Source organism: Lepidochelys kempii, chromosome 12 (assembly GCF_965140265.1).
Source record: "Lepidochelys kempii isolate rLepKem1 chromosome 12, rLepKem1.hap2, whole genome shotgun sequence".
Lineage (NCBI taxonomy): Eukaryota > Metazoa > Chordata > Testudines > Cheloniidae > Lepidochelys > Lepidochelys kempii.
Genome location: NC_133267.1, coordinates 5,234,195 through 5,356,090, shown reverse-complemented (window position 1 = coordinate 5,356,090; position 121,896 = coordinate 5,234,195). Strand labels below are relative to the sequence as shown.

General features: G+C 52.7%; 2 protein-coding genes and 1 long non-coding RNA gene across 6 annotated transcripts in view; 1 reads left to right on the top strand and 2 right to left on the bottom strand.

Annotated features, from left to right (window-relative positions):
* Nucleotides 1-1,236: 1,236 nt before the first annotated feature.
* Nucleotides 1,237-11,464, bottom strand: LOC140896515 (uncharacterized). 2 transcript variants are annotated; one of them, XR_012154564.1, is made up of 3 exons: nt 11,419-11,464; nt 4,076-5,982; nt 1,237-3,424 (listed from the first exon to the last, which is right to left on the bottom strand). It is a non-coding gene; the product is annotated as an uncharacterized lncRNA (long non-coding RNA). The 2 variants fall into 2 exon arrangements; XR_012154563.1 differs by lacking the exon at nt 11,419-11,464 and adding an exon at nt 8,306-8,442.
* A 4,736-nt stretch (nt 11,465-16,200) lies between these two features.
* Nucleotides 16,201-68,702, top strand: HSD11B2 (hydroxysteroid 11-beta dehydrogenase 2). Of its 2 annotated transcripts, none has more exons than XM_073307283.1 (5): nt 16,201-16,547; nt 62,420-62,632; nt 63,172-63,357; nt 65,087-65,224; nt 67,684-68,702. In XM_073307283.1, the coding sequence occupies exons 1-5, from the start codon at nt 16,295-16,297 to the stop codon at nt 68,043-68,045; spliced, it is 1,152 nt and encodes a 383-aa protein (XP_073163384.1). In that variant the 5' UTR covers nt 16,201-16,294; the 3' UTR covers nt 68,046-68,702. The 2 variants fall into 2 exon arrangements, with proteins under 2 accessions (XP_073163384.1, XP_073163385.1); XM_073307284.1 differs by lacking the exon at nt 16,201-16,547 and adding an exon at nt 16,697-17,110.
* Nucleotides 68,703-75,759: 7,057 nt separating this feature from the next.
* Nucleotides 75,760-121,896, bottom strand: part of ATP6V0D1 (ATPase H+ transporting V0 subunit d1) — an 81,282-nt gene continuing 35,145 nt past the window's right edge. The window contains exons 3-8 of one of the 2 annotated variants that reach the window (XM_073307281.1): nt 88,395-88,573; nt 86,045-86,124; nt 81,316-81,393; nt 79,933-80,109; nt 78,543-78,620; nt 75,760-77,945 (exon numbers count right to left, since the gene is read on the bottom strand). In XM_073307281.1, the coding sequence (XP_073163382.1) occupies nt 77,784-77,945; nt 78,543-78,620; nt 79,933-80,109; nt 81,316-81,393; nt 86,045-86,124; nt 88,395-88,573 (754 nt within the window). In that variant the 3' untranslated portion in view covers nt 75,760-77,783. The other variant, XM_073307282.1, reaches the window with a different exon arrangement.

The following is a 121,896-nucleotide window of genomic DNA, read 5'->3' as shown; positions in this document are numbered from 1 at the left end:
GGGCTGACAGGCTCCCTACCCGGCTCCGCGCAGCTCCCGGGAAGGGGGCTGCCTTGCTCTCCAGCAGACGGGATCTGGCTGGGTGGTTGGTTTGGGCCTGGCCCTGGGAAGCCCTGCTGCCCCAGAAGCAGGGCAACTAGCATGGAAGCAGCCGGCATCAGCTCAGCAATGCAAGAGTTAACTGTGCAGGACAGACAAGGCATTACAGGCCCTGTGGGAATGTTTCCAAAAGGACTGGGATGTGCCAAATCACACAGTTGTCCCCACTCCTCTCCAGGAAGCACAAGAGACTTCATTGCGAGACAGCCGGAGACGCTGGGCAGGAGCTGGCAGGGCCCAAGGCAGCCTGGCTCCTGGGAGGGAGGTTGCAGCCCAAGCCCGGCACAATGAGCGGGAGGCAGGCTGGGGGAATAGACAGGGTGAGGAGGGCATGCATGCCCTCGCTGCATTTCCTCAGCATCCCCCTCCATTGGGTTTGAACCCTGCCTTTTATCCTCCCCAGTGCCAGCTCCAGGGATCCTGGCCCATGGGAGCAACCCAGAGCAATCCCCTACGTGAGCCTCCGAAAGGGGCAGAGGAGAAAGCCCACTGGTGACTAGCTTTGAGAAGCGAGAGGAAGCGATGGTGGCCCGAGCCACGGGGAAAGCAGCGATGGATGGCCCAGAGCAGCCTGGGAGGTGGCCAGACCATTCTGGCAGTCTGGGCTGAGGACTCCAGCCCGACAGGAAGGCAGGCCAGTGACACGCCAGACAGATATCCGTCAGGAGGGGAAAGAAATGGAAAACCAGAGGGTTGGGGAGAGAGGCCATTGATTCCATAACTGCAAAGGGACCAACAAGGCCCAAGAAAGGGCACTTCTGCTAGCCGGAGACCACTCACCCTCCCGGCGCAGGGGAGTGTTAATGGCCGCCAGAGGCAGACGCTGTGGGGGACTGCATAGGAAATGGGTCCAATTCCAGCAGCTACTGCCAGGACGAGAACTCATGTGAGCAGAGGGGCTCGGGCCGCCAGGGCAGATCGAGTAGCTGGCTGAGGAGCTCCCTGGACCATTAATGCTGATGTTCTATACATCTTGGAGCACTGGGGAAGTCCCAGAGGACAAGAAGGAAGCTAATGTGGTGCCAATCTTTTAAAAGGGTACATGGGATGACCTGGATTAAAGAATCTTGACATCTTTTTTTAGATAAGATTACAAGTGCCGTTGACAAAGATAATTATGTTTGATGTAATAACCTGCTACAAGGCATTTGACTTGGCATTGCACAACATTTTGATGAAGAAACTAGAACGATACAAAATTAGCATGGCACACATTAAATGGATTCAAACTGGCCAGCTGATAGGTCTCCAAATATAATTGTGAATGGGGAATCATCATGGAGCAGCTGTGTTTCCAGTGTTTTTAATGGGGTCCTGTGGGGTCACAGAATCATAGAATATTAGGGTTGGAAGAGACCTCAGGAGGTCAACTAGTCCAACCCCCTGCTCAAAGCAGGACCAATCCCCAACTAACTCATCCCAACCAGGGCTTTGTCAAGCCTGACCTTAAAAACTTCAAGGGAAGGAGATTCCACCACCTCCCTAGGTAACCCATTCCAGTGTTTCACCACCCTCCTAGTGAAAAAGTTTTTCCTCTTTGGAACCCCCTTTCAGGTAGTTGAAAGCAGCTATCAAATCCCCCCTCATTTCTTCTCTTCCGCAGACTAAACAATCCCAGTTCCCTCAGCCTCTCCTCATAACTCATGTGTTCTAGTCCCCTAATCATTTTTGTTGCCCTCCGCTGGACATTTTCCAATTTTTTCACGTCCTTCTTGTAGTGTGGAGCCCAAAACTGGACACAGTACTCCAGATGAGGCCTCACCAATGTCGAATAGAGGGGAATGATCACGTCCCTCGATCTGCTGGCAATGCCCCTCCTTATACATCCCAAAATGCCATTGGCCTTCTTGGCAACAAGGGCACACTGACTTCAATGTCCTTAACTACTTTCTCCTTCAAATTTTTTTCCAAGACCTTGCATACTACAGATGTCAAACTAACAGGCCTGTAGTTACCCGGATCACGTTTTTTTCCTTTCTTAAAAATAGGAACTATGTTAGCAATTCTCCAATCATACAGTACAACCCTTAATTTACAGATTCGTTAAAAATTCTTGCTAATGGGCTTGCAATTTCATGTGCCAATTCCTTTAATATTCTTGGATGAAGATTATCTGGGCCCCCCGATTTAGTCCCATTAAGCTGTTTGAGTTTCGCTTCTACCTCAGATATGGTAATATCTACCTCCATATCCTCATTCCCATTTGTCACGCTACAATTATCCCTAAGATCCTCTTTAGCCTTATTAAAGACTGAGGCAAAGTATTTGTTTAGATATTGGGCCATGCCTAGATTATCCTTGACCTCCACTCCATCCTCTGCGTTTAGCGGTCCCACTTCTTCCTTCTTATTTATATGGCTGTAGAACCTTTTACTATTGCTTTTAATTCCCTTTGCAAGGTCCATCTCTACTTGACTTTTAGCCTTTCTCACTTTATCTCTACGTGTTCTGACCTGAATAAGGTAGCTTTCCTTGCTGATCCCTCCCATCTTCCACTCCCTGTATGCTTTCTGCTTTTTCTTAATCACCTCTCTGAGATGCTTGCTCATCCAGCTTGGTCTACAACTCCTGCCAATGAATTTTTTCTCCTTTCTTGGGATGCAAGCTTCCGATAGCTTCTGCAGCTTTGACTTGAAGTAATGCCAGGCCTCCTCTGCCTTTAGATCCATAAGTTCTCCAGTCTATGTATTCTTTATTAATTCGTCACGCAAATAGGGGGTTAACTGCTAAGGTAGCCCGGGAGGGGTGGGGGAAGAGGGAAGGACAAGGCCACACTGCACTTCAAAACTTAAAAACTTAAAAAATTTAAAACTTATTGAATGCCAGCCTTCGGTTGCTTGGGCAATCCTCTGGGGTGGAGTGGCCGGGTGCCCAGAGGCCCCCCACCGCGTTCTTGGGTGTCTGGGTGAGGAGGCTATGGAACTTGGGGAGGAGGGAAGTTGGTTACACAGGGGCTGCAGCGGCGGTCTGAGCTCCAGCTGCCTTTCCTACAGCTCAACCATATGCTGGAGCATAGCAGTTTGATCCTCCAGCAGCCTCAGCATTGAATCCTGCCTCCTCTCATCACGCTTCTGCCACCTTTCAGCTTCAGCCCTCTCTTCAGCCCGCCACTTACTCTCCTCAGCCCACCAACTCTCCTCCTGGTCATTTTGTGCTTTCCTGCACTCTGACATTGTCTGCCTCCACGCATTTGTCTGTGCTATGTCAGTGTGGGAGGACAGCATAAGCTCAGAGAACATTTCATCGCGACTGCGGTTTTTTTGCCTTCTAATCTTCGCTAGCCTCTGGGAAGGAGAAGATCCTGTGATCCTTGAAACACATGCAGCTGGTGGAGGAAAAAAAAAGGGACAGCGGTATTTAAAAAGACACATTTTACAGAATAATGGGCACACTCTTTCACGGTAAACCTTGCTGTTAACATTACATACACAGCTGTGTGCTTTCGTTCCTAGGTCTCATTTTGCCTCCCCCCACCGCGTGGCTAGCCCCTCCCCCCCCCATGGCTAACAGCGGGGAGCATTTCTGTTCAGCCACAGGCAAACAGCCCAGCAGGAACGGGCACCTCTGAATGTCCCCTGAAGAAAAGCACCCTATTTCAACCCGGTGGCCATGAATGATATCACTCTCCTGAGGATAACAGAGAGATAAAGAACGGATGTTGCTTGAATGCCAGCAAACATACACTGCAATGCTTTGTTCTACAATGATTCCCGAGTACGTGCTACTGGCCTGGCGTGGTAAAGTGTCCTATCATGGTGGGTGGAATAAGGCTGCCCTCCCCAGAAACCTTTTGCAAAGGCTTTGGGAGTACCTCCAGGAGAGCTTCATGGAGATGTCCCTGCAGGATTTCCTCTCCATCCCCAGACACATTAACAGACTTTTCCAGTAGCTGTACTGGCCGTGAATGCCAGGGCAAATTAATCCTTTCACATGCTTGCTTTTAAACCATGTATACTATTTAAAAAGGTACACTCACCAGAGGTCCCTTCTCCACCTGGCTGGTCTGGGAGGCAGCCTTCGGTGGGTTCGGGGGGTACTGGCCCCAGGTCCAGGGCGAGAAACAGGCCCTGGCTGTTGGGAAAACTGGTTTCTCCACTTGCTTGCTGTGAGTTATCTTCAACCTCCTCCTCCTCATCTTCCTCGTTCCCAAAACCTGCTTCCGTGTTGCCTCCCACTCCATTGATGGAGTCAAACAACACGGCTGGGGTAGTGGTGGCTGAACCCCCTAAAATGGCAAACAGCTCATCATAGAAGCGGCATGTTTGGGGCTCTGACCCGGAGTGGCCGTTTGCCTCTCTGGTTTTCTGGTAGGCTTGCCTCAGCTCCTTAAGTTTCACACGGCATTGCCTCGGGTCCCTGTTATGGCCTCTGTCCTTCATGCCCTGGGAGATTTTTACAAATGTTTTGGCATTTCAAAAACTGGAATGGAGTTCTGATAGCACGGATTCCTCTCCCCAGACAGCGATCAGATCCCGTACCTCCCGTTCGGCCATGCTGGAGCTCTTTTGTGATTTTGGGACGCCATCATGGTCATCTCTGCTGATGAGCTCTGCACTCACCTGCAGCTCGCCATGCTTGCTAAACAAGAAATTAGATTCAAAAGTTTGTGGGCCTTCTCCTGTCTACCTGGCCAGTGCATCTGAGTTGAGAGTGCTGTCCAGAGCCGTCACAATGGAGCACTCTGGGATAGCTCCCGGAGGCCAATACTGTCGAATTGCATCCACACACCCCCAAATTCGATCCGGCAAGGCTGATTTCAGCGCTAATCCCCTTGTTGGGGGTGGAGTAAGGAAATCGATTTTAAGAGCCCTTTAAGTCAAAAAAAAGGGCTTCGTCATGTGGACGGGTGCAGGGTTAAATCGATTTAACGCTGCTAAATTTGACCTCAACTCCTAGTGTAGACCAGGTCTAAGATCTTCCGATCTCTTCACCCTACAGACCCTCGCTCCAGTCTTTGGTGGCATTGTCGTGGCGGGGGGGCAGAGGGGGTTGTCCTTCAGTGCCGAAGACCGGAGCGAGTCAAGGACGCAACTCCAAAGTGCTGCTGAAGACCCGGAGCACCGCCGGGTGAGTACCAGGGGGTGGTGCCTTTTTTTAATCTCCACTCCCCCTGTTTTTTCCACCTGGCTACGCCACTAGGTGCGTTCCTTAGTATTGACTTAGCTGTGCTCCTTTCTTTGCCTCCACAGAAACATCTGCAAAGCCCCAATCCGCTGAACTGTCGCAGGTGGCTAGTGCTCCGGGGATCCAGATTGTTTGCACCAGCTACCAGAGTCCAGCGTTCCTGGCAGTGAAGAATTTTCAAAGCTGTTTGTGGCTTTAATTGCTCGGCCCTGGGCTGAGCTGGTGTATGTGATCAGATGCTGAGTGGGGGCTGAGATGTGAAGGCTCTGATCTGTGAATTATATCCCTGTACCCCTTGCCTGGGGCCATTCCTGGAGCGGGCTGTCAGCACTTGGCTGAGGGAGGGCATGACGCCAGCTTCTCTTAAAGAAGTGATTGTTAGGCCTTGCCGAGGGAATGGTCTCTTTGAAGCTGAGGCTTTGTCCATTTGTCACTGGGTTTTGGATTGGAAGGACCCTTCGACTGAGGCAGCTTGTTGATAAGGTGTTGACGAGACCACTCTCCAGCACTCCCTGCTTTGTGGAGGGCGATTTGGCAGCTCCCCAGGCCTCAGTGGACTGTAGCTGTCAGCTGTAGTGTTGCATACTGAGCCCTTGTGAAAACGAGGCCATAGGTTGCCCCCAGCTGGGCATGGACACACGGAAGCACTCCGACTGACTGGGCTTTTGTGGAAACAGAGGCCTCGCTGCCAGGGTGAAGAGGGCGTTTTCACTAGGTTGGAATGAGATTTGGAAAGAGATTTGCTAGAAAAGGGTCTTTCTGAAATGCAGAGAAAATGGCTGATTAGCTGTTGTGCGCTTTGCCTCCCTCTTTCGTGCTAATATAAGGATCATAGAAGCATAGACTATCAGGGTTGGAAGGGACCTCAGGAGGTCATCTAGACCACCCCCTGCTCAAAGCAGGCTAGCTACAGACTTGATGGGAAACTAAATCGACGGGATGGTTTAGTGCACAGAGCACTATAGTAACCGAGGGAATTAAAAATCAGAGCGAAAACACCATTATGTTCCACTAAGTCATGAGTGCCTGTCACGGAACATGATGGAGAGAAATACATGCCAAGTGCCGCAAAAGACAATGTCATAAGCCAATGTATAAAATCCTAGAGCCCTGTGCTGTGTGAGTAGGATTATTATTCATCTGTATTATGGTTGCGCCTAGAGGCCTCCACCAGGATCACCCCCCTCTTGTGCAAGCCGTTGTGCAAACACACATAGGAAACAGTTTCTGCCCCCAAGAGCTGAGACTTTATGTAATCTCACCTTTTGTCTTTTGGGTGCTGCGTCTTTAAATTCCTGCCTGCATGGGAGGTACAGCTGAACTATGGAGTCATTCCCCCACTCTCTGGCCCAGTGATTTTTCAAACAAAGTGGAACAGCTTCAGTGTCAGGGCTTGAGAGGGCAACGTACCCTAGCCTGGTGGTCGGGGCACTCAGCTGGGCGGTGAGAGAGCTGGGTTCAGAGCCCTGCTCCACAGCAAGCAGAGTGGGGATTAGAACCTGGGTTTCCTATAGCTTGAGAGCGTGCCCTTCCTACGAGGTATAAACAGGGCCAGATTTACACCTTACACCCCCCTAGGCACAGCATCTTCAGTGTCCCCGCCCACACCTGACCGTCATGTTTTCTGTAACTTTTAGGTACCCCTAGAACGCCAGTGCCTCTAGGCACATGCCTACAGTGCCTACTTGGAAATCCGGCCCTGGGTATAGATGGGGGGTGGGCTAGGTGTGCTCTGAGCACCCACCTACTGGATCAGGCCCTGTGGGTGAGGGAGGCAGAGGGACACCTTGTTTGAGAATCCTGCCAGGGCTTAGGTGTGAGCCAGGGTGCTGAGCCGGGTCAGGAATGAGGCAGCTTTGTAAATGGGCACTGGCAGAAAAGCAGCTTCCTAGGGGACTTCGCCAGCAGGGATTTAGAAACCGGCGGGGTTTGGTGGCAGCTGAACGGGGTTTTGAAGATCCACATTTTGGACTCAGGCACCTAAGTCCCTTTGTTGCTCTAGCCCCTAGTGGCTCCAGGCAATGGGCTGCATGTGCTTTTCCCCCTGCAGTGGGATGCTGTAGCAGAGAGGAAATGCCCCCCACAGACAGACAGGTATCTTAGTGGCTGTGAGGGTACCACTGGGCTTTCACTCACTTTTTAGCTTTGCTTCTCTTGTAGGCAAACAGTCTGTTTGGGCCGTTCCCAGGGGTCTGGAGTTTTATCTCAGAGGGTAACCAGATCCACTTGGGATCTAGTGGCTTTTACTCCCCCAGTGCAGGTGTGTCTTCAGATGGGAAGAGGACATTAAAATATCCACTAGCTGGGAGCAAGTTTTAGTTTTTACTGAGCATGGCTGGATTCAAAGGGGTGAGCGCCAGGGAATGGGCTCTGTACCCCAATAGCAAGGCACTGAGGCAGCTGGATCGCCAGAATGTGCTAGCATAGGAGAGGGCTCATAGCTAGCTAGCTAGTGCACGCTCAAAAAGACCTGAAAAGAACATTAAGGGTGCAAAGTCAAGCACTGGGGCATTAGAAAACGCCAGACTTAATGCTACCCACGCAACCTTAGTTCGGCTTCCATGCACGTATACAGTAAGACAGGCTTGAGCTGCAGGAGTGCAGACTCCATCTTCCCACGTGGATCAGCATGAAGGTTTGAACTTAAGCCTCTCAGATCCACAGCACTGTCCCCTACTACAGGAGCTAAAAGAGCAGCTCCTAACAGAAGTAGGCTGTTATCCTCTATGTAGACCAATTTCACAAGACAGCTGTAACACACACGTGACGAGTGAATCACACCACTATTTGCTAGCCAGCAACAGTAGAACCTTCGGTATCCAAAATCCTTTGTTCTGTTCTCTGCGCTGGGAGGGGAGTGTTGTTGAGGAGTTAGAGCAGCAATTAATAATAGGTTGGCCAAGTACAGGCAGCTCTGCGGGGTGGATTATACTTATGCTTGCAATATTAGAGATCGGGGGTCTCTTCCCAACTGACTTCATCTTACAGTGTGTGTAAAATTGGGGAGGGGGAGAGAGGCTGATACATGTCTGCCGAAGAGGGAGATCATAAGCTTTCCATAATATTAAGGGATGTGACCTACCCAGAGATAGTAACAGCTGAAGAGATGACTTAAACTCATGGTTGCTGGGCTCTTAGCTCTGTGCACCTTCCCTGTGTCATGTTTCACAGCGTGCGCACACGCACGTACACACACCCCTTAGATAAAAACATAAATACTCTTGTGGGAAGGTTGCAACGTAACATAACTTTAGTTCGTAGAATCCAAAATGATAACACCCAATAATTCAAAACCAGAGAGAGATGAAGCAGGCTGCTCCCTAAGGCAGGCAGAGGCACAACTCAACCCTCCTCACTCTAGGGTGTCTGGCCCAGGTCGCATGCTGCCCTACAGAGTCCTCCACCTGCAAGCAGGACCTGCAAAACCCCAGAGAATTTAAAGTGATAGAGCAGAATTCTAACAACATTTTCCATACACCATACCCTGAGGCTATAGGGACCTGTCTGTGCACAGGGAGAATCATAGAATCACAGAATATCAGGGTTGGAAGGGACCTCAGGAGGTCATCTAGTCCAACCCCCTGCTCAAAGCAGGACCAATCCCCAACTAAATCATCCCAGCCAGGGCTTTGTCAAGCCTGACCTTAAAAACCTCTAAGGAAGGAGATTCCACCACCTCCCTAGGTAACGCATTCCAGTGTTTCACCACCCTCTTAGTGAAAAAGCTTTTCCTAATATCCAACCTAAACCTCCCCCACTGCAACTTGAGACCATTACTCCTCGTTCTGTCATCAGCTACCACTGAGAACAGTCTAGAGCCATCCTCTTTGGAATCCCCTTTCAGGTAGTTGAAAGCAGCTATCAAATCCCCCCTCATTCTTCTCTTCCGCAGACTAAACAATCCCAGTTCCCTCAGCCTTTTCTCATAACTCATGTGTTCCAGTTCCCTGATCATTTTTGTTGCCTTCTGTTGGATGTTTTCCAATTTTTCCACATCCTTCTTGTAGTGTGGGGCCCAAAACTGGACTCAGTACTCCAGATGAGGCCTCACCAATGTCGAACAGAGGGGAATGATTACGTCCGTCAATCTGCTGGCAATGCCCCTCCTTATACATCCCAAAATGCCATTGGCCTTCTTGGCAACAACGGCACACTCTTGACTCATATATAGCTTCTTGTCCACTGTAACCCCTAAGTCCTTTTCTGCCTAACTGCTGTCTAGCCATTCGGTCCCTAGTCTGTAGCGGTGCATGGGATTCTTCCGTCCTAAGTGCAGGACTCTGCACTTGTCCTTGTTGAACCTCATCAGATTTCTTTTGGCCCAATCCTCTAATTTGTCTAGGGCCCTCTGTATCCTATCCCTGCCCTCCAGCATATCTACCTCTCCTCTCAGTTTAGTGTCATCTGCAAACTTGCTGAGGGTGCAATCCACGCCATCCACCAGAACATTTATGAAGATATTGAACAAAACCGGCCCCAGAACAGACCCTTGGTGCACTCCACTTGATACCGGCTGCCAACTAGACATGGAGCCATTGATCATTACCCATTGAGCCCGACAATCTAGCCAACTTTCTATCCACCTTATAATCCATTCATCCAGCCCATACTTCTTTAACTTGCTGGCAAGAATACTGTGGGAGACTGTGTCAAAAGCTTTGCTAAAGTCAAGGAACAACACGTCCACTGCTTTCCCCTCATCCACAGAGCCAGTTATCTCGTCATAGAAGGCAATTAGATTAGTCAGGCATGATTTGCCCTTGGTGAATCCATACTGACTGTTCCTGATCACTTTCCTCACCTCTAAGTGCTTCAGAATTGATTCCTTGAGGATTTGTTCCATGATTTTTCCAGGGACTGCGGTGAGGCTGACTGGCCTGTAGTTCCCCGGATCCTCCTCCTTCCCTTTTTTAAAGATTGGCACTACATTAGCCTTTTTCCAGTCATCCGGGACCTCCCCCGATCACCACGAGTTTTCAAAGATAATGACCAATGGCTCTGCAATCACATCCGCCAACTCCTTTAGCACTCTCGTATGCAGCGCATCCGGCCCCACGGACTTGTGCTTGTCCAGCTTTTCTGAATAGTCCCAAATCACTTCTTTCTCCACAGGGGGCTGGTCACCTCCTCCCCATGCTGTGCTGCCCAGTGCAGTAGTCTGGGAGCTGAATCAATTCCGAATACTCTTCCCTGGTCATTTGTCCAATCTTCCACTTCTTGTAAGCTTCTTTTTTGTGTTCAAGATCAGCAAGGATTTCACTGTGAAGCCAAGCTGGTCGCCTGCCATATTTACTATTCTTTCTACACATCGGGATGGTTTGTCCCTGTAACCTCAATAAGGATTCTTTACAATACAGCCAGCTCTCCTGGTCTCCTTTCCCCCTCATGTTATTCTCCCAGGGGATCCTGCCCATCAGTTCCCTGAGGGAGTCAAAGTCTGCTTTTCTGAAGTCCAGGGTCCGTATTCTGCTGCTCTCCTTTCTTCCCTGTGTCAGGATCCTGAACTCGACCATCTCATGTCACCGCCTCCCAGGTTCCCATCCACTTTTGCTTCCCCTACTAATTCTTCCCGGTTTGTGAGCAGCAGGTCAAGAAGAGCTCTGCCCCTAGTTGGTTCCTCCAGCACTTGCACCAGGAAATTGGCCCCTACGCTTTCCAAAAACTTCCTGGATTATCTGTGCACCTCTGTATTGCTCTCCCAGCAGCTATCAGGGTGATTGAAGTCTCCCATGAGAACCAGGGCCTGTGATCTAGTAACTTCCATTACTTGCTGGAAGAAAGCCTTGTCCACCTCATCCCCCTGGTCCGGTGGTGTACAGCAGACTCCCACCACGACGTCACCCTTGTTGCTCACACTTCTAAACTTAATCCAGAGACTCTCAGCTTTTCTGCAGTTTCATACTGGAGCTCTGAGCAGTCATACTGCTCTCTTCCATACAATGCAACTCCCCCACCGTTTCTGCCCTGCCTATCCTTCCTGAACAGTTTATATCCATCCATGACAGTATTCCAGTCATGTGAGTTATCCCACCAAGTCTCTGTTATTCCAATCACATCATAGTTCCTTGACTGTGCCAGGACTTCCCGGTCTCCCTGCTTGTTTCCCAGGCTTCTTGCACTCCCAATTCACACTTTTCAAACAACCAATCAAGCACACGGACAAACTGTCCTCACAACAGACACTCAGATACTCACCAACACAGCCTCTTTAATGCAGCCCTTAGTGTACCTCCTCTCAGGCAGATCCCAGGGAGGAATGGGTCTATTTCTTCCTCACTACACTTTTGCCCTCAGAGAGCTGGAAGAGAAGGATTTTGGATGTTCTGGAGCTCCTGGCAATGGAACAGTCTCCTGAACTTAAAGCCTAGCCTGCAAACTTGGGACAGACAGCAACACTAGTCCTGATCCACCCACCAGTCCAGCCCAAAACACTCAACCTACCTTGCCCCAGCACGGCCTATCTCTAGCCAGCCCAGCACCCCGGACCTGGGTCAGCTCAGAATGTCCCATGGAACCCACCACGTTCCACTTGTCCAACCCCACCCCCCCGGTCTGGGCCAACTCATGAAGCCCATTCAGCCCATCACAGTGACCCCTGGCAGATGCCTGGCTATTCACCTTTTGAGTGACCAGCAGCCTGGTGACCTGAGGAAATATCTTTGATTTGAATGGGCCTATCTGAGTGCTCTGTGCCATGTGGGGGGTGGGGGCGGGAAAGCTTTGCATCTCGTCCATGCCCAAGTCCACCTCCAGAAAACGCCTGAATTCCTCTTGGGGAATGCCTGTCGTATGCTGTTTGAGAACATGCCCCCTCCCCTCCCTTCCCCACCATGCTGGCATTTCCTGTATTGTCTTTGTTGAAATGGAAAGGCTGTGAACTGGGACCTTGGGTTCCAGCACCACGCCCAGGAAAAACCACCCAGGCCAGTTTGACTTTGCAGCTCCCGCTAAGCTGCTGCTGGGGTTGTGAAATGTGTTTTTCCCCCAGTGCAATGGGGTTTGTTTTTGTAACATGCCCAGCAGCTCTCCTGAGAAGGATGCAAACGTCATTCTTCATCTCCTCTACAGGCCGGGTTCTTAGGCTGTGCCAGCATGCCTGGCCCTGCCTGCTGCTGCTCCCTTCCCCCGCCGCCTGTGCCCACCCACTGCCCGCCAGCAAGGGAACTGGCAACTCTGGTCAGCCGGCAGTGACCACGAACCAATTGGCAGAGCCTTGGCAGAGCTCCTTGAACCGGGTGCGATTTGGAGGTTGGCACACGGGGGGGACTCTGGCTCCCAGACAAACACATGCAGAGGGCGCCACGGGTCAGGCTTGTTGCAGGAGGCGGTTGGTGATCCAGGGCAGAGAAGCACAAAGGATCACTGAGTACTGACTCAGTGAGATATTAAAAAACGTGTTTTATTAAGTGAACGAGGCAGAAGCAATTACCTTGTGTAATAAATAAGGAGACAAAAAAGGACTTTGACCCACCATCTCACAGGGTGAGGGTGGGGAGCTCCTGACTTGCCACGCTGTTCATCACATGGACTCGGCCCCTTCCCAGCGCTCTGCCCAGCCCGACGGTGGGACGCCATCACTCTGAGCTGGCCAGTTTCCACCGGCGCAGATGATGGCGTGCAGGCCAGGGCGTTTGGATGCGAAGAAGAAAGTCTGAGGCAAAGTGGGGCATTTCGGTTAACTCAGCCATTTGTCTGTGGATACCCAAAACGGGTCAGTCTTGTCATGCTTCATCTTCATCTTTCAGAGCCCTCGGTGCCCTTCCAGCCCCCTCCACAGCCTGCCCAGCCTCACCTGAACCCCCAGCTCCTTCATGGACTCAGCCACTCCTGTCTGCCTGACCTCAGAGACCGCTGGACACCTGGCTCTCTTCCCCACGCAGCCCAGCTCCAACTCACCTGTTGGGACCATCGGGGGGAGCTTCTGAGGTGGCTTCTGGCCCCTGGAATCCCCCTCACAGCTGCCTCCTGAGAGCAGACACCTACCTGCAGTTGATAAGCTCTGCTCAGGTTCACAGCGCTGGCTTTTTGCTGCCCTGTCCTCTCTCTGCCTCCCTCCTCACGCCCCCTTCCCCACCACACTCACCTCCCCACCTGCTCCCAGCCCCCCTTGTTACATCCCCACCTGCCCCAGCCAAACTAACAAACAACTCTGCTCGCTCAGCCACGGGCTGGGCATCATGTTATCATCACACGCACACGACTAATGCTGCCCACCAGCCCCCATCCCGGCTGCCTGGCCTCCTTGGCAGCTCCTTTCCTGCTTGCGCTGCACTAGGAGCTGCTAGGGCGAGGACTGCGGGATGTCTCTTCGTGTCTGCACAGAGCTTGGCACAACAGGGCCCCGGCCCAGCTCACCAGTGGCTGCTACAACTCTTCAATAACACTTGGCACTGATGCAGCGGGTTGCCTGTTCCAAGCCCTGAACAAACAGCTGTCGATGGTTGTGACATCCCTGGGAGCAGGTCAGGGTCATTACCCCCATCGCACAGCCAGGGGAAGTGGCTTGCGCAAGGTTGCCCGCCACGTCAGTCAGCAGCAGCCACGAATAGAATCCAGGTCTGCTGACGTCCTGCCCCGTCCTCACACCTAATCACAGCACAGCAGCAGGGAAATAACCCAGTTTGGCCTATTAATGGACTAGGGCCCTGCTTGTGTGCTCGGTTGCCCAAAGCCACACTGACTGGCCCCTTGGAAACCCCGCTGCACCAGCCGGGTGGAGAGGTGGGTGGCAACAGGAGGCAAAATCAGACTTTGAAAGGTGCAGGGGATGTTACCTTTACCCCAGCCCCCCAAAGCTGCGCCAGCCCTGGGGCTTGGGCCTCATAAATGAGGGTGTCCGCTGGAGCTGAAATGCCCTTTCCCTTGATCTCTGGCCTTTCCAGCAGTAGGCAGGGCTCTCTGCAGACCAGGGTGGCAGTGGCCACACGGGTTGCAGCTCTGGGCCACCAGCAGAGCGGCAGGCGTGACTCCAGCCTCGCCGCGTGGGGTTCCACGGCGTGAGCGTCACAGACATAGAGGCCCCCCGGGATCAGCCAAGATGCCCCCCTACGGATTTCGGGGCCCCAGGAGGGGGAAGAGAGCACAGGCTGCAGGAGGGTAGAGATAGCACTACCAGGACAAAGGTCTCATCCTCACCTGGAGCCTGGAATCTGGGCAGGTTCCCTGGTGTGAGGACAGGTGCAGCACACAAGAGGTGGGACTGTGGTTAACCCTTTCGTTGCCTTCCTGCTGCAGAACACCAGGAACGAAGCTCTATTAATGGACGGAAGGCGCCCAGGGAAGCTTGGCTGCAAAGACTAACAGTGTGGAGAGGGACAGAGTGTCTCTCCGCAGGATCAGGAGGGGAGCCTATTTCAAGGGGCAGCAACAGCGTCAGCAGGAACGTGCATAATGAGACTTTGGACAAAGGAATCTGTCCTTTCTGTGCAGGCTGGACTAAGGACGTGGATGCATGTGTCCTGTAAGAATGCATTACTGATCAACCCAAGGGTCAGCCCAGACAAGAGCCGGGGGACCTGGCTGGGAGCTCACGCCGCACACGGTTTCTCTTTTTAATCTCTCTTATTGTTTCCATGGCGGTTCTGGGCAGGGATTCCACACGCTTCTCTCGGGGATGAACAGTTCTTTGTCTTTGCATGGCCATAGCTTGATCCAATTTTTTGGTGTTATTATTTACAACAAGGAAAATATTCAACAACAACATTAAACTTTCTTTCACCTCACACAACCCTTTCTGCTAACGCTTTGCAAATACCCCTGTGGGGGAGGTGATCACACCTGGTAACTGCTCACAATGCTGGGGCATAGGGGGTTACTCACCAGCCTGAATCCAAACTGGGTGGGTAGAGAACAATTGCGACTGTCCGATGACTGCTCAGCAGCCAGTGTGAAACAGACAGTGGGCCAGAGGAAGGATGCCCAGGGGTTAGGGTATTCACCTAGGACTCAGGACATCTGGCCCAGGTCCTTGGGTGACCTTGGACAAGTTGCTTTGGGCTAGAATATTAGCCCATCTTTAAGCACCTAAATAGCTTTAAAAGTCTGGCCCTTGGCCCCGCCCTGCCTGAGTTCCCTAGCTGAGACTTGGGGGTAGTGGTCTGCCCGCGGGTGCTGAGAAGATAAACGCATCAACGTTGGTGAGGCTCTCGGCTACTCCAGTGGTGAGGGTCCTATTAGAACCTAAAAGACCGAATTCCCAACCCCACCTTTCGCAGAATCATCAATCAGCCCACAAAGAATCACAACCGTTTACAAAAATAACAAAGGTGGGTGCTCTGTCTTCAGCTTCTGGTTTATAAGCCCGTAAGGGGGATGGACACTTGGGTCACTGTTCCAAGTGGTTAGTTGCAGCCAGGAGGACTACTAACTTTACTTTGTATTGAATGAAGGCAGTGAGTCTCTTTGGCTCACCTGACTCCAGGAGCTGGGGCTTTAGGAAGCACACCCAGTAATGGGAGACTCTCGGTGAACTCAGGAGAGCTGGCCCCACTGGATAACTAGAGCTGTTCCTCCCCCACTCCCCCCAGCTGTCCCTAATCATCGCCCCCCCCGGTTGCAGCACAGTCCCAAGGACCGAAAGCCTGGCAGAGATGGGCCCGGGAAGGGGGGGGCGCTTGCCCTGGCTTGGGGGCGCCCCTCCAGGGCTGCCAATGGGGCACTTCCCCCCCCCCCAGAGAGGAAATAAATAAATGGAGGCGAAGCCGGAGCAAAGCGCCGCTTGGCCGGGGAGCTCCCGGAGGGGCTGTGCCCACTGCCCGGCCGGCCCCCCTGCTCCTCCCGCGGGGCCGCCCGGGGCGCACGTGGGGTGGAGGCGGCGCCCGGCGCCGGCCGCTTTGACTTTGACTTTGACTCTCCGAAAGCCGCGGCCGGGCGCGGGCCCCGGGGGCTGCTCCGCGCCCCGGCGCGCTCTGGCCCCCAGTGGGCTGCGGCCGGGGCGCGGCGAGGCGGCCCAGCCCGCGGGCCGGCTCCCATTGGCAGGGCAGGGCCGGCTCCGCCCTCTCCCGCCCGGCCCCGCTATAAGTAGGTGCCGAGCCGGGCCGCTGCCCGTGCCGGGCGCCGCTGGCCCTGAGCCATGGAGCGCTGGGTCTACGGCTCGCTCTGGGCCCTCTTCGCGGGCAGCCTCCTCCTGCGCCTCGCCCGCTCCCAGCTGCTCCCGACCCGGGCCCTGCTGCACCTGGGGCTGCTGGCCCTGCTGCAGCACCTGTGCCAGGCGTGCCTGCCTCTGCCACTGGGTGCCCCCCTCGCCGCCGCCGGCTGCCTGGCCCTGGGGCGCGCGGCCCAGCGGCGAAGGCTCCCTGTGGCGGGGAAAGCCGTCTTCATCACAGGTGAGTGAGCCTGGCACCCCGGGCCCAGCCTCCCTCCTCCCCGGCGGTTAATGTTTAATTGGCCTGTTGTCGCGGGGACGCCTGGGTGTGCCAGGAGCCGGGTGGACTTGTCTCTGGTTGGCGCGTGTGGCCGGCCGCAGCGCCGGGCGGGTGACTCTCTCTCTCTCTGCGTGTGCGCACGTCGGTGCAATGGCGTGATGTCAGCGGCATGTGTTCACGCTAGGTTCCTGCACCGGGACGCCTACGTCCTGGGGGGGAGGGCCCCCCTGGCCTGTGCAGCAGAGTCTCCGTTCTGAAGGCTCAAAGTGGGCCCGATGCCTGCCGTGGGGCCTCCCGGATCTGCACGGGGCTAGGTTGTGAGGCTCTGACCTTCTGGAGGGCCACGGTGATCCAGCCCACTGTATCGGCGGCTGCAGTGCCTGGGACCGAGGGAGGCAGGATGCCCCTTGGAGCAGGGTATGGTGACGTGCTCAGGGTCCGCGCTGGGACTTCTCTGCCATCGGAGTGCTCCCCTGCAGATGGTGGTATAGCCTCGAGACCAGGGGTTCCTCCCAGAACCCAGGGTAAGTTACACTTGTATCACGTGGCACTTGCCTGGGTCAGAGCGGGAGGTTGGGACGGTAACTGTCCCCACTCCATGGGCAAGGCCTACCACTGGCTGCCCCATAATAACACCTTCCTTCCACCTCCTCCTGCGCTTGGCGATCCCTGCCTGGCCTAGCAGAACAGACAGTTGTCCTTTGTCCCGGGCTCCTGCTCTCTGAGCTGGGTCAGCAGAGTTTGGACTTGCACTTAAAAGTGCTTTCCTGGCGGAAGGACTGTACATCTACGACACAAAGAAAAACCCCACGGCTGCCCCAGGCCAGCCGACTCAGGCTCAAGGGGCTCGGGCTCCGGGGCTGGTTCTTTGCTGCGCAGACTTCTGGGGCTTGGGCCTGAGCTCAGAGACCTTCCCACCCTGCAGGGCCTTGAGCCTGGGCGCAGCCCAAGCCCAGAAGTCTCCGCAACAATGAAACAGCCGCACAGCCCAAGCTCCAGGAGCCTGAGAATGGTCCCTCGAAGATGGTGTCTCCAGTGCGATCCTGGCATGCTGTCCCACGGCTGTATGGCTGGCTAGCCTTGGGCTGGGCTGCTACCGGGGATGAGTCTCAGGCACTTCCCTCTTGCTCCCTGCAGCCTGGTGGCCTGCTGGTACTGCGTGGCTCTGCTTAGCTGTCTGACGGTGAAGCTGAGAAAGGGCTGATGAACACTGCGAGGGGCCCCTTGATGGGAGAAAGCATGCACCAGTGAGGAGGGCAAGGTCAAGGGAGCCTCGGCACCTCGGTCCTAGCTCCAGGTCTGCCCTTAACTGCTTTGTTAGTGAATCTTCCAGGGCTTCTGTTTCCTGTTCTGTAAAATGGGGCCATTCAGTCACATACACGCACACACATACTTGCCCTTGGAGAGTGCCACGCTGTCTGTCATGGCCATGGGCTTCCCTCTCCAGGGGCTGGCAGGGAGGGCTGAGGTAGCTCTCCATGAGCACTTCTTGGATCCTGATCCCTCCTGGAAGGAGCCCACTGACTGATGCAAATCCCAATATGCTCCAACAGGGTAAGAGCCGTGGTCCGGGAGCTGGTGTGATTTTTGGCACGTGGGGGACGTTTGGGCAGGTGCTTCCCAAGGGAGCAAGGCCCGTCTCCTTGCAGGAAGAGTGGGCTTTGCTCTTTGGCTGTTTCCAGCAACTGCAGTCTGATGGAGTAGAGGTCCCACAGTGTCTGGAGTGGCGACGGCCTTGCCGAGAGAGGAAGGGCCTATGGGAGGAGAGGAGGCTAGAGGGACTTCACTGGGACAGACTTGGAGGATCCGAGCAGTTGGGGAGCCATGGGAAGGTGGGAGGTGTTTCCACGCACATACAGCTGGGAAGGTGGCTGCAGAGCAGAGTGCAGGCCGGAGAGTGGCCTCGAGAGGGAGCTCCAGAGCTCAAGGTGAGAGCTGACAGATGCAGCAGGCGTGAATGAGTGATTCAGCTGAGAGAAGGTCAAGGCGGCAGCAGATACAGGCCATGCTAGGGAAGGAAGAACAAGTGTGTTCACTGAAAGCCGCCGTGCGTGATCTGCGTGTGCACACGTACTGTGTTCCTGAGCGCATGGATGTTCGCCTGTGTCCGCACGTGTGCATGTCTCTCTCGGGTCCCTTGGCATTCCCAAAGTGCCAATGACTCCAGCTCTTGATGCAGCGTGCTGACCCAGGACGTGGCAGAGTGTGTCGAGTGAGGCCTGTGCATGGCACTGCTTGTGTAACTGGTGAGTCAGCGAGTGGGACGAGGTGTTCTTGCCTGGAAGGCAAGGAAGGGACACTGCAGGCCTGCGGGGTTTGCTGTTAGCTGGCATTACCTTGTAGTTTCAGGTGCAGCTGGTGACCCGGGTCAGTTATTAGCTGTGCCCTGGCCCGGACCTCTTGGCAGGGCCGGATGCCAAGTGCTTCATTCAGGCAGGATGGGCATCAAATCAATTTAGCATTTGCATAATCAGTAGCCCCATTCCCTGGGGAGTTAATTCAGCGTGTGTCACTCCCTCAGACAGAGGCACCCAGTCCCCAGGAAGAGGTGGGGGCCTTTGTCTTCCCCAGCCCCATGCCTTAGGGGCAGGACGGCCTGAGGCAGGGTAGTGAGGCTCCTCTCTTCTTGCACAATGCCAGCCGCAGGAGCGTGTGGCATACACAACCAGCCTCCAGCTGGCAGCTCTTTCCTTCGGCCCTCACTCGCTCACCATCCGCAGGAGGTTCCTGTTGGGCAGTGAGTTAGACAAGTTACCTGTGCCGTGTGGAACAGCAGTGTTTTCTCTACTGTGGGTGCAGCAGCGCTGGCCCCTGGTTCAAGTTGCATTCACAGTTTCTTTACCGGAGTTTTTCACTTTTTGGACCCTGGTTGCAGGCTGTGTGAAAGCTACAAGAAGTTGCTGCGTCGTGAGCTGATTCAGACCGGAGCGGATAGACAGAGGGTCTGCTTGTTTATAGAGCATTTTTAGAATACAATAGCTGTGTAACCCAATGGGAATGGGTGGTGAAAGCCTCCTCTACTGGCTGGTCCACAAAGCGGAAGCAGTTCCTCTTGCAGCTCAAGTGGTACGGCTCTGAGCTGGGAATCTGCCAGACGCTAGGCCGTGCTGCTGATCTTGGGGGGGGGGGGGAGATATGTGGTGGGGGGGGCTGTCACTCAACAGACAGATCTCTTTCAAACGGATTTTGTGTCGAAACCAGGATGATAGGGCAATTGTGGTAGGAAGCAGCACGCCCCAGGTGTTCCTGTGGCCATCCCTCCTGCATGTTTGTTTGGGTCCTGGGGGGGTCACCTGCTTGAGGGTGGAGAGGCAGGATCCATGCAGGTGGGGAGGACTGAGCTGGCAGATGTGCTCCAGGCAGGTAGTTGCTCCTGGCCCTAGCCAGGTTCCAGGCGTCCATGGGCAGCTGTAGTGTGTTTTGGGAAGTGAGTGAAGGTGGGGGCTCTCTTATGGGGCTGTTGCTCCTCCTTGTGTTTAGCAGTTTTTAGTCAGTAACTTGTAAGTGGGGTGCACAGACCTCCGCTCTGGATGGGTGCGGAGCCCGGCTACTGGTGTCTATGCGCCGAACGAGAAGAGTGTGATGGGATGGGACCGGCATGCCCCGTGGTGGTAAAGGAAGCATTAACTCTCTTGCCCTGGGAAAGTGCACAGCTCTTTGCCCTGATTGCAAAGACACTGAGGGAGCAGGGAGAGAGGAGATCCATCCTCCTACTCTGGACAGGGTAACAGAAGCCCATGGGAACAACCACTCCTGCAAGACTCCAAATGCTTTAAGCTTAGGAAAAAGCTGCAGGATGCCAGGAGCCCAGGGAAGGGCTCTGGGAGCAGCTGAGCTGCTGTCCCGAGGGGCTTGCACTAAGTGGGCTCAAGCCAGCCTGCCAAAAATAGCAGCATGGACGGGGCAGCTCCAGCGGAGACTTGGACTCGACACCTGAGCCCAGCCCCAGGTGGTCGGCTGGGCCTGAGATGCTCCTCGATGGCCAGGGAGGCTGTGTCCGGACCCACCCAAAATGATGGCGGGTGGAATTCAGTGTTGATCGGTTGAGCAGTTCCCGTTTGCCCTCCAGTGTGCCTGGCTTCACAAACACCTGGCAGGGTTTGCAGCAAACTGTCATTCCTGAACCAGCTCAGAGAGGTGCTGGCCAAAGGCCACCTCCAGTCTCCTCTTGCCCAAGGCAGACACTGTCTGGATTCCGGCCAGGACACTGCATGCCAGCAGTAGCATGAGCACTGATGACCAAGCTGCTGCTGTCTGTGTATGGAAGGTGGGCAGACGTCCATTCGCATCCTCCTGGACCTCTCTTACATTCCCCATGGTTAAGACGCAACAGTCCGTACCCGTGGTAATTTCTAGTGGCTAACTACTCTGTGTGTTAAAATTACTCCTTATTTCCAGTCTTAATGTATCTAGCTTCAACTTACAGTCACTGGATCAGATTAGACCTTTCTCTGTAAATTGAAGAGTCTGTTATTCAATATCTGTTCCCCATGCAGGTACTTACAGACTGTGATCAAGTCACCCCTTAGCCTTCTCTTTAAGCTAAACAGATTGAGCTCCTTGAGTCTATCACCTATAAGGCAGGTTTTCTAATCCTTTAATCATTCTTGTGGCTTTTCTCTGAACCCTCTTCAATTCATCAACATCCTTCCTGAATTGTGGGCACCAGAACTGGACAGTATGCCAGCAGCATGTTCCCCAAACTGGGGGTATGTCCGATCATACAATTTCACCAAGCCAGGAACAAATGTGCTTCCAAAATACTACTAGTTATTATGAAGCCACAGACAATCTCCCTCAGGCCTCGCCCCTCATGCACCACCCAGACAGCCAGACTTTATGATGAAAGGCTATTAAAACCAAAGTTCATCACATCTTTTTTGGTTCTTCCAGCCCCAGAGAGCCACCCGCTCACCCAGGGTCAATATGGACTTCAGGATCTTACCAAAAAACCATGCTGATGCCAATCCTCTATTAATAAAAAGTTATTAAAAGGTTAGTTTACTAAACCTTTCATTTTAAAGTGAATCGTATTGATATCAGAGTCTGGAGATCAGTAGTGATGTTGAATCTGTTGGCTTGCAATACATCTTCCTGGTTCACCCAAAAGATTGGGGTCCTCAGTCCAGTGTTCAAAGCTCTCCTTGTTAGAAATCACAGGCCAGAGATGTGGGGCAGGAATCAGGCTAGGAGGTGATGTCACCACCACCCCCAGTCCATGTATATAGCAGAGTGCGGGCTCAAACACATGCTTTGTGTGCCTTGCCGAATCATAGGGTTTCTGTTGTCTCTGTGCTCTCTGAGGCACCTTTTGGGAGGGGCTCACTCAGGGGCATGCACAAGGGGGGGGAGTAGGGGCATGCCCCCCCATCAGTGGGGGTGCAGAACTCCTCTGGGGCCTGGGGTGAGGAGAGTGAACTCCTCTGGCCTGCGGTGGGAGATGACAGCTCCTCTGGCCCCGGGGCATGCGAGGAGATCCAGCTCCTCTGGCCCTGGGGCTGTGGTGCGGAGAACTAGCTCCTCTGGCTGCAGGGGGCACAAAGTGCCCCTCCATAAGCAGCTGAATTTTTATTTTGCCCCGGGTCCACTGAAAGAGTTGATTCTGCTTAATGCCCCATCAACACCTGACGGGCTCGTCTTGATGTAAATCTGTCTTGTGGGTGTTACCCAGGAACACATCTTTAGTAACAAGCGTGTTTAGACAGCATACAGTTTCATATCTTCATACTCAATGATGGCTCACACATTTCCCTGAGATGTAATCAGTGGAACAGCACTAACTTAATTTAATTGGGGATTGATCCTGCTTTGAGCAGGGGGTTGGACTAGATGACCTCCTGAGGTCCCTTCCTACCCTGATATTCTATGAACTTTTCCAATGATACAAGGCATACTTTGTACAAGATTTATCGCAATTGTAGAACTGCTGTGACAATATTGGTGAAGACGGTCCCCTTCCTTTTCATACAGCTTCACAACCTATACCTATCTAGGTCATCCTGTCTTCCCTTTTTGAATATTGGCATAACCGCTTTCTTCCTGTCTTCTGACACTTCCCTTGTGTTCCAAGATTTATTGAAAATAAACAAATGAATCTATGAGCAAATTCATCTGGTTACACAGAACTTTAACTGACCTCACTCAACAATGGGTGAGTGTAACCAGTGAAATAAACAACCCAGGGAAATGGTAGGTCTTCCATCTCTTGGTGTCGTTAACACTGGATGTTTCTAGACCAGGCCTTAGCCAATCACAAATTACTGGATTCAGTTCAGTTCAGGGGTACCTGGGTGAAATGTAATGGCCTGTGATAGACAGGAGGTTAGAGGATCTAATGGTCTGTTGTATTTAGATGGAGTATATGGGCCCAAAGACTAACAGGTGCTTACAAGACCCTGTCACTGTCCAACATTACAGTGTTAAACAAAGCTCGGGGGCTGGTATACGGAGATCTCTGTCTGCTTAGTCCCATGATAAATACAGCATTAAACGTCATTTCACCTTTTATTAAAGATACAGAAGAAGGCAACCCAGTTAAAGCCTTTGAAATGTAAGGTGTTAAATCAGGCTTCCGCCCTTGTTACTTTTCCCTTTTAGCTGGAGAGAGTCTTTAGAAGGAAAAAAACCTTTGTCTGACAGTCCCTTAGCTGGTGTAAAGATGGGAATAACTGTCCGGTCGGGGCAAAGATCAGAAGTTAGTAGAAACGGGCTGGAGCTGTTGGTTTTGTTGTTGCTGTTAAAGTTCAATCACGTTTCCTGCAAGACAAACACATGCAAAAGGGGAGAAGAAAGAACAGCCAAGAGAGAAAATGCAGCTTCTGTCTCTGGCTTCGACTCGCTTAGCCCCTCGTGGCTGGAGAAACACAGGCCCAGCTCTGCGATAGCCTCATGTGTGTGGGACCCAGGTCTGAGAGAGTCTGACGTGGGGCTGCCTCATTCTCTCCTGTGGAAGCTGTTCCACTCTGGATTAGTAATGAAAGGGTGATTAGAGCAGGGGACTGGACCCTAGGTCTCCCGCCTCCCTGAGGGGGCCCTAAACACCAGGCTACGGAGTCCTCCTCTCTGGCCCAATGAGTGTTCTGGAAATACTGAACTAATCTGAGAGCACGCGAGTGTGTGAGACTGGTTCTGTAGCCCACTGGTTTAGGAACCCACCTAAAGGGGAGAGGAGAGAAATAAAAACGTGGGGAAATCCCGAACTTTTCGACAGAATTTCCGCACTGTCTAAACTACGTTTTTCCGTCAAAAACCCACTGTCAGAAAATTCCTGAGCAGCTCTATTTTCATGTCCCTTTGGGCCCCGACAGTTTCATTTTGAATGGGCTCATTTTAGCCTGACCTGGCCAGAGGATTTCACACAGACTCTGTTGCATCCATCCCAATACTGGTGGCTGAGCTAGAGCACGTCTCTTGGACAGGTGTCCAGTCCTGCCAAAGACCCTGCCCTGCCCATCTGTTCCAATGGTGAATCGCCCTCACTGTTCTGAAGAAGTCTTATTTCCCGTCCGACCTCTGCTGCCTTCAACTGCCACCCTTGGGAACCTGTTACACTTTGCCTCCTGGATTGCAACCCTCTAGCGTCAGATCTGTTCTCCCTCTGTAGGTAATTATAGAGTGTGATCAAATTACTGCTTTACCTTCTCTTTGATAAACTGCATAGATTGGGCTCCTTAAATCCTATGTTTAAGTGCTCCACTGAACTGTGCACTGAACATTCAAGGATTTCATTAGCCCTCTTAGCCAGCATTGCACTTATCTACCATGACCTCCAAGTCCCCCTCTCCCCCGCCCCGCTACTTTCCAGGATACAGTCGCCGATCCTCTAAGTGTGGTGTGTATTCTTTATTCCTAGATATGTGATCTTGCATTTGGCCATATCAAAATACGTGTCTGAATGTACTCTGTTTTGTGGCAACGACCTGTCCTTGTTGTAGTTTACCACCCTATCAATCTTTGTGGCCGCTGTAAAGCTCATCAGCAGTGATTTCATATCCTCTTCCTGAGCATTGATAAGGGAATGAAATATTACTGGTCTAAGAACAGGTTCCTGCAGGGTTCCACTAGACATGTCCCATTAACACATTTTCAGATCTCTCCGATAACATTATTTTTTAAAAGTGATGTATTAACTGGATTAGAAACTAGCTCGTACTTTAATCCAAATGTTGCATGATGCTAAATCCGATGCCTCACAGAAATCAATCACACTAATTAACCAAACTTGTACTCTCATAAACCAGATAGGTCTTGTCCAGTGACCTTTACATCTCCCATGGCACAATGTTGACTTGTGGTTAATTATATTTCTGTCTTTAGTTCTCTATTGAAACAGTCCCACGTCCGCCTGACAGCCCTCCCCGGAAACGAAGCCATGGAACAGCTATCTAGCCTGTAATTACCTTTTTAAAGAGAGGCATAAAATCAGCTAATTTTCAGGAACTTCCCCAGTTTGCCTACAATTATTAAAAACTAACAGTCCAGGCAGCTCCTTCCTGGTTCTTTTTACAACACATGGTGCAAGTTCTCTGGTCCTGCAAGCTTCAAGACTGTTCGTAGTGGTAGATGCTGTTTAATATCCTCTTTAGTAACTGTTGGGAAGAAACAAACGTGTTGAAACGTGTTGGCAGTTTCCACGATATGCATCTGAGGAAGTGAGCTGTAGCTCACGAAAGCTTATGCTCTAATAAATTGGTTCGTCTCTAAGGTGCCACAAGTCCTCCTTTTCTTGTTGGGAAGAAATGTGGCTTACCACTCAGGCTCAGATACTCAAAGGGACATAGGCAGCATCAGGTGCCTTGAAAATCCCTGTGCTGCACAGAACCTGAGCTATGCACCTAGGCTCGCTATGCAATGAATGGGGAGAGCCCGGCATCTTCGATTGGGATCCCCAAAAGCCCTGCTGAAGCTAGCCCAGGGGAAAGGCTAAGGAGAGAGGCGTCCTTCTCAGAGGTGCCCCCCTCTGCTAGCAATCCCCTACCAGGAGTCAGGCTGCTTTAGTACTGAAGCTGTTCTTGCATGAAATAGCTTAGGTACCCACCTAATTGTGCACAAAATGGCTGAGGTGGTTGGGCAGGTCAGGGAGGGGCCTCCCTTATAACCTTTAGCCTAGTGATTAGGCCACTCCCCCAGGATCCGGGAGTCCCTGGTTCAATTTCCTCCCTGTGCCTGGTGAGAAGACGGGACTTGACCATCATTTAGCTACAGCTAATCAGGGGAAAGATCTTGGAGTCATCGTGGACAGTTCTCTGAAGACGTCCACGCAGTGTGCAGCGACAGTCAAAAAAGCAAATGGGATGTTAGGAATCATTTAAAAAGGGCTAGAGAATAAGATGGAGAATATCGTATTGCCCTTATATAAATCCATGGTACGCCTACATCTTGAATACTGCGTACAGATGTGGTCCCCTCATCTCAGAAAAGATATACTGGCATTAGAAAAGGTTCAGAAAAGGGCAACTAAAATGATTCGGGGTTTGGAACGGGTCCCATATGAGGAGAGATTAAAGAGGCTAGGACTTTTCAGCTTGGAAAAGAGGAGACTGAGGGGGGATATAGTAGAGGTCTATCAAATCATGAGTGGTGTGGAGAAAGTGAATCAGGAAAAGTTATTTACTTGTTCCCATAATATAAGAACTAGGGGCTGCCAAATGAAATTAATGGGCAGCAGGTTTAAAACAAATAAAAGGAAGTTCTTCACTCAGCGCACAGTCAACCTGTGGAACTCCTTGCCTGAGGAGGTTGTGAAGGCTAGGACTATAACAGGGCTTAACCTCCATTAATTTATCCAGTTCTCTTTTAAGTCCATTAATGGCTATTAGCCAGGATGGGTAAGGAATGGTGTCCCTAGCCTCTGTTTGTCAGAGGGTGGAGATGGATGGCAGGAGAGAGATCACTTGATCATTACCTGTTAGGTTCACTCCCTCTGGGGCATCTGGCATTGGGCACTGTCGGCAGACAGGATACTGGGCTGGATGCACCTTTGATCTGACCCAGTATGGTCATTCTTATGTTCAGGGGTCTTCCACCTCACAAGTGAGCTCCCCTCACCACTGGGTGAGAGCATCTTCCACTCTCTCTGGTCCAGGTAATATTGAATTCAAGTGGAATGGCTTCAGCGAGAGAGACTGACATCAGGTACCCCACTGCTCAGTGGTTAGACTCCTGAGATGGGGGAGACCCCTTCAGACACAGGAGGGCTCGAACCCCTGGGCTGAAGGTTCTGCTGGAGGCAGCTGGCTCCCCCCCGGCTGTTCTGTGCAGAGTTAAGCGTTCTCTAGGCGAGCTTACCGCACGAGGCCGGCCCTTGGAGAAGACAGGTGGAGGGATGCCCGTGGTCACCTGGCTCATGGCTCGGGTGCGGGATAGGCGTCCCAATGCCAATGGTGAGGAAGCAGCGCATGTGTCCCGACATAGGTGCCGAGGGAACCCTGGCAGCAGAACTGTAGCTGCCTGCAGGGGTTTCAGGGATCACCCAACACTGGGACACAGACCAGGGCAAAAAATATTTTAAAAACAAACAAAACAAGAAACCAATGCAGCAGCAGTCCCTTGAAGACGGTGCCCAGGGAAACTGCTCATCCCCAGACCTGGCCCTGCTTAGTTAGGCATCTGGATCCATTTGTGGATCCTTCTGACCCTTCCATCTTTTCTGCATCATTCTGACAACTCTTCCTTTTCCATCTAGCACCATGCCTCTGCGGTGTGCAAATTCCTCTAGTTCCTGAGTATGGGCAGCAGGCTAGGCCGCCCTCAGCCAGCCCTCTTTGGAGACGGCACCCATTAAACCCTGCTGCTGGGGGTGATCAGAGCCAGCTGGGAGGGGGTCCAGGGCCGAGCACCCAAGTCCTAGAAAGCCTGAGCGCTCGGGGTGCGGGGGACAGGCAGGAAGTAGGCTGGAGGGCTGTGGTGGGCAGTGGGATTCCTAGGCAGACTGGGGGAGAGGTGCCTGGTAAGGAAGCCGTGGGGTTTATGCTGAATGATGGTGCCCCGAAGAAAGTCCTGAGTGGGCTCTGGAAGTGGTGGTTAATGCTTGCTGCTGGCCTGTATCCCGTGCCAGGATCTCTCTCAAAAAATCCCTCCTTGCTGCCCTTAGCCTTGCCATGGGGGTTTAATTGATCTCTGGCTATCGTTGTCCGTTGTCTGTAGTGCTTCACGGGTGACTTGTAGCCATGGCGCCCCCCCCCCTTGATCTATATAAAAACACCCACCCCCTTTTTCTCTCTCTCTCTCTCTCTGTCCAATCACCATAGTAGCCTTCACTGAAGTAGCACTTTATGTGGCCGAATTTGTGCCTTTCCTGGCATCTAGGAAAGTGTCCTTTAAACAACTCCCCATTCTCCGTCATGCTGACTCAGCTTGGCTCAAACATTTAGCTTCGTTTGCTGATATTGGTGCCTGGGGCGGTTACAAGGCTGATCTAGCCAGCTCATGATCATTCATAATGAAGGCAATTGCTAATTTTTAATCCAAAGATCAATTAGTCTAACCATCAGGATGAGACCTAATACTGAATTACTCTGTGCCCTCTCTCCCAGGAGGGGATGGATTGTAGGCCATTGAAGGGTGACTTGTCCATCTCTAGCCCCCGGCCCCTGCTGTTTCTCTAGGTGCGGGATTAAAACATTAGAAAAGTATCTGACCTGCAGAAACTCAAGATCGTCTTGTGACAGGCAGCATGAGACCCCAGCACGATGAAGTGATTTAGGGTCTGTTCTAATCTCCCAGCCGCTACTCTGCTGGAATGCCAATCCACACGCAGTCAAGATCCTGTGTTTCCAGGTCCCCAATAACTCTGAGCCATGTAATGTGCCTTCTGGTGAAGAGCGCTTCGCTGTTCCCACTCACCCCGCCCCATCTGCATGGGCTGGAGCCAGGGACTCTAGCATGCCAGTCCTGCAGAGCCCTACAGCGCTTTCGGAAATGCCGACTGTCAGAATTGTCCTTGTGCGTGAGCATTTTTAATTCCTTCTGTTTGTTATCTGGGCTCCTAACACTAGGTTGTGGGCAAAGAACTTATCCCCTTCATGTGCCTTGAGCCTGAGTTGTGTGTTTGATCGTTTGGGCTGGTTGTCTCCTTGCCACCTTCCCCTCACATAGCTAGTTTAATGACTGGTTCCTGTGCTCATACGCTGGAGGCCATATACAGCCCCCTCTCCCCATAATGGAACCAATGCCCTCTACTTACCTACCAATGACTTACCTCCAGTATCCTCTGCTATCTGCTTTTCCTTGCTCATGGGACAGGGAAAGTCTTGAGAAGGTTACTTGGACTTTCCTTTCCTTATTCCCTTCTGAGATCTCTGAAGTGTCCCCTGATGCCATGTGGCTGGTGCAAGATTCCACTATTGATGCATGACTATGTGCGTATTGGCCTGCTGCCTTCAGAATCCCTTCCAGCCCGATCCCCTTGGCTTCACGCCAGAAAACAGCACACAGTCTTGCTGTCCAGTTGTCGTAACATGGAGTCCTCAGTGCGGATTGCCTGTTGTCGATTTGGGCTGAGCAGCTATCCTCAGGTATGGCCCCTGTAGTTCTGTGCTGCCTCTCGATTTAATGCCTCAGATGTTTCCCTGGCCACCATGCTGCATAGTAATTCTAGCTGTGTTGAGTCCCTCCTGCTCTCTTCCTTAGTCACAAGACAGCTCAGCTTCTCTATCCTGCTTTCCTCTGGAGGACACAACCACCAATCTTGAATGCTCTCTGGCTTCCTCACTGCAGATTTCTCCCCCTGTTGTACCTGGTCGTGGTGCCTGTCTGGCTGTCCAATAAATCTGCAGCCTCTAGGATACTACGTAAGGTCAATAATTGCTTTTCAAGACCACAGTCCTCTTCTTCTTTCAACACAGCTGCCAATTTGCACTTCATATGTATCCTCCTCCTGTGGGCAGGAAGGACACAACCCGGGACATTTCCTGCAGGTCATAGTAACTGTTCCCCCTCAAGCAATCACTTTACACCTAGAGCGTGGGTCTGAGATTACAGTGGAGGGGGGGAAGAGACGTTGTCAGGAGGGTGTTGGGAGCAGTGACCTACCTGGCAGAGGGGAGCTCATATTGAACAGCTAATACAGGAGACGTTCAGGAAAGTGGAAAGGTCTGAAATTGAGCATGGCAACTAGGTCATTCCTGGGAAGGAAAACAATTAATGCCGCTTTTTGGGCGAAATGTGATGTAAACCGGGGTTACTGCAGAAGGTGAATATCAGAGCGCAAAGAGCAGACGAGAGGTCACTTCCGTCAGGTGGCGCTGGCTGGGTGGGAGGGTCCTGCGCTTGTAGGATGGGGTGGAGTTGACCTGCCTTGTAGGGCTGTCCAATAGCAACCGGTCAGCGAGCGGTGGTCCTGTGCGATGCCCCCAGCACTCGCTATGGGTGTTCCCCTACTTCAGGAACGATACCCGTAGGAGTGTAGGGAGCCAGTGCACCAGACTGTGAGACTCCTCAGCCCAGGCACTGGGGCTGTTTGTGAGGGAAAGAGAAAACAGTCCTGCTGCCTTCACCCCTCCGGCCTGTCTAACAAAGAGCTCCTGCACCCTACCTTGAGATTTGTGGTGACTTTAGAATCCCCCCCCACTTGCATCAGCCTGAGGGGGACACGCAATCCATGCCCGGTCTGGAGTTCGCTGCCCCATAATATCGCTGAGCCCACCTGCTCTGCAGGAATAAAGTCCTGGGCCCTGCTCTTCAGAACGGGAACATCCCCCACCAGGACATTAGGCGGGAGCTAAAAGAAAACAAACAGACATGGGGAGAGCGAAATGCTCCTGCTGGTGCCATTATTTCCCACATCGGGGGATCTTGCAGCTTCTGAAACATTGGGTGCCAGCCCCTGTAGGAGACAGGAGGCTGGATGGACCCTTGGTCTGATCCCCAACAGCAGTTCTGATGGATGGTAGCTTTCAGTGCTACCTCAGTTTCTCTAATACTGGTATTTTCCTTGTACGGCCCTTCAGAATTATCCATAGCAGCCCTGTATCATTTCCCCTTCTCGGTCCCCGCTTTAACCCCCTTTTCTGACACGGCTCTAATTCTGGAGGGGTTGGCCCGGGCCTCCCCTGTCCCTCCCAGCAGGACTCTAGGCACCCTGCCCTCAGGCATCCAGGTGCCCACCCTGCTGGCCCCCACGCTGCCTAGTTGCAGCACGCTCCCCCCCCTCAGCCCGTGGAGAGGCAGCTAACGCTGGCTATGCCTCTTGGTCCGATCCTGGTGGTGCTGGCAGGTGGCTGCTATGTTTCAGTTCCTCAGGACAGAGGTGCTGCTCTGTGCCTTCTCCCTCCACATGGGCCATGCCAAGAATTTGTTCTCTCCAGCCTGAGTTCACCTCCCCCATTTACCACGCGGCGTTCCAGATTCGCGCTGCGGCCAGGAGGTGCTGGCTCTGCGGCTCCCCTACAGACACACACCCTTTTGTTCACCTGTTTCCCCTTCCCAGAATCAAACCTGACACTGGAGATCCTCTTCCTCCGGGTGTTCTGTGCCTGGCATCTGCACGGCCTCTCTGCCCCATGCCTGCCTGTCCTCCGGGCTCGCTGCCACTGAGCCGTTCCCAGGCTGCCGTTGCTGCAGGGCTGCCAGCTAGGGGAGTCTGAGCTTGCTGGGTCCCGGGAGTGTGTGTCAGGGCCCTGCGGTTGGTCTGTAAGGCTCCGTCTCAGCCCAGATTGCCTGCTGCTTTGCTTCCCAGCTGCACTGGGGACGGGAGCTGATGCTGAGCATCCTAGGGGATAGTTACTGAGCACTGGCTGTTTAGAGCTGGGATTAGTCAAAGGTAGCCTGTGAAAGGGCCGCTGCCAGAGCTTGGAGGGGCCTTTCCTGGATGGCTCTGTCTGGGGGGGGGGGGGGGGAGGACAGGGATGTCTCTGCCCTTCAGTTTTAGGATCTGTTCAATTACAGGCCATGTTGCCCAAGGCTAACGTGCATCCGAATCTTCTCTGCGTTGGCAGAGGCTGTCAGTCACTGGCTGTGGGAGGCTGTGTGGAGGGATGCACATCGGAGGAAGCATGGGGTGTCACAGAGTTCCCACACGATGCTCTGGAGCTGCTCCCTACGAAGCCAGGCAGGACTCTGGGGAAGTCTCCTCTCTGTGAGCAGACTGTCTGCAGGGCACACAGCTCACACAGCTTTCACCTTCCTGGGTCTGACCTCGGAGCATTCAGCATCCTCTGCCCCTCCGTGCGCTTCCCACAGCGACCCCCCAACTCTGCAGTCAAACGTGACTCTCAGCCAGCCAGTAAAACAGAAGTTTATTAGATGACAGGAACATGGTCTAAAACAGAGCTTGTAGGTACAGAGAACAGGATCCCTTCGCCGAGTGCATTTTGGGGGCAGTGAGCCAGACAATTATGTCTGCACTTCACTCCACGTCCCCAGCCAGCCCCAAACTGAAACTGTCTCCAGCCCCTCCTCCTCTGGCTTTGTCCCTTTCCCGGGCACAGGAGGTCACCTGATCTTTGTCTTCAACCCTTTAGGTCTCACCTTGCAGGGGGGAAGGGCCCAGGCCATCAGTTGCCAGGAAACAGGGTGTTGGCCATTCTCTGTGTCCAGACCCCTGCACACACCTGCCCTCTAGGGTTCTGCAATGATCATACACCCTTATCCCACCACCTAGATACTTAAGAACTGCATAGGGGAAACTGAGGCACCCCCACAATAGTCAGAGGAAACATTAAGAACAGTCCCACTTCATCAACAGTCCCACTCCTGGGGGACCAGGAGTAAGGAGCTCTGTGCTCTTTAGTCTTCACCAAGACTGCAGTGGCTGCCTTGCAGTAACTGGGGGCCCCAACCATGACTCAATGTATAGGAAGAGGGGTGAGCCAAATGGCTGGCATGTGAGAACCAGGGCAGGCTGACCCTGAGAGCAGGAGGTTAATGAGTGAAATGAAGGGTACGGTCTGGGTCCGCTTCTGCCAGGAGAATAGTTGAAGGGTTTGGCATATGCACAGGGTCTTGATCCCCACTGATCCTACCTGCTTACCCAGGCCAGCTGTCTCATGAGCACCAGCGTTGCCTCTGGACACACTTCCCTATATAAATCCCGAATATTGCCTCTTCCCCGGGGGGCTAGGGCGGGACTCTGTTTCACTTACCATGGCAAACTGTAATCCCGGGAATAAACCCCCCGTCCAGGGCAATCGCAGGCGAGGGTGTACAGGTGTGTGCCGAGAGAGGGGGTTAGCCCAGCCATCGGCAGGCGCCGTTGTAATGGAACCGGACGGGGAGCTGCCCAGTGGGTTAAAGAGCAGATGCAGAACATCGCACATGGCTTGCAGGTACCGCTGATGCTGCATGACTCATGTCTGAAGGCCCTTGGGCTGCTACCTCCTCGGCCCTGGGTGCAGCAGCAGCGTGCGTGGGCTCAGTCAGGTTCCTCTCCTCAAGTGCCCGCGTTTTTCTTTAGTGGGCCCTTCCAGATGGGTCTGATCCTGAGTCTGGATTTTGCCTGTCCCCGTGTGACTTGCATGGCCAGTTCTTAGCCTAAAGTGCTTCCTCCTGCCTTGCTAATCCAATTCCTCGGGCCCTCTGCATGAACCTGTTGGGCTTTCCGCATCACTGATCTTTGTTTCCCAATGCAAAATATTTGTTCCAAAGAAAACCCGTCAGCTAGAACCAGGTTATTCAGAGACAGCCCAGTGTCTGAACAGGTCTGCCTGCGATAGCTCCACCCAGCGCACTGCGAGCCAGCGAGACCCTGAGGTCTGTGTCCATCACTGGCTGTAACAGCTGCCAGGTCGTGCCTGGGCCGGATCCTGCCGTCGGTCCCCCCTCTGCATCCCCTCGTGGCCTGCTGTCTCTAGAACGTTCTCCCAGCCTGGGGGCTGCCTGCTTGGGAACCTGGCATGTCTCTGTAGCAGCAGCAGCTGTCCACTGGCAGTAGGTGGGAGTGAATTGTTCTGGGATGAGCTGGACAGTGGGGGGAATACACTGAGGGCAGCACGCAGGGCTGGTATAGATGACCTGCTTCGTCTGGGGTTTCCTCTCCAGAGGATGCAGCCGTGGGCTGGATGGAGCAGTATGTGCTATGGGGCAGGCTCCCCCCCAAGCCAAAAGCAAATCTGGCAGGCAGAGCGGCACTAGGCAGCATGCTGGTCACAGGCCCATCCCCGTACCACTCCCTCAGGCACAGTGCAAGCAGGGCGCTGCCCGGTAGAGCTGGCAAAGCTGACAGTGCGGACAGTAGCTCTCAGATCCCAGCCGGGCGCAGCCCAGCTGGGGAGGAAGCTGTCACTGGCAGGGATGCGGATCGGTCAGCTCCTGGGCCGTGTCCCCGGCTGTCAGCGAACGCTCACTGGCTATGGCGCAGTTCAACACCCGCGGCTGGTCCGTGTCCGCTGGCTTGGGCTCAGGGCTGCGGGAGTCTTTAATTGCAGTGTAGACGCCCAAGCTCAGGCTGCAGCCTGTCTACACCTGCAGTTTGGCAGCCTGAGCCCCGTGAGCCCGAGCCAGCAGACCTGGGCCAGCTGCTGTCTGGCCAGCCCCAGCACGGTTCACGAGCTGCTGAGTAAACCGTTGCTGGGAGTGGCGGGCACTGAACGGAGGGAGCTGCGCTGAAGCTGCAGGATCGTCCGAGGCCAAGCGTGGGCACGTGCTGGGACCTGTGGGTCAAAGGGGCCTTCTCGGAGCAGGTGTGAAACCAGGCGTTGGCCCCAAGCTGCAGATTGCGTGCCCGGGTTCTGATCTAGTTCCACACCAGGGGTGTTTGGACTGGGGGTCCGGTTCGGGTCGCTGCTTGTACTCCTTCCCTTGTCTGACTAGCTTAGCCCTCCTCTGCTGCTTGCACTTATTAGTGATGTGCGGTTGTGACACCAGGTTCTGGTGAACCAGGTTCCAGTTCTGTGCTGGGGGGAGATTGGGAGTGGGGGCATCTGGCGTAAGAGCAGAGCTCGTGTTGAGCAGGGAGTTCTGGTTCCTTGAGCTCTCCTGAGGCCAGGCTCCATTCTCCGGGTAGTAGCCACCTAGCTCCCCTCTTGGGAGGAGTGGGGCTCTGTCTCTCGCATTGGTGATGCTCCCAGAAGCTCTGGGATGGGGCTGCTGCCGGCCCCCTGAGGCGCAGCTGTTCACTCTGTCCCCAGGACTGTTCCTCTCTCCCCTGTGAGTGCCTGGTTATTCAGACAGGGTGAAGGGTTCGGAGGCTGGACGGACCCTCCAGCTGACTGCAGTACAGAGGAGCCCTGCTTTTTTGTCCAGCCTGGCTCCCTTCCCAGCCCCTCGCTGGTCAAATCCACAGCCGCCCAGTCCATATGCACCAAGGGGCATCCACTGACTTGCACTCTTCTAAATAATATGACAAGGTTTCCTTCCTCCCTCCCTCCGCGGAGACTTTCCTTGCCTGGGTTTGGGCGGTTTGCTTTCGGCTGCACGCAGTGACTTGCGTTTGTGCTCAGAACGTTCACTGTGGCCCATGATCAACACTCCAGCGAAGGAAGCCTAGTTCCACTGCACCTTAATGGTGAGGAGCAGCGTTGTTTTCAAAGGAGCTCAGCAGCCAACAGGACAGCTCCTGCGAATCTGTGCAGGGACGTCCCAGTGGGAGCTGCTGGCCCCCAGCTGGGGGTGCTGAGCCCTTGAAACCTGGTCTGTGCGCTTGGGGGAATCTGACTCTGTTAAGTCTCCATGCGCCTGCGTTCTGTGATTCCCTTGCTGCGTACTAGGCTGAGTCCCATTAGCCTGTGGCGGCCGGGTCCAAGCTTCCCTGTCCAAGCTTCCCGGTGAGCTACCCGGAGCAGGGACGGTGATTCTAGGCCCCAGTTCAGCAGAGCTTTTTACTCACATGATGTAAGCATCAAATTCCAGCTGAGTCTGACCCTTCCTGGCAAGGTCTCGTTGGGCACCTGCTCCTGGCAAGCTCCAGCACTGGAGAATACCAGCTGTCTTTGTTCGCTGAGCCATCAGCAAACCGATGAGCTGGGCAACAGCGAAGCCGGAGACACACACCCCCAGAGAACGTTTGGTTTCCAGGAAAGAACGCAGCTGGCAGGGTTTTGTGTATTTCCTTTTACAGACTAGATCGCCCAGCCTCTGAGGACAGCACCAAGAGGCCCTTCATGTTTACTGTAAGCCAGGTATGGCTGGGTTCCTGGTCCCTCCGCACCTTCCAGGGACAGCGTCCTCTGTGCAGAGCCCTCACTCGGACTTGTTTAGAGGGGGAATCTAATGGTGAATACTGCTGGTATAGGGCAGGCCTGCCCTGCAGCCCCCTGCGATTCCGGTGCTGAGCTTCTCTCTCTGCCGCAAACCAGGCAAGCCTTGCGGGGACTCTCAGCAGCCTAAAGGAGCTCCTGGGACCGGAGTGTTCGCTTTGTTTCATTTAGGATCTGATGTGGGGTTTGAATTAGGGGCTGGAAACAAAAGAGCAGAGCATTACTCACCTACCCCTCTTCCCTTCCATCCCGGCTGTACCTCTCAGTGGTTCCCTAGAAGGCCTCTTTGTCCTATTCCAAACCCTGTCTGCCCCATATGTATAGTTCACCCTCTACATGTATGGGGTGGTCCTGCCCCCCCCCCCCCAACCCCCATCCCCACCCTCCGCTCCGCACTGGGCGTGCTTAGAGTCTCTGGGCAGGAGCCCAGTCTGGGAGGAGCCCAGGTGTGACTCAGAAGAGCATTGGATCTGCAGGACTCTGGAGGTTTGGGGATGCTAAGGACACCTGTCCGTCCCTCCCAGCAGGGACACTGGTAGCACCTGGAGGACAAAGCCTACATCAGGGTGTCTGCAAGCGGGCCAGCAGCGGGGCGTGGCACAGACAGTCCCATGTGTTTTAGCGCTCACTGGGCTGGCTGGGCAGTGTGGCCCTGGGTCGGACAGAGCAGGTAGGATGGCCTAGTAGTGAGGGCACTAGTGTGGGAGCTTGGTAGACCGGGCTTCAAGTCATTGCTCTGACACAAGCTTCCGGTGTGACCTTGGGCCAGTCACTTAGTCTCTCAGTGCCTCGGTTCCCCTCTGCGCAGTGGGGAGGTGGGCGCTGCCCTGCCTCCTGTGGGTGTGGTGGGTAAATGCACTGATACCTTGGTTAGACAGGAGCCCCAGGGGTTGTTCTTTCACAACCACCTGCAGAGGGCTGGCTGGGCTGTCACCACCTGGAATCCCAGTACCACTGACTGCCATGGAGGCATCTCCTGCCCTGGCACACTGTCTGTTGGAGTAGCCTAGGGCTGATTACCCTGGGCCTAGAGTGTTCCTGGCCTGGCCCCAGTCCCTGTGTAGCTGCTGGAGAGCACAGCCCCTCTATATGGAAAGAACCCCTAGATGTGGGCGAGGGGGGACCCTGGTGCCTCACAGGAGGGAAATGGCTACATGAGGAGCAGAGCACCTTGGTGAGTGGGCTGTGGAGGGCCACCTAGTGAAGGCAGAACTGCTGAGCTGCATGGGGGGGCGGTGGGTTTAGACCCTACCACCAGTCACGCCTCTGTTTCCTGGGGTGCTGATGACTCCCCTGCGGCACCCCTGGGATCTTGGCTGGCTCAGCAGCGGTGCAGCAGCGTACCTGGCTGTGCCGTGCGGCGGGGCACGCTCCATCGGGCAGAGAAGTGGGCCCGTTCCTGCAGCAGGGCAGAGTTCACCCAAGTGTCCTGTCCCATTAGAATGAGCTGCGCTGGCAGTAGTCTTCAGAGCCATCTACTGGGACTCCCAGCTCTGCTGCAAAGAGCTGCCACCGGAGGCAGACGACCCCAGAAAGCTCCCGTCTCCCTCTTCCCTCCCCTCCACCCCCATGTCGGGTCTTGCCAAGCAGCCGAAAGCCACTGCTGGGCTGTGGAACAGGACAGAAGTCACTTCTGTAGCTGTCTGGACGCTCGCCCGCTAGGTACTGCTGCTGCCTGGCTGCAGGGTGGTGAGGCCTCTTGGGCACAGGAAGGTGCAGCCAGTCGTTGGCAGAGCTGGGCTTGGAAACCGGCTGGAGCTCCTGGCTTCCCTCCTGCACTCTGGTCACAGCCAGCCAGTCTGAGAATCTCCGTAAAGGTCAAGGCGGGGCAATGGAGAAGAATCCAAACCAGACTATCTGGTCTGAAGGTGACTTAAAGAACCAAGAACACGAACGCCAGCTTCTCAGCCTCCCCGGGGCTAGGAAAGGACCTTGCAAGGTCACGGCGCGCTCTCTTGAACTCACTCGCGGAACTCTGAGACTACTTCTCTTCGAGCACTAGCCACCGAGCTCAGAGCGCAAGCCAGGAGCGGCTTGAAACCCAAGGCAAAGCGGTGGGAGGCCTTTGAACCGCAGCACACAGGTGGCCTCTGCAGATGGCTCTCCGTGGTGAGGATCCCTGCTTGAGTTCAATGTAAAGCCGCGCGGGACCTGCCCTGTACAGGCTACGGGCCAGGGGTTCCCAACCAGTCCTGGGATCCCAGGTCAGGTAGCCACTGCTCCTTCAGCACCCTTCTCCCACTGACCAGCCCCTCTCCGCCTCAACACTGGGAATCCTGGCTGCCGGGACTCCCCAGGGAGACCAGCTGAGTGCTCTGAGGAGCTCCATGGGACCAGCGTGGGGAGAGGCCCGTGGAAACTGTGTGGACTCACTGCCCCGCCTGAGGGCTAGCAGCGGCCTCCTGCAGACCACTGCAGGCCTCCACAGACTCCGTATTTAAGGGTCGCTGTCCTGCTGCGGGGCGGGCTGGATGATCCAGGCAGAGAATCCCGCTTGGCCATTCCTGCAGCCAGCCCCGTAACTCCTGCCTGAGCCGGCGCACCAGTGAGTGACGCCCAATTGAAACCGGGGCACCTTGTTTCCAGCTTGGCTGATGCTGGCATTTCGCAGCACTTGGCTCTTCTGCCTCTGCCCGCTAGAGCAAAGTGTCTGCTCTCTGGTCCCTTCTCCCCTGTGGGTACTTTGCGGCTCTGAGCCTTCTCTTGGCTAAATTCAAGATTGGCCTTCTCAAGCCTCTCGCTGTCAGGCGGGTTTTCCAGACCTGGAGTCATTCACCTGGTTCGTCTCTGAACCCCTTGCAGGGTTTGAACGTCCTTTTTGCAGGAAGGGCCCAAGAACTAGACCCTGTGCCCAGTCATGGGCTCCCCAGGGCATTTAGAGAAGTGACGTCACCTCCCTACTCCAGCTCTGCATTCCTCAGCCTGTTCGCCCTGGCCCCATCGTCGCACGGGGAATTCCTCTTCAGCTGGTGTCCTCCAGGAGCCCTTCCACCTTTTTCTGAGTAACCATCCTGTCAGTCTGACCTGCAGCCTTTGTTCCTAGTTGTATGACTTTGCATTTGGCCATATCAGACATCTGTCTGATTGTGCCCAGCATCCCAAGTGCGCCAGATGGCTCTGTGGAACTGCCCTGTCCTTATCTACCATCCCACTAATCTGTCCTCTCCATACTCTGTCAGCAATTCTCTTCTCTTCTTCCAGAGCATTAATACAGATATTGAATAGCTTTGTGCCAAGAACAGACCCCAGCAGGACCCACTGGAGGATGATTCCTAATTAACAATTACACTTTGAGATTGGTTGGTTACCAAGCTACTAACCCATGTACCATGGCCCCTAGTGACTCTGTAGAGTGCTACCCTGTCCCCAGCAAAGTTAATCACTGCATGAACCAGGGCCTTGCTCCTGAGAGGGTCTCTGCCCCTGGATACTCCTGGCATTAGAATCTGGGGCTGGAGTAACACCTCTCCGCAGCCCCTGTGTCCCACAGATGGACCCTTGTGTGTCTGGCAGAGCAGTCTGCAGTGAGGGCAGAAGGACTCTGAAAAGGACAAAGATCCTGGGCCTGACTCACGGTTGCACCAAGAAAAAGAGGGTAAAGAGCTGCCATGTGGATCGGGGATTGTTTTACCCCCATGGGCCTGTATAAATAACCGCACAAACTGCGGGGCCGTGGGGAGTTGGCCCAGGTTTCCATGCAAATGTCTTTGACACTTCGGACCCCTGCAAAGAGTGGCTGGACATACTCTGATCCAGGGCCTTGCCAGCGCCAGAATGTTTCTTGTAGTTCCCCGCTGCTAGCGTCACCAATGGGATTGCTAGTGTAGACAAGACCTGCAGCAGCCCGCAGCACTTTAACCACCATGTTTCCTAGAGCTAGTCCAAGTGACATGCTGGTTAAAATGCCGAGGTGACCCAAGGGTGCTTACTGCAAAACTGCTACCTCAGTTTCCCCTGTCTGCACACTCGTGTTTGGTGTGAAGGACGTGGGAATGACGTTGGGGAGGGGAATGTAGGTGCGGTGACTCTTACTGATCGCTTGTAGCAGGGAAAGCACGGGGGCCTCTGATCTCTAGGCTCTCCAAAGCCAGGCTCTGGGCTGGGCCTGATAAAGGACGTGACTTTCCTGGTAACTGAACCTGTGTTTGACCCTTCCTGGTTGCAGCAGGCCAGCTGTGAGGGAGGGTGCCGAGGATAGGTTTGGAAGCCGCTGTTCTAACCCCCTCTTGCTGGAACTGACTTGTTGAACGGCCTTGGCCCAGGGGATGGGGGGTGCCTCCGTTTCTGCGGTGCGTTGAAGACCAATATCTGTACAATGCTTTGAAAAAGAGGAAAATCAGCTTTCGTCTAGCTGGTGCAGCGAACGGTCAGTGTAGACATGACGGCGTGGGTGGGCTAGCTGCCCCAGTCCATCCTGCCCACTGGGGACGTGCTCTGGTAACCCATGCTGAACGCCCGTGCCACTAGGTCTAGGCGGCCACTGTTGCCCAAAGCGAGCGTGGGTCTGGTTACCCCTGCTCCAGTCACGCAGCATAGACGGCCCTTTAGTAAGCTGGAAATCCCTGGTGGTATCGGAACGCTCCTTCCCGAAGCTGGGAGTGGGCACCCAAGCAGTCTCCCTAGGACGCGGGTGCCCAAAGGAGCTTCAGCGTGCAATGGGACGGGAGCAGAGCTCCCTGCTCTGGGCGCACCGGGTGCTTGGCATAGGCGCTGATTTATTTATTTTTTCCCCGGGGGTGCCCTACCCTCACTCCGCCTCTTCCTCCCCTCTCTCCACCTCCTCCCCGAGGCCACTCTCTGCTCTCACTGCCACTCACTGCTCTCCACTCTCCCTCCAAGCCCCCTCCCCAAGCCATCAATCAGCTGTGGCTGGTGGGTGCTGAGCACCCAGAGCCGGCATCTCCAGTGCTTGGGCAGTCCTAGCAGGGGCAACCTCCTCTCGGCTTGCAGTCTGGTCGCATTTCTCCAGAGTGGAGCTCTTGTCAGAGGGTCTCCAGAACCACCTTTCTGCTACATCGCAGGAACTGGCTAGGAATTTACAGGCAGACTGTCCTCTGAAAAGCCAGACCCAGCTGCTCTCCTTTGGCCTGCCAGGACCACGCACTTCAGAATGCATCCCGGTCAGGCTTGGGAAGGGATATGGGTGTTACACCCTGACACCCCGATACTCAGGATGGAATTAGGATCTGTTTTGTACAAAGGATGCCTTGTGAGGTGTCACTCTAAAAGTCTTGATCTGCGAGGCAGTAATATCTCGTTGGATTGTAGATGCTGCCGTCGTGTGTGAAGGCTCACGGAGGAAATGCACACAAGCACCAGGGTTACCGCAGGAACTGTGTACAAGAGAAACCTCGCAGAGGTAGCACTGTACAGTGGGGACTGTTTGACCCAGGTCACAGCAGAAGAGCTTTCAAGCAAGTGGGGAGAAGCTATAAAAGGGGGAAAATTACATTATGGATGGTCCTCACTCTGGATGGTCCTCACTCTTCCTAAAACACACCTGGAAACACCCAAGGAACAAAGACTGAACTCTGGGAAGTGCTGGTCCCAGGCCAGAAGGATTTTTAGCCTGTGTATGAAAACCTGGGAAAGCCAAGGCAACTTGTGCCTTAAGAATCTGCCAGCCTGTTTATCACTCAGGGTGAGAATTTGCTCATTGATATCTTACCTATCTAGTGTGTTAAACCTGGTTTGTGGTTTTTATTTATTTACTAAGGTAATCTGCTTTGATCTGTTTGTTTGCTATCCCTTATAATCACTTAAAATTTACCTTTTGTAGTTAACCTTATTTCTTGTTTATAACATAACCCAGTTTGTGCAATTCATATCTGGGGGGGCAAGAAGCTGTGCATATCTCTCTCTCCACGTGGAGGGGGCGAGTGAATTTTTAAGAGCTTGCGCTGTGCAGATCTTTCTATACACTGCAAGACAATATTACTTTGGATTTATTCCCCAAAGGGCGTGTGCACATGAGTGCTGGGTGAACCTGAGAGCTGAACCCTCTCTCACACAGCTGACTTCAGTCTGTGTCTGCAGCTGGGTGTGGCCTTACCTGTGTGTGTGCACGCTAGCGAAGGCTTGAGGGCCTGGCACAGCATAAGTAGGGTGAGGAAGCCCTGGCTGGTGGAGTGGGATGGGCTCAGGTGGCATCCCAGATGGGGGGGGGGGTCCAAACTGTCAGTGGAATATTGGGGTGTCAGGGTGTAATGGTGGGGTCTTCGGGTTGGAGAATACCTGCTGCTTCCTTCTCCTCCTCACTCACCCCATCCACATGATACTGCTCTAAGCCAAACTGGCCCTGCCCTGTTCTATAGACAATCTCCATCCTCCCATCTCACATAGTCATTCACTCCTGGTGGCCAAATCCATTGTGCAGCTTTCCATGGCTGGCAGGAGTGCCTGGCACATCACCAGCACTGCCAGGAGTCAGGGCTGGGTAATATTCCTCCTCAGATCCATCTGACACGAGAAATGTCACAACCTGTATGTGCCAGCAGGTATGGGCGTAGACAGGCAGTAAATAAAATATCTTTAAAACAAGCCCTAGACCTGCTGGCAACCACTAAACTCTCCCCGCCCCTTGCCAACTCCACCGATTTAAAACCTCTATCCCGCAGGCTGCCTTTGTGCCATCAGCGCCGTGCGGCATGTGCCACGTTGCCCAAACACGGCACAGCAATTGCAGGACAGCACGATGGCTGCATCCCCTCGGCGGGCAGAGATGAGCTCTGCAAGCGATCAGAAACCTTAAACCTGGGCAGAGATGAAGCCAAGAGAGGAGTGAATTCAGCCTGGGGGTCTTCCCGGAATGCACCACCCCGGAGTACGGAGGAAGAAGCAGCGAGGCCTGAACCATTATAACCACCCATCTGCAATTGCATAACTCCAGCAAACTCAAACTGTTTGAGCTGCAGGTCTGAGGGTGGGGGAGGGGCTCTGCCTCTTCACAGACCCCCTCAAACAGCTGGCTCTACTCCTGGTTATATGCCTGTGCGTGGTTCTCGGGAGTTCCCCAGTCAGTTACTGCTTAGCACAGCTGAACCTAGCAGGGCTTGAAACCCTCCCGGTAAATGACTCCCTCCAGGCCCACTAATTCGTTTATCTTCCCTGAGCTCCCTTCAGTTTGTCTGAAGCCGGTAACAAGTTTCTGAGAACAGAAGAGCAGGTGCAAGCCCATCCGCACCAGAGAGGGGAACGCTGCCCCTCGGATGCACGAATCCGGCTGTTGCCTCTGCACGGTCACCGTCATTCAGCTCTTTGCTCCTCTGCACCCTCTTGTAATGCACTCTCCGCTGTCATCCCTTGAGACATCGCTGCTTCCCAGGCCTGTATTCCCCGGAGTCGCTAATCCCGGACACTTCACCTGCATTTCCCCAAGATGAATCTTGCTTTTGTTCTGTTCCCAGCACTTGACTCACCATTTCTCTGCTCTCACTGGTGTTTGCGACTCTGCCAATTGCGTGTCACTGGGGATTCGTTCGGTTTGCTCCTGCTTTCCAGACATTGCTGAAGATCTTAAATAAGACAAGAGCCTACTACATACCTCCTTACAACTCCCTCCAGTGCCCTGTGTCTGGAGCCCTTCCCCACCCTTAGGTGCATGTGTCCGCATTTCCAGGCAAGCCAGCCGGAGTTACTGGTGCAAGTAGGAATTCTGGAGGCACTGTCCAACACCAGCGGACGTCAGCTGCTTTCCTTTTATCCGCTCTGATTTTGTTTTAAATCCTGTGACGTGTCTCTCTCTGCCCTGGCTTGTTCTCTCCCAGCCCATCTCCCTCTGATGCTGCGTGCAAACTTGTACTCTCATGTTTGACCATGTGTCGAGGTTGGTTGCAGGGTAGCAGCTACCCGAGCTGTTTCACTTTCCTTCTGGGAACCTGGGCCCAGCTCTGAGCTCTGGGAGAGAAGCACCGAATGGGGCACGTCACCCTGTCGCCCTGCATGCGCCAGTGAAGCAAGAGGGCCCGAGTCAAGGGCTGCAAGGAGCTGCAATCTGTACCTCGCCGTTTCTGCGGAGGGCACACGGGCAGGGGAGCTGCCCCTGCACATTCCTTGAGGTTTCAGGGCAGTGCCAGTTGCCTGGCCTCGGGTGCTCTGCTTCTTGGCAGAGCAGGGTTTGCGGGCTGCCTCATCACCTGCAAACCCTGCCTCCCTCAAGACACGGCCAGCTTGTGCCAGGTGACTCCGCGTGGCACATGCCCGGGTAGCCCGCTGGGGAGCGCTGTAGTGCCCTGCCTGTGCTGATCCCCAGAGGATGAGTTGTTACAGCCCCCAGCAGCAGAGCCTTGCCTCTCTAGCTTAAGCTGTTACAGCTTCCGCTTGTAGCGCTGGAGGTTCCCCGGTTCAATTCCCGGCGTGGGTCCAGACGCATCCTGACGATTCCGTCCAGTGCCTGGGTGTGCACAGCCAGACCCCCAGAGCGGGTGCGGCTTTGGGCATTGTGTGGTTTCTCTCTGTGGATGGCGGATCACGGGGGGGTTCATATGACCCTCCTTCTGTAGGACAGCTCTTCTGGAAGTCTCTTAATCTTCCATATTGCAGTGTCTGTTTTTCTTGGAGTTCCCGACTGTCACAAAAACCCTGCTGGTCACTATCAAAGAACCCTCGCTCTGTTCTCCTGAAGGAACCTTCATCCTGGCCTTTGAATGAAGGTACTTCCAGTGGAGAGAGGCTCCTACCACTGCAGGGTGCTGCAAATGGGGTGGTGTTAAATTGGGTGGGGAGGGAAGCAATGCAAGTCTGCCTCTTGGACAGGCCTCCTTACACTGTGTCCGCTCTCCAGGGAGAATCCCGCAGTCACAACCACACACTCTTAAGAGCTGTGTCGTGTTGTCTCAAGTACTTAAGCCAAGGTCTCTGAGCTTCTTCCACACTCCTGCTGATAATAGCTTATCTTAACTGATTAGCCTCTCACAGTTTGGATGGTCACTTCCAACTTATCTGTATGTATGTGTGTATATATATTTCTTTTTACTGTGTGTTCCATTCTATGCATCCGATGAAGTGAGATGTAGCCCACGAAAGCTTATGCTCTAATAAATTTGTTCGTCTCTAAGGTGCCACAAGTACTCCTGTTCTTTTTGCACACTCCAAAGCACAAGCATGTCCTCCTGCCCCTCCTTGAAGGGTAGCCCCAAAGGGGCGAGGGTAGGCTAGGAAGAGCTCTGTTCTGTGTAGTGTCTGTGTCGGGCAGGTCTGGCCATCCAAGCAAGCTGGGGGCACAGCTGAATCTCTTGTGCGTATTGAATGAGGCTTGGGAACTCTGATACACAAAATGAAATCCCTCCGTCTGTGATCACTGGGGTGCGTCATGACCCCTAGAAGGAAGATGGCCTGTGCTGCATGAGGCCAGTAGCCTGTGATTGGGTAATTAGACTGCGTTTCCAAAGGGAAAGATTTTGGTAAATGAAGCCGAGAGGCAATTCTAGTGCTTAGCCTGCGTTCGGAATCTATCCTGCTCTACGTCCTGCCGGGGACTACGCTGCCCCCGTGCTCTTGGGTGCCGCTGCTGGGCTTGGCTGGGACTTGATTTGTTCTTCTAACTAGCCCCGGCAGTCAGCAGCAGGGAGCCAAGAATCAAGAATGAGCATCTGTGCAACCTTTCCTTGTGCAAATGATGTATGACGGGGCACCGCAGAGGCTAGGCTGTGCATGCCCTGAGCACAAGTCTGTGTCCCTCGTGGCTGGGGTAGGGGAGGGGGTGGAGGAGTTTCGCCTTGTCGGATCTTTGCAGACTGATTGGAGGGAACCACTTCAGCAGGCAGCCGGAAAGAGCTTGGTTCTGGTTTTCCCCCAGCCTGGGGGTGGGGAGGCCCCTGTGCCCAGATCACGGGGCTCTCTCTGGCCTTGGGCAGGCACCCCAGCCATGAGACCATAAGGCACTAGTTGGCAGCCCGGCCTGAGAGGAGACATGGTCTGTTAAGCCCCCATTCAGGCAGCTGCAGGGTTTGGCCCTGGACTGCAGGGATGCCGAGTGCTGTCACCAGACCCCTAGGAAACAGCCTGGGGGACATTTGGACTCGCCCTGGAGCGCTCACCTCCCTTCAGACTGATGCTGGGGAAGCCGTTCCCATCACCCCATCCATAGCGAGCCCTGGGCCAGGCGGCCCCCAGGGAGCTGGCTACCGAGCTGCTTGCTCCCTTTCTTGGCCCCGGGCCCTGGGGGGGGCGGCTGGGGGAGGCAGAGGCTTAAGCTGTGCTGTCTCTTCGCTTGCAGGTGGGCTGGCAATCTCGAGCGGGAAGGGAAAGCACGTGGTGCCCTGGCGGCTTGAAGGCCAGTGGAAACAGCTTTTGAGTGGGGCCGGGCCGCAGGGGCGCTGCGGAAGGCAACGTGTCTGTGATGCTGCCAGCAGCTTATTGACCGGGCCTGGGTGTGCAGCCACGGCGCCCCCCACCCTGCGCCCCCCTGGGGCCCCCCGCCTTGCACCCCCCCCCCCGACGCCCCCCATCTCGCTCGTTTGTCCGTCCGTCGCTGTCGCGCCCATGGCCCGTCTTGCTGTAAGGCTAGGTGTGAAATATCCGAATTCCAGCCCGGCTCTGCTTCCTGGCTGTGTCTCTGAGGGTGCGGACAGGGACGGGAGGCAGCCCAGGGCGACCGTGCGGGACGCACGGAGGGGTGCATTGTGCTCTGCAGGCTCTGGGACCGCGGGCCCCTGACGGTTTTCAAGGCCGTGAGCTGGAGGGTGAGGAGGCCTGGTTCAGCCAGACTAGCCCCCTTTCTCCGCTGCTTGGACCACGTCCCAGCCTGCCCCGGGCCTGCAAAACAGCTGGGAACCTGCCCCTCCTCCTCCCTGATGGAGAGGTGCAGCAGCTGCACAGGGCTGTTCCCGCAGCACCCCAGCTGCCGCCAGGAACTCCTGCCCAGCTGCTCGCGAGAGCTGCCAGCCCAGGTGTCCAGCTGATGCCTCAAGCAGGCGGGCCCCTCCACCCGTGGGACTGAGCTTCTGCTCTAGTTCCCCGGCTGTGGGCCCTCCCCGGCTGTTTTCCTTTGTCTCGGTGCGAAACCCAGGTAACTCTGGCTCTGGTTGGGTGGTTTGTTCTGGAAAGGACACATTGGTAGCAGGTGCCCTGCTGGGTGGTGAGGTCCAGCTGGGGCTGCGTGGCACTGGGGAGCTCTCCCATACCCGTACAAGGGAGGAAAGGGCACCTATTTCAGTGTCCAGCCACTGCCAGGCTGTTGGAAACAGCAGGGAAATGCCATGTCCCTGTCCTTTGGCCCAGGTTCCCAAGGCAGCGTCTGCCTCCTGCCGCACTGGCAGCGGGCCCCAGCAGTTCGGAATGGGCTTCGGCCTCCCAACGGCTGGTGTCGCTGACGGCAGTCATGCTGGAGCTCAGGTCTGGCGCTGATTGAAAGCGTCTCCTGTGATTGTGTTTCATGCAAGTGCTCGGAGAAGCGTCTGCCCCCATAGGATGAGTGCGGGGAAATCCCGGGAAAGGAGCACTTCGTGCCCAGAGGGGCAATCCTGGATGCAGGGAGACCCCTGTGCCGGACGCGGGGCAGGCTGACTGTCCCAAGTGCCCTAGGAACTGCCTATACGGCTGCTTTCTGCCTCTCCCCAGGAAGGCTGGATGTGTGTCGGGTGTCTACAAAACAAGCCATGGAGCTTGAGGAATGGGCTGCTTGGAGGATTTAGTCCTTGGGAGGCTGTTTGGGTGAGGGCAGCTTTATGTTTTCATGGGGATGCCTAGCAGCCGCTCCTCTGCGTTCTCTGGCCTGTGCTAGACAGGAGGTCAGGCCCCTTCTGACCTGGGAATCTCTGAATCTCTTGGAGGGCTTGTCCAGGACTTTCTTATGACTGTCTTTGTAGCCCTGCTCTTCTATCTGGGCACAAGGGAGCAGTTTCTGTCTTTCCCTGGGTGTCTTTCCGATAAAAACATCGCTGCCCACAGATAACTGCTGACCATGTGTCCACCCATGTTCATGGGCCATGGGCATTTTCTATCCTTCTTATCAGATCTGGATTTTCCTGTGTGACACTTGTCACCTGAATGCCTTATGGTTGAGACTGAGAGACTGCCGCTAGCTACTGCTGCTGGAGACAGGTGTAGCAGACCCCAGGACCCAGAGAAGAGAAGGCTCTGCCTTCACGAGGATGACTCTTACAAAGGAAACCAGGGGTGTGGAGGCCCCCCTTCCATGGGGTTTCAGACTCTGGTGTTTTTTACAGACTTTACATGGAGCGCTGGCCACCGAGATGTGACTTGCCAGGGGGCTGCGTGGACTGGGTGTCGCTCTAGGCTGCCCCCCAGCGTGAGTGCGTAGCTCTTGCTGCTACAAGTTACTGGCCCTCCTGGGAGCGAGGGGCTGACTCTTGGTCAGCAAATGCTCCTCTCTCTAGGAGCTTTTCCTGTGAGTAGTGACCCAGCAGCAGGGCTGTCCAGGGCAGGCTGCAGATGGATTCATAGGCTGGAGCCCGTGTGCTCTGCACAGGCCTGGGGAGACAAATGACTTTCTTGGCTTGTGAAATTAAGTTACTCTCCTGCCAGCAGCTCAGCGCAGGTCCAGATGGGCCGGGGGGCCTGGGTGCTGGCCTCTAACTGCGTTAGGAACGTTGGGAACCAGCCGGCAGGATGTCGGGCACCAAGAGGGCTAATGGCCAATAAAAGCCAGGCAGGAGCCCCGGGGACACGGCCCAGTGCACTTTTATTTTTAAATCTTATCTTTATTGCCGTTTTCTCCTGCTATTGGGAAACACATAATGCCCCTTATCTCTGCCGGCTTCTGGCAGCCGGGCCTGTTCGCACTCACACAGGCTCCCTGGTAACCGCAGGGCAGAGGGGATGGAGAGACGAGAGAGCCCCTGGAGGGCAGGTTGCCAGGTGGCAGGTGGCTGGATTTGCAGTGCGGCACCCTGGCCCTGGGTAGATTTACATTGCCCGTCCGCGCCGCACAGAGCTCTCCGTGCCAGGCGGCTGGGAGCTCTATGGGGAGCTGAGAGATCAGGCTGTCAACCCCCCACACTGCCCCACTTAAGTCAGAGCAAGTCTTAATTACGCTCCTGGTGAGGACACGCACCCCCCCACCCCCCAATTCCTGTGGTGGCTAAACATCAACCTAATGTAAGTCGACTTCATTGTGCCGTGGAGACCAGGCCTGGGGCTGAGCATTCACACTGCACACAGTCCCTTTGGTTTCAGAGTAACAGCCGTGTTAGTCTGTATTCGCAAAAAGAAAAGGAGTACTTGTGGCACCTTAGAGACTAACCAATTTATTTGAGCATGAGCTTTCGTGAGCTACAGCTCACTTCATCGGCTTTCATCATCCCTTTGGCTGATCCCTTCCCGGGTGCTGGAGCTCGGTGTTTCTCTAGGACTGGTCTGTGGACCAGCGCCAGACCCCGAGATCCTTGGGAGCCGCGTTCTCCTTGTTAGGCTGAGGAGCCTGCCCGTGGGCCCCAGGGGTGTCTTGGGGCCCAGAGAATGGGCTGTTCTCAGTTCCTTAGCAGTGGGTCTGCTGTGTGTGCCTATCGCTAGTGTCCCAGATGTGGGCACAGTGGTGGGGCCGTCTGGCTGCGCCATCCGAGCTGGGGAGAGCTGGGCCACCAACTGGCAAGTCCCCAAAATCAAAACAGTATTAACCCGCAAGGTCTCGAAACGTCCGGCAAAACAAAGAGTCGGAAAAACATTCGTTTGGGGTCAAACAAAACATTGTTTGGCCAGGAACGAAGCAATTCTGTCAACGCTGTGGGTTTTGAACACTAATTTCAAACTTTCCTTCATTTTATTTTTTAAAAAATTGATTTGTTTCAAATCGAAACTTTGACAATTAGGTGAAACTGACGAGAATTCACACACTATTTGGGTGTCGCCCGCTCGGCATTCTTCCCCTGACAAACGTTCTGTCTGGAAACATTGGCGGGATGGCTGGAGAAGCAGGGGCGCCAGGCAAACCCCATCCCCAGGCAGGCAGGCTCTGGCCCAGAGTTCTGGGATCTCTCCCTGGCAGGGAGCGTGGGCTGAATGGCTCCAGCCAGGATTGGGGCCTGCGCTGCCAAGCAGTCAGGATTAAACCAACTGATCCTCATTTCTAGTGGTGTAATGCAGACCTGGCCTCTGCCCTGGGTCCCCGTAGTGCAAGGGAACGGCAGGGCTGAGGAGCTTTATGGCCAGAAGCATGGAGATTGACCTCACGGGCTTCCCTGGCACCACCAGATCTCTGGAGCAGCATTGGGGCCATACGTCCATGGGCTGCTGAGCTGGGACACTCCCTGCTGCTGGGCTGGGAGCTGCCAGATTGCCTCCTGCTCCTCAGCTGCAAGAGACCACTCGCTGCCCTGCCCCGGGTCAGACAGCTCTGCCTTCCGCAGGCCTCGTTCAGGGCTTCCCTGACCCAGACTTGGCACTGGGAACCAGCTAGCCGTGCTCCAGCACCTACCAGCTGGGGCCCTAGCAGGTCAAACAGGAGAGGCGTTGGCTTTGGCTGTGCGACATCCAATCCTGCTTTAAAAACGGCCAGTGATGGAGAATCTGCCATGGCGCTTGGCACACTGTAGCCACGGTTAATTACGCTCGCTGTTAAAACCGTACGCCTCCTCTCCAGGCTGAATGTGTCTAGCTTCAGCTGCCAGCCATTGGATTGCGTTAGCTTTCTCTGCTGGACTGAAGAGCCCACTAATAACTATTTGTTCCCCAGGTAGATACTAATAGACTGTGATCAAGTCACCCCTTAACTTCACTTTGTGAAGCAACATAGATTGAGCTCCTTGAGTCTCTCACTATAAGGCAGGTTTCTGATCCTTTAATCATTTTCTTGGCTCTTCGTTGAACCCTCTCCAATTGATCAACATCCTTCTTGAATCGTGGGCACCAGAACTGGACACAGGAGTCCAGCAGCGGTCGCACCAGCCAAATAGAGGTAATATAAACCTCTCTACTGCTACTCTCCATTCCCTGGTTTGTGCATCCCAGGGTTGCATCAGCTCTTTTGGCCACAGCATCGCACTGGGTGTTCATGTTCAACTGATTATCCACCATGACCCCCCAGTCTCTATCCAAGTCAGTGCTGCCCAGGCCAGAATCCCGCATCTTAGAAGTCTGGCCAGCATTCTTTATTCCACATATACATTTAGCCCTATTAAAATGCATAGTATTTGCTTGCGCCCAGGTTACCAAGCGATCCGGATCGCTCTGTATCCATGACCTGTCGTTTTTGTTATTTGCCACTCCCCACATCTTTGTGTCATCTGCAGACTTTATCAGTGATGACTTTGTTTCCTCCCAGCTCATTGACAAAAATGTTTTAAGTTCTGCCTCTTGCATCGATCTCTCCCCTTCCAGTGGCAGCAAGGTGTCACCGCGTGTGGCCCGGTGCGTTCCAATAGAGAAGGGGTTCTGCGCCCCCCCCCCCCCCCCCCGTGAATGCACCAGCCCTTCTCTGTCACATTCTGCCTTAGAACAAGGCCGGGGAGGGGGTCCTCAGATTCTAGTTCCCGTTTGTGCCTGTCGTAAAACCACAGTGTGGTTCCAGTTGGATCAAGAGCTCCTGAGGACCAGAGGAGCAGTGGGGACTGCTGGTTGGGATTGAGGGGTATTGACGTTTCAGGGCTGGCACAGCAGTGGGCTGGGGTTGGGATTGAGGGACACTGGCAGAGCTGTGTGTGGGGAGCCCAAGGCTTGGGTAACAGGGGACTGCAGGACTGGCAAAGGGGGTCTCTAGGACACCAAGGAGAATCTAACTTTGCAATGACATTTCATGGAAACAAGGTTCTATTTGTGGTTACTGTGACAGACTGACAATGGCCTGCACCATCCGGACAAACCTTATGCAATTAACATACACTTAATTCCATAAAGGGAAACGTTCTTGAATTAGGGTTAATACCTGTGGGGTCCATTGTATTAAAAATGCGATTGTCGGTGTGTTAGTGTGGGCCTGTGTGTAACTTTTCTAGGAGACTGGCTAGTGTCAACCTTGGGGGGAAAGGACTGTCCTAGGAATGTCCAAGGACTTTTGGGGCCAATAAGCTTAAAGTAGATTTCCTAGGAAATAGCGGGGGGGTGGGGGAAGGAATGCAAATGTCCCACTTCCAAGCCATCCTTTTGCAGCTATGCCTTGGGAAGAGAGTCCCATTGTCCATTCATCACCTGCTCCTGCCAACTCCAGGCAATGACCCCAGGCTGTATAAAAGGTGGATTAAACTGTGATGAACTTTGAGCCCACAAGGAAAACCCTTGTAGCTGCTTTTAGTGTTTACTCAGTAGCACTTTTACCTTAAGAATAAAATAGGAAAATCTGTGGTGACTTATAACCATGGGTGATCGCACTGTTCTCAATCTTGGAAGAGAAAGCAAACAGGACTGGTTAAGCAGACTCTCCTGGGAGTAACCCAGTGAGGGCAAGGATCTGTTCAGCCAGGGCAGAAGGGAGAGAGACACAGGTATCCACCCAAGAGAGGTGAGGGCCAGGTGAGCCAGCAACTTGAGAGTGGGTGCCTTGGCTGGACCACTGAAGAGGAAACAGAGGGGCAGGTACCCTGACCGGTGACACAATCCAGATCATATCTAACCTCTGCATTAAATGCGCGATTCACAGGGAGTGTGGAGCCCCCTGAGAAATGCCATAGTCGAGGTCTTGGCACCTTTGGGTAAGAGAATTTAGGAAGATCAGCGTGTGGCTTCCCCTTTCCAGTGCGGCTTGATCTTCAGTTTTGGCTCACCCGTGTCTCCATAATGGAGAGGTTTGGAAAGGGCAGGTGGTCAGGGAGAACTTGGCCAGCAGAGCCTTGGTTGGGGCCAAACTGGTAGCTAGGAAAAGCCCTTCCCCAGAGCGGAGCTGTGAAGTGCTTGGCAAAACTGAAGTGTTCAGAGAGTGCTTGGCTACTCTAAGAGCAGGGTGCCATTCGAAACCCCCGTACCCTCTTGGCAAACACTGTAAGGGTTGCAGGCGGTGCTGGTACAGTGAGTTGCCAGGAGTCTCACAAGCTGGCTTTCTGAGATACAGTCAATTCGCAAACATTAGATGTTCCATCCCCGTCTTTATGGAGATTCTGGGTCTCTGTGAAAGAGTCAGAGCCAGCTCACCGCCATTATAAAACACTGGCTGTATGGAGAAGTTTGTATTCACCACGGTGTGAAACCCCTGGTTCTCAAGGGTGTCATGCCCACGTGTCTCAGGTTAGTTTCTGAAACCCTTCCAACTTATCTGAGGCCTTGACTCAGAGCCCCACTGGGGACAGAGAGGGAAATCTCAGGAGTTAGCCCAATTATGCGTTTTAAATGTAACCCTGTAACTAATGGATAAAAAGCAGGAGAGAGGCTCTTTGGAAAGTGGAATAGATGCAAACCACACAGGGCAGGTGCGTCCAGGAGGGGTCAGGGAACAGCGCTTAGGCCCCTGGCCATGACTTAAATCCTGGACAACTGGGAAGGTGCAAGGAGACTGGAGAAAGCAAGTACTACATACAACAACTCTGAGTAAAGGACAGGAAGGCCATGTCCAGCTGCCAGAGCCTATGTAGGCACAGCTCTGCTGCTGTAGCGAGACCGGCATGGCCCCTAGTGAGGACGCAGAGAACCCTGACAGCAGTGGCATGCCTGTGCCTGCAACCCCCGGACACGCATGGAGGATGCCATTTTGTAGAACAAGATGGTGTCCTCTGAACAGCATAACCACACATGCACCATTCCTGCCACATCACGTCGAGGGATGTGATCGTTCCCCTCTATTTGGCATGGGTGAGGCCTCATCTGGAGTACTGTGTCCAGTTTTGGGTCCCACTCTACAAGAAGGTTGTGGAAAAATTGGAAAATATCCAGCGGAGGGCAACAAAAATGATTAGGGGGCTGGAACACATGAGTTATGAGGAGAGGCTGAGGGAACTGGGGATGTTTAGTCTGCGGAAGAGAAGAATGAGGGGGGATTTGATAGCTGCTTTCAACTACCTGAAAGGGGATTCCGAAGAGGATGGCTCTAGACTGTTCTCAGTGGTAGCAGATGACAGAACGAGGAGTAATGGTCTCAAGTTGCAGTGGGGGAGGTTTAGGTTGGATATTAGGAAAAACTTTTTCACTAGGAGGGTGGTGAAACACTGGAATGTGTTACCTAGGGAGGTGGTGGAATCTCCTTTCTTAAAAACTTCTAAGGTCAGGCTTGAGAAAGCCCTGGCTGGGATGATTTAATTGGGGATCGGTCCTGCTTTGAGCAGGGGGTTGGACTAGATGACCTTCTGGGGTCCCTTCCAACCCTGATCTTCTATGATTCTATGGTCACACCACAGGGCAGATGCCATTTTGCATGCAAGTGAAAAACCGCAGGCCTCACTGAAAATGTCACAGAGCAAGGTGGGTGAGGTAATATCTTTTTACTGGATCAACTTTTGAGCTTACAGAGAGCTCTTCTTTAGGTCTGGGCAAGATACTACCTCACCCAGCTTGTCTTTCTGTAGCCTGGGCCAACATGGCTACACCACCACTCTGTTATAAAACCAGCGTGACGCACCCTTGGCCGCCAGGCAGGGTTCTTCTGCCGGCACAGTAACACACCTCCCTGAGTGGAGGAAGCTGTGCTGACGGAAGAATGATTCTGTTGCCTTCTCTCTGGGGGGTTTGCTGGGTTCGTGCAACGTTCATTCAGCTCCCCTGGGCACATGCATTCGGGCACAACCTGTAATTCCACGCTCACAGGCTGGCGTTTTTATGGCACCACGAACAAGGTCACTGGCGCTAACTGAATGCGGCCACGGTTTGGTATTCCTCCTTCCCGGGGTCATTCAGTGTGTGGCCCTGAGCCTTATTTCATGCCCCCCCCCCAAAAAAAAACCAAAAACCCCTGCGCTAAAGATGGAGTATCTGATTTCTGTGCGGGTTTCTCGAATGCACTTGCAGAGCACCTCAGATCTTCACACCACTCTGCCTCCGGTCCCCGTCTGTAAAATGGAATAATCCCTCTCTGCTTTACAGAGACAGACACCTGCTTGAAGTGTGCCCACCGGGTTTGGGGGCCCATTTGGCTGGGGGCGCCCATGCAGCACTCTGCATCCTGAAAACCACGCCCCAGGCGTCTTTGGTTGGCAACGCAGGGCCGACCCCTGAAAAGCCGGGTGACTTCTCGACATCGCACAGGGAGCCTCTGGCAGAATCAGGGGCAGAACCCAGCACTCGTGGGTCCCGAGCCAGAAGGGATCTGCATGCTTTCGGCTGCTGCAGCGATTGAGGCAGGGCGCCTGTGGACAACAGGCTCGCCCCTTAACCCTCAACAGGCTCATCCTGGGCAGGGAGCGAGCGGTGCTGATTAACGGGCAGGGAGCTGCATGGCTGGGAGCTGAGTGGGGGCTCACTGGGCATGTGTTCTGTGTCCTCCGGAAGGCATGGGAGCAGGGTGGGGAGGGGAGGGTGGGTTGAGTCCTGGGGCGTGTTCCCCACAGCCTGACTTAGTGGATGGGCTGTGTGGGGGTACGTACCCAGCAGGGGGTGAGAGCAGGTGCTGTCTGGCGGTTGGTGCAAACCCCTCTGTGTGTGGCTAGGGAGTGGAGGATGGTGTGTACCCCATGGCCAGCGTGACAGTAGCTGGCGTGTGGTGTGAGTAGGGTGTGGGGGCTGCCTTGGCGAGGGGATGCTATTTGCACAAGTGCGGGAGTGAGTGTGCGCGCCGTGTACACCTTTGGCGTGCGGGGGCGGGGGGGGGTGCATGGGAGCGTGCAGACTGCATAGCGAGCTGTGCTCCTTTGCCAGGCCCCGCTCCTGTTAATGGTTAATGTCCCGCCAGGAGCTATCAGCCCTGCCATCAGCACTGAGAACAAACTGTACCTCGGTGGGATGGTTTGTTTTCATTCCTTTCTCTCCTCCCCGGGACATGATACCTGCAGGTGTACAGAGCTCTAATCAGCCCCACGGGATTGCTGCTCTGCGCTCCTGTAATCTTCCCCGCCGCTGCCGCGTGCTAGGCACCGCTGCCCGCCACGCACCGGCCTCGGCTCAGCCCTGCTCCAGCCAGCCACCTCCCAGCGCCCCTACGGGCTCGCCCGCTCTGCCGGGCCAGGCTGCTTGGAGCCGCGTGCGTGAGGGCAGTTCCCTGGGCCTGCCCCCTGTGCTAGCCCACTCCCTTTGGCAGGCCGGGCGTCCAGCAGACAGAGCCGCGCTGCAGCTCAGAGCTGCCCCAGGGAGCTGTGCTGGTCGGTAACACCTGGTCATGCCCACCCGGGGAAGGGAGTTAGAACGGCACCCCCCCCCCACCCATACACACACTCACAGGCATGCAATACCCTGCACACCCTGATCCCCGGCAGCTCCCTCAGACGCTGGCCCCTGCGTGAGAGCCGGAGACGAACTCAGCCTGGCGCAGCAGAATCAGCCGTGTGGCTGGCCAGCGGGGCCTGGGCCCGGCTCCAGCGTCGTTCCCCTGACTGACCAGTACCCAGGTGCCCTGCCACCAAGCTCCCTCTGCAGAGGGCCCTGGGGCACACAGGGCCTTTGTCCTCCCTGGCATTGGGCAGCCTTAGATGGTGCTCAGGTGAGGCGGGAGCTCTGGTGCTGGGGATGGTGGGGGTCCAGCCCGGGTAGTGGGAGCCTTTGCTTTCTCCGGTGCTGTGAAGAGGGACGTGTGTCTGAAGCAGGCAGGGATGGGATGTGATTCCAGGCTTTCCTGCTCTTCTTCTTGGGCATCTCATCTGGTCTCTCCTCCTTCCCACAGGCCAGCTCGGAGGCACAGTGAGACTCACCCATGTGGGTCTTCACACCACGGCGAGTCCCTCCTTCCCCCAGCACGGTGCGTCGACGCTGCACGGGCTCAGAGCTGGTGCTGCTCGATTGGTGCAACCCCGTTATAAATCCCGCCGTGGCCTGCTCTGCCCCCGGGGGGTGCGTTGGGGGCCCAGAACTGCCCGGGCCAGCCGGCTGTTCGCCACTGCAGACTGAGCCTTTGCGTCTTCGGGGGCTCGGCCTGAGGCACCAGAGCTCGCGTACGGAAAGGAGCGGTCACCGCCCTCCCCCGGCACCCACGACACCCTGTCCCTGCTCTGCAGCACCGGGGCTCCGTGGCGAGCAGGCGTCAGTCCTACTGGCTAAGGAATTGTTGGGAAAGGGACGCAGGGGGCTTGGTTGTGCTTGACTCACTTGCCGGTTGCTTGCCATAATGCCTGTCAGCTCCCAGCAGTGCTGTGGTTTGCATTGTCCTACAGGCAGGGTGCTCTGTCCGGGAAAGAGCCTTTGCTAAGGGACAGCGGGGGGGAGTGCAGGGGGGCTGAGTGGCCTATGTTAGTCTTCAGCCATCCTTGATATGAAAAGCCAGAAAATAAAGGTCCTGAATCGTGCTCAGCAAAGGTGGGTCCCTGTTCAAAGGACAAGCCCCTCATCCCATGCTGCCATCTGTCCCAGTGCACCCCCAGGGGCCGCAGCCTCCTGAGTCACCTGCCCGTCTGCCCTGCCAACCCGCTGCCCGAGAGGAGTGAATCCTGGTGCCTGCGGCAGGGAGACGGGGGCGTCCGAGGCAACCTCTCCTCCCTCCAGTGCTGCGTGGCTGGCACAGCTCTGAAGGCCCTGCATAAACGGCGGCTGTTGGCTTTATTGATGGTCTCTGCAGCAGACTGGTGGCTTTCATATCAAACTGAAGACAACAGCGATTCCAGCAAGTCTCACTCGTGTTTCCATCGCACTTCGGAGCATGCTGAAAGGGTGCTAACCGCTTACTCTGGCTGGCGCTTGAGCGTTTCCATGCGAACGGGTCTCGGCGGTCACCGGTCAGCTACACGTTGGCTAGGCCTGGGCTCTGCCAGAGCGGGAGTTCTTCCCGGAAGTCTGATTTCCAGGCGCGAGGAGAGGGACCCAACCCGCCTTGCTGGGCCGATCGAATGGACGGGAGCGTTTCTGGGCCGGCTTCGGCACCAGGCTGAGCGGGGCAGGACGCTGGAGCATGGCAAGGGAATAGCCCGCCCCGGGGCTGCTGGCAGCTGGTTTGATTGGGTGCGGGGCTTGAAATTGCCATTGTAACGGTGGTGCAAACCTCTTCTATGCTCTTAGTAACGGTCCCTCCGGCTCTGGAGGCAGGAGGCTGCTGCGTGAATGCGACTGTCTGGCACGCACGGGCCCCTTCCCAGGGAGGGGGCCAGCTGGACGGGATGCATTGCTAGACGGGAGAGTTTAAACCTCACAGATGCCAAGTGGCCAGAGAATTGCTGGGCTGAGATTGCCCGCCGCCCCCTAAAAGACGAACACGGAGAGCCCCGAGAGAGGTGCGGCTTGCGTTTGTCCTCACAAGGCGCCTTTGCCGCTACTGCCCAGCGAGAAGGCCGGGCCGGGCGGGGCGCTGCAGGCGGGGCAGGGGACTGATACGGTCTTTAAGGCGGTTGTTGCAGCTTGTTAGGGGTGTGAGAATTCTGGCCCTGAGCCACGGCTGCACTTGCTGAAGCACCTGACACATCCCGTTGACTTGGTTAGGCCCCAGACACTTATGGGGAAGCACGTGTGTAAGCGGGTGGTGTTGGATTGGAGCCTGTGGCCTGGTCTACACTAAGCTATATCGCCCAGGGGTGTGAAAAATCCACACCTGTACATGGCATAGTGGAGACAGTGCTGGTCAACAGAAGGATTCTTCTATCGCCCTAGCTACCGCTTATCAGGGAGGTGGATTACCTGTACCGATGGAGAGTACCGACGCCAATGGGAGGAACTCTGCCAGACTGCAGCGTTTCAGTGTACAGAGTGGGTGAGGCTTGGTGAATGAGTCAGGGTGGCCCCTTTATGGTTGAATACTTTTTTTAATCGGCAGGAAACCAAAGGCTGCAGAGTAAAATTGCCATCTCTCTTCCAGCGTCTCTGAACTTCTTTTCTTTCTGGCATCTAAATAAATCAAAATTACGTCTAACTCAAATATTTGTGGCTATTTTTAGCAGATGATTTCACTCCAGTTTTACAGAAAAGCCCAATTAGGGTGGAGACAAAGAATGGACAGTTTCAGCCCCAAAGGACAGAGAACAGAGGGTGCGAATGGAAAGTGTCTTGCAACCTTAAAAACACTGTAACTGCGGTGGAACTACCCACAGCATTACAGAGTCCGCATTCGCTCCCTTGCTGTAAACCAACGGAGCCCATTCTTTGCTCTGGTGTTCACGCCGGCGCTCTGAACGCGTTCGGTGTATTTCTCTTGAGTTGTTCCAAAGCAGATTCAATCCTTGTTGCCCGTATTCCCTCCACGGCATGATGTTAACATGTGGAATTAACAATGTGTGAATGCATTTCTGCAATATTTTTATCTGTCCTACCATTTCCCTCCTTTTCTTTGGATGCTTTGCAGAGACTTTCACGTTCTCTTCCCTTTGGCTGGAACTGTAAACAATCTTCAGAAGGCTAAAAATATCCAGGGAAGGAAGCGTTTTCCACCGAGATTATTGTTAACGATCAAATTCAGGCAGATCAGTCCCTAGTTTCGGGTGGTTTCCGCCCAAGGTGGGTTGCAAGGTCCCAGTGGCATAGGGCTTGCATTGCCCCATTACCAGGCTGCAGATGAATTGCTTCTGCAGGAGTTTCAGCCCGTGGAACAAGCTGTTAGATGACTATAAATCTTGCTCTGTATCCTGGAGAAGTCTTGTGCTGACCGACCCTGTAGAATTCCACCTCTGTGCTCCCAGCGGTCGCACATTGGGAGCCATCTCCTTCAGTTTTCCCACCTCAGCCCAGGGTACATGAGTCCAGCTGTTGGAGATTGGGAGATCTTGGTTGGCTGCGAAGTGTTGCTGACTTTCATTGCTAGTCTTGTGAGATTTGGCATCTGTCACAAAACCCCAGCTTCTGGAGTCAGGTGATTGGGTGGGAGTCTCACTGGCTTTTTTTTTTTTAAATGAAAGTTTCTAGCCCTCGTGGCTGTGTGAAAATGTGACTTGAAAAGCCAGAAGATGAATTAAAAGAATCCCAAATGTCCACATTTTTAAACCCTCCTGACTTTGTAGCCAGCCTCCAAGTGTTGAATGCATGGGGCTAGCAGTGCTGAGTGGGGGATGCGATGCCAGCAGGAGCCAGGACAAGACAGGGTGCTAGATCTGACAAGCGGTATCATCCGGCTGGCCCCTGAGCCTTCCCGCTCTCGGCTTGGCAGTGTGAATGATCTAGGGTGTTTATCTGGGGCTATTTTTAGAGCTGTGCTCTGTGATGGGTTTGGAGATAAATGAGTGTTTTGTTCCTCCTCTGTGAGGTAAAAACAGCAGCTGAGTGACCTAATAAATCCCTGTGCCAAGGTCACGTCCCCATGGGATGGGGGCCTCCTCCCTTGCTGCTTGTCTGCGATGAGATCGGAGGGGAAGATTAGGGAGGTGGTGGAGTCTGAGCAGGGCTTGGCTCCCGGGCGTGGGAAGGGGTGGAAGGGCAGCAGGAGGCTGGGGCTGGTACTGCAGGCCCTGGGAAAGCTGCGTGCATTTGGAGTGGATGACGTTCATGTGGTGGCAGGTGCCCTGCTGATAGCCCTGGGGGCCAAAGTCCTCGGCTCATCCCCAGACCAGGTACGGCCTGGAGAGCAGCGTCCGCCGCGGGCTGGCTCACCAGTGTACCTCAGCCTGCGCTGCAGGAGGAGAGAGGCCAGTTTCCGTTGGTTCCTGAACCTCGTTGTGGAGCCTAAAGCAGCCCAGCCGCTTGTGGGGAGGTGAGGGGGACGGGCTGGCCGGACTGGGACCTCTGCGCGCTGGGTTTGGGCGGCTGTGACCGCTCCCACGGGGAAGAAGGCCCCTGCACTGCTGGGTTTGTGCCGTGGGCTAGGGCTTGGTGCACAGGTATTACCCTGTAGTAGGCACCATAAGTATATTTTAGACAGTTCCACATGTCCAGTCCATGCTAGGCTTTCTCCGTAAGAATCTGTTATGCCGGAGGTGGGATGGATCCCAGGAAATGTGTCTTTGATCTGTGGGCAGCAGCAAAGCACTTTGAAGCTGGTGGACTAAATGGGAGAGCAGTTAAATGTCCCTTCATATAGTGATAGCTGAGACAGTAGAAGCCACCACTCAAATCACAGGCCAATGTGGCAAAACTGGGGTAGGAGTCGAGCCATGCAATCTGAGGGGTTTTCCCAGGGATCTCAATGCAAACACAATGGGCTGTGTGTGGTTTGGTGGAGCTGTATGTATGTGCTAAACACAAACAGCAGACAAGAGGAGAGGGCCCAGAGAAACCCAAGGAGGCTGCAAGAGCTTCCTTGTTCACAAATCCAAGCCTCTTTCCAGCAAGCACACTGCCCAAAAAGCTCTGTCTTGGCTTTCTCACAGGGTCGTGCTCTTAGCACTGAACACAGCAGACGTCAAACAGGACTTTCCATGTTCTTTGTCAATAAACAGGTTTGCATCACAGAAACACCTGACCTCATCATCAACGTCTCCTCTTAACAAAAACAACCAGCAAGGACCTGAATATTGGTTAACATCTTGGGCTAAAAAGGGGATGACTAAAGCTTGGTGTCCTTTAAGTCCTTAGTTAAGGTCAAGTCTACACTGCAGGCTTCTGCCAGAATAGCTATGTTGGCCGGGGTGTGAAGAGGTCTGAGTCCTGATTGGCAAAAGCCCAGAGTGTAAATGGAGCTGGACTGGGAAAGCTGCCCTTTTATGGGTGTAGCTTGTTTTGCTCGGGGTTGTGCTATGCCAATCTGTAGCGCAGTGTTGCCGATGTAGCTGCATTCGCAGTCAGGAGGCTTTGCCAGCGCTGCGTACCAGCACTCGCTGGCCCCGGGAGCGCTCCTAGCCACGGGAGACACACACACGTCCGGAATGTCTCAAGTAGTGTTTCCTGTTGTGCTACTTCTCTCAAGTTAACCCAGGACCACCAACTCTATCCAGACACCCCGCCTGAGACTCATGAAAGTAGTTGCGTCTCTGGGGTGCGTCGTACGTGGGTTTAAAAACGTACCTCCCCCACGCTGGCTGCCAAGTCTCACAGCTGGGCTCCCGGTCACTGCTGGCACTCAGCTGGGAGTGCCGCTGTGCTCAAGGCAGTGCTGCCCAGTGGCTGGATGAACAGACTGGGAGCCAGGAGCCTGGGTTCTGCTCCTGACTCTGGACCGTATGGTGCCATTCTTTGCTGGAGTTAATGGGGAGTTCTGCTTAACAGCTAGGGGCACCCTCAGGCACCAGCTCCCTAGGACAACCTGGCCTGCCTGTGCCCGCCTACAAATGAGGCATAATGAGACTTACCTGCCTTTTGAAGGCCCTTTGAATGGTTCTCATGAAAGATTTTATTGTTGCTACGAAATCCCCATGGAGTAGATCCTGCCCCCCTGCTCGCAAGGCGCACAGGTGCTGCTCCAGCAGAGGGTCTCTGTGCACACATCCTGCTCTGGGCCAGATCCTCAGCTGTGCCCAGTGGGGAGTGAGAGGGCAAGATGGCTTAGCTACCTTTCCACACATCCCACTCCTGCTGGGGCTGAGGTGGGGGATAAGTTATGGTGGCTGCAGCAGGCCCATAAGGAAGGACCTGTTGGCTGAGGATTGGCCAGGTCACGGTGCCCTGACTCTGCCCCCCATCCTGCCCCTGATATGTTTTCTACGTGTAGGGGGAGGATGTGGTGTCAAGCCAGCTGCCATGGCTTCACACCACCCCCAAACTCCCTGACACAGAGAGAATCCTGGCTGCCCTTTTAGGGCATCTTCCCAGCTGAGGGGAGGAAGGGGGGGATATGTGTGGGCCCAGTCCCTGTTTCCTGGAGCTCAGGGTGCGGAGGCTGCAGCTAGGCCATCTTGTAGGCAGCGGGCAGCGCTTAGCACCCTCGCTCGCTAAGTCTTCTCTTGGCTCTTGCAGGGTGTGATTCTGGGTTTGGAAAGCAGGCCGCGCGCCACTTGGATTCCATGGGCTTTAAGGTGTTTGCGAGCGTGCTGGACCTGGAGAGTGCTGGTGCCAAGGAGCTCCGGCAGAGCTGCTCACCAAGCCTCACGCTGCTGCAAATGGACCTGACCAAACCGGACGACATCCGGAAAGCCCAGCAGCTCGTCCAGCCCCAGACGGCGAGCACAGGTAGGAGCCCTGGCTTCCGGGCGCCCCCGTCCGCATCAGACCGCTGGGGGCAGCCCATCACGAGCAACCCCACGCGGGGCCCTGCTAGGGCGGTGACCTCAGCCTGTGGAGCAGGGCCCCAGACCAGCCCCTTCTGCCTGATATTCCGGTTATGCTGCTCAGGCTGCACCCACAGCCTCCCACCACGATCCGCGCGGGAGTCAGCTGTTCGTTTCTCCTGCTCCTTCCTGCCAGTGGCTGTCCCCCCAACTCGGCTCTCCCCTCACCCTTGGGCTCCAGCTTTGCAGGTGCATGGAAAACGATCTGTGCCTGGCTCTGAACCGCTGTCCCCTCCTGACCTGGGGAGCTCTCTTTGGTGGGAGGGGATAGCTCACGGGTCCTGGTGGGTCCCCTCCCTGCATCAGGGTAAAGCTGAGTTCCCTAAGCATCCCCGGTCGGCGCGGGCTTTCCAGGCAGTCGAACAGGGGGTAGCGTCAGGCCGCGCCGGTCCCATGCCTGCATCCCGCTGACGCTCGCCTTCTCCGCGCCCCTCTCCACAGGGCTCTGGGGTTTGGTGAACAATGCAGGCTTCGACGACACCATCGCTGACGCCGAGCTCTCCCCGCTCTGCAAATTCCGCACCTGCATGGATGTGAACTTCTTTGGCACGCTCGAGCTCACCAAAGCACTGCTGCCCCTGCTCCGCTCCTCCCGGGGCAGGATTGTGACCGTCAGCAGCCCGGCAGGTAAAGGCCCGGTCCCCACCCGGTGGGGAAGAAGTGGGGCTGGGTGGGGACCAGGCCACAGTGCCTCATAAGACCAGCCACATAGAGTCAGACCAAAGGTCCATCTAATCCAGTGTCCTGTCTTCTGCCAGTGGCCAGTGCCAGGTGCCCCAGAGGGAATGCACAGAACAGGGAATCCGCGAATGAGCCATCCCCTGTCGTCCACTCCCAGCTTCTGGCAGTCAGAGGTTTCGCAGGAGCTGTAGTTTGGTTGCTTTTGATGGTGAGCTGCTCACTAGGGCCCCAGTATCTTTCATCTGGCCTCAGCTCGTAGATACCAAGCCAGGTTTGCCCCGATCCCCAGTAATGTATGTTTTATCTGGCACCTGTAGCCTAGGCTACCAAATTTCTAATTGCACAAAACTGAGCACCCTAGCCCCGCCCCTTCCCTGACACCACGCCCCCTGCCCCCTGCTCACTACATTCCCCCTCCCTCAGTGGCTCACTCTCCTCCACCCTCACTCACTTTCACCAGGCTGGGACAGGGGGTTGGTGTGCGGGCGGGGATGGGGGATCTAAATGGGGGTGCGGGCTCTGGGGTGGGGCTGGGGATGAGAGGTTTGGGGTATAGGAGGGGGTTTTGGGTTTGTGGGGGCTCAGGGCTGGGGCAGGGCTTACCTCAGGCAGCTCCCAGTCAGCAGTGCAGCGGGGGGGGGGGGGCTAAGGCAGGCTGACTGCCTGTCCTGACACTGCGCTGTGCCCCAGAAGCGGCCAGCAGGTCTGGCTCCTAGGCGGAGGTACGGCAGGTGGCTCTGCACACTGCTGTCATCCGCAGGCACCGCCCCCGCAGCTCCCATTGGCCCCGTTCTCCCCTGTCGAGGAGCCAGATGTGCTGGCTGCTTCCGGGGCATAGCGCGGAGTCAGGACCGGTAGGAACTAGCCTGCCTTAGCTCTGCAGCACCGCCGATGGGACTTTGAACGGCCCGGTTGGCGGTGCTGACTGGAGCTGCCAGGTTCCCTTTCGAGCGGGTGTTGCGGTCGAAAACCGAACACCTGGTCACCCCACTGTGGCCGCAGCATCTCCGCGTACCAAGCAGCAAACACAGCGAAGAGTCCAGCAAGGGGACTAGCTGCCTCCTTCCTGCCCAGAAAGCTGCGGAATGTTTTTATTTTTGCTGGGCAGGGTCAGCTGCTGCCAGTGTGAGGTTTGCATCTTGTTCTGAAGGCAGAGCTCCAAGCGTTGGGGGCGTTCTCTCCCCCAGGAGGCAGGTCCATAGCCTTGTGCGACTTGCCACGAATCTCCGACCCTTGCTGCCACGTGCCTCCCCCTGGAGGCTGGCGGGTCCATTCTGGGAACTGTTCCGAGAGCTTGACGCCCTGGGCGAGTGGCGTGGCTTTAGGTCACTTGCTCCAATGTCATGGGGGTCTTTAAGGAGGAGAAGTGATCTCGTGACACTCGCCTGTTGTTTGAGACGGAGGCCAGTGGGGTATGCAGTGCCGGGGGTGAGGTGCTCTCAACTGGAGGTGGAGTTAGGACTCAGACTCGGCTCTGTGACAGTCCTGAGTTTCACCCCCTGTGTCTCTTGGAAAGGACGTGCCAATCTGTGCTTAGCTGTGCTGTGCTGAAGTGCTGGACCACACCTTCCCCCCAGGACCGGGACCCAGGAGTTCTGATACCCGTAACTGTTATGTTGTCTCGCAAATAATTCTGCCCCCACAGCAACGGCCCGTGTGTTTTCTTCTCTCCAAGGCGACATGCCGTACCCGTGTTTAGCAGCGTACGGGGCCTCGAAAGCTGCCCTCACCCTCCTCATGGACACGTTCCGAAGCGAGTTGGAGCCCTGGGGGGTCAAAGTGAGTGTGATCCTACCCGGCTACTTCAAAACGGGTAAGAGCTCCTCACCTGCCAGCCGGGCTGTGATGGGGGGACACGTGGTGAGGCCTGCCTAGGGTGGTATATTGGGCAGGCTTGTCACAACGGCCCGCGTCTCAGGGAACAACCTGCACTCGTTGCTGTGAGTGAAGCCCGGCTCCCGAAAGCCGGCTGTGTGGAAAGACGCCCAGTCCCAGCTGTCCCCCTGAATGTTTACTAAGCATTTCACAGCCGGTGTTAATTAATTAAAGCCTCGATCTGTACAGGAGAGGAGGAAAGGACCAGCCGCGTCCGCGTCTTGGTAAAGATCAGATAACTGAGAGATTGCTCAAGATCACTTCAGGCACTGCCAGGACTAGAACCCTGAACTCTCTAATGTCACAGAACTAGCTGTCATTTGCTTCCCTTTTGGGAGCGCTATGTACTGAGCTGTGCTGTGTCTAATTGCCCAGTGTCCTAAGGGGCAAGACTGTCCAAATGTCCTCCTCGTGGCCACAGGTAAGAACACTGGCCGCTGCTGGATGCTGAGCTGTGTAGAAAATCTGGCTCTGGTTGCGATGCGGAGCCCCTCTAGAAAATCGGGCCTTAGCTGTCCCTTGGCCACACCTCACTCTTTTCTGGGACTGTGCTAACCATCCTTCCGGCCCCGGTCACGTCAGTTGCCAATCTGCAGATAGTTCAGAGCAGAGCAATACCCTCTTCTCGTTGAAGTGCCCAGAACCAAACCCCACGTTCCAGGCGTGTTGTACCCCAGGTTTAGAGAGGAGCGTTTCTCTGATGAGAGGAGACCTGCCAGCTGGGCACTCCCCAGCAGAGCTGGAAGGAGAGGGGCTTCATTGACACATGTTCAGACCAAAACTGCACGGGGCTTTTTCTGCTCCACTTCCGAGGAGAGCAACAGGAACAGATTTTGCTATTCGAACCCCAGCCAGTCCAGACATGGGGGGGCAGGTCACTTTTGTGGTCCGCAGGGGAGATGGAACTTTAATATCGTGGAACTAACTTTGCTGGCGGCTCCTTCCCTGGCCGTGTGGTGTCTCCCTGGGCCAGAGATCTTGTCCTCGCTCTGTTTTGATGGGGCACTAAGCAGCCTTCTGGCTGCTGGATGAAGTGGTGCTTTTGGTCTGCAATATCACGTCTAATTTACTTGGCCCAAGTCTCAGCAGTTCTGTTTCCCAGGGCACACCTAGGCATGGGATTATTTTTCCCCAGCTATTTAGCAAGCTTTCTGCAGGCTCCCTCACTTTACCTGCTGCCCGTGTGTCTTGTCTCTCTGGGACCTGCTACTGGGTTTCACGGGCCTCACTGATGTTAGCAACTCTTGCCAATTTAGTGTCATCATCTGCACACGTTGTCCGTGTGCTGTTTGCCTCGCACTGTCATTATGATGCTGTTACTTAACAGCAGTGGTGGGCAGGGAGTGTCACAGAAAGATTGGAAACCCCGCGATGCACAACTCACAGCTAGATCAAAGACAGCAAGTGCAGGGAGATATGTCCCTGGGGGAACATGAGCAGGAGGTAGGGCTGCAACCTGGATGCCACTAGTTACTTTTAAAGATCCTTGCGCTGCATTGCACAAAGGAGGAGTGCGGGCTTGTCCACACATGGAGCTGTTCTGGAGTGGCTGTTCTACTGTAAATTCACCCTAGTCCGGAACAAAGTTACTGTGTAGACGAACCCTTACGTGGCAACAGAGGATCCGGCACCATGAGGTGTGTGCCGAGGCAGCAGGCGGGGGACACTGAGGTAGTGGAAAATCCAGGACTGAGGATGAGGGCTGAAGGCAGCACAGAAGTGAGGGTGGCACTCCCATGATGACCCCCTTTTGGGTCAGGACCCCCATGGTTCCAACACTGTGAAATTTCAGGTGTAAACATTGAAACTGTGACATTGACTAATTTTAAATTCCTATAACCATAAAGTTGACCAAACTGGACCGTGACTTTGGTAGGGCCCTACCCAGTGGGGACGGGTCACCAACTTGTATCTACGCAGCCAAAAAACCCCCATGGCAGTGAGTCTCCGCCCGGGACAACTGTCTTGGGCTTGTGGGGCTCAACAAAGCACAATGGATGTTCAGGCTGGGGCTGGACCCCTGGGCTCTGAGACCCTCCCCACTTGCCGGGTTTCAGCCCGAGCATCTACACTGCTAGTTTTAGCCCTGCAGTTTGAGCCCTGCAAGCGAGAGTCAATTGGCTCTGAGCCGCACGGCCGCAGGGTATTTTTGCTGTGTAGATGTCCCCTGAGAACCGGAGGCCATTCCCGAGCAGTGGCGTGTTCTCATTGCTGACAGACTGTCTCTCGCTCGACCCCACAGCTGGGAGGAGGGAAGGTTCCCTAGGTTTGCTATCCATGGACGCCCTGGGTGGAGGAGGGAGGTGCTGCACTCTCTGCATTCCCCCGGGTCGTGCGTCTGGGGTGGGGCGGCCAGGCAGCAGGGACCAGGGCTTAAGGCTGTTGGGTTCATTCTAGGTACGAGTTGCGACCCTGCCTACTGGCACGAGAAGAAGGAGCAGCTCCTGGCCAGCCTGCCCACGGACTTGCTGCAGGCCTACGGGGAGGAGTACATCCATGAGATCAACAAGCAGTTTGTTAAATTCATGAAGATTGCGAATGAGGATTTGAGTTTAGTGGTGAACAGCATCGCCGACGCCCTCATCTCCACCACTCCAGCGCCGCGCTATTACCCGGGGCGGGGCATGCGGCTCATTTATTTCATCCACCACTACCTGCCCTCCGTCATCAGAGACCTCTTCCTTAAAGCATTCTTCATCAACCAAAAACTCCCCAGGGCACTGCAGCCAAAGCACCAGAACGGGCTCAAGCAAGAGTAACCCTTGCCGCAGGCTGCGGGGGAGCCAGGAAGGCGCCTGGAGATGTTGTAAAGCAGTGGCGGGGTGGAGGGAGTCTTCTCACTGTATAGTCTTAGGCACAAAACTAGGTAAAACCGAGAGCGCGCACGTGCATGACACGGCCGCTGCGTTGTTCTTGTGTGCCGGGCAGGGCGAATCAGCACACTCAGAAACCAAATTGCTTTCTCTGAATCAAAGCGATGCAGATCTATTTCCTACTGTGTAAGAATCAAAGTGCTTGAGAGACCTTGGTGGGTATTATTTTTCTGACTGGGTGTCTCTCATGAAAAGGCCGCTGGCGAGACGCGGAATCACGTATGGGTCAGCTGCCCCCACCATGTCATGTACCTGAGTGATTTTTCTCAGCTAAGTGAATTTTTCTTTGCTGCTGCTGGGATGTAAGTGTTACTCTCTCAGCTGTCTCTTGACTGGCTCAAGAACGGTGGCCTTTACCTGTCAATGGACCAAACCTGTGTCTGCCTCTCTCTGCAGCTCTTCACACTCCAGCCCAGGACCCAGCTCTCCTGGACTTCAGCTGGGACTGTGGTGGCCAAGTCTCGAGCGGACGGTCTACAGATCTTTTCACAGGATGAATTATGTGATTGTCACTTTTTAAATAAACCGGTTATTTGTATTTCAGCTAAACCCCTGAGGTCTCGCTCTCTCCTGGTGGAAGGCGGTGGGGCTTCCCAGGGGAAGTCCACACCCATAGATGTTGGAAATGGTCATTCAGTCCATCCCCCACCCAGTGCAGGACTGGGCCCTACCAGCGTTGGCAGGGGAAGGACAGTCTTTAGGTGGGGGCAGCGTGTACCTCTAGCAGAAGCAGCCCTGCAGGGGTGCAGCTCGCTGGCTGAGGGGGCTGTTTTCTGGATGTTTGGGTGTCTCGGGCTCTTTGAGGATGGGTGTGTGGGGATGTTACTGCGTGGCTGGCACTGTGATGGTTGTGTTCATGTTCTGAGGTTCGGCACATCGACCCATTTGTCGGGCTGCCCTCCAGGGCAGTGACTGTGGGTCTCTGTGGTGGGAGGGGGGGCAGTATGCAGGGCTGAGTGTGTTTGTCCAGGGTTGTGGCTGTTGTGGGATGTGTTGCAGTGTGGGCAGGCAGGCCAGTGCCCATTTACCCAGGGAGCCGGGACAGTTGGCTCTGCCAAGCCATCTCCAGGACACTTGCCCAGGGCATTGGCATGTGGCCAGGTGCTGTTGGGGGGGCAGCCCAGGGCCTGTCAGGGTGTGAGATGAGCACAGGCCTTGGGGAGGGGCACCCCACTGACAGGACAGGGAGCTTGTGAGGTGCGGGGGACGCTGGGGCAGCCCAGGGCCTCTCCCTGAGACACAGGGTGATGGCTTCCCCCCACCCCAGCTGCTGCGGGTACCCGCTGCAATGGCACAGAAGAGAAGCTGCTGCTTCAGCACCTTTCCCATCCCACCCTCCACCTAACCCAGCTCCACTGGGGAACTGTACAGCTCACCTCCTCCTGCGGGGTGAGGCCTAGCAAACTCGGTAATAGGCAGCACCAGCACCCCCGGTCCTGGGACCTCTGCTGCCCCCAGTCCCACGACACCCCCAGCCTGCTCCTCCACACCCCCGCAGTTACCATCCCCCCCAGCAACACGGCTCATGGGGCCACCTGAGGGATGGGCGCTGGCTGGGCTAGGAGCTCTGGGACACCTCCAGCGCCCCAGCCCTCCCCTGGCTCCCTTCCATTCTCTAACCGGCGCAGGGGCCAGCCTGAATTGCTCCAGGCCAGGCTGAGCGCTCAGGAGAGCAGAAGTGGTTCCCATTCCCTGCTCTGCCCTCCTGTGGACTGGCAACCTCGCCCAGCAGCAATGGCAGCGGGCTGGGGCAGAGCCTTGTTTTGTCCCTCTCCCCAGGCCTGGCCCCTCCGCTATACGCCCCACACTCTCTGCAAGGAACGGCCTGGTTTCGCTTAGCCGCAATGCTAACCATGGAAACTGAGGACTAGAGCCCCTGTGCCAGGCGGGTAACCCCACATGCCCCGCGCTTCCCGCCCAGTGCAATTCACTCACTGCAGCTGGGCTCTCAGCCAGTGCAGCTAAGACGGCTTACAAGGCCTACAGCAGGGGTGCTTGCCTGTGCTCAGAACCTGCCTGCAGCGAGGGGGCTGGCCGGGACCACGCGGGTGGCTGGAGCCAGGCCTGCAGCCACAACGCAGGGTCCATCTCTCACACTCTGAAATGTGAGCCCGCTCGCTTGAGCTTAGGAGCAGGGGCGGTTCTAGGACTTTCAACGCATGTTACTTGTTGGAGTGACATCCCCAGGGGGGCAGGATTGCCCGCTTTGCCCAGAACAGCCACATGGCTGGCTGAGCTCTGAGGGGCCTTTGCTGCCTTTCTCCTGTTCCTGAGGCTTGGCAGAGAGCACTCAGGCTCTGCCACCTCTTGCCCAGTGCCAGAACCCAACAGGCCCCAGGGCAAGTGCTTCCAAGCCTGAAGCAAACATGTCCCTGGCCTGACACCTGTGCGCTCCCGGCAGAGCGGCACAGGTGCTGGGGGACCTCAGTGATGGACATCCGGCTCGCATGACGCTGGCCCGGCCATGACCACAAGGCAAGCACCAAGGAGCTGCTGCCCCGTGTGTGTGCCTGGCGCCCATGACCCTGCCCTGGTTTCTGAGGGCATGCCTGCCATTGACCAGCCCTGCTCCTCCCTAGGCCGCATCCCCTGACTGTCCCCTCTCAGGCCAGGCCACCAGCTGATGGCATCCTGTGTGCCAGCTGCCATTACGCAGCAGGGTCAGCACGGGCAGGTCACCCCTTCGGGAGCGGTGACCCTGGGTTCAGCCCGCACCTCGCCCCAAAGCGCTGGGTAAGCATCACAGTGGGCAACGAGGCAAAGCCTGAGTGAAAAGGCTTCTACTGGGCTAAAGAGGCTGTAGGCCTCACCTAGCGCCCCGCTGCGCTGGTAAACTTAAGAATGGCCTGGTGCCTTCATCCCCCGCCCCACCCCCACCCCGCCCAAACAGGCACCGCTGTGTCAATCTGCTCTTCCTGCGCAGCCCCCTGCTGCATTCCCTGCCCCGGCACAACAGCCTCATCCCTGCTAATGCGTCAGGCCTGGTCTCGCAGCCTCCTGAGCGGCTCGCCAACAGGTGTTTCACCCCCCCCCCCCCAATGCCCTGTGTCCTCCCTACGCGCTGCCCCACAGTGCTGCTGTTAGCGCAAAGCCAGACTGGCTCACTGCCCATTCCATAACCCAGCGTGGCCATGCAGCCCCGAGTCCACTCACCAGGTCCTAGACGGCCTTCACTGCACAGCCTGCACCCAGCCCTCCAGTAGCCTAGGTGTGGGGGGTGGCGGAGTGCCCAGGATGCCAGCCCAAGCACAACTGTCTACTCTTGGGCACAAGCCAAACATGAGGCAGCTGCACTAGTGCCCCGTGCCAGCCTGGGCCACACTGCATCTGCAGACAAGCCTGCAGCCCCACGCTGCCCTGCCTAGAACAGTCCCGGCCCTCCATGTCTCATCAGGCAGGGCTAGGTCACCGTGTGCATAGAGCGCTCCCCGCTTTCACAGCTGGATGGCAGGCTCAGAGATCATTCGCTCAGCTGGTCTGACCTGTTACAGACCCTGTTACCTTTTCACCCTGGCTGGAGCCCGCCCAGGAACTTGCATTTGACTCAAATGCATGATTTAGTTGGGGATTGGTCCTGCTTTGAGCAGGGGGTTGGACTAGATGACCTCCTGAGGTCCCTTCCAACCCTGAGATTCTATGATTCAAGTGTAACTTGTTTGGCTAAAGCAGGGGTCGGCAACCTTTCAGAAGTGATGTGCCAAGACTTCCTTTATTCACTTTAATTTAAAGGTTTCACGTGCCAGTAATACATGTTAATGTTTTTTAGAAGGTCCCTCTCTATGTCTATATATTATATAACTAAACTATTGTCATATATAAAGTAAACAAGGTTTTCAAAATGTTTGAGGCTTCATTTAAAATTAAATTAAAATGCTGATCTTACGCCGCCGGCCTGCTCAGCCTGGGATTCCGTTCACCTAGGCCGGCAGCGGGCTGAGCGGGGCCGGCGGCCAGGACCCCAGCTGGGAAGGGGCCGGCAGCCAGCGGGCTGAGCGGGGCCGGCAGCTGGGATCCCAGACTGGCAGTGGGCTGAGGGCTCAGCCCGCTCTCGGTCTGGGGTTCCAGCCACCGGCTCCTGGCTGCCAGCCCCGCTCAGCCCACTGCTGGTCTGGGATCCCAGCCCTGCCCACACAGAGTGGGTACCTACCTTCTCCCTGCTTCTAGCTCATTCTCTTCCTCTCGCGCTGCACTGAGCTGAGGGTGGGAGTGCACTGAGCACAGGGCTGGGGGTGAAGGAGCAGGCTGGGGGTTGGGGTGTAGGGTCTGGCCAGGAGCTAGAATGAGGGAGGGGGCTCAGGGTTGGGGCAGGAGGTTTGGGTGTGGAGTGCTCACCTGGGCAGCTCCCATTTGGTGCAAGGGGTGCAGGCAGGAATGTGGGGGGGTGTGCAAGCGTCAGGGCATGGGTATGGGGGGGCTGGGTATGTGTGGGAGGTGCTGGAGTAAAGGCTGGGGTTGTGGGGGGTGCAGGGGTCAGGGCAGAGGGCTGGGGGGGACTAGGGTCATGGGGGTGCTCCCAGCCCTCTGCCCAGAGCGGCTCACGGTAGGGGGCTGGAGGGGATATGCCCCGATTTCCCGCCCCCATCCCCACCTCTTCTCCACCTCCTCCCTGGAGCAACACGCTCTAGCTCCGCTTCTCCCGCTCCCTCGCAAGGGCCATCAGCTGATCTTGGCAGCAGGGAGGGAGAGGAGGAGGGGCAGGACCCCAGCACCGCGGCGGGAGGGGGAGCTTGCCTGCCCTGCAGCAGCAGCCGGCAGGACCAAGCTTCTTCACCCTGCCCCGGGGGCGGCGAAGAGTGGGGCAGGGTGGGCAGGATTTTTGATGGCTCGCTGCTGCCTGCCAGGGTCCCGGCCTGGGTTCGGCAGCGGGCTGAGCGGGGCCAGCGGCTGGGACCCGGCCAGCAGCAGCGTGCCCTTTGAAATCGGCTCACGTGCCGTCTTTGGCACGCGTGCTATAGGTGACCAACCCCGGGGCTAAAGCATCTTCCAGAAAGGGGGCCAGCTGTGATGTGAAGCCTTCAGGAACTGGCCGATCCACCCAATCCAGCAGCTGAACCACACTTCAACATTTGGGCCATTGGCCATTTCAGCTTCCAGCCACTGGTTCTTCAGCTGCCGTTCTCCACTCGCATGAAAGCACCCACTTGGCCCCTCGTGCACCGTACGCCCATCCATCTTCCTTCTGCAGAGCTGCACGTGCTGGCGGCCTCAAGGCTCTACCTTTGAGGCATTTCATTCCACCCACAACTCATTTGCGTGGCTCTTTTTTTTGCACCCTCTCCAATTTTTCCACACCTTTCTTAAAACATAGCCCAGGCCTGGTGGCGGTATCCCACTCTGTCTCACCAGTCCCGCCCGCGGAGGTAAAATCCTCCCCCGGCAGAGAGAAAACACAGTGACACAGCCTGAGGGCTGAGGCATGAGGAGGACACCATGGGCCCCGGACTGATGTGGGTCTGCAGGCAGAGATGACCACGGGAGAGGCACCACCAGGAGAGGGCATGCCCCTAAGAGAGCTCATCCCAGAGATTGCTGGCAGGAGGCACTGGTGAGCGAACCATGTCACGGTCTTACAAAGTAAAGAATAAGGATTACCACACCGTTCTTCTAATGCCCATGATACAAAATCACACTGCTGGCACCCCAGCCCACACACCCCCTCCAAAGGGGAACAGTGGAAGTAAAGCTGAGACTCAAAATAAGACAGTCCCGCTTACTTCAGTGGCCAGGCCAGCGCCAGCTGGGTTGTAGAGGACACCAGAACCCAGCCAGAGCAGCAGTGTGCGGCCGGACCTAGGCCTGGCCTGCTCGGGTCTAGTTCCGTGTGGTTCCTTCATAGCGTTCATGTCCTATAAAGAGCAGGAGCCCCAGTGAGGCCAGGAGCCTAGCTGGCAGTCACTGGCTACACTCAACCCTTTGAGGATACACAGAGAAACGTTCCACTGAGTGCCAGGCTGGGGCACCAGCTGAGGCCTGGGAAGGGCAGTGGGCAGAGGAAGGTTGGGGGCCCACTTGGCTCCAGTCTCCCCAGGAGGGGGGAGGGCACAATCCCTCAGGATCAGCTCCTTGACTCTCCTGGAGTGATGTGAATGCTCCTCGCCAGGTGACAGCATAGCAGCAGCCAGTGCATGCAGTGTGGCGGAAGGAGCAGCGAGGGCAGCCCTAGCCCAGAGGACCCCACAGAATCAGCAGGACATGGTGCTACACCAGAGTAGAGTGAGGGAGGGAGTGATGGGCTTGTGGCTGATGTGCTGGCCCAGGCTGCAGGAGCTCCACCCCCAAGTGCCAGTCTCCCTGCGTGGCCACAGCCCGGGACTAGGCCATTACTGACATGGGAAACATCATGGGCATTGCTGATTGACCAACAGCTGCTGCAAGATTCCTGCAGTGGGACAGGTTGGTGACAGGGGATAGGCAGGCTGGTGGGAACGGCTAGGGCCTAGGAGGAACATGTTTGAGAGTTAGACCATCAGAGGAGTGAAGTTCTGGAATAGCCTTCTAAGGGAAGCAGTGGGAGCAAAAGGCCTATCTGGCTTCAAGATTAAACTCAATACGTTTATGGAGGAGATGGTATGATGGGATAACATAGTATTGGCAATTAACTCATCTTTAAATATACATGGTCAATAGGCCCAATGGCCTGTTAGATGGGGTGGGATCTGAGTCACTACAGAGAATTCTTTCCTGGATAGCTGACTGGTGAACCTTGCCCACATGCTCAGGGTTCAGCTGATCACCATATTTGGGGTCGGGAAGGAATTTTCCTCCAGGGCAGATTGCAAGAGGCCCTGGGGGTTTTTCGCCTTCCTCTGCAGCATGGGGCACGGGTCACTTGCTGGAGGATTCTCTGCTCCTTGAAGTCTTTAAACCACGATTTGAGGACTTCATAGCTCAGACATAGGTGAGAGGTTTATCGCAAAAGTGGGTGGGTGAGATTCTGTGGCCTGCGTTGTGCAGGAGGTCAGACTAGATGATCATAATGGTCCCTTCTGACCTTAGTATCTTTAGTCTAAGTCACTCACCTGTGACATGGGGATAATCCTGCCTGCGGCCCCAGGCGTCAGATCTGTGCAGGCAGCACCGACCCTGCAGGTGCCATGGGGTAACAGCAGCAGCTGCACCATGCTTACCTACCCTCGGATGGCTCCAAACACCAATTCAGACCCTGGTGAAGCTGAAGGCTTCAACCAAGCTCCCCCCAGCCTGTGCCCATCCCCCAGGACGGTTTGGCCTACCCCCCACCTACAGCCACAGCCCATGCATCAGCGAAAGCAGCTGCCTGGCCTGGGGGCCTGTGGAGACGCTCGCCCAGCCAGCACGAGCACGGGAGGCGGCTGCGGCCCCATACACGCAGGCCTGCACCACCCTAGCAGCACTGACCATGCCCAAGGATTGCCGGGGCTGTGATGGCCCCACAGTGAGCTGACACGTGGCTCAAAGCCCAGTTCAAGCCCCCAGGGGGAAAGCAGGGGCTCAGTGACATGCTGCAGGCCCTGAGTGCTGGCCTTGCCCCGGCCATCCCAGCACAGGGCCGCCCGTCTCACCGCTGCAGACGGGCAGGGCTCCTGGAGCTGCAGGCGAGAAACCAGTCAAGGCAGCGGGGTGCTTTAGGCAGATATTTATTGTCACAGGGGGAGGGGAGCCAGGACAGCAAACCACTCTGCAGAGAGTGACGGAGCAGGGCGGCCAGGCTGTTCTTACCAGTCTCCTACACATGCTTGTAGGAGCAGCACAAAGCTTGCTTCACAGCAGCAGAGAATAGACAGCCTTCTAATGCCAGCTTGGAGCTTGACAGCTAAGCAGCTGGGCCAGGCCCTGGACAGGAACCACGACCGCCCCCCGCCTGCTGAGCGCCCTGCTTTGGGGACAGTGCAATTCCAGCAACCTTCATCTGCGAGGGGATCTCATCTGCAACCTTCATCTGTAAGCCAAGGAAAGAGACGCAGTGGAACCTGACTCCAGGTCCCAGCAGAGCAGGGCCTGGGCTGCAGAGACTGAAAAGAAGGGTGCTCTGGGGCCAGGAAGGTGGAGTTCAGCACAGGCCAAGGGAGCTCTGAGCAGAGAGCAAGTGGGTGGGTGGGTGGGAGGCAGCTAAGGGCACCAGACGTCACCCTCTCTCCCTCCATGTGCAGAGCAGCAGCGACCCCAAGCCAGCAGCAGGGAAGGTAGGAGAAGCTCAAAGTCCATGCTCCTCAGGTCTCCCATGCCCCGTCTCAATTTCCATTAACGGGCTGCAAAGACCATGTCGCTGAAGGCAGGTGTGCTCTTCAAGCCAGCCTGCCTGCGCAGGGCGATTACAGGCCGAGGCAGTTACCCAGTGTTCGTGCCAGACACCCAGCAGGGGTAGGATGGGGTTTGGCAGCTTCCCATAAACCCCTGGCCCAGAAAGAGCAACAGGTCACTTCAGTGGCCTTCTGGATCCCTTTGAATGACCATCTTACCGCCTGGGGAAACCGAGCCAGCAGCCACTCACCTGCCCCCAGAATCTGGGAATGAGCTTGCAGTTATGGGGACACGTGCTCCTACCCATGGAGCAGAAGGGTGTGGGGCCTGCTCACTGCACACCTGGACATGCTCGCAGATGGCCTGTCACTGCAGTTTGTAAAGGAAGCAGTGGGCTCCTCCTGGGATACAGGCAGCCAGCCTGGCAGGACAGCCAGCTCAGAGCCCACAGGAATGGGCAGAGGCCAGGGGCTCCCAGAAGGAGAGTAGCAGCTAGTGGGGCCAGGTGAGCAATGCAGAGGGGACCCTGAGGTAGCCATGGGGGTTGGACAGGCTGGCTAGCACCTGCACTCAGCAGTAGGCACGTACTGTCCCCACAGCCACTGCAGGGCCAGCCTCGCTCGAGACCTGTTCCCAGGTTGAGGGCAGGTTAGCAAGAATCTTTCAGGGGCAAAGGCATTTGCTCGCTGGGTCCCCCCTTCAGTGACTGGCCTGCCTCAGCACCAGCAGGTCCACAGGAAGAAAGTGCAGCCTGGCAACGGGGGGGTGGGGGAAGGACGGGGTCACTGCGTGCTGCTCAGAGCCCTGCAATAGCCAGCAGGAACCTCTGCCTCTGCTCTCCGGACAAGGGCTGCTCGGTTTTCTGCCCTCGGAGGATTCAGACACAAGATGATGCAGGAATTACACAGCAGCATCTGCCGCACGAAGGGAGGCAAGAGAAACACGCTCACAGGAAGCCTCTGGGGGACAACACTTTACCGGAGCTAGACTGCTCGAGTCTTAGCCTTGGTAAAGGGGACATTTAAACTCCGGCAACACACATCTAATGAGTCACTCTAGAGCAAGGAGTTAATTGCTGAGAGATGCCAGTTCCCTCAGAGATCAGCGCTGGCTCGCTCAGCGTACGCACACACAGCGGATCAGTACAGTGACACAGGTACAATGATAATACAGGGACTGGAGCCCTCCTGCTACATCGCCTCCCAGGGCCCACTGGACCCACACAGCACACACAACTCACGCAAACAATGGCCGCTCCGGAACAACAGACTGTCCAGTTTCCATCAGTGCCAGAGAGGAGCCATCCCCGGAGCTAGGACAGCGCCCATTCAGAATGTACTGGGGGGGGCGGGGGGATGGGCAGTTCCACTGGGCGCCACCCGGCAGCAGGAGGGCCGAGGGCGGTTAGAAGATGGGGATGTAGTTGTCAATCTTGGTGCGGTGCCGCTGCGCAATGCACTCGGCAATCCACACGATGTTGCGACACTCCTGCTCCTTTAGCTTGACAAAGGCGTAGAAAACCCCGAAGTGGAACTGGTTGAGGAAAGCCAGCTTGTTCAGCTTCACCTTCGAAAGCAAAGGGCATGGGTCAGTGCCCTGCAGCACTGCCTCCCCCCTCAGAAACCTCCATTCCCAGCCCCCCAGCAAAGCCACCCAGAGCTCTGGAGAATGGGGCTCCTGGGTATTTGCTGGGAGGGTGAATGGCCCCAGCCAGAGTGGAGCTCCTGTTGCAACCAGCAGTGCAGGCTCAGTGGCTACGCGGAGTCCATAGGAAAAGCCTATCCTTGGGCACCAGGAGCCATTGCTGCCAGGGCAGGGGGTGGTGTGTGGGGAGGAGAACAGGGACATACCCACCAGGTTTGGGTTGCCACTGTCTTTCCAGGAAAGCCCCAAGAGCCCTTTGCAAGCTTCATTGGTGATCCCTAGACTCTACAGTGAATCATCTGGCAGGGAGTAAGGGAGTGGGAAGAAAAGCAGGGCTCCCCACAGCTGCCAAGCCAGGCCTAGAAAGCTGGGGCAGGTGGCATGACACAGAACATCTGAGCCAGTCCCCCCGCCCACCCATGTGACTAACTCTGCTGCTGGACATCCCTTTGCAGACGCACTGGAGACTTCCACTGAGCAGCAGCTCCTAAGGCTCACCACAGAGGGTCCTTCCCTCACCTCATGCTCGAAGAAACGGTCCTCCAGGGTTTTGTCTCCAGGGTTGCTGCCGGCTCCTTCAAACAGCAGTTTGTATTCCTATGGCAAGAGGAAGGGGCCAAGGAATGCATCAAAGCAAGAACCCAGCACAGCATCAGCATCATCCCTCCCGGTCCTGCTGGAGCAGCAGGCTTCCTGCAGAGTGCTTATCCATCAGCCAGCCCTCCTGGCCGGTGGGGGGTTGTCAGCCTCTTTCCCACCCTGCAGAAAGGAGCGAAGTGCCAGCTCCAGACAGAAACCCTTTCATCCCAGGCAATTTCTCACAGCAGCCTTCACCACAGACGGCAAGAAACCACGATCAGAAGTGAAGCAGACTCTCGTCCCTCTGCCAGGCTGCCAGCAGCAGGGCATTGGGCTGGCTCCTGGAGGAAGGACAGGATTCTCTGCAGCAAGCACTGATGATTTACCACCCACTTATATTATTTAGATATAGGGCACCTAATCTGGAGTGAGTGTGTCCACACAGGCTTGTGCTGAAACTACAGGTGTCAAGGACAGCAGATTTGGAACCTGGTGTAGACAAGTGTAAATATGAAACTGATTTCATTGCTCTGGTTCCAACAGGAATTAATTCAGGACAGGTCTCTGGCCTGTGTTATGCAGGAGGTCAGATTAGATGAACCCAGTGGTCCCTTCTGGCATTGGAGTCTATGAATAAACCAGGGCTACTCTGTGTGGGCACTCACTGGTTTAAACCCGGCTCCTGGAGAGTTTACAGGTACAAGCTAACTCAGGCAACAGGTAAACCAGGGCAGTGTGTGTTGAGACAAGCCCTGGGCACAGATCCCTGCCATGGTGTATCACTCTAGGGGAGACGGGTCTCTCCATCCCCGGCTCTCAACAAGTTTCATGCCATCTGAGCAGGTCCCTGGCAGGTTTCCAGGTCCTCGCCCTACAGCATTCTAACGCTAGGGTCCAATTGTACGGCAGGGGGTCCCTTCAGCCACCACCTCCACTGCTCCGTGACACCAGCCAGGTCTGGGAGAACAGCCTTGCAGCGCCTCTTGGCACGGATGGAGACATGGGGGCTCAGAACTAGGTCTGAATGCCCCCATGCAGCAGATGACTCAGGCTCTTCAGCAGGGGCAAAAAAATAAACAGCACCTTGTATCCCACCCTGCAACCAGCACGGCACCGAGTGACGCCGGAGGGAGCCCGGTCCAGGCCTCTCTCAGCCAAAGGAAGCGTTGCTGTGACAAGAGCCCCTGCCAGACGAACCCTGAAACGCACCAGGGGTATCCCGCCCCCATCCTCCTCCGTGGCTGTTGTGCCACAAACTCGCTGATCAATCTGCAGAGAGCAGTCCAACCTGGTCCACAGTCAGCTCCTGTGACCCCCCGAGGGTACTTACAGGGTAGTAGTCCGCTACTGTTTTGACTTGCTCGTAGTCATCTGCTCTGGCTAGCTGGGCCAGCCCCTCAGGATAGAGCTTTCCGCAGTGAGGGAACAGCTTAGCTCGGTCTTCTTTGGAGAGCTCCGTGCCAAACGAGTTAATGGTGATGATGAAGGCTCTCCTGTCAGCTTCAAACTGAGAGAAAGACAAGTCGCATTAGGCAGTGCTGTGCCCGTCCCCCTTGGGTAAAGCGCAAACCTTCAGCTGCCAGTTGGCAAATCCAGCGCTCAAGCTGCAGGCTGATGAATGGAGCAAGGCCAGGACAGTGATAAAGAGAAATCTGGCTTCGTTAGGGCACGCGAGCGCGCTGGAGAGGGCACAAACCAGCCACACCTCTGCCACCCTCAGCAGGGCCAGGCTACCACAGCCTATGGCACAAGCCCGGCACACGTGGCCAAAGCCCCCATGCAGCTGCCGTTTGTGGGGCAGAATGCCAGGTGCAGAGGAGAGTCACCGTTCCTACTGGGCAACATGGCTTCGAAGCCGGGCTGATGAGCACTCAGTAACTGACGGATGGTCTGAAAACCTGGGGAACACATCTCGACTAATCGGTTTGGTCTCTGTGCTAGCAAATGAACTGCTTGTCCCACCTACTGCCCTCGGGCGCTCGTGTGCCGCATGCAATCACTGCCCCAGGGTTGATTTTCTAAAGCCAGGCACAGATTTGTGCAGCCTGTCTGCAGAATCACTGGTCAGATTCATGCATCTTCTGGCTCCTCGGCACTAGTGTGCAATAATCATAGGGTACAAGGCTGAACTGGTGGAGACAGCCTTGCAAGATGCCCAGCGTTGCACTCCAGTGCTAGTTCGCAATGGAGACAAGGTGCGTGAAAGCTCAGCCACAGGAGGTGTCCACCAGTCCCTTTGGCTGAGGGGCGGAGTGCACCCAAGGACAGGTATGCGCTGGGCCACTTGAGCAGAGACCCGTGGAAGGAATACTCATGGGCTTGGCTGCCAGGAATGGGGAAAGCCACATACCAGCCCTTGCCCTTCCAGCTGCTTCATAACTTACTCTGTCCCCGGCATCATATGTGGGCTCCTCTCCGAGCCAAAACGCGCCATCTCCCAAGTCTTTCACATTTCTGGCTGAGGGCGAAGTGGGAAGGTGTTTGTGGGGCCTGCTGTGATGACATCACCTGCTTCCCAGTGCGGGCAACAGCTTCTCCTGGCTCCCCAACCAAGCAAGCTAGCCACATGCACGGAGGTGCAAAGGAGTTTTAGAAACCAACTTATCTGCAGTCAATGGGCAGCTCTGATCTGCTCTGGCTGAGCAGCGCACAGTGCGATTATGGTTACATTATACTGTGCAGAACGTGCAAGGGTGTCCCGTCTGCAGCCTACCTCCAGGATTGGACACATGGCGTCTGCAGTTGTGCCTCCCAGGATCTTGCAGAACTTGTAGAAGGATTCCAGGTATGCCTGAGCAGAAAGCCAAGCAGACGAAAGGATGAGTGACACTTATCTACAGCCCACATGATCCCCAAGCACTTCTGAACGTGTCAAATGGCCTCAAGACATGAGCCCAGTAGGACCTCTGCATCCTGGCACACGTCTCACTACTACTCATCTGGTACGTCCCCATTAAGTTCCACCCACTCCAATGACCACGCTTCCATGGACGTGGAGGGAGGCTAAAGAGAAGAAAGGCTGCCGCTTGATTTCAGAAGTGGCTCGGCAGCCTGGCAGCATGGGCCCCACTTGCATTGCCAGAGGTTCTGAGTTCAAATCCAAGGGGAGCCCTGACAGCTGTGAATACATCTATGGCTCCTCTAATTGCTTCCTTCCTGTCTTCCAGTCTATGAACCAAACAAACAGGCAATGACACAGGGTATGGTGGAGTTCCTCGTGTGGGGTGACTCTCGCTGGTCTCCCCAGCTAGCCAGTAATAGGCTGCCCGAATTTGTGCTAACACACGTCATAGTTCATAGCATAGCACTTCCAGGTCAGAAGGCACTTCCTGCTGAAGGTCCTGTGCCTCCCACGGGCCAGGCTGTCTGATAAGATACAAGAGATGTAAAGCTACACCTGCCTTAGGACTGCAACACCAACCACCTGCAGGACCAGTGATGTAAACTCCTGGACTGTCTTATCCAGCTCCGCTGCACTACACAGGGTCACTACTAAGAAGTCCCCACTGAGGGCCTCATGGCCACAGGAAAACCAAAGGAACCGCAACCTCATTGTTGTAGCTGAGAATCACTCTGGCCTGATCTATGCGCAGACTGTAGGCTCATTGGTTCTGTGCAGTGCCATCTATGTTTGGGCTGCTAAGAGAAAATGCAAGACACCCTCACCCCACCCTTTGTATCAAAACAAGCTCCCTGCACCCCTCTCCCCAAGGGAGCCGTGGAGGGGGGTGGGGGGAAGATGGTGTGTCCTTGTGGAATGCCAGCTGGAGAGATTAATGTGCCTCTGGGGTTAGACACATGTTGGGATACCAGGCTGTCGCTTCAGACTCCAGTGAGAGACCAGAGAAGTGCTCTTAAAGTAAAACTTTTCCTAGGAAGATGCTGTCTCACAGGGAGTCACCTCGCTGCACATTCACAACTGGAACGTGCCAGGAAACCTCAGCAGGGAGGGCGCGAGAAAGGTACACCAGTGGGAGGCCGTGGGGAGTGCTGCCCTGCACAGCTGCTGCTCTGGGCAAATGTGTCCCTCATTTCCACAAGGGCTTTCAACCGAGAAGTCAAGAATGCGACATGCCCCAGAATGGGGTGCTCTCGCTTGGGCCCCAGGGTGACGGCATCTGCCCAACACTCATTGCCTTCAGCTCTGCCTTTCACCACACTCGGGCCAGGACTCCCATGGCAGCCCCAGTTCTCACGCAGAGCTCTCTGACCAGCTCCCTGAGCACGCTCGCTCCCTGCTCCATGTTTGGCCTCAGCCTGGAAGCACACCTGGGGAGAAAAGTTGAGGAAAATCCTTCCAGTTACTGAGTTACACGAGCCGGACAAACTTGCGGCATTTTAGAGCTTTCTGCTAGCCAGTGCAGTAGAGCTACTGGGCAACCCCCAGCCCTTGCCCGCTCAGGGGCCAGAGCAAGCAGCCAGCCCCCTCCCAAGGGTCTCAAGGGGCTCCATCCTGCGTGCACATACAGCAAGAGACGGTCCCCGTGCTGAGGAGTGTTCCCTCCAATATTAGGGCAGCCACAAGAGGGAAGAACACGGGCAATGTCTGTAAAATCCTCAGAATGTCCTATAAAGGAATTAAATACAAACCAAACGCCTCATCTTAAAATAAAATAAAATACAAAAAAAATCACCCTACAGGAGCTGGGTACAATTAGTCAAAAACAAAAGCTAGAAAAATTTCTATACAAATGCAAGGAGTTTAAAAGCAAAATAAGAAGACGTAGAACGTTTGACAGTTGACTGAGGTCCTTGACATCCCTGGCATTAGGGAAACCTGGTGGCACGATAAACATCTATTAAAACAGCCACTGTTTCAGAGAACCGAAGGGTGGCAAGGGTGCCCATGTTTAAGCAGTTCATGGGCTGAGGGAACTAGGGGGATTCCAAAAAGGATGGAGCTCGGCTGTTCTCAGTGGTAGCAGACGACAGAACAAGGAGTCATGGTCTCAAGTTGCAGTGGGGGAGGTCTAGGTTGGATATTAGGAAACACTATTTCACTAGGAGGGTGGTGAAGCCATTCAATCTTACTCATTGCTTTCTGTCTCCTCGGCAGTTTTTGATCCGTGACCATACTTTGCCTCTCGCCCCGTGATAGAACAGAATAGAATTAACAGGAGGGTAAAATTTTCAAAAACATCTTAGAATAGACTATCAGGGTTGGAAGGGACCTCAGGAGGTCATCTAGTCCCACCTCCTGCTCAAAGCAGGACCAATCCCAACTAAATCATCCCAAGCAGGGCTTTGTCAAGCCGGGCCTTAAAAACCTCTAAGAATAGAGGTTTCATCACCACCCTAGGTAACCCATTCCAGGGCTTTACCACCCTCCTAGTGAAATAGTGTTTCCTGATATCCAACCTGGACCTCCCCCCACTGCAACTTGAGACCATTGCTCCTTGTTCTGTCATCTGCTACCACTGAGAACAGTCTAGATCCATCCTCTTTGGAACCCCCCTTTAGGTAATTGAAGGATGCTATCAAATCCCCCCACCCCCCCATTCTTCTCTTCTGCAGACTAAATAACTCCAGTTCCCTCAGCCTCTCCTCGTAAGTCATGTGCCCCAGCCCCCTAATCATTTTCATTGCCTTCTGCTGGACTCTTCCAATTTGTCCACATCCTTTCTATAGTGGGAGGCCCAAAACTGGATGCAATACTCCAGAGGTGGCCTCACCAGCGCCGAATAGAGGGGAATAATCACTTCCCTCGATCTGCTGGCAATGCTCCTATTAATGCAGCCCAATATGCCATTAGCCTTCTTGGCAACAAGGGCACACTACTGACTCATATCCAGCTTCTCGTCCACTGTAACCCCTAAGTCTTTTCTGCAGAACCAGAGGGGTTCAGAAAAGAGCACGGAGAAGGACCAGGGTACATGCAGAGATGTGTGTGTTTTTACACAAATACACTGCCCTAAGCTGTTTGCTTACATCAGGCACATACACACGTGTCCACATTTGCTCAGTTTAGCAGGTTTTCCCCTAACTAGCCTCCATGCTGAAACTGGCCTTCACTACCATCCATCAGAAGCAGAGGTCACACCCCAGCTGTAGTGAAAACAAGGAAGACAGATATAATCTGTATCCTGCCCTTTACCCAGACACTCAAGATGGAGTGACAGCCTCATGGCAGCAATCACTGTTACAAACACAGGACTTGGTTTTCATATTAATGAGACGTTCCTGATCGTGCTGGCTAGAACCAGACCATACGAGTAGGAGCTGCAGTTAGCTCCCCACACACAGCTCTGCTGGTGCCCCTCAATCCTGATCCACCACGCACACAGCTTTCCCTCTCTGGGCTCCCCCACACAGCTCTGCCGGTGCCCCTCAGTGCAGACCCACAGCCCCCACAGCCATTCCCTCTCTGGGCTCCCCCACACAGCTCTGCCGGTGCCCCTCAATGCGGACCCACAGCCCCCACAGCCATTCCCTCTCTGGGCTCCCCCACACAGCTCTGCCGGTGCCCCTCAGTGCAGACCCACAGCCCCCACAGCCATTCCCTCTCTGGGCTCCCCCACACAGCTCTGCCGGTGCCCCTCAATGCAGGCCCACAGCCCCCACAGCCATTCCCTCTCTGGGCTCCCCACACACAGCTCTGCCGGTGCCCTTCAATCCACACCTGCAGCCCCCATGCCTATTCCAGCCCTCCACAAGGGAAGCTTATTCAGAGTAAAGACCTCTTTGCCCTCCAAGGAGGGGGATTCTGGGTTCAAAGTTACATGCCATCTCCTTATTCCTCTAAGCTGCTGCGTTGCTGGGGTATCCATTGTTCCAACAGCTTGGCTGGGGCTCTGAAGCCTTTCCCAAGTAAACCTTCACTTTTTAAGAAAGCACGTTACTGGTCCATGATCTCAGAACCAGGCCCGAGGGAGCAGTCTCTCCACGTTGGCAAGGTCAAGCCTCCACTTCACATGGATTCTGTGGCCACCTCTGTCAGCCAAGGAGCAGCCCTCTGCCAGAGCCTGCACAACTCATGCAAGGTTATTCAGAGAGGGGCAAGGTCAAAGGATACTTTAAAGGACACCCTCGCTGCCAGCCGGCTGACACGGCAGCAGAGATTGGAACTAGCAAGCTGGATATAATAGCATTGTGTGAACCAGCCTCCAGACCCCCCAGCCCGGAACACTGCTTCATTCCACCCTGGACACAGACCCTGTTCTCGGTCACTTTTTAACTGCATTATTGCTCCCTGGGGGAGATTCTTCTAGCCGGCTTTATAATATACAGTGAACACATTAACAACTGCCTCCTTACCCAGCCTGGAAAAGCTGTCTTTGGAAATAGCCAGCCAGGATAGGGCTCCATGAGCGCTCCCCCTGTGTGGTGGGAAACCACCAGGCAGACAGCAATGCCCCACCCCCTCACAGCACGAGTCACTGATGTGTGTTACTCCAGGAAGCTATTTCATTAGCTCCTTCCCTCCCCGAGAGGGCCACATTTACCTTATACAGCGTGTTTCGGATGATTTCGATGTTCATTTCATCAAGGTCCTGCTCGGATATGCAATCCTGGAAGAAGGCAGCTGAAAGAGACACAGAAAGCCATGAGCCACATTGCAGGGTGCTCCTGCTGCTTGAGTTGTACACTGTGCTCCTCGGAGAGGGAGTGGAGTGTAAGACCTTGGCACGTAGGAGACCAGGTTTCCAAAGGCTCAGCACCCAGCATGACCCTTACGGCTGGATGTTGAGAAGCGCTCATCCTGGGGGCTGAGCTGGGAGTAATCAGGCCTGTATTCTGGTGCCTAGATGGGAGCCAAACTCTCCTGAAAAAGACTGGCCGTGACTTTTCTAGTCCCCGGGAGTTCTGGTGCCGCATAGCCAGTGAACCACCAGGCGTCCCACAGAGCTCTGCAGGACGGGGCAGGGTCTTAACCAGCAGTTTTATGGTGGTGACAATAGTGCCATTTAGAAATCTAATTTCCTAGAGTGCCTTGAGCTGCAAGGCTATTAGGTCCCAGACTCGGGCGCAAGTCAGACTGCAGGACCCGTTAGCGGCTTGTTTGTTAGGCAGCACTACAGTATTCCCCTGGACTGGGCCAGCATCAGACATGGTGGTGAACAAATGCTGAAGTAGACAAAAAGAAGGCATATGCAATCAAGTGGGGCAAGAGGGAAATCCATATGCCTGTAATGGTGACGGGACATTCATGGGGGCAGTTGATGTTAAGTTTTTAGGAAGGTAAAGAGTTGGATTAAAGACTCTGGCCTACAAGAATGTTCTACACCGCCTTATTTCTCAGCAAGAGATGGTCATTTTCATTCAGTATAAACCCTGGACACAGAGCCGAGAGATGGACACACTGCACAGCTGGTCAGACTTTTTTAAACAATGCATTTCAGCCTTGGGAATTGGACATCCCAAATACGACGCTTTGCAGTACCTTCCGTTACACTTGAGGTCGCTATTTGCATTAAGGGTCCTGGTTTTCATTCTGCTTCCATCTTGCTGCCCCTTTTATGCTAGGGCTCCCTTTCTGGTTTCCCATGCTGTGTTCCATGCTCAGGGAATGCATGTAAATGCTTTGGCTTTGCTGCAGGTGACCCTTCCCTATCTGAACACTCAATATATGGGAGCAAGAGCTGTCGCTAATGGTTCAGTTTTTGTTCAATTTCTTGGCTCCTTGTCTAATGAGTCATTTTCCCATCGACTATTTCTCTGCCTCATTGTCCCAGGCCGTGTTTGTGGGAAGCACTTTCTTTCCCAGCTAAGAAAATCTAGGCGGCTACCAACTGTACCATCAGGACTCAGTCTGTTGGGGAACTGGATCCTTTCTGGAGCAGCTAGAAGAACTGCTCATGGATCACCCCGTTGATTATGTTCCATTAACTCTGTTTGCCAACACTAGCCCAGGAGGCCTGTGTGCCCAGACAGCCACAGTGCACAGTGGAAGCGTTCGCTCATCTCCTCCCAGACTGCTCCACTGCTGGCCTTAGGTCTTGTCTCTCTTGCTGGGATAAGGTACCATTGGGACGAGTTTCAAGTACTTGTTTCACAGTGGGACATACACAAGTCTGGCTCTGCAGACCACAGCAATTACCAACATTTAACAAAGTTAGTGGCATCTCCCACTTCGAGTTACTTTTCCCCTCTACAGTTATGTCTCACTGCTGGCCATTCTTCCAGCCAAGCCGTGATGCATAACAGTAACGCTTCTGCTAGAGTCCACCTTCTACAGGTGGTTAGAAGGTAAGTCAGTTTGCCAACCTGAACTCCTGGTTTACAGCACTCATGATTTATGGAGCGACTGCTTGTATTTACTGCCTCTGTCGGTACAAGTAAAGGCAGAGAGCAATGGAAGTGGTAGCTATTGGGAAAGATGCCCATAGAAAACTGCCCAGCATACCAACCAAACTGCTCAGTGTTCCAGTGGGAATAGTAAATCTATGCTACAAACTTGCTAAATTAAGTAAAATTACCTCACTCCCTCAGAGGGATTTCAGATTATTTACTAAACTGCCGTGCATTACCTGTGTCAGTCAAGACAACTAGTGTTAAAAGAAGGTTACATTTCTTAACACGCCTCAACCTTCTACCTTCAGGTTTCTGCATAAGACCATTTGTACAGCAGCTGATGGGGAACTAAGGAGGTCGCTATATGATCATTGAGTTGTAGCTGCACAAGATAGTTCAAGTAACACATACAAGGCAGAAAAACCCGCCAGGCCTGTCTGGGTGGTTAGAACAGTTTGTAGTCCCAGATTCAGAAACACGGGTTTGTGCCCATCCTCGTGCATGAATGGGCAGACCGGTTCCAAGCCCAGCTGAAAGGCACTTTGAATAAACGCTGCTCACCCAGGGGCGTGTCCACCAAGATTGCGTTGTAGAGCTCCGCAGGGGTCTGAGCAATGTTCACAGCTTCCATTTGCTCAAAGCTTCCTAGAGGATGGCACTTGGGCACCAGCTCCGCGATGGAGCGCTGGTGCAGCGTTCCAGTGATCAGCAGGATGACGTTATCGATCATGTAGCTGTAACTAGGAGGAACAGGAGAGGGGAACGTGTTACTGATACGGACATGAGGGCGGTAGGGTGGGTGCATGTGTTGGCCCACTGAAGATACATCACAGTCACTGCTGGCTCTTCAGTCCACCTGAAGGCTCTCTAGCAAGTTGCCAGGTGCACCCAGCTCCTCCAGGGAGCAGAGGAGCCTCCTTTCCAACACTCACAGGTCTACCTGCCTGGGGGAGAGGAACCAAGCTTACGCCCAACTTTAAACCACTCCAGCTAGACCCCTGCCAACCACACATCTCTTCCTGCCACTCCCCTCCCTCTCCCAAGCCACTGGGACCCCCTCATATCACATGCCCCAGTGAAGACTCCTCCGTTTGTGGCTGTACAAAGCATTGCCTCAGCAAGGCCAGTAGGAGCCAGGGGAACTGATGGGGATGAGGATGACAGGTCTTCATCCCTCTGGCTGAGCTCAGCTGCTGCATCTGGGAAAGCACTGTACAGGCGCAGTGGGGAGACTGCAGCGTTCCTGCAGCCCTGTGCCAAGTCTGGCCCCTGTACCTTGTGAGCACATACGCTGGGCAGCCTTATTAAAAACCCAGTAAGAGGAAAACTGCAGGTTATTAATCACCATCACCTTGCAGCCTTTAGCTCCAGACTGGAGGTTTCCAGAAGACCTGCTCTAGCTCCACCGGAATTTGTGGGTTTGATGGAGAAATCACTGGGTGCGGGTCTGTGGCTGCATTATTGCAGGAGCTCAGACTGCATGATCCAAAAGGGCTTTTCGGTCCTTAACCCACGAATCATTTACACTGCAGCAGAGGCCAGAGGCCATACCCCAACAGGGGCTGCCTTGCGCTAGGCACTGTACACACAGATTTTAGCTTGAAAGACAAGACAGGCTGGAGGGGCGGAAGCTGCAGCAATCAGGAAGCAAGGTCAGGGCTTCGAGAGATGCTTTGACTGACTGCCTATACAGAAGGAGACGTGAGATTTAGACACTGCTTGGATGCTGGGCTAGAGGGCGGGAAAAGGCCAGAATGTGGCTTGGTGCTGCCCAGCATGACAGAGGCAGGGAGGGGGAAGGGCTTTGGGGAAGAGCTGCAGCTCAGCTGTGGCCATGTTGCATTTCAGCTGAGAGCTGGAAATACACAAGGAGGTCAGGAAGACAGGCTGAAATTTCAGTTTGAGGGAGACATGTGCAAAGTAGAGGCCGATTGAGAGACGGCAGGAGTCTATCAGCAAACCTTGCTCAGAGACACCCAGGGAGAGTAAGGGAGACGAGGAGGGTGCCAAGCATGGTGCCCTGATGGACCTCAGCGAGCACAGAGGATGACGAGGTCCTGAAGGAGCAATCTGTGAGGTCGGAGGAGAACAGGGACAGGATGGAGCCAAAGGCCGAGGGATCACAAGACTGGGATGGGCATGGTGGAGAGTCTCCAAGGAAGCTGGTAGGTCTAGGAGGAGGAGTACAAGTTTTTGACCGGAAAGAGGCCATCAGAGCCCTTGGCGAGAGCTGTTTTGGGGAAGCAGAGAGGGCAAAAGGCGAAGGGGAGTGGGGCTGTACTGGACTCCTGAGAGCGGGTGTAGGAGGCAAGCTGAGCGCGTCCAGAGGTAAGTGGAGAATGGCAATGGAGGCCCAGCCTGGCAGGGAGCAGGGGTCCAGGGCGTTCTCTGGATGGCCGGAGAGTAAATTATTGAGGGGAAGGGACTTGAGGGGAGGGCAGAGATGGGGTTTGAGAAACCAAGCAGGAAGGACATGGCCTGGCTCTACTCGAGCACTTAGTTCAGCCTGGCTAGGAGAGGCTGGGTGAGTTTTTCAAGGCCTGCTGAAGCTGGGGGCTGCCGTGTCTCAGGGAATAAGCAGAAAGCAAGATCAAGCACCATACCAGGTGGGGTGGGTAACTACCCCTCCAATTGCCCTCCACTTCCCCGCGTGCTTCTGCCTCTGCCTTCCCCTTATGACAAAGGACTTTGACAAAGGACGTTAAGATTTGGTTCACTTTACCAAGACTGCATGTTGGCACAACTGCATGACTTTATTAACAGTCTCCCAGCTCAAAGGCAACCCCTCCCCTGCCTCCACAGCACCCTAGACCAGAGCCCCCTCCCCACTGTGGAGATTAGAACATGGTCAAGGCCACCTGAAGGGAAGCCCCCTACCTCCAACTTGTTTGTAACAGAAGAGCAGCAGACAGAGCTGTAACCCAGGAGCGCGATTAGCACTGGATGAGAGGCCATAAGCCACATCTCAGTGAAACACACAGACCAAGCCCTGGCTGAAGCATGCACTGCTAGGACCAGCACCATGCAGGGGCTCGACGGCAGCAGTTTCCAGGCTATACTGTTTACAAACAAATGCAACTTAAGCCAAGACTGCACGCCATGATTTTCAGGAAAAGCCCTGACAGGTTGTCACGTGCCCATCTGTAACGCCCCTACTCTGCAAAGGCTGCATTAGGGCATCACCTACGCACAGCAAGGCAAAGCACGCTGAACCTCGCAAGGCATGAGATCCATTCAGCCAGAAGCCTCCTGAGCTTAACCTGCAACTAGGAACAGGCAGGGGAAAGGAAGATAGAGCGCTCTGATGTTGCCAGCACAAGCACCTACCAATTACGTGCTGAACGGCTCCTGACCTGCCCTAGCTCACCTCAAGTCCTGCTGTCATCATGACAAGGGCAGCCTGCAAGGAGTTAGACCCAAGCCATCCACAGACATGGGAACGGTAAGGTAACACTTCTACAGCTACTTGTGAACACAGAAACGGCTCCAGAACCACGCTCTCTGATCCAGCTTTGCTAGAAACAAACTGAGGTTGTGTTCGACACCGACAAGCACCGGGCAATACAGAGCTGGGCTGATGGGCCATCTTTCACACTCACACACATGCTCTGCTGGGGGAGGAGCATAAGTGTGAAAGCACACACCTACACTACTTCCCACTCTCGATTTCAAGGGTCCTGTCACCTGCTCCAGTTTCCTGCACCACTCTCTGACGACAGAAATTCATCGCACGATGTTGTACACCAAATCGAGCACCTCAGACTCACAAGTCTGCCTATTACTACTGGTCCCCAGGCAGACTTCACCTGGGACCAGCTTCGTATGTACACAATGTGCATGCACAGGTCCCAGGCTATGTGCACAGAGCCATAGGTGTGCATGACACGTCACCGGGAGAGAGAGGAGAAAGGTTCCAGGCTGAAGTGCTTATAATCTACGCCCAATACAACAGGACACAGGGCAAGCCCAGGAGATAAGAAGCCGGCTCACGCAAACAAGGCAATGCTCAATATCCGACAGTTCCCATTCACGGCTAGAATACTAGTGCGGATATCAATCCCCTAGGGCGAAACCGGTGCAACAGGAAAAGGAACTGGCCTTTTGTTTGTCTGCAGCTCTCCCGGAGGAGCACATAAACCCAGATATGAGAAGACACGTGCTGTAGAGGACCTAACGTAACGGTCCGGAAAAGGCCAACCGTCCAGCAGCAGCTCGAGTACACGCCTTAGCAATAGCATTGGCTAAATATGAGCTGCAGTTCCACTCTCTAGCAAGCCCGGGCTGTGTTTATGCCAGCTCTCTCTCGCTCGTTCCAGATAAAACAAACTGGAGGCTGAGATCTTCATGTTTCCTGTTCCAGGTGACCATCGAAGTTCTGACTAAACAAGAGAATTAAGCCAGAACACACTGACCGAGTTTGGGATGCAGTCAGAAAAGCCCCCCCCAGCCATGCCTGGATGCACCTGCTTTCCGGTGCAGCGGCCTTCTTGTATGCCAGTTACAGCACGGGCAGCGAACCAGCAGTACCTCCTTCGCCTCTGCTACGGTCTCTTCCACCAGCCCTACGGGGTTTGGTTGGTTTGATTTATTACAGAGTAGCAGTGATCCCCCAAATGCCCATCGAACATGGTGTGCCTGTTTATGCACCTCACCTCCCTCCCCACAACTTCCTCGGGGCCTTGAGTGCTTCAGCACCTGCATACGTGTCATTCTTAGGTCGTGCTCAAATCACCTCTTTGGAACAAGAGGCTTTCCAGCAGGCAACGCCACTAATCTGGTGAGAGCCAGGCACAGGTATAACCAGATTGTCCAAGGTTACAGAATTCCGCAGCGGCTTCACAGAGCTAATCAGTGCTCACACCTCCACGCCTAGAAAGGTGCCACCGGAGGATAATCACTTCCCCTGTTTTATTATGTGAAGAACAATGGGAGCAGCATGTTAGTCATATGGGACTGCTCCTTACAGCACTCCCTTTAACAAGTCAGGTTATGCTGCACCTCTTAAGAGGAACAACAGTTCAGGAACATCAAGGTTCTCAACCAGCAAGGATAATACAGGGGCTTGGAGGGAAGACACCCAATCTTCCCACTTGTGCTGGGAAGTGGGCCACGGGGTTGAGGGATTCCCCAAGAACTGTGACGTGAACCAGGAAAGCCACCGCAGAAGAGGGGGAGGTGGTGACATCTGTTAAGATAGAAAATCGCCCCCAGAGAAATGGTAACAGGCACCAGGAGTTAATTAGGGAGCGTAAAGACTAGTGTAAACAACAAGGAAGCTGTATTGAGGGCTAGCAAAAGAGGTTTAGGGAGACCTAAATAAGAACAGGCAAGCAGCAAGAAACGGGAGAGATTACATTAGACAACAGCTAAACTCTGATGTCACCCTGTAGCGTATTTGGCAATGGTAAATCTGTACAGGGGATAAGGTTGTGGCGGGGGACTGAAGAACAGGAATCAGGACCTGACAGAAACTCTTCACTTAAATCGCTTCCCTTTCTGAAGTCAGGATCAAACCCTCGCCGAGGGCATAATGAGGTTTCCAGTGGCACAGAACAGGAATCTGCCTGCAGCTGTGAAAGCAGTTGTCAACAGAGCTAGGAGCTTGGCCAGAGGCACAAAGTTCTGGATATAGAGTCACTGGCACATCCAGAGGAATACACCCCTGTACCTTGCAGCACATAAGATGCCAGCTGTAGATCATCTGCATCCACAGACCTGTAATTAGTCTCTGAACTCAGAAATATTTTCTTGGCGGTCCTTGAGAACAGGTCAGATGTCTAAGATGGAAATTCTCAGACACCAACGTTAGCAGAACAAGAAAAGGGCCAAAACAGCAGAAACCATGGAGATTCACAACAACTGGAAGAGCTCTTTCCAGATCCTGCACTTGACATGAGGGAGACCCTTGTTCTTGAAAGAGAGTCTCTTGTTCAGCCCAGCAAACCCTCCCCTCCCACCCTCTCCAGCCCCCAGAGTTGTGTGTGTGTGGAGAGAGGAAGCTATGATGCAAGAGGACAGCATATCTGATAGCAAACCACCCAGAGCCTGCTAATGTTTTTGTACAGTAATGTAGGACAAGTCCCTGAGTCACCTTGAATTATACAAAAGATACCAATTAAATTCAGCCCACAAGCGAAAGGTCAATGATGAGATGTTACACACTGAATAATTCAAACAATTCAGGCTCATGGCGCCATGGCACTGTTTCTCTTGCAGGACAGCAGGACCTTTATCACTGTGGCTGGTGTTAACATGAATCCCTTAACACAGGTGCTCGGTGGAAGCCATAGGTTCTAACTGACATTTGTACTTACGGGTTTCAATGCTGCTGCAGTGACATGCGGTTGAAAAGGTGCAGCACCCTAGACATGCTAATGGTTACATACAGTAAACCTGGAGTCCTGGCATGAACTGAAGCATGCATGTCACTGCATGTCAGAGTTCCCTCAGCTTGGTCATCATGCATATACAGCGGCTTTTGCCCAAAAACTAAGATGAGCAGAACCTTGCTCCTACAGCCATAAAAACCACAGACCTCTGCCTCCGCCCTTCAGATTTCCCACTGCTGGGCCTTTTATCCTTTGTTGCCGTGGCCATTGGAGAGCTGCACAATCACATAGTGTGTACATTTCAGTAATGCATTGAGATGGGTTTTCACCCTTCAGTTACTGATACAGTCGACCAACCCTAACGCCCATCCTGGGAAACTTTTGAACTAGATGAGGTTTTTTTACCCTTTTCTAAATGGTTTGGCATGCACTGGGAGGAAACTGAACATGAAACCCTAAGGAATTTAGGAGTGTCACATGGTCTCTGACGCTCCCAGCCAGACTTTGAAGCCAGCTATTCGTTCTCCAGCCTTCTTTGCCCCATAACTTTAGAAAAGCGGCAAAGTTGGGAAGGAGAGCAAGAATAAAGTCCAGAGGACCTGTTGCAGACTTACCAGGGGTGACGAATTTGATGGGGATGACTAGGTAGGACTAGGACCTAACTTAACCCCCTTCTAGGTCTATAGCAGATTTTGCAAACTAAGAAATCTGCAAGGAGCAGATGTATGCCTGAGGGCAAGAATCAATGTATAAGAACAGCCACACTGGGTCAGACCAATGGTCCCGCTAGCCCAGTATCCTGTCTTCTGACAGTGGCCAATGCCACATGCTTCAAGGAGAATGAACAGAACAGGGCAATTTATCTAGTGATCCATCCTGTCATCTAGTCCCAGGATCTGGCAGTCAAAGGTACACCCAGAGCATGGGTTTGCATCCTTGACCATCCTGGCTAATAGCCTGAACTTATCTAATTCTTTTTTGAACCCCATTATACGTTTGGCCTTGACAACATTCCCTAACAGTGAGTTCCCCAGGTTGTCTGTGCACCATGTGAAGTACTTCTTCCTTATGTATGTTTTAAACCTGCTGCCTGTTAATTTCATTGGCTGACCCCTGGTTCTTTTATTACAAGGGGTAAACACCACTTCCTTATTCACTTTCTTCACAACATTCATGATTTATCGACGTCTATCATATCCCCCCTTGGTCATCTCTTTTCCAAGCTGACAAGTCCCTGTCTTTTTTTAATCTCGCATCATATGGAAGCTGTTCCATACCCTTAATCATTTTTGTCATCCTTCTCTGTACTTTTTCCAGTTCTAGTATACCTTTTTTGACATGGGATGACCAGAACTACACCTAGAATTCAAGGTGTGGATGTACCATGGATTTATACAGAGACATTATGACATTTTCTGTCTCATTATCTATCCCTTTCCTAATGGTTCCCAACATGGATAGCTTCTTTTTGGCTGCCGCTGCACACTGAGTAGATGTTTTTAGAGAACTATCCACAATAACTCCAGGATCTTTCTTGAGTTGTAACAGCTAATTTAGATCCCATCATTTTGTATGTGTAGTTGGGATTGTTTTCCAATATGTGTAACTTTGCATTTACCAACACTGAATTTCATCTGCCATTTCCTTGCCCAGTCACCTAGTTTTGTCAGATCCCTCTGTAACTCTTCGCAGTCTGCTTTGGACTTGCCTATCTTGAGTAGTTTTCTACCATCTGCAAACGTTGCCACTTCAATGTTTACCCCTTTTTCCAGATCATTTATGAAGATGTTGAACAGTACTGCTCCCAGTACAGGTCCATCGGGGACCCCGCTTTTTACCTCTCTCCATTCTGAGAACTGACCATTTATTCCTACTCCTTTCTTCTTATCTTTTAACCAGTTTCTGATCCATGAGAGGACCTTCCCTCTTATCACGACTGCTTACTTTGCTTAAGAGCTTTTGGTGAGAGACCTTGTCAAAGGCTTTCTGAAAGTCCGAGTATACTATATCCACTGGATCACCCTTGTCCACATGTTTGTTGACCCCCTCAAAGAACTCTAATAGATTAGCGAGGCATGATTTCCATCTACAAAAGCCATGTTGACTCTTCTCCAATATATTGTGTTCATCTACATGATTGAGAATTCTGTTCTTTACTATTGTTTCAACTAATTTGCCTGGTACTGAAGTTAGGCTTACTGGCCTGTAATTGCCAGGATCACCTCTGGAGGCTTTCTAAAAAATTGGTATCGTGTTTACTATCTGACAGTCAACTGGTAGAGAGGCTGATTTAAGTAACAGGTTACATACCACAGTTAGTGGTTCTGCGATGTCATATCCGAGTTCCTTCAGAACTCTTGGGTGAATACCATCTGGCAGTCCTGGTGACTTATTACTGTTAAATTTATCAATTTGTACCAAGACCACCTCTACTGACACCTCAATCTGGGACAGTACCTCACCTAGAAAAAACGGCTCAGGTGTGGGCATCTCCGTCACTTCCTCCGCAGCGAAGACAGAAGCAGAGAATTAATTTAGCTTCTTTGCAATGGTCTTGTCTTTGAGGGCTCCTTTAGCACCTTGATCATCCAGTGGCCCCAATGATTTTTTGGCAGACTGCCTGCTTCCCATGTACTCAACTTTTTTTTGCCGTTACTTTGTGTCTTTTGCTAGTTGCTCTTCAAATTCTTTTTTGGCCTGCCTAATTGTACTTTTGCACTTGATTTACCAGAGTTTATGCTCCTGTTTTCCTCAATAGGATTTGATGCCCAGTTTTTAAAAGGATGCCTTTTTGCCTCTAACCACCTTTTACTCAGTCATTTAGTCATGATGGCATATTTTTATTTGGGATATACATTTAATTTAAGCCTCTATTATATGTTTTTTAAAAGTTTCTATGCAGCTTGTAGGTATTTCACTCGTGTGACTGTTCCTTTTATTCTCATTTTTGCGTAGTTCCCCCTTTTGAAGTTAAATGCTACTGTAGTGGGCTTCTTTGGTGGTCGTCCCCCCCCAAACAAGAATGTTAAATTTAATTACTTTATGGTTGCTATTACCAAGCGGTACAGCTATCTTCACCTCTTGGACCAGATCCAGTGCTTCGCTTAGGGTTAAATCAAGAATTAAGTCTCCCCCGGAGGTTCCAGGAATAGCTGCTCCAGGAAGCAGTCATTCTTGGTGTCTAGAAATTTTCATCTCTGCATCCTGTCCTTAGGTGACATGTACCCAGTCAATATGGAGATAGCCGACACCACCAATTATTATTGAATTTTCTATTTTTATAGCCTCTCTAATCTCCCTGAGCATTTCACAGTCACTATCATCATCCTGGTCAGGTGAATCAGTAGTATATTCCTACTGTTATCCTTTTACTATTCAAAGATGGTATTTCTATCCATAGAGATTCTATGGAACAGTTTGAGTCATTTAAGGGTTTTTTCGGGGGGGTTCCCCCTATATTTGACTTTGCTTTCTTTCACATATAGTGCCACTCCCCTACGAGGGTGACCTACTCTGTCATTCCAATATATTTGCACTCTGGATTACCATGTCCCAAGGACTGTCATTTCCCATGTTTCTGTGATGCTGTTATATCAATATTCTCATTTAATACCAGGCACTCAAGTTCACCCATCTTAGTATTTAGACTTTTAGGATTTATATACAAGCACTTATAAAATGGGTCAATATTTAGTTGTCTGGCAGTGGAGGCCACAGAGTAAGGGACAGATGGTTTGGGGAAGCTCGCTGGATGTGGTGAAGACAAGTCGCAGCGGCTCCTAGTCTACGCGAGAAGTTGTAGGGTTTGTAGCAGTGCTCACAAAAGCCACAGATCACAGGGCAGCAGCTCGTTTTTCAGACTCGCAGCCTCATAAACAACTTTGATCATAAGGGGACATATTTTTAAACGTTCTTGGCTGACAAAGCTCTCCTGTTGCAGTGAATGTTGACAGCAGAACACGAACTGGTAAGCCTCATCTCCACTTCACTTTGACCTTCTGGGCAGGCAGCCAAGAATCTACAGGAGCAGAACAAAAATGTATCCGTGTTCCAGCCAAGCAAGCAACTTATCACTTTGGAGAGCCATAGCCAGGAGACCTGGTATGTGGAGTTTCAGGAACCTCAGCTCCTTCACCAAGGTTAGGTCCACCTGAAAAGACCTAGTTAAAAACAAGTAATGCCCAGAAGGAAGGTGGTCCAGCCACATGCAACACTGCCTGCAGCTCCCAGTCCAGCAAACATACCCTCTCTCGACATGGCAGACAGACAGACAGCTTGCTAGCCAGCTAAGTAAGCTAACAAACTGCCATTCTGCCCACTGGAACTGGCCTAGCCAGCCACTGAAATTCTGCGTGTACTGTCACAGCAGTGGCTTAGACTTCTGTGCCCCATTCAACACTGCAGTGTGTGCCCCCACCCTCTATCCGTTTGGGTACACAGTATCACTGCAGAGGGAGCATGAAGACCAAATGGCCTTGGAAATCAGCTTCACTTCTGGTTTCAGGGCAATCCCTTAATAAACCCAGGAGTTCTGTCTTGCAGGTTCAACCTATTCTCTGTACACTATCATCTCAACATACACAGAGGAAGCAGCTACCAGGGTGAACTTCAATGCCCCATTACCACCCCCTCCCTTTTTACCCCCATCTCCATCCCTCCCCGCACCAGCAGGGTACAGTCTTGCCCCCCTCTGGCCCAGATGGAATGGTTTTTCCCCCTCCCTGCATCATGGCTCATGTCGCAACAGCCGCAGCCGTCAGCTGACAGCAGGAATCAAACCTGCTAGAGAGCTCTGTTCACTACCTAGAAGTCACACAAGCAGTGACTGCCATGTTACAGACACAGTACCACCCCTTGGAGGAGGTGTCTGCTTGGCAATGCTCCAGCTCTCCGCTTTCCAGGCTCTGAGGCTCACCCCCCACCCCCCATCCCAACGCAAAGATGAACTACAGCACAGAGAAGCCAGCAAGTAAGCTTGTAATTTTCACCAGCCATCAGAACCAGTGCATTCCACAACAGACAACTTCCAGCTGAGACCCACTCCTGGCTCCTTTTCTCACATCACATCAACCCATACCTCGCCTGCTCGCTGACAAATGCTGGCCTCTGCTCCAGTGGTAGGCACTGGTTTGTGACAGAGAGCTGCTATTTCCACTAAACTGTGTGCCACACTAGCTAATCCACCAGGAGTGCAACACGGTCATGTTTCAGTCAATCCACAGGCACTAATGCAAATACCGGGACTTATCCCCAGGAGCCATCTGAGGTACTGCCTTTTGGATTGGTGCTGAGTCCCAGCTCCAGTAACCTTGTAACTCTGGAAGATACAAAGAGCACAATAAAATGAGCAAGGTAAATTATGTTGTGGCCAGAGAGGAGAGAGATCCAAAGGGTCCAAGCTGTGTAAACGTGGACAGGAAAACAAATGGTGGGAGAATGCAAGGTAACAGGACTTGGAGAGACCATTGGGGCACAAAGCTATTAGTTCATGGGAGAAACCTGGAAAGCAGCAATGCTGAATCAGACGTAGGGAAGGGCAGCAGATTAGACAGGCTTGTAATGACATACAGCAGCCGAAGGAAAAGACCTAGTGTGCTTCACAGCAGAAGCAACACATCATGAAAAGGAGAGGATCGTCCTTGTCTTTTGGACTCTGTTGAGACTGCACCTAGTAAACAAAGATGTCAGAGATCACTAAGTAAGGAGCAAAGCTATGTGGGTATTGGGCTGAAGAAACTAGCTTAAAGAGTGGAGAGAGGTCCACAACTGGACCTCGGCCAAACAGCAGTTAGGCTGAGAAAAGGAAGAAATAACTGTGTACAAATATAGAAAGATGCAAGTGTCCAAAAGAGAAGGATTATTTGAGATGAGCAGAGTGGTGTAAAGAGATAAAACCAAGCAGAAGAAAATATAGCAACAATCAGAAAAAGCTTTGTAACCAAGGAGCATATTTGACTGTGCAGTCTCCCAAGTGAACCAGACAGAGCCCCATGGCTTGGGACACTTACAAATGGCCTGGAAAAGGCACTGGAGAACGTAATATTGCACTGGTCCCAGGGAGGAGACTACATGTGACCAAAGACATCCCAGCACTTACTGCTAGGCTTGGCAGAGTTTGATTTATTTTACTTTGATAGATAATATTGATGTTTATTATTAAGTTCTCAGATTTTTATCTATTTAAATTTTCACCGTAGCAGGAAATGATGGGCGGGTCAGACAAATTTAATGACAGCAGACATTCAAAAAGATTAAAAGATTCAAAAAGCTAAAGTTTGGTAAACATTAAAATCCTGTCAACATCGCATCAAAATATGCAAAGGAAATACCCTTAAGTCAGCAAATCATACCTATTTTTACTATTCATTCACTAGCCCATTTGTCTAAGCCTAAATCACTGAATTTTGACTAAGTTTGCAAGCAGCTTTTTTCTTACTTCTCCCAAATTTAAAATTTTATTGTCGATGGAAATCTCTTTTTGATGTGTGTACGGTGAAATCAACCCAAAATCTGACCCTTCCAAGCCCACATAGGGCTCAGTCTCAAACTCATCAGGTAATATAGTTTCATCCCCAGTCAGGACAACAGGCGGATATTTTTTAAACTGCTCCCTGCCCCAGGATACCAGGTAATGTATAAACAACGTTGCAAGTGGCTGCAGAGCATGACTAAGGACAGAACACGGGATGAGTTGCGTGCGTCTCATGAATCTTCTGAGAATCCGGCCACGTGGTACTGGAACAGCTGCCATATTCCACAGTCCCAAGCACTGTCCTCCAGGAAGGCATGACGAGGACCAACGACAATCCAACAAAAGCTGGAGGCTGTGCTCAACTGGGGCATAGGAAGGTTGGGGCTGCTGTTAAGGCACAAGATGCAGTCAGGAGCAGTCTAGAGTCACCTAACTACCAACATCTCCTTGTTGAAGGAGACCATGAACAAGTCACTAACCACCTCAGCACTTGGAAGGAGAAAAACCTGCCTCACGGGAGTTAGTTTGTTGTCCAGGAGACCTCCAAAATGTGAGTCCATGACCACCCTAAGCAAGCAATGGAAACCCCAGACCTCCAAACAGACGACTGTACACACGTAGCCTTGTGAGGGAGCTGATCCCACTACTGCACAGTCCGCATGCTGAAGGATGGGAATACTTATCTATTGATAATGACACGTTCACACCGGATCATAAAGCATATGCGCAAGGGTCAGATTGAGACTGACCAAGCAACTCAACTCTCAAACCAGGAAATGCCAGTGTTTTACTCTGCAACCTGAACCTTCGTGTACGATTACATACACACACGCTTCTGGGCATAAAAACATGACCTCAGAGCCCAAGCTCATGCCTGTAGGTCTGCAAATGATCAGAAATTCCCCACTTTCCAGGGAGAACACCACACCCCAGATGCCGTAGCCCTGGAAATGCCCTAAAGAAGGCTCTGAAGGCATGACGTTTTAGTGTCTAGACAGGCTATTTTAGTGCTTTTATGTGGCTTCCGTATAACCAGCACAGCCGACTCATGGGAACTAAGGTCCTTGGCTCAACAGACAGAGGGATACAACGAAAAGTCACTACAATTACAAGAAAATCCCTCAAACATTTGTACAATAGCTTTCCTGTGGCTGGTACAAGATGGCACGGCATGGGAGAGCTCACTCGGCTTTGCTTTGCGAAGATCCGCACACTCCAGAGTAACGAGACCATCCTAAACTCAGGGCGTGAATTGGGGCCCGGGTGCTTGTGGTGGAAGAAGGGCAGGGGCGTATCTGGCAGTATGGCACACTACCACTTCTTTCAAGCTCCTGCCTAGCACTCCAGAATCAATGCTTTCATTACAAGAGAGATTCCCATAGTGGTTAAACAACGAAGAGCCGGAGATGCTTGCTCGGAGAGGTGCAGACACCCCTGTTCACCTCTCTGGGGGCACACTCAGATGCTGAATGAGAATTTAAACAACATTAACCATTTCATTGCTGATCACAACATGACAGAAAAAAAGAAGAGGAGCCCCTCTTCCACTACCTTCCTCTCTTGATCTCTGCGGACACCGCCACCATCCTGCTGTGACTCCGGCTCTCAAGCTGGACATCATCTTCAACTCAGACTGCTTTCGAGGTCCCCACATCCAAGCTGCATTTAAATCTTGCAGATTCTTCCTACATAACATCTGTAAGATCCAGCCTTCTCTTATCCATCCAAGCTCTCAACCTCTCACTTCTCAATTACTGCAACATCTCTAGCCTTGACAAACACCATCGTGCCCTGCTCAGATCCATTCAAAATGCTGCTGCAGTGATCATTTTCCTGGCCCATCACTTTGACCATGTCACCCCTCTCTTTGTATCCCCCTCCACTGGTTCCTCCTTCTCTTTCTCCCATGCTGCCCCTAGACCTGGGAGGTGCTCCTGTAAACATCCTTCCTTCCCAGCCCTCCTCGAGTCTCCTTTGCTGTGGCATCTACAAAAACATCACAATGGTTAGGCTGCTAGTGAGAGAGACCATAGCACATCTGACTCCTTGTATTCCATCTGTTGTCTCATCTTACACTCGTCAGCTCCTTGGGGCAGGGACAGTCTTTGTTGTGCTTATACATACAGCACCTAGCTCAATGGGGTCCAGGTTCATGATTGGGGCTGCCAGGCATGACACTAATACACATGTGAAGATATGCACAATCTGCTGCTCATTTGTGTGACAGATAAATGGCAGTGGGGAGATATCACCACTTACATATACTTAAGTTCAACCACAAGTGATGGGACTCAACGCAGGCACTGCTGGATGAGTTCTCCAGCTAGCATCAGGCAGGTCAGAAAAGATAATCAGAGTGGCCTCTTCTGGCCTTAAAAAAAAAATCTATTAATTTATTTTCCCCCAGTTAAGGAGGGGAGTTGAGGCCAAAAACCCAGAGAATATGCATATGAACATCTGCAGCTTACTTCAAGAGACCTCTCAGGTGGGTACTGCTTATTTTGGGGTGGCGTTTGTGAGTACTGCTACCTATGCCCCTCATTCTATCCCTGCCCAAATTTACACACTTTTTGGAAAGCAGACCTTTTATACACACATCATGTATCTGCTCCAGAAGTGGTCCAGGCCTAGAATTGCAGGGCAGGTGCCACAAGTCCTCCTTTTCTTTTTACAATCCAAAGGCTCAGTCAATAGCTGGACACATTGAATCCTTTTACACTAGTAAGACAGGCTGGCATGCAAGGGATTCTATAAGTGCTTATCTGTTCTCCCCTTTGCTCTGCAAAATGGCAGCCTTCTGTAGGGCTAGGCTTTTAAAAGGCCAAACACCTGAATTTGCTCTGGCAATATATCAGACTCTCTCCTTTATTTTATATTTAGCCATGATGCCACACGGTGTGTTCTGAAATCTATTTTCTAGCATATCTGTATATTTTTGGTCTGTGATGGTAGGTACCTACAGAGGCTGGATTTATGGCTTATTGCAATAAATCTAACTCATTAACCCTCTCTTTTTGTTTATGACTGCAGAGGTGTTACCAGGCCACTCTACCTTGAATGGTCCCTTACAATACATGCTAACTACGCATGCTGAACAATCTGACCCACCTTGCATTTTGCTGTGAGTAACTTTCCCAGACCTGAAGAAGAGCTCTGTGTGCATGGGCAGCACACGACTTCTCCCCCCACCTCACCCCCGTTTGGGGAGGCTAGCCCTGCCCACCCCGCCCCCGCACCACCCCTTCTGCCTGAGGCCACACTCCCTTCCCCAGAGGAGTCCTGAGGAGCCCCGGCCTGCCGACTCAAACCACCCCAATCCCCGGCCCACTGGAGGAGCCCCACCGCAGCCCAGCCCCAGGGCCGTGGCGGGGAACATAAGCAGAGGTTTGGGGAGGCTTAACCTCTCCCAGCCTCTATTACACACAGCCTATACCTGTGTGGCTTGAAAGCTTGTCTCTCACTAATAGAAGATATTACCTCACCAACATTCTCTAAGTTACCTGCCCTAAAGTTCCCACCACTGCTACAAATACCTGCCACCCCAGTTAGGAGACACTATTCCCAGGAAGCAGCGTACTGAAATATAACCATGCATCTGATAAGACATAGCACTGGTATTTCAAAAGGCTCTGCAGAATACAAACAAAGCCTCAAGAGATTTCCAGCCCGCACCTCAATTCACACAGCCCCTCAGCTGGCGCTAGTAATTAGCCTTGTGTCTGGCTGCTCAAAGTGCAGTGACGGCCTGTCCACCTCTCCCTTGCCGGTCGCATTTTACCTCACAGCAGAACACAACACGCAGCAAGAACAGGAATATCTGGCTCCCTGAGACACAGCCTAGTCATCATAAGACATCTGCACTGTCCCTTTAATCTGCCCAACAATTGTAAACTCTACAATCCTAGAGGCAGTATTTATTTACTGCTGTTCCAGTGCCCGGTATACAGCTTCCGGAGCCAGAGAAGCAGAGGGCAGACTGGGTCCCTGAGAATCACAGCTAGCTTTGCAACCCCACTCATATGAATATGCCAGTCTGGCAAATCCCTGCTTGCAGCTTACCAGACAGTCCTATCTTCCTAAAGATGCAATGTCATACACCTTCCCCAGCCGGTGAATCGCCAATGCTTGCATAACGATGGGAAAAGCACCCCTTTGTTTACTACTAAGAGGAAAGCAGAATCAAGTTGTGTCCCCCCATTCCTCCCCAACCCCCCAAGATAGGGAAGTCCATTTAATTGAATCCTTCTCTTATTTCTTCCGTGTTGCCTAGAATTACAATCCTGTGCACCAGGATACACTTAATGGCCTTGCATACCTGCATGACAACTGCCTGTATGTTAGCAAGCCTCCAGAGTGAAATTGCCACCCATTTCTCCACTGTCAAAGCAGCTCTCACTTTGGTCTCTGTGCTGGGGCAGCTCTGTACAACTCCAAAATCGTGGCCTTTTGCATCTGAAAGTCCTGCAGCCACCCAGTCATCCCAGGGTTGCATCATGATCTGATCCCACTACTGCATGCTTGTTTCACTGACTCAGAACCATGGCTGTCCGTGCAGCTGGTCAGTGAATGCCTGCGGCATCTGGCTAGTTTAATTCACTGTCCACATCATCCACTCAGTGTTCTCAGTACACTGCTGGGGGCTGCGGTTCCACAAATACAAAAAAACCCCAGTCAGTCACCATGTCTCTAAAACAGATAAGCGCTCAATTGATGGTTTCACATCTGTGTTTGACAGCAAGATGGCAAATAGAACATTGGTATGAAAGAGCAGATTTGGGGATGGACCAGAGGGAAGTGGGGATTTTTAACCTAAACAGCCACAATTCTGAGCAGAGTGTTATCCCACAATATGCTACAAAAATTTCCCACAACATAAAGCACCCGATGGTGGTGCTTGAAACACTGGGAGGCATACCCACAGTGCCACATGTCTTTTGCTGGTGCTACCTGGCGTTGCGAGGACACGCTGCACCGATAAAGGCAGCCAAACGCGAACACTCTTGCCCAAAGAACTGTTGGCAGAACCTCTGCGGGTAAGACTTTCTAGTCTATCCCAGCACTGAACAGGGATATTCTAACGTGGTCCCGGCAAAGCCAGGTATTTGACCTGCTCTGAGCTGGCACCCTCATGCAGGCCCTTGGGATGTTTGCAACATTTTACAAGCATGTATGGACAGTGTTTAACAAGTGTAAGATGCTTGAAGTGATGCTGTAAACCCAAAAAGCAGCTACTGTGATGTGGCTTTAAAGGAGCAGAAAAGACGAAAGGAAGGCGTCGAAGAGCCTGACCTCCAGGCATAAGAAATTGATCTTGCAGAGAAAAGTTGGACGCACCATTGCCCCATCTCAAGAGTCAGACGCGGAGGTGAGCAGGCACTCCAGGGAGAGCAGCGCACCTTCGGGACCTCAGATGGCTTGCAGTTAACATGCCAAGCCCTGTTCTTGGTACTGTAATAGCTCGTTACCAAGGCACAGTGTTGTTTGTTAAAGAAATAACTTGAACTATACTTTGCTCTGTATTTACCAACTACCATAGGTAATGCGCTCAAAGTTTACTTTGAACTGAATTATGTAATTTTATTGCCCCACTGTACCTTGGTGAAAACAAACATCACCAACACCGTGTGTTTCTAAGAAAGAAGCAGGATCAGGACTGAAGGATCAGGCCAATACTTTCCATCCAATTCTCCATTTGTGCGCTGAAAGTTTGGTAGTGAGAAGTGTAAAACTCTCCTCTCATCATGCACTTGTCATACAGTCCTCCCCCTTGGAAGGGAAGTGAACCCTCCACAAATTCCATGGCCCCTTTTTAAAGAACTAAAAGCCACTGTAATAGCAAACTGGAATGCCTGCTCTCATACCCATCAGGAGAAATAGCTCCTTTAAGTCATCGTTCAGTTCTAGAGGCAGCTGGGTTATACAACAATTTCCAGCACATAATGTTGAAGCTCATTCCTAATGTCCATGAAAACGTGGTTTCCTTTGGACAGATGTGGAAGGAGTGGGGTCTCTGCCATTCAGGATGGCATAGTCAGAGAACTGCTGGTCCTATAAGCCTTTTCAAAGCCTATGCAAATAGTTCTGACACACTGTTGTTACTTCTTCCTTCAAAGTCCTTGGATCATCTTCCACAGTTCTCCTGAACCACCCCTCTTCAGCCAGCTAAATCAGTCTCTTCATTTCTGCCAAAGTGGCTTGTAAAGCTTTTATTCCGAGATCTGCAGAGCTCCTAGAATGATGTTTGTTTTCATCCCCAAATAAAGACTCAAATCCCTCTTCTAAATGGAAAAACTTCAAGGCAGCCTTAACTATGGCGTCACTAAGAAAGCCTCCCGAGAATTTTGGATCTGGGGTTCATTTTACACTAGCGACAGCGTGGTTTCCCCTTGCTGGAGGTTCTTGATCATTGACTGGGATGTGCCCTGTAGCCCATGTAGTGTCAAGAAAGGTCTGCTCGTCACAGGGAGCACTACCTCTTAACCCAGGCAGCCATGGAAAGACCTTTGCTCCATCCAATAGCACTGTTGTAAGATTAACTTCAATTCAAAGTTGAGCAGCAGAACCCACGTCTGCCCAGCGCAGAGGAGGAGCAGAAGTAAGTTGGGGAGTGGGGTAGTGGCCATGCCAGCCCAAAACGGTAGTCTCTGCTGGGTGGGGCTTAGAAAGTATCTGTCGTTCACTGACCAGAGACAGCCCACTTGGCTCTAGCAGCCACTCAGTTTAAAGCCTACTCACCAGTGGCAGGAATTACTGTTCCTAAGTTACACAAGAGTAACAGGGATGTGCAAAAAAACCAAGGAGTCCTTGTGGCACCTTAGAGACTAACAAATTTATCTGGGCAAAAGCTTCCATGGGCTAGAACCCACCCCATCCCCCGGCTGTTTCCCACAGCTGGGCTTCAGTCACACGTTCTCCTGGCAGCCTTTAACAGAGCAGTAGGAGTGAGAATGAGAAATGGCGGGGCTGGAGGGTGCAGAGGAGATCCTGCTATGGCAATACACACCTGTGGCAGAGAAAAGGGGAAGAGACACAAATACAAGAGAAACCAGGGGCCTGTAAGCACAGAACTCTCAGGCCATGGCCCACCGAGCTCATCTCCAACAGTGGTCAGAAGAAGGGGTGCAAGAAACACCACAGTCGGCTGTGTGTCATGGCCTGCCCAGAGCGGAAGTTTCTCCATAGCAGCTCCAGTGAGGAGGTGCTAGGTCTTTATCTGAGTCCTCTAAGTGCTAATTGTGAGTTTTACTACCAATTTCATTATTTAATGCAGCTAAGCTCTGCCTCAACTCTATTTTGTGGCCAGGAGTTCCATGGGCTCACTCTTTCCCATTCTCTCTTAACATGTTCTGCTTTTCAGTGAATGTCTTTGTTTGTATATTATGGGAAAGAGCAATCAGGAGTTCCCAGCCTCCCTCCTTGGCACCACTCGCTAGCTTAGACACCATCCTGTCCCTCACACAGAAGCCTTCCAGGGATCTCATTTATCTATTTCAGAGGAACAGCCGTGTTAGTCTGTATTCGCAAAAAGAAAAGGAGTACTTGTGGCACCTTAGAGACTAACCAATTTATTGCTACTCTATCCCCTCCTGAAGGACGGTGACTGGAGCCGAACAGCCTTCCCGGTGAGGTTCTAGAACGGAGCAGCAATGCTTTCTGTATTCTCCGCCCCATTCTTATGCACAGCGAGACTGCTGGCTCTTTGTGAGCTGTGCGGCAATGCCAGGTCCCTTCCCTGGGTGTTTCTTAGAGCCCAGCAAGGGGAGCCCTTTTAACCTAGCCTCAGTCTTCTCCAGAATCAACTAACCTAAATGACTGCATGATTTGAAAATTTATCCACCTCATTGCCCACCCTTTTCAGACACCTTTAATATATTAAGCGTGGCTCCTAGGTGAAAGATAATGCCCCAGCCCAAAGGAAGGGGGATGTAGGACCAGCCAGAGCAAGGGGATTCCACACCACCCCCAACTCCTGGGTCTGCCAAGGAGGCAGGGATATCCATCTCTCTGGACATCAGGAAGGCACTGACAGAAGAGACACAATGGGAGTTTCGAGCAGAGATGGCAGTTCCATTGACTGAGGACACCAAGTAAGGAACCTGTCTATTACAGGGAGTTTGACCCCACCGGGTGACTCTGCTATGATGAAGACATCAAGCTATGCAACTGCAAGAGGCAGTTCATGAGAGTTAACCTTAGGCTCTGTAGCATCAGTGGTATCTGAGGGAATCCACCAATGACAGCCCTATGTTACAGTGACACACTAAGTGCAATCCACTTCAGAAAAGCTTTTAGCCCAACGGACAACCTGACCAGGTTCAAACCGACTATTTGGGAGCTATCCCAAACACACAACAAATAAAGAATCTATCCAAAATGTATAAAGGAACATTAAAAAAAAAACAAACAAACAAAACCCAGGACAGTTCGTTCTGTCAGGCTAATACAAAGAACAAAGCCTTTACACAAAGTCAGTGCGGCAGAACACTGAGAACCGCCTAAAATCACTTCCATCCCGCAAGTCCATATAGATATTTGTTGAATTCAGGAAGTGGTTTTGCTGCTTCAAGCACACTTAATACCTGCGGTAGCTGCCCTACAACATGACTCTATAAATACTCTGAGCCGAACAGTCAGCTATTTGTGTTGGAGCTAGCATTTTGACAGCCAGCTTGTGCCTCTGAGTCTGAAAGTTATTACAAAAGGCATAAAAGAATCAGGAAGAGACACTCCTTGCAAAAAGAGATTATTGACCACAGAGGAGTTCTCTAACAAGGTAATTTGCCCTGACGTGACGCTATCAGGAGTTTTATCAGAGATTGCAGTTAGCCTTCTAAGAACAGTATAAAAGTTAATCTCTGGAGTCAGAAATCATCTTCTCCCTGGTAACGGACAAGGATGGTAAACTACACTCACTAAAAGAAAAGGAGGACTTGTGGCACCTTAGAGACTAACCAATTTATTTGAGCATAAGCTTTCGTGAGCTACAGCTCACTTCATCAGATGCATCCGATGAAGTGAGCTGTAGCTCACGAAAGCTTATGCTCAAATAAATTGGTTAGTCTCTAAGGTGCCACAAGTACTCCTTTTCTTTTTGCGAATACAGACTAACACGGCTGTTACACTCACTAAGGAAATAAAATAAATGAGTTTACAGTGGTCACGTCAGAAAAAAGGGAAAAAAAGTCAAATTTCCAACAAGCCATGTGTTGAAAGGCTATCACAACTAACAATGGCCCACCCATCACGTGGAAGTCTCTGAGAGGGGCATTTCCTGAGATGCAAACAAATCAATGCTACTCCCCTAAGTGGGAGGAGAAGAGAACTACTGCTGGATGGGCAAAAGCAAGGATTTGGAAGTGACCAAGAGACCCCCAACGTTTGGCCCTTTTGCCTAGAACCATGGTTGAACAAGGACATTTCCGGTTTAACCTTGATTGTGTGCTTTTAACAATGGAGACGGGGTCAACATTTCTCCCCACCTCTTTGGACATTACAAAACTGAACCCTGTGATCCTCAGGAGGGGCTCTGCAGACTCCCCACCTCAGCCCTGGATGCTGCCCATTCTTCAGGTCTTCTCTCTCCTTTTGGGGTAGATTTTCAAAGACACATGACAGCTGGGCACCACCTATTGATAAGCTGCACTTTGAAAGGCCCGATGTCTCCCCTCTTTGCCTTCTCTTCCCGTCATCTTTATGCCCCATGCTGCTCCTGCCCCTCTTCCAGTGCCTCAAGTGCTCTCTCCTCACTTCACTTCCACCACAATCCCATGCTGCCTGCATCTCTCCCCAGTCACATCCCCCTCTATTTCAGCTCAGCACTCCCAGGACTCACTTCCAGCACAACATGACTTAGGTTCATTCCTTCCCACCCACCCCAGTGCCTGTTACCTTTGCTTGCCATGTTGGTCTATTCAGATGGCCAGCTCTTTCGGCCAGGCCCACCAGGTATCAACTCTCAAGTGCCACATGCTGAGTGATGGGGCCACTTTTACTGAGACGTGGCTGGTGTGAAGCGTGCAGCACCCTCTCCCTTACACTGGGTTAACGGGTCACCAGCACTGACAAAGTAGCTTAATATCATCCGATAAGAAAAATCCTCTGCAAGATCACGTTACAGCGTTCTGCTGCTGAGAAGCTTCTCCCCCTCCCAGGGCTTCTGCATAGCGCTGAGTCCACACAGGAGACCCATGGCAACTTCCCTGGCTGGCTTTGCAGCATGCAGACTACACACAGCTCTGCTGGCTATGATGATATGTTAATACGCAACCCAACTTCGCTGGTGGTCTTCTTTAGAAATCAAAGCTCCAAAATGAGGAACTTGGTGAACATCTCTGTTCCTAAGGCACCATGGGACCTATTGACCATCAGGGCAAAACATGTCTAGGCAAGAGACAGCACTTTCGGGGGGAGTGGGGGTGGGCAGGCAGACACGACAGTCTGAGTCTAGGGAACAAACCACCCCAGGAACTACAGAACCACCCCAAACCTCCCCACCTTCTACTGTAAGTACCAGGCTCACATCTCCAACTGCTTTTCTCTGACAGACACAGAGCAGTATGGACATTTAAAAATATCCCCCGAAACAAAACCTACACACACATAATTCTCCCTGTAGGGAAGGGAGAAAATGAGCCACGGGTGACAGGTGAGTCTCACCTCACTTAATGTACAACTGGAAGACCGTCCAATACCCTGACGACAAGGGCAGGATAAAACCCCGTGTAAAATAGGAGGCCAGCTCAGGGGAGCAGCATTCACATCTCAACTCATTCCCAAGCTCCCCAGCTGGCAGGGGCTGGGAATATTAAGGCAGCACTTTCTACCAACGCCAAAGGCCAGCGTGAGGGCACCAAAAGTAAACTAACACTAAAGAAAGACAGGCCAAGAAAGATGATTTTACGCTCTTCAGATCAATTTGCAACCAACTGTAAAATGTTTTCACTGTAGAGATGTTTGTTTTAGTGCAGCCATTCCCTGGCAAAGCAACTATTAAAAAACCAATGACAGGGCAAAGGAACATGCTGTACTGTCTTTGGCAAATAAAATCTGGAATGATCAGGCAAGATCAAGACTGCACCAGGCTAAGTTCAGAAAGGGAAAGGCACAAAATGAGTTACACTTTAGCAAGGGACACAAAAGACAACAAGAAAAGGTTATATAAACACTTCAGGAACAAGAGAAAGATGAAGGAAGTATAGGTAAATTACTTAGCAGGGAAGGAGAGCTAATAACTCAAGAAATCACAAAAATGGAGGTGTTTAATGCCTATTTTGCTTGTCTTCACTATAAACATTAATGGTGACCACATACTTAAAACAATATTAACAGGGGCAGGGAGGGTGGAATGAAAGCCAAAAGAGGGAAAGAACAGGCCTCAGAACAGTTATCTATTATCTTCGAGAACTCACGGAAGATAGGTGAGGTCTTAGAGGACTAGAGAAGGGAAAATTTGTCTTCAAAAAAGGAACAAAGAGGACCCAGGGAATTACAGATCAATCAGCCTAACATCATTACCTAGAAAGATACTTAAACAAACAATTTGTAAGCACCTAGAAGATAACTGGGTTATAAAACGTAGCCAGCATGGATCTATCAAGAACAAGTCACGCCAAACCAACCTAATTTCCTTCTGTGACCGGGTGACTGGCTTAGTGGATGGGGGAAGCAGTAGATGTGATATAGCTTGATTTTAGTAAGGCTTTTGACACAGTCTCAACATGACATTCTCATAAGCAAGCTAGGGAAACATGGTCTCGATGAAATCACTATAAGGTGGGTGCACAACTGGTTGAAAGACCATACTCAAAGAGTAGTTAATGGTTCACTGTCAAACTGGGAGGGCATATCTAGTGGCATCCCACGGAAGTCAGTCCTGGTTCTGATCCTATTCAATATTTTCATTAAGGACTTGGATAGCTGAGTGGAGAGAGGATGCTTATAAAATTTGCGGGTGACACCAAGCACTTTGGAGGACAGGATTAGAATTCAAACAACCTTGACAAAACTGGAGAATTGGTCTGAAATCAACAAGACGAAACTCAATAGAGACAAGTGCAAATTACTACACTTCGGAAGGAAACTACAAAATGAGGAGTAAGCGATCAAGCGGCAGTACTGATGAAAAGGATCTGGAGGTTAGAGTAGATCGCAAATTGAATAGGAGTCAACAATGTGATGAAGCTCTGAAAAAACACAAATATTTTGGGGTGCATTAACAGGAGTGTCCTAAGTAGGACACAGGAGGTAGTAATAATCCCGCTCCACTTGGCATGGGTGAGGCGTTAGCTGGAGAACTGTGTCAAACTCTGGGCACCACACTTTAGGAAAGATGTGTACAAACTGGAGAGAGTCCAGGGGTGATCTAGGTATAAGCAGTCCTGGCTCAGTGGAGGGGGCTGGACTAGATGACCCTTCCAGTCCCACATCTCTATGATTCTCTGGCTGCCCCAGACCACGGAGAAAGCCATCCCCATGCTCAGCTCTAGTCACAGTACAGAAGCCAGAGGTGCACAGACATGGGGCCAGCGTACCATCACCTGCACCTGACTGGGAGCTACACGACACAGACCTGTCCCAATGCTGTCTGAGCCCGAGAGGGGACACTGCAGCACCACCACCCCCCACCCCCCCCCGGCACTGGGATGCATGCACAACTGCAGCTCACAACAGGCCCAAGGGAAGAATGTTTACCAGGTCACTCTCACTGGCAGGTTTGACAAGCATGGCTGATGCTGAGATTTCTCTGTTGAGCTAAGTGGGACTTCGAGACAGAAAAATGCCAGCACAAGTTACTCCACTCCCAGCTTTATTGGGGGGGGGGGGGGGCGGCTCACCATCTCTTGTGCTTAAAGGTGAATGGCAAATCACGGGGGCCTTCAGCCAGGGTCACACACTGGAGACCTCATGCTACCAGTAGTACAATCTCCTTCCTGTCTGCCAATTCCAGGTGAGTTTTCTAACTGAAGCAGTACTATTCCCAACAGGGGGTGAGTTGACAATAGACCTCATTCTCCTATACAGGTGGCCACTGATTTTTAGTAGAGCAATCGATGGGCACCTAGGTATGAGTAAAGCTAAGATTTTATCACTGTTATTTTTAATAAAAGTCACAAACAGGTCACGGGCAACAAACAAAAATTCACAGAGCCAGTGACCTGTACGTTACTTTACTAAAAGTAACTGGGGGCTGGGCTAAGTAGAGTGGAGGAATAGAGTTTTGGGGGTGGAGGGGCACCATGGTGGGGGACACAGCCCCAGCCCCAGTTGTCATAGCAGGGGGCACACAGCCCTGGCTCCAGAGTTGGCTGCAGCTGCGGGACAGGGGTGTGCAGCCCCAACTGCAGCCCCCAACAAGCCCTGGGGGGACGGACACGTGGTCCTGGGAAGTTGCAAGGAGGGTGCCGGGCAGGCTTGTGGCCCCAGCTGCAGCCCCTGGCAAAAGCCATGGGGCTGGGGTGCACGGCCCTGGCTGGAGCCCCCACTAAGCCCGGTATGCCACCGGGCTCGGACATTGCCCCCGCCAAGACCAGGACACCGCAGGGCTAGGGCGCACGGCCCTTGCTGCAGCCCCTGGAGGAAGCAGCAGGGCTGGGGCTGCAGGGTCCTGGTACCAGCCAGCCCCACTTGCAGGGCAGGGGCACACAGTCCTGCCTCCTCCTCCTGAAGCCCTAGAAGTCTCCGAGGTCTGGTAAAGTCACGGAATACATGATTGCCGTGATCTCTGTGACTAAACCGTAGCCTTAGGGATGAGTGACTAAGACACGGTTATATTTGTTTTGTGTCAACAGAATCCCAGCCAGTAACACATATATGCACACAACTCCACTGTGAAGCAGTTCCAGTTGCTACCCAATATACCTGAGATACTCACAGAAGCAGGTAAGTGTATATTTAAACCCTCTCACAAGACATCCCCTTACTCCTCCACCTCTTTCCATTGTCACAGCCCTAGCTGTGCACTGCAACCTTAAGCCAGATTTATTTCTGATTTGAATGTGTCAGATATTTTTAACAGTGAGGGTGTCACTCACTGGAACAAGCTACCACGTAAAATGGTGCATTCTGCATCTCAGGAGATCTTCAAATCCAGATGGGATACCTTTCTGGAAGAGACTTGAGTCAAATATGAAGTTATTGGGCTCAATACAGGGATAAGGGGGTGAAATTCTCTGGCCTGTGAGAGACAGGAGGTCAGATGATCTCCTCTGGCCTTAAACTATGAATCTATTAACTCTGCCCACATCAATCATTGCCTGACTTTTCCCCAACAACAGCAGTGGTGGATGTTTGGTGCTGGAGTTGGTTGTGTGGGAGAGGGTTGCTTGGTAGAGGGTTGTTAGCAGTTACAGTAGTGTTGTAAAGCTGGCACCTCTGGTGGGGCTGAGGTAAGGTTATGGCGTTTGGTCTAGGGTGTACAGTAGTTGCATTAGTGGTAAGGAGTGTCTGACACCAAGGACAATAGAAGGAACGTATTGTTTGTTAGGTGGCTCACCTACACATCGCTGCTTCTGTGGATTTGTAACAGGTAAATTGTACAGGCCTAACTATGTCACAACCAAGTCTGTTTTAGTTTTCTGGAGATTTTTTATTGCTTAAGTTAGCTGAATTTCTTACCCCATCCTGGTGGAGGACAGTCCTTCAGCAACTGCGCACAGACCCTCCTCTGCTGTAGGAAAAAATCTGACCGATGTAGTGGCTGATGGAGAAGGTTTCACAGAGCTGGCCCTCAGTCTGCTTTAGGGGCACAGCTCAAGCTTCTGGTCATGACCAACAACAGCTAAAATATTATCCCAAATCTCATTCTTGAGACAGCTACCCATTGCACCAGATCTTCTCAAGAGCCATCTCTGCTGTGTTGTGTGTACACAATGTTTTTTTAAAAAGACAGTCAACAGTGACAGATTGGACGGTCAAGAACAAAATGTCAGCCAGAGCCCACTTCAAAGGGCTTCCTTTTAGAAGTACGTGAAAAGGAAAGACTGTACAGAAAATTCAAAGGGCATAAAACCAACAGTGGGGGTTTTCAGACTGAAAGACCTCATGCTAAAAGAAAAAGCTAGAATCAATGCACTATATTAAACTTGTTTTGGAGCCCTACCTATGCAGTTGCTACTAAGCACATCCATACTTTTTGATTTTTTAAAAGAAGCGAATTTCCCAAACAAAAAATGGAAGAAAAGTTTAATCAGAAGTGTGAATTTAAAAAAATAAATAAATAAAGCAAGAGTTGTGTAATAACACTTCGTGAGATGCCTGAAAATCCACAATTCCTCAATCACAAAAAATGTTGTTTCCAAAAAAGAGCTGTAAGGAGTACAGAGAACTTGAATGACTAATAACTATTAATTCCCCCTGGCCCTGAAAAGTTAGAAAAGCTCTCCACCTCTGTTTATCCCAAACTAGGATCTACCTAGTAAGTAAAGACAATAGGAAAATTATTCACATCATGAGACACTTTGTCTAAGGACCCACAGATCAGCTAAGATTAGGAGTTCCACTTTCCAAGAACAGAAAATAAAATGGCTCAATATTAACTGCCTTGGCAAGAGTCTCATAGTTTGTATATGGATAAAATCTCTTTCACCCTTCCAACATAACTGAAAAGAACTCCAAAAAAGTTACCCAACACTATGCTTTGCAATGCAAAAGTAGCCCACTATGAGTAGATCAAGAGATGGGAGGGGAAGCTGTGAGTTAAGCCAACTAGAAGTAACTTGTGAGATTGGAGGCACTGCTTGTTAACCCAAGAAATGCAAATCACATGTTTTCACCCCAAGTGACCAACTATACTTTGTTTGCCATATAAATCTAATACGCCATGTTTTCTCCAGTCATGTCTTTCACCTCAAAATCAGAAGCTGCACATTTGCCTGCCCTGTGACTCAGACAAACTCTCTCTATATGAATAACATTTATTATTCTATTGTAAGCCCGAAATAATGTGAGAAGTTCCTATACAGTCAAAGAATGTATGGAATACAAATTATTGTTGCATTCTAGGAGAGACAGGCATTGAATAGCACAAAAAAGAATCACCAAACCAGGGTATAAAGTTTAATTTATTAAAAGAAATTGCTTAATTTGAATTAACACCACAAGCTGATACAGAAATACAATCCTTAAAATGAATCTAATATAAAAAGCCTCTGATAAGACAAGGACTGAAGAAATGTGTTACACACTAACACCATCTTCTGGATGCCAACAGAAGCAGCAAGATGAAATCTGAGAACTCAGTTGGAAAATAGCCAACAGAAATCAGCTGGTGGTCCTCTCCCAAGAGCTGTGGAGTCAGGATGCATAAACTTGAGGTCAACATGTGGGACCCCAGAGCTCACTGGACCTCCATGGACAGCCTTGCCCTTTGTCCAGCATCCCGTGACCAAGCACTGACTGAACCCACTAAGTTGCAGAATCCCAGTATGATGGATGCCTGGACCAGCCATATGAAAAAAGGACTCTACCCTCACCCCAGGGTTAACAGGACTAGAAGAAGCTGGGAGGGGTTGCAAGTGCTTTGGAGGACAGGATTAAAATTCAAAATGATCTGGACAAACTGGAGAAATGGTCTGAAGTAAACAGGATGAAATTCAGTAAGGACAAATGCAAAGTCCTCCACTTAGGAAGGAACAAATCAGTTGCACACATACAAAATGGGAGAGGACTGCCGAGGAAGGAGTACTGCAGAAAGGGATCTGGGGGTCATAGGGATCACAAGCTAAATAGGAGTCAACAGTGTAACACTGTTGCAAAAAAAAAAAAAAAAAAAAAGGGAACATAATTCTGGGATGTATTAGCAGGAGTGTTGTAAGCAAGACACGACAGGTAATTACTCAGATTGGAGATTTCACCGAGACTTGTTAGATAAATACCTGCCAGGGATGGTCTAGATAATACTTACTCCTGCCTTGAGTGCAGGGGACTGGACTAGATGATCTCTCAAGGTCCCTTCCAGTCCTATGATTCTGTGATTTCAAAATCCGATGACGTGAGCTGTAGCTCACAAAAGCTTATGCTCTAATAAATTTGTTAGTCTCTAAGGTGCCACAAGTCCTCCTTTTCTTTTTGTGATTTCAAAGACTGTATTTCCCCTTTTGTTCGTTAACATATATAACTGAGGGCTACCTTGCTGAGTCTGCATTCTTTAGTGAGACCTCACATGACCATATTTTAGATTTTAACTAGTGCTGTATGCATTCCCTCCTATATAAGTCCAAGCAAATTGACCCAGTGAGATTTGAGCCTTAACTTTAAGCAATTGCTTTTGATATTCTAAATGTGTCCTTTTGGACCAGTGCATTCAAATAGCAGGGCTCACATATTCCCACAAGTGCCTTGAAGACAAGTACATCCTTACTCCTTGGAGAAATACTGGAAGTGTGATAAGTGTGTTAGGTACTAAAGAATTTATGATTGGTACAGGTACAGAGAAGGGCTACTAGGATGGTCCGAGGAATGGAAAACCTGTCTTATGAAAGGAGACTCAAGGAGCTTGGCTTGTTTAGCCTAAGATATGATTGCTCTCTATAAATATATCAGAGGGATAAATACCGGAGAGGGAGAGGAATTATTTAAGATCAGTACCAATGTGGACACAAGAACAAATGGATATAAACTGGCCACCAGGAAATTTAGACTAGAAATTAGACAAAGGTTTCTAACCATCAGAGGAGTGAAGTTTTGGAACAGCCTTCCAAGGGAAGCAGTGGGGGCCAAAGAGCTATCTGGCTTTAAGATTAAACTGGATAAGTTTATGGAGGAGATGGTATGATGGGATAACATGGTTTTGGTAATTAAATATTCATGGTAAATAGGCCCAATAGCCTGTGATGGCATATTAGATGGGGTGGGATCTGAGTTACCCAGGAAAGAATTTTCTGTGGTATCTGGCTGATGAATCTTGCCCATATGCTCAGGGTTTAGCTGATTGCCATATTTGGGGTCGGGAAGGAATTTTCCTCCAGGGCAGATTGGAAGAGGTCCTCGAGGTTTTTCATCTTCCTCTGTAGCATGGGGCACGGGTCACTTGCTGGAGGATTCTCTGCTCCTTGAAGTCTTTAAACCACGATTTGAGGACTTCAATAGCACAGACATAGGTGAGAGGTTTTTCGCAGGAGTGGGTGGGTGAAATTCTGTGGCCTGCGTTGTGCAGGAGGTCAGACTAGATGATCATAATGGTCCCTTCTGACCTAAATATCTATGAATCTATGATTATTATAACTAACTACAATAAGAAATCTTGGTGATTTGCACTGTTCCTTGGTATAACTGCTGAGCCGCAGTCACAGTCTGGGATAATTGATTGCAAGTTGGTATTGGTGTGATCAGTACACACCTAGAACATTGGTTGTGTCTACGCTTTATTGGTGAAGTATGTTGATGTGGTTCTGGGTGCATTAATAAACTGATTGGTTAACAACAACAAAGTGTTTTGATTTGAGAAATACTGTTCAAGTTAAAAGTTGACCTGAAAAGAACCTAGTGTTAAAGTTAGTAAGCTAATGCTCCCTGGACTCAATAAGAAGGGGTTATCCTATTAGATTCAGTCTAATATTGGCTATAACACTATCAAATTGGCAAACCTAGTTTGTTAGATTTCAGCTTTAAAATCTAAAATACATTTGCCAAGATGGCAAAAAAATTGGCACACCCCCCCTGCACCCTTTCACACTTAAAAAGCACCACAGAAAATGGAAACTAAGATCAGTTGATGGCAATGAATATAAATTATAAGTTAAGAAGAGCAGACACTTAATAAAGGAAGCTACAAAGGTTTCTGTGAAAAATATTTGGCCTATAGGGTTTAAAAAAAAAAAATCTTAACAATGGTATGGGTCCATTCCAAGTTACAGATAGTCAGTTGTCAGTAATAAAGCCGAGAAGACAGAAGTGCTCAATAAATATTTATTACCAGTATTTGGAAAAGCTGGATGCTGTATCGTAATGAGAAGGTACTTTCTATTTCAACAATAAAGAGGATTATAAACAGCATCTATTCAATTTAGATCATTGAAAATCAGCAAGCACAGAAAACTTGTACATGTGTTTTAATAAACCTTAAAGAACTAGGGTTAGCTCTTGGGGACAGGGAAAAATCCAATATTGTTCCAATATTTTAAGGGGACAAATGGGATAAGCCAAGCAGTTATTGATCAGACAGCCAACCCCAAGTAAAAAAACAATGAAGGGGGTGATACAGAACTATCTAAGAGTGGAAATATAATCTGTACCAATCAATAGGATTGTATGGAAAACAGAACTTGTGAAATGAACTTGGTATCTGAAGAGATTACAAGTTTGGTTTATTAAGGTAATGAAATACTTTGATTTAGCATGGAAAGACTGATTAAAAACTAGCACTACATAAAATCAGTGTAGCACATATTCAAGGGATGACAAACTAGCTGACATATCTCAAAAAGCAATTGGCAATAGGGGTGTTTCAAGGGGAATCTTGCAGGGATCTGCCGTGGCCAATCTCAATTCAAAAGCTCTATCAAATATTCAGGAAAAAAAATAAATTCTTGATATAGCTTGTAGACAGACTGGTTGGGTGATAAATAATAAGGACTGGTCACATACACAGCACAATCTGGACTGCACAGTAAAAGGAGTACAGAAACATGTATTTTATTATAGCTAAACGCAGACTTGTAAATCTAGGAACAAAGAATCTAGGGCCCACTTACAGGTGGAGGGGGCTGCATGCTGGAAAGCAGCAACTCTGAAAAGGACTTGGATCACGGTAGAAGCCAACATCAGCTTCTAGCATGATGCTGTGCTAAGGCAGCTGCTGTGACCATTATGCATAGACAGGAGAAGGAGCAGGGAGAAGGTATTACCTGGGCATACAGCATCGTTGAGACTGTTACTGGACGCCGTGTCCACTGCTGGTGTCCAAAGCTGGAAAGGGTTCAGAGAAGAACCAAAAGAACAATTCAAAGAAAACCCAGTTCGACAGTGAAATTAGAGAAGTTCAATTCAGTTTACCCAAGAGAGGCTTACGACATGACTTGCTCACTGTCTACTAGCCCCCATATAGTGAGAAGTTTTCCCAATAGCAGAGAGCTCTTGAAATCAGGCAGACTAAAGCATAACAAGATCCAGTGTCTGGAAGCTGAAGCTAGACAAATTAAAGCTGGAAATATGGGGCAAGGTTTTAATGGTGAAGGCATTCCACCATTGGAACAACTAAATCAGCAGTATGGTTGAGTCTGTCATTTGAGGTCTTTAAATCAAGATTGGATGTCTTTCTAAAAGATCCTCTAGCTCAACCGGAGATTACTGGACTATGAAAGAATCACAAGGTGAAATTCTCTGTCCTGTGGCTGGACTGCTACTTGAATCATGGTAGCTCTTAGGAGCCTCAGTAATGGATGAGGGCCCCATCGCGCCAGGTGCTGGACTGACACAGAACAAAAAAGAGCCCCTCCCCCCAAGAGTTTACAATTAAGTACAAGACAGGAGACCAATGACACAATACTGACATACTCCCTCCATTGGTCTAAGGAAACAGACAATCTTGGTCAGCGTGACAGGCGGTGCTCAAGTTTCTTGTAGGCCTCATGATGAAGGAGAGAACTAGGAGCTAGTTTTGCAGATCTCGCCAAGCATGTGGGGCAGCACGGGAAAAAAAGCACCAAGTTGTTCACCTAAAAATTTAACAAGGGGGCGATGGAGGTTGGCATCAGGGGCCAATATGATGTGGGAGTCAACATCTCAAATTGTAAGAGACGACGACAGGTAGAATGGCTATGGACTGTGAAGGGCCTTAAAGCAGAGCGATGGAGTGAACAGTGGCACAAAACAACAACAGTGGCCAGAGCGAACAGCGAGCAGCTGGAGGAATGAGCGAGGTGCCTTCTTGCCCCCCAGCTGGGAGGTGAACTCACATGAAAGCAGCTCTGAACTCGGAGTCTCCACTGACCAAGGACAACACCGGTGAGTGTTAATGAGGCTGTTACATAACACAGGTCATGTGACCAAACATGGCCTTTCTATTTAAGCAAGAGATACCACACTACAAACTGGAGGCCAATGTTAAATGCACTGTCACTTGTTCATCCTGAAGCTGAACACTGGTTCCGAACAAGACCAGCAAATGCTCACTGTCTTTCTGCAGGAAACTCAACTGACTGGCTAGACACATGTGGTGCAACAGTGGAAGACTCAACCATTGAAAAAGTGAAGAAGTCTCTCACCACATTCAAAAAAATTACATGAATGCACCGATGCAAATAGTCATCAAGTCATTGTGTACATT

What these genes read in the sequence shown, in the direction of transcription:
- HSD11B2 (XM_073307283.1), top strand. Translation starts at nt 16,295, where the DNA reads ATGGAGCGCTGGGTCTACGGCTCGCTCTGGGCCCTCTTCGCGGGCAGC. An exon ending in GAAAGCCGTCTTCATCACAG is followed by an intron (nt 16,548 to 62,419) that starts GTGAGTGAGCCT and finishes TGGCTCTTGCAG; the next exon opens with GGTGTGATTCTGGGTTTGGA. An exon ending in GCCCCAGACGGCGAGCACAG is followed by an intron (nt 62,633 to 63,171) that starts GTAGGAGCCCTG and finishes CCCTCTCCACAG; the next exon opens with GGCTCTGGGGTTTGGTGAAC.